The 144,179-nt window shown below is 40.6% G+C and overlaps 9 protein-coding genes and 1 pseudogene across 15 annotated transcripts in view; 4 read left to right on the forward strand and 6 right to left on the reverse strand.

Annotated features, from left to right (window-relative positions):
• Positions 1-25,762: 25,762 nt before the first annotated feature.
• On the reverse strand, positions 25,763-27,184 carry LOC308090728 (signal recognition particle subunit SRP54-like; the record flags this gene model as incomplete). Its single annotated transcript, XM_080435992.1, has 1 exon — positions 25,763-27,184. One exon carries the CDS (start codon positions 27,182-27,184, stop codon positions 25,763-25,765), a length of 1,422 nt encoding a protein of 473 aa, XP_080292118.1.
• A 7,008-nt stretch (positions 27,185-34,192) lies between these two features.
• On the forward strand, positions 34,193-36,531 carry LOC308090730 (signal recognition particle subunit SRP54-like; annotated as a pseudogene). Its single transcript has 2 exons — positions 34,193-35,596; positions 36,445-36,531. The product of its transcript is annotated as a signal recognition particle subunit SRP54-like (transcript).
• A 2,112-nt stretch (positions 36,532-38,643) lies between these two features.
• On the reverse strand, positions 38,644-70,459 carry ubash3ba (ubiquitin associated and SH3 domain containing Ba). Its single transcript, XM_080435169.1, has 14 exons — positions 69,851-70,459; positions 57,563-57,616; positions 57,137-57,323; positions 56,451-56,649; positions 55,663-55,832; positions 46,995-47,203; positions 43,717-43,861; positions 43,129-43,249; positions 42,073-42,195; positions 41,302-41,394; positions 40,988-41,132; positions 40,487-40,593; positions 40,208-40,317; positions 38,644-40,048 (listed from the first exon to the last, which is right to left on the reverse strand). The coding sequence occupies exons 1-14, from the start codon at positions 69,979-69,981 to the stop codon at positions 39,911-39,913; spliced, it is 1,932 nt and encodes a 643-aa protein (XP_080291295.1). The 5' UTR covers positions 69,982-70,459; the 3' UTR covers positions 38,644-39,910.
• Positions 70,460-72,682: 2,223 nt separating this feature from the next.
• Positions 72,683-81,060, reverse strand: f11r.1 (F11 receptor, tandem duplicate 1). The gene is made up of 10 exons (XM_080435733.1): positions 80,770-81,060; positions 78,161-78,220; positions 76,859-76,975; positions 76,536-76,676; positions 75,928-76,130; positions 75,688-75,790; positions 74,525-74,632; positions 74,151-74,163; positions 73,961-74,024; positions 72,683-73,781 (listed from the first exon to the last, which is right to left on the reverse strand). Exons 1-10 carry the CDS (start codon positions 80,819-80,821, stop codon positions 73,746-73,748), a joined length of 897 nt encoding a protein of 298 aa, XP_080291859.1. The 5' UTR covers positions 80,822-81,060; the 3' UTR covers positions 72,683-73,745.
• Positions 81,061-94,246: 13,186 nt separating this feature from the next.
• Positions 94,247-98,602, forward strand: LOC308090556 (uncharacterized protein). Of its 3 annotated transcripts, none has more exons than XM_080435778.1 (5): positions 94,247-94,322; positions 95,345-95,424; positions 96,423-96,770; positions 96,859-96,972; positions 97,072-98,602. In XM_080435778.1, the coding sequence occupies exons 2-4, from the start codon at positions 95,379-95,381 to the stop codon at positions 96,963-96,965; spliced, it is 501 nt and encodes a 166-aa protein (XP_080291904.1). In that variant the 5' UTR covers positions 94,247-94,322; positions 95,345-95,378; the 3' UTR covers positions 96,966-96,972; positions 97,072-98,602. The 3 variants fall into 3 exon arrangements, with proteins under 3 accessions (XP_080291904.1, XP_080291903.1, XP_080291905.1); XM_080435777.1 differs by lacking the exon at positions 94,247-94,322 and adding an exon at positions 95,104-95,228; XM_080435779.1 differs by lacking the exon at positions 94,247-94,322 and adding an exon at positions 95,198-95,228 and having other exon boundaries at positions 95,349-95,424.
• Positions 98,603-101,322: 2,720 nt separating this feature from the next.
• On the reverse strand, positions 101,323-120,899 carry LOC308091209 (forkhead box protein O1-A-like). Of its 2 annotated transcripts, none has more exons than XM_080436651.1 (3): positions 120,091-120,899; positions 107,160-107,351; positions 101,323-106,779 (listed from the first exon to the last, which is right to left on the reverse strand). In XM_080436651.1, exons 1-3 carry the CDS (start codon positions 120,700-120,702, stop codon positions 105,610-105,612), a joined length of 1,974 nt encoding a protein of 657 aa, XP_080292777.1. In that variant the 5' UTR covers positions 120,703-120,899; the 3' UTR covers positions 101,323-105,609. The 2 variants fall into 2 exon arrangements, with proteins under 2 accessions (XP_080292777.1, XP_080292776.1); XM_080436650.1 differs by having other exon boundaries at positions 101,323-106,791.
• Positions 120,900-123,011: 2,112 nt separating this feature from the next.
• Positions 123,012-127,162, reverse strand: mrps31 (mitochondrial ribosomal protein S31). Of its 3 annotated transcripts, none has more exons than XM_080434915.1 (8): positions 126,997-127,162; positions 125,817-126,420; positions 124,975-125,669; positions 124,711-124,863; positions 124,389-124,532; positions 124,233-124,306; positions 123,735-123,875; positions 123,012-123,616 (listed from the first exon to the last, which is right to left on the reverse strand). In XM_080434915.1, exons 1-8 carry the CDS (start codon positions 127,098-127,100, stop codon positions 123,381-123,383), a joined length of 2,151 nt encoding a protein of 716 aa, XP_080291041.1. In that variant the 5' UTR covers positions 127,101-127,162; the 3' UTR covers positions 123,012-123,380. The 3 variants fall into 3 exon arrangements, with proteins under 3 accessions (XP_080291041.1, XP_080291042.1, XP_080291040.1); XM_080434916.1 differs by having other exon boundaries at positions 124,975-125,552; positions 125,709-126,420; XM_080434914.1 differs by having other exon boundaries at positions 124,975-126,420.
• Positions 127,163-128,364: 1,202 nt separating this feature from the next.
• Positions 128,365-135,016, forward strand: taf6 (TAF6 RNA polymerase II, TATA box binding protein (TBP)-associated factor). Its single transcript, XM_080434773.1, has 15 exons — positions 128,365-128,532; positions 129,968-130,125; positions 130,230-130,316; positions 130,671-130,824; positions 130,908-130,964; positions 131,085-131,204; positions 131,290-131,405; positions 132,190-132,267; positions 132,387-132,488; positions 132,597-132,779; positions 133,034-133,108; positions 133,195-133,320; positions 133,416-133,589; positions 133,773-133,964; positions 134,493-135,016. The coding sequence occupies exons 2-15, from the start codon at positions 129,970-129,972 to the stop codon at positions 134,772-134,774; spliced, it is 1,902 nt and encodes a 633-aa protein (XP_080290899.1). The 5' UTR covers positions 128,365-128,532; positions 129,968-129,969; the 3' UTR covers positions 134,775-135,016.
• A 672-nt stretch (positions 135,017-135,688) lies between these two features.
• sat2b (spermidine/spermine N1-acetyltransferase family member 2b) lies at positions 135,689-141,114 on the forward strand. The gene is made up of 6 exons (XM_080434753.1): positions 135,689-135,828; positions 135,914-135,965; positions 138,463-138,546; positions 138,825-138,926; positions 139,111-139,151; positions 139,438-141,114. The coding sequence occupies exons 1-6, from the start codon at positions 135,766-135,768 to the stop codon at positions 139,615-139,617; spliced, it is 522 nt and encodes a 173-aa protein (XP_080290879.1). The 5' UTR covers positions 135,689-135,765; the 3' UTR covers positions 139,618-141,114.
• Positions 141,107-144,179, reverse strand: part of LOC308089825 (claudin-15-like) — a gene marked incomplete at its 5' end in the record, with an annotated part of 6,166 nt that continues 3,093 nt past the window's right edge. The window contains 4 exons of the mRNA XM_080434752.1: positions 141,107-141,383; positions 142,210-142,320; positions 142,427-142,508; positions 143,229-143,393. Of these exons, the coding sequence (XP_080290878.1) occupies positions 141,272-141,383; positions 142,210-142,320; positions 142,427-142,508; positions 143,229-143,393 (470 nt within the window). The 3' untranslated portion in view covers positions 141,107-141,271. The remainder of the gene's footprint in view (positions 141,384-142,209; positions 142,321-142,426; positions 142,509-143,228; positions 143,394-144,179) is intronic.

The raw sequence follows: 144,179 nt of genomic DNA on the forward strand, positions 1-144,179 counted from the left end.
ACGTCTTGCCGAGGCTACGTAAGTAAACCTTCACTAACCCCATCTTTCTCGTAATGTACCTCTTTCTATCTATAATTCACGATTTACAAATTAGGCTCTTATCCTGCTCTCTCTCTCTCACACACACCTTTAGTATGCGTATTCCCGTTAACATCAAGATTGTACAAAAGCGGGGCGCCGATGGCCTAGTGGTGCCTACCACATATACAGGCTCTAGTGCAGCCTGACAGCGAGTCGCGGGTTTGATACCCGAGCCTAGCAACCTTTGTGCGTGTCACTCCCCATCTCTCTCCCCGTTTCCTGCCACTCTTCACTGTGCTATCCAATAAGGAATAAAAGCCATGTAGGAACAATTACTTGTTCCTACATAACCTTTGTGCACGAGTGAATCAGAAACCAAGCACACTTAGACTTTATTTAACTTTCAATTGAAAACTAAATCCTCTCTGAACCGATTCTTTGGTCAGAATAATTTCATCATATTGTCCAGCCCAAATCAGTGTGTCTAACGGTGAACCATAACATGACTAGAAGTGCTCAGGATCGGCCTCCTGGTGGCACTATAACAGGCCCATGTGAAAGAAAAAATTGGGGGCAGAGGTTCGGAATTGGCATCCAGAGAGTGTGTGTGCAAAGTTTCGCTGCGATCAGGCCAACGGTGCCGGAGATTAGCTGTTCACAGACAGAAGGACGGACGGACGGACAGGGTGCAAAACATACTCTCTCACCATGCCTTTCGGCCTGGCGGAGACAATAATAGCCTCAGGCTATGCGTAGATCCATACTGTAGCAGTAGTTGCGACAAACCAAGGACAGCGCACGTCGCTCATGAATCGATTGGTGAATGGTTCAGCACCACCACCGATGGACAGGGACATGCCATGCACACTGTGACCCAGCACCATGTTTTAGCTACACAGGGATAAAGTACTCAAAGCATTGAGAAGAATTCACCAAATACAATTTCTTTAAACTTTAAACAAAGTAGGCCGGCCTACAACATTATAATATTCAAAGACAAAGTAGACATGGCTGTACAGCGCGATGGGGTAATGACAGACGCAGCAGCGCAAAACTTTATAATAAGCAACACATTGAACACAAGCTCAGTTCGATTCCAGGATATAATTAAATCAAGGAGAGGAGGAGTCAGAGAGAACCAGACAGGAGAGGAGAGATGGATGGAGAGAGTCAGGAGAATTAGGTGAGAGGGAGGGGAAAAGAGAGGATAGAGACAGGAATTACATTTTTTAGTTGAAAATCAGTGCGAGTGACACAATGGCAAGTGACAAAATATATACATTAGGCTTTACTACTACTGTACTGAATACAAGACCTTCACATAAAGTAGGTCCACCCCTGCTGCACCAAGTTTGTTCCAGACAGGTCTGAGGTTACTCTAATCCAATGTAGCAAAAATACCCAGCCTCCTCTTTGACTCATGACCTTTGACATGTCCCTTTTTACTGCAAGGCGTGGCTCTGCGGCAAGGAGTCTCGGCGTCTAGAAGGGTGTCGGTCTGTGTGTCTGAGTCTCTCTGTGTCCGGAGATAATCTCGCATGCCACTGGACCGATTAGCACCAACTTTCTTGTGCCCGCTGCCAGTAGGCCACAGAAGTTTATTTTTTGTGTTTTTACATCAAATATTTTACTTTTACATTTTATAATGGAAGACAAGGTGGCTTTGATCGGGCTGAAACACACATCTGGAGTCATACTCCTAAATACTAGATAAATACTGTATAATGTGACAGATGCCTGACATCACAGACTGGCCACATGAAGTTGTTTGAGATCCACACTGGAACCAAGCCGTTCCCATGTGGAACCTGACATCCACATGATTCCATTTCTTTCTTTTCCCTTGTCTGAGCCTGAGGAACAAGATGAATACCATATGCACACTTTACACACATTCTTTACATAGCATGAACACAAGCTTTTTGTTGTTATACACACAGCCAGTGGTTTATGTTGCAAAGGCAACACCTGTCCTATTATAATGTAGAGGCTTTTTCCAGACCAAAGAGGGCTGAGTTGCCTCGTCGCATTATTCTACAGAGGAATAGCCACCAATCATTTCAAATAATTTATAGGGATTTTGGTATTCGCATCGCATCAGTGCTTTGGTTAAATCCTTAAGAATAAGCTGTTGCAGAAAGCTGTACATAGGGTTCAATTACGCGAAGTGTTTTTTCTTTTAGCAATATTGGCTTTAATTTGCTGACATATACACTGTATGAATATTTGAAATTATATTTGAATAAATGAAAACCGGTATCAAATTGGGGTCGTTCGTGGCCTAATACATATCAAATTGGGGGCCCTTGAAATGAAAAAAAGGTTGAGAATCGCTGCTTTAGGGAGTGACGAGAACAGTGCATCCCTGGACTTTAACCAGGGGAAGTGTGGCTTGCTATGAGGAAAAGACTTTGGATGTGGTGGTGTGGCAGTGGGTACTGATGTAAGGGCTCCAACTGGACTTCTGGTGGGACTGAGAGGTCCCTAAAACAGCTGCAAAAGGCCACAAGGCCACTATGAGTGAGTAACTAAGAAGACTTAATCCATTTAGACCGGGAACGCATCCGTGTCATTTTAAGATTTCTTTGGCTATTCAAAAATAGCAGGTATACAAGCTCTGAGCTTGTAGATCTGCTATTTCTTAAAAAATTGTGGATTTTTTATGCAAATCTTTGAGAACACACACACACACACACACACACACACACGTTTTAAAGCGAGCATTTTTAACTCCGATCTGTGCTTCTGGGGGTCCCTGGAACAACATATTTTGAGATGGCGGTCCGCGGCCAAATACATATCATTTTGGGTGGTCCTTGACTTGTAAAAGTTGGAGCACCACTGAAATAGCAACATACAGTACTGTTAGGATTTAGAGAACATTTTTTAGATATGTATTTGTCCAAGGACCCCCAACTCAAAATGTTTTGTTCCAGGGACCTCCCAGAAGCAAAGATTTGAGTTACAAATTTTTCACTTTAAAAATATATACATTCAAAGATTTGCAAAGAATTTCCACGATCGATTTAAAAATAAATAGCAGATCTACAAGCTCATAGCGCGGCACTCTGTGCCACACTATGAGCTTGTAGATCTGCTATTTTTGAATAGCCAAAGAAATCTATAAACTGACACCCTGATTGAATAGGTTATGAGGTTACGAGATTGAAATCTCGAGATTGAAATCTTGTCTAGCGAGACTTCCGGTGGGGCGCATTCAAGACAATCACGTTGCATAGTGTTCTGTCACTATGAGCGTCAGATCTCACCAAAAAAAAGAAGAAAAAAAGCTATCAAAATATGCGATCTAGCGCAAGGCCTATTGCCGTGCGTTTTTAGATGTGGCGGACCCGGGATGGAGTTATGAAATGTTTCTACTGTACCATTCATCCTAGGATATCATAACATCATAGAAAAGGTAAGAAATCCGTGATCCAAAATTAAGGCTTACACGGTAATTTCATTACTTGTCAGGAACCAGGCCAGAGCAGCCTTCAGGAACAGCCTTATGACACATCTGAAGATTCTGCTAAAATCCTCTCACGCTCCGTCTCTCAGACTCACTCTGTGTTAAGTGACTCCAACTTTCTCTATTGCACGCTAAAGAAACATACCCTGCTGCCATCTTCTTAATTCCTTCTGGTTACATAACTGCCATGACAGTCGATCAGCATGCTGTCAAGAGTGCAAGAGAGTGAAAGAGTGAGCTGATGGTGGGAGAATGATTGAATACAGCCATCCTTAGGGAATACAGAGTAAGGGGAAACACTGTGTGACAGCAGAGGTCATACACAGGCTGAGGGAACATGTGGGCCCTCACCCAGTAACCAATGTTTGCTTTTCCTGCCCACATATGAAGCTCCTCTGTGTATCATTATAACTCATTCCACATTGCCTTTAGGAAAGCACCCAATTTTAACTCCAGAAGAGCCCACACAGATTCCCAAAACTCATTAAGATCAAATGTAATAGACCTTTTTCTCAAACACAGTCAAGATACTTCCGCTTTGACTTACTGCAGTAGTGTATACATCTTTCCTCTCAATTGCCAGACGTGTTAAGAAGCCAACGTTTTGTTGACTCTGATTCTGTCTGATCAATAAATGTATCACTAATGCATACAATGGTACAGGTGTTGCTGTTGTCTTTAACATATCTTTCTGTTTCTGTGAGACAACTGCACAAATATATAAGTGGTGTGTGGACTAGCCACACAGCCTTTACTAGCCAGTTAGCATTTTGTTTCCTTCAATCAAATCCCAGTTTATATGGCGATTGGTCGGTTTGTTCATCCGTCCACCTCTTTAGCCACTAACAACATATCTCAAGAACTACTCTCTGGATTGTCATGAAACATGCTGAGCACATTCATGCTTCAGAGGATGGCCCTATGGCCTTTCCTCTACAGCCACCCTATAGGCAAAAATGTTCACTTGCATACAAGATAAGAGAATCACAGTATCTCAAAATATTATAGGCAGATTGCAGGATGAACCCCATTTATTTTAGTGACCCCAAGGCCTTTCGCTATTGTGCGTCATTCAGTTAGTATACAATATATGCCACCAAATCATACTAAATCAATAAACCAAATGTATCATGCACAACATTACTATGATCTTAATGACTGATATTGGGATAAATTAACAGGTCTTAATTGTCCGTGTTAGGGGGAGCAATTGTTGTTTGGGGGAGGGAAGCTGGATGGGGAGGGCAATATTTGTCGCCATACTAGCGACTCCTACGAGCTGGGGTGGCACCTGTCAGCGGCGGGTGTTGAATGGGAGGAGGACAGGAGCGCTCCAGCCTTCTGGTCGTGGGGCTCCTCACTTGCAGGTGAGACAATAGGGTACAATAGCAGTGGCAACACAGAAATGTTTGGGGAGGATTAATTGGCAAAACGACTAAATTGAGAGAAGAAAGGGGTAAAAAATTATTGGCTTCTCTGAACGTAAAAAATAAATAAATACATGAATAAATAAACAAAGAAGTCCTCGTTTTCTGCTTACAGTGGGGATGACTGCACTGTACCCAGAAAGTCATTGTGTCGCCCTGACACATGGTTCCTAGGCCGACCTTCAAGCCAAGGAGGCATATAACATATAAACAGAGATTATCCATTGAAATCTTTTACCACCAGCCACCCTCTCATTGTTTGCCCGTTTATTTAAGGTGAACAGGTGCAAACGTGTTAACGCATGTACAGTATAGCCCAAATCTCTACTTGCGGCCTGAGGCATCATTCAGTTTTTGTTCATGCACATTTCTGTTCAAGAGCAGAGACGACGCAGGAGCCAAAACTTGAGATTAGATTTGGAGATTATTCCGATTATTGCAACAGTCAATATTTGGCCAGTATAATAGCCAAGAGAGTTCTACAAAGAAAGAATGTGCATTGGGAAGAGGTGAAAGGAGCTGGATCTACACTTCACATACATATGGTAGCCTACATAATGTCACTGATAGGCAACCATGAAAATGTAACATTAACATTCACTGGATGTACAGTAGTAGGTCATTTTAGCACAAAATATGGAGGCAATATCTCATCTAATGCACTGACGTAGTATGTCCATAATTTAAGATCCAAGGTAAACAATAAAGCAAGAAGTTAGTGGCAAACATTGAGCAAAGCTGATAGAATAAAAGTGTCAGTGAGGAGTGGACATCTCCTTTAAGTAATTAAGGTCCCTTTGTTGTCCAGAAAGAACTTTAAGAGGAACAACAGTGCTTTCTTTCTGTATTTCTGGTAGCTTAACATGTTTACCAAGAAAATAATAAAATAATTCCCAAGCGGCTCGTTACTCTCTGTATTTTAAAATAACTGGAGGGAACAATACTAGCGGTCTGGATTTTTTTTTCTTTCTTAATGCACAGGCTCAAGGGCGTGAGAGTGAGACCTCAATGCAGATCATCATATCCTGATGTTAATGAGGAGTGTAGGCAGAGATCACTAGGGGGTTAGGAGTTAAAGCCCCCCTGCACCCCTTCGCTTATTATCTGAGACAGTGTCTGTTTAAGATCAAGTCCAGCCCCAGAGCTTAGCTCTAGTGGGAGACCTTCTGCTTTTCTAGCTGGCCGACCAAGCTGTTTGGAAGGCAGGAACTGGTTGAACGGTGAATACAGTCCCTGTAATTATGTCTCTCTCTTATATCTCCTCTCCACACTACAGCTCTGTCACATGTGTTACCTGATGAGCGCCATTGAGCGGTCACGTGTGCTACCTGAAGGGGATCAGGAAGAGAACATCTGGATATGTTCTAAGAGAGCTGTAATCCTAGGAGCTCTCCAACACTCTTAATCCCCTCGGTACATTGTTTATTTTGGTCCTATTCTCTGGTCAATAGCCAGATTTCTGAGAAGTGCCCACCAGGTTACTGAGGCTGACACTGTGGGGCCCCATGGAAAACAAAGAAAAACCGGGCAAGTGTTTCCACATTACAGTGGCTATAGACATTTTTACAAACAGCATTTGAGGCTGCATAGACAAAAACGTGTGTGAAAGAAATGACAATGTGTCAAAAAAGTTAGCCTGTTCTGCCTGTTTTGAACTACTTCTCAGTCCTCAAGGTAAGAGTATCGGGAACTGGGAAAAAAAAGCTGAACTACATACAATGTTTCAATACATTTGAGAAATCAGTCAGTTTGCAAACTAACTGGTAGGTTAGTCAATTTGAGAAAAAAATTACAGAGATGTTTTGTTTCAACCGATCATGTTTAAATCCATCTTCCAACAATTTTGAGGGGAGGAATTGTCTAGCCATTACCATTGGCTGCTTGTTAGCTTGCCCCGAAAAACACTTGCAGAAGAACGGTAGTTTCGAAACAGATGATAAACCATTCGAATCCACCAAGGTTTGCCAACTCGCCTCTCTGCCGGTGCGACTGCCTTGTTGAAACAAAACAAACGTTCCTCCTCCCATCAGTGTTAGGTTTTTCCTCAAATTGATTAACGCACTAGATTTCTCTTATTTACTATACATTATAAGTTACAACCAAGTACACCTCCAAGTGTTCCACATGGGGTCTAAGCCTAACATACTGAAGTATTCTAACAAGACTAAAAGAGTGTAAAAGCCCCGCTAGCAGTCCATAGAGGCTGTGCTGATCCAGCATTTAATATTGTGCAAACAACAGGTTTGCAGCCGTGGCCCCCGCGGCCAACATGGGGTGCCATGTGGGCCAAATGGAAGGGAGACAAATAAAATAAATATATATTTATATCTAATATAAAACCCTGTCCTAGACAACTTGGCCCTCGGCCACACTGTAAAAACAGGGGGGTTAAAAAGACAAGGGGGGGAAAGCATATTTTACAACTGACAGCAGGCGTGTGGTCTAGCAGGCGGGCCAGGGGGTTAGTTTATTAGCGTTGTTTCTTTTACAAGGGACTGTCCTACCTAACCAAGTGAGCAGGTTCAGACCAGCCACGTCTAATGACAATTCTGGATCATATCCTCCTCATAATATGCATCTGTTTTAAACTTTTCTCGTTATATTATAACGAGAAAAGTTTAAAACAGATGTAGCCAATAACACATGTCAGTGTCTACAGTGCGCGCACACACACACACACACACACACACACATTCCTTGATTGAATATGATTAATACATTTTGCAACATCTTGACAAATTGTGTGAATAATCTTAACGTAGCTGAAATTACTTTCAACCCATACATACTGTACATACTGTATACAAACCTGCACGCATGCGTAAAGCCTAAATCGCCCTACACACAAATAAGTAGCACTGGACAGGTAGGGAATAATATAGGATATGAAAGGTGAGATAAAATTAGAGGAAATTATAAATATAAGTAGAAATAACGCATAACTGTTAGGCTAAGTGAATCTAAGCTGGGTAAGAAAATTATTGTCCCTTAAATATATACAGTACGTACTAGATATACTCTCTAAAAGATACATTTTTTATTTTATTTTTATCTACCACCTTTAATCAAGTGGTGCAATATCTTCTGTCTTTAGTGTGTGTGTGTGTGTGTGTGTGTGTGTGTGTGTGTGTGTGTGTGTGTGCGCGCACACACTGTGTAGGGGTGTCAAAGGGTTGTTAAAGGTTTCATGACGTTCAGTTTTACTACACATTAAAAGTCTTTGTCATGGTCCTTCAAACGTGTATAGAAAGTTTTAACAAAAAATTCCACTCCATTGATCCATGGCAGGTGTTTTTCTCTCACATTTCTAAAGCCTTTTCAACTGCAATGAAAAAAGAAATCTTTGCCTGCGGGTGTCGCTGGTGAGGGATTTTGCCTGTCAATCATCGCCTCTGCTCCGCCCCCCCCCCCCAAAGGAAAGGATAGGGGAGGGGAGGGGCGAGGAGGAGAGTGGGCGGGATTAATCGGCTGTGACCTCACTGCCGAAGGGCCAAGCTCAGATTACTTTTCAGCCTAATTATTCAGAAAACCCCAGACCACAGAAAGTCCACTGAATGTTCAAAGTTCAGATTTTTTGGGTGTACTTGAGGTCATAAAACCCCCAAAAAAACATTAAAAATAAAAAAAGTGAAAATGAATGTCATAAAACCTTTAACGTATCAGAGTATCACTGCCTGAAGGACAGAAGCCTCATATAATCTCTCTAGGTAATCCATGTGGTTTCATGAACCAACAATCAAAGTAGGGCTGGGCAACTAACCGAAAATTTGTCAAAACCGATATTTAGAACCAATAACAGACTTCATCTTGTTCATTTACTGTAGGTTAATTGATCAATCGAGAAGCAGGTATTGTGTATATATATATTTTTTTTGTACTATTATTTATTTTATATCAATTAATTGAGATGAAAAAAAATAAAATATTTTTTTTATAATCAACTAAATCAATTGATGGGGTCGCCAAAAGAAATCCCTCATAATATGGAGTCGTGATGTAAAAAAGTTTGAGAACCCCTGCTATAGAGTGATTGTTTAGTAACAGGAGTCTCCTCGTCTCTCCAACTCTTTGGTAAGCAGAAAACACATTTTCAGGTCGGGAGAGAGAATTTACACAGGATACAGGATTAACAAGTGAAATTAGAAGTGATGACACTAAGAAATGATCAGACAAAATTGGAGCTGTAACACTATAACATTTAAGGTGATAAATGGGTACCCTCTCCTGATTGGCAGAACATTTGCAACCCACCTGAAAATGTATTTTCTGTTTATTAAAGAGCTGTGTTATTGAACAAGTACTCTATAGCAATGATTATAACCTTTTAACAAAAAACGTTTTGTTTTCACCAAAATATATCACTTACCCTACCTTTAATCCTGTGTCATACAAGACACTTGATTACTAAGGTTCTCTCTTTTACTAAAGCTTTAGCATATCACGGATTACGTCGATTAAAATGAATTGGAATAAACACAAATGTATGTATTGGGTCTGACTCTGGAGATAGCATCCTAGTGAACTATCCTACAGTGTGTAATCCCTGGTCGGGGATCAATCTATACTAGTGTGAAAACCACAACGACATATGACAGCCGATTTCAAGAAATAAACTCCTGCAGTGTGTAATGCTTAACGATCAGATGACCCCCCGAGCACTTTAAGGTCCTGCAGTGTGTACCTGCCTTTAGGCTGGGCTGAAATACAGAGGACAAATTCCTGGTATGTGCAAATGAACTTGGCCAATACCCTAGTCTCGCCTGGGACTCAGAAGCTCTGATCATGATTAAAATATAAAGCGGAAGTGAAGCCTCCTCCCCACTTCCGTTTTGTCTTTACAGTCGCACAAATGTATCCTAATATAAATCAACATATATAGCTTGCTGCTTAGGAGAAATGGTGAAAATGTAATGTAAAGATATTTTAAAATATATTTTAGAGACCGGAAATGCCAGCTTCGGATTTCGTAGCAGTAGTTCCAGACTCGTAGTGTACAGTAGTTTCAGCCTCTAAATAGCATTCGAAGATTGTGGAATAGTTGTCTGGCTACGCAAGACTACCAATACCCCAACAACTAAAGGGGACAGATTTATTATCACTATTTTATGTAATGGAAGAAACATGTATTTACCGAACTGCCAGCCTCTTCTTGTCTGAACACATTTTTATTCCATGAATCCAGAGTGGATGCATACAGTAGCCAATACTGACAGTACAGTATGTACCATCAAGATACAAAATTCTCTTCTCCTACGACAGACTGTCATAAATAATAGTCATCAATCATACAGGGACACATTAGGATGACAAACATCAAATCAGTTAGAGAATATCCCACCAGTGCTATTCTGTGGTAACAGTGACCAGTAGCCATGGCAGTGACCTTCAAGCAGGCCTGTTGTTATTTTCCGTAGAGGTCAGCAGTTAAGAATGTACGGCATGCAAAGCCTGAAACATGCCTTTCTCCTCCCAGCAACCCCCAACACTTTTCTTCTTAACGTTTTCTGTCACCCATCTTCTACAGTACCTATATTTACATTTCTGTTTGTTCAAGTGTTCTCTTTGAGGCCTGGTACTCATGCCCACTTCTGTCTATCTTGAATGTGTCCTTTATTTGTTGATGGATGTGCCTTATTCTTTTCTCTGTCCAATTAGTTTGTTTTAACCGATAGTACTATGAACAGGATACTGTAAATGAACGTGGTGTCATGGTTATGTAAAATGGACCTCGGTTGAGATTTCCAACAACATCTATCTTTGCAGAGACCTGTGAAAAAATAGGAGGGCTATTTTAGTCTGTTTCCCTGCAGGATATCCTTGGACAGCATGCATGTTTTCAAACTGTCACACAAAATACATGTACATGCTTGGATTGATGACTAGCCATTCTGTGGGCACATTAACTTGTTGATACCTGTGTGGGCATATTAGGTTAGATTTACACTCAGTGGTAATAGCTGATTGTCCATATTGTGCAACCTGAAATAATCATGAGATCAAGAAATCAGATTTTTTTTTTATCTACTTCGTCATATGAATAGCGAAAATAGCCAGTCTTCAGGTTCACATCGCATTGCGACGTGTTGTGAGCTTGTAGATCAGCTAATTTCAATATTTCTGAACAATGCTTAAACATTTTTTAAAGATTCTTGAAAACCTTTGCCTATAATGACATCCCCAAAATATGGATGCCAGGTTAAAAGTGGTTACCCTCATTGGATAGGTTCTGCTGAACAATTATAGAACTCTACAGAAAGCAAAACGTTCTGTTTAGAAATAACAGCAGCCAGAATTCTATGGGAATCTGTTTTGCAGAGAATAGTTGGAACTATGTAGCACCAAAAAATGGCTACCTCTATGTTTGACTGTGGCTATAGCTGCTTTACCATACCACTGACACAAGCTTGGTAACTGCATTCACACAGGAGTGAAGAACAGGTGGACAGGGAGCTGGAGGATTTTACTCAAATCCTATGAACTGCAACACAAGTTTAATTTAATTCAGAGGACCATACAGGAGGTCTAGCATGAGGTTTAGCCCATTTATCTTAACAGTATACTGTATTTGACAGTTGGCATTTTCTAAAGCATGTTATCATAGTCTGTTTAATTTTCAGTAGGCTATTGCATTCCATTCATTTCAGTACTGTATGAAAATCATCTCGCTCAATCGGCTTGAGAAGAAGCATGGGTAATCCAACACATAGTGTTCTTATTTTTGGTCAAAGTTAAGTTATGCATTTGAAAAAGTCTAGGTAAAAATTGTTGCTGGAGAACCAACTCATTTACATACTAAATTAAACATCCATGAGTTTTAAAGCAATGTTGATGGTTGCTGTTGATGCCAGCACCTTGGGTTGCATAATAGATAACTGGGCATTATATAGCCTTGCCTAAATCCAAATGTCACAAAGCAAACAAATCAGATTATGCCAATATAATTAAAAAGAACGAGTCCTGGCTCCTGGTCCCCATAATTTGGGGAAGGTAAAAATGGCACTTTTCAGGTTATATTACCAATGTTGAAAGAAGTTCTCTCTAGCGCAGTGTTTCTTAAATGGGGGTACGTGTACCCCTATGGGTATGCAGAGGTACTACAGGGGGTACATGAAATAAAATGGAACATTTTATTTTACCGTTCTGTTTAATGAATAAAAATTACATCAAATACTTGACTGCCACAATTGTTATAGAATAGAAAGCATTACAAAACTTATTTGCACATTGTGCCTTTATATTGAACATATTTATATAAAAACTGGACTTTAACCCATTAAAACCAGGAAACCATCTGTGACATTTTAGATTTGTGCGTTGCCCATTCAAAAATAGCAGATACACAAGCTATTTTCGTGTGAGAACTACTGATTTAGAAGGCATTTGTAGAATCAGCCTCAGGTCTTAAATCTGCTCAGGGGGCACTAATTGCAAATCTAACTCTATTTCTTATTTGAAATGATATATTCGTCAGAGGGTGGGTAATCATTCATTCATAGCATCATATGCAAGCTATGGTTCTCTCTTGCATTTTTCTAAGAACAATTGTTGTAGTCGCGTAAAGAGGTACTTGGATTCAGAAATCAGGAAAAGGGGGTACAGATTCTGAAGCCAAAAACCTCTGAGAACCTGTTCTGCTGTAACGAAAACAATAGAAGGAATTGCCATAGCACACCGATAATGATGATCAACATTAATAATTAGACTCATATCATGCCCAGATATCGCTATACAACCCAAGGTTCTGCGTGTGATGTATTGTCAAAGCTGTGAATAGACAATGACCTGTATGGATGGTGCGCCGTCAATGAATATAGTAGCTATAAATTAAAAGTATTATAGAAAATGTTGTCCGCAGGAATAAAGAAAAGCACTTTGGGCAACATAGTCGTAAGAAGAAATCATATCATATCTGTATTATATAGCTACAGTCTGCCTCTTGCTGAAGCAGCATTGGTATCATAACTTGCACTCTGTGAGCACAAAGTGGCTGTCAAGCTGCCAATTGGACAGCAGTATGGCAATGTCTTTAATTTGAGCTATACTGCACATTGAAGAGATTACTCCCAGGAAAATCTTGCTGACAGTTCCATCCGTCTTTAGAGCTGACCATCATAGGCCTGCCCCTAGGACTGTTTGTGTAATGATTTTAGGTGGAATAATACAGTATAGTTTAATCTAATTTGTTTGATCCATTTTATGTTCTTTAATTCACTTTATTTTCCTGTATTTTGCCGTTGTTTTTATTATTTTATTATTACTAGTATTATTATTACTACTGTTTTCCAATTACTAGTTTGAACTAATAGTTATGTGGTGAAACAAAACACCTTGAGTTTTACAAAACTCTTCAGCAACATTTAACACTACAGCATTGTCCTGTGCTCGTGTGTGTGTGTGTGTGTGTGTGTCTGATATATATATATATATATATATATATATATATATATATATATATATATATATATATATATATATATATATATATATATATATATATATGTGTGTGTGTGTGTGTGTGTGTGTGTGTTGGAGTCTGTGTCTATTTCTAAACATGTGACATGTCTGAACATCTGAACACAAAAGACAGGCATATATCCCTGAGCTGAGTTCATTCCAAAAGTGAACAGTCAACAACACAGAAAGTGCACTTGCACACTCACGCACTTGAAACTGTCAAAGGAAAAGAGAGAGAAATACATGAAGGCTACAGAATATTGCTGTACAAACAAAGCATTGCAGAGTCGTCTTAACTTTGACAACGCTTAACCATGAAGTCAAATGAAACCATTGTCACTTACAGTAGGTACTAATAGCTAACAGTAGCAGCCAAAGAAACATACCTTTTTACATTGTGCCTTCCTCCTGTCAGCCTCTGATTCTGGCCAGTGAAGTTTGTTCCTCAGATTTCTCTCCTCTCAAGATGGAGGCAGAAACTTTCCTAACAGTCCCTCTCTCTCTCTCCCCAGACTTTTGCCTATTATTGTTGCGTCTTTCAGATCCAGTTCAGCCTGATCGCAGCGGTGAGCTGCTAGCATGACAGCGGTGATAAAACAAGACTTATGGAATAAGACAGAGAGAGAGAGAGCAGTGAGTGTTACAACACGCAGGTGCATTGCTCACTCTTAGCATAGGAAAACAGTGAAATGAACACCGCTTCTTCTCCCCACTAGCTCCCCTTGTGTGGGACTCCTCCAACTCCACCTCCTCCCTCCTGCTCCTCTGTCTCCCCTCCCTCTCTCCCAGTAAAGTACATTTACTCAAGTACTGTACTTAAGTGGAATTTTGAGCTACTTTTACCTTACTGAAGTATTTGCAAATTTCAGTACTTTTACTTCTACTCCACTTACACCTCAGAGGCTTTAGTGACTAGTTACTTTGTAGATTTGAATTATTATTACAAAACATACATTAACCTCCTCAGCCCTATTTAAACTTTGGCTAAACTTTTGGTACTTTAAGTACATTAAGGCTTTAGCACTATTATTGATTATTGAACATCCATGGACCATTATACAAAGTTACACCATTGCATGGTGATTTCATGTCTACAGAAATGTTGCCTAAATAATTATAGTTAGCCAAGCAATTATATATATGTATATATATATATATATAATTGCTTGGCTAACACACACACACACACACACACACACACACACACACACACACACACACACACACACACACAGACACTATAAAGACTAATGTATTCCATCGTTGACAGTCAATGTAGCCTACCTACAGTAGCCCAGAACAAATTCTGTTTTGGCTACAGTTTGTATAGGCTAATCTACTCTAAATATAGCCTATGTATTCTCTCTCTCTCTCTCTCTCTCTCTCTCTCTCTCTCTCTCTCTCTCTCTCTCTCTCTCAAACCTCTATATGAATTAAAAGTCACACCCTGTGTGAAGTGGGCGGTGTCTTGCTAGCTAATCACAATACTGAATGGAGTCGATCAATCATGTACAAAGGATAAATACATTTATTGAAACACTCTTTATGATGGACAAAACCATAACTTGAAAAAAACCAAAATTTTGGTTTTTTTCAAGTTATGGTTGCTTATATAGGGCTATGCACATGTGTCATGTGACACTGGCCAATCACAGTCCTGAATAGGCTGTGATTGGCCAATCACAGCGCAGGATAATTCTACTAATTTCCTGGGCCCAGATCACAGCGCAGGAAAATGTACATTTTTCCAAATCTCACTTATAGGGGCGGTTTCACCGCCCAAAAATGAAAGAGCAGAAGGGAAGCTTCTCATGCTGTTTTCAGTCTCTGGTGCAGAAGCAAGTCTCGAGGTCGGTTTGTTAACCCATTGGCTCTACTGTATTTACCATGGGATACAGCTGATCATACAGGATATATATATATGTGTGTGTGTGTGTGTGTGTGTGTGTGTGTGTGTGTGTGTGTGTGTGTGTGTGTGTGTGTGTGTGTGTGTGTGTGTGTGTGTGTGTGTGTGTTCTCACTCAACAGTAAACACACCAACTTACAGTAGGCCTATAATTGTATACAGGGTATCTGCAGCGCACATGAATTACTTTTGACCATTACTGCATAAAAAATTGTCAAATATTACCTATAAGAAAGAAAATGGTCAAATAGCTGATCCACATGCTATTTTCAGAATATTTATCGGTGGAACCTCATCAAACAATATTTAATGCCTCAACTTCTACAATTCCAAGTGCGGAGTGTGGAGGGGTCCCCGGTTCAAATATAATTATTTTGGGGGTCACAGCCTGAAAAATTTGAGAACCACTGCTATAGTGGAATTAAAATAACCTTGACAGTTGTGTTTGCTGCTGTCTACACACCTGGGCTATACCCATCTTAAGATTTTGGGGTCCGATCCCGATTTTATAGATTTCTGATATTTTGTCAAATAGAAAAGTCAAACATTTTTCAAACATTTATTTAAAAAAACAATGTTGTCTATAATTTTCACCCAAAATATAGGGACAGCAGGTTGAAAGTGGCTGCAATTGCTGTTGCAGTCAAAAAGGTCAAATTATTAAGGTCAAAAAGGTCAAATTATTACCAATATCAGCCAAACCAATATATCTGTCTGGCTCTAAAGATGACAGTGGTGGACCAATTGGCAGCTGTGTCAGACCCTATTCAGGATGACCGTTCTTCAGAGGCAACAGGCTAGATCAATGACAAATAATAAAGCCATCATGAAGTAAGATTTTTTTAAATGTTATATTGTACTAATTGTTTATTTATACAAAACATGACCAACAGTCGCATTATGTCCAAAACTTCAAAAGAATGGAAGTTCAAAAGACCACCACAAACAATAACTGTCCTCTCTCAAGGTTCTCCAGTTCAAAGCTTTGGCAAGTGCAATGCTGCATGCTGAACTTCAAACCACTGGGGAGATTATCTCAAGGAAGTATGATCTCTCCACATTATCTTTTCTGAGTTATTTAACTGTTTTATTTGTATACAGTATGTCTTTGTCCTGCGTGTTAGTTTGCTGGTTAAAATGGATGGCACTGACTGCGCAGTAAAATCCTGAGTGGATTGTACTGTGTACAGACCCTTATGGTTGTGCAAATCTCCTTGAAGGTAACACCTTATCACAGTGTCTAATTGGTTAATTGGTTGCCATGCCACAGTAGAGTGCACCTGCATCCACCCCCTTCCAAGCTTGGTTGATATATAATCAATTTGTGACAGTCAGATGGTTAGATTAGGCTTTTGGTTTGTCTGCTATCAAAATTCAGTTGCGATTTACTATGAAATGATCCCTAACCTAAACCAGCCACTGATTGGATAACTCTACTTTATTCACTTTAGCCATTTTTTCAGCATATGGTGAGAGTTTGAGAATTAGTGACTGAATAGGCCTAATCTATTTTTGTGACTTTCCAATAAAGCTATACCTTGGAGGACATTATTGCAAATATGAGTGCATATTTTAGGCATTATTAATAAAGTTGCATTCTGACAGTAAAATATTGACTTAGCCAAAGGCTACTGTATGAAGACATGAATGAATGATTTGGGCATATTTGTGAATCATTTAGTCATCATTTTGATTTTGATCTGACCATCTTAGAGAGAGCAATGCAAGTAAAGAAACATTTTGAAAATTATATTAATAATCATATGAAATCAATATCGATATGTAACTTATGTAAGCTTTTAATCACTTAAACCCTCTTCGAAAATGATAGTTGACCGAGGTCGGCTCTGCATTTTGTGCGCTCTTTTTTCCTTCAGCCCAGAATAGGATTCCTGAGGTTAAATTGTATAAATCTCAATTCACAGAGACAGAAATCACATGTGATGTGAGTGACTCAAGTTCAGAAATCTTCCAAAACAGGTTCAGATTCTAATGTATAATCAGTTTGGAATGAAAAAAGTGTGGCTCCAAGCTGAAGTCAGGGGACTTCTGGGGCTATTATACCATCATATACTGTATGGACGGCTGATGCAGGTAAAATCCAACATATGTGACGTTTGTCTTGGGTGTGAAGTATTCATTTGAGGAGTTTGAAAACATCCAGTCGTCATACAAAAAGGTGAAGTTGTTCTCAAATCCTTCATTCATCTTAGACCTAGAAAACAAGAAAAGTTGATTGGCTTAGTTTTTTCTCTTCATATACCACAACACTTTCTGTTAGAACGCTAGTCTGTTAAGAAAGAGGGAGGCTTGAATAGCTTTAGGCAAAGGCCTATGAAATCATCTTTGTTGCCACACATTGTGAGTTTGTAGGTTGCCTATTTTTGGTGAAAAGAAGATAGAAGGGGGAAACGGAGGGGACCAAGTATAGACCCCTGTGGGACCCCATAAGTATATAGGGTTTATAGTGGTTAATGTGAACACTATTCAAATTCTCACAAACTTAAAACAAGCTTCTTAAAATAAATCAGCCTTATCAGTCAAAACTTTCCTCATCCCATACAGTAGTTACCTGTTAAGACAAGAGACCTCCCCACCAATGGAAGTTTACTGTAATATTCAAATCACTATTTAAGCTAATGAAGCAGGTTTAGCAGAAATTCAACAACAGTGATAAGGCATTGAAGTGTGATGTCACATTCATCACTACTGCCGCTATCATATGAAATTGGGAATAATGCAGCGCTACAAGACGTGCAATATTATTCAGCTGGTAAATATGACTGGAATCACAATGAAAATGGAGGACATACAGTAAAGGTGAAATTTCGAATAAAACCTTTTGTAGACCTATGTTTTGTATTTCTTAATGCATACATACCGTTACATGTTCATGTGTGATAATGATAGCATGGAAGAACTACACAAACTATTCACCAGTTGTTTGGAATAAAATCATGCTCTTGGTAGAATCAGGATCATGACTCTGTTTGCACTTTATCTCACAATGCACTGATAATCTCTCGCACCTCAATGTCGGATCTCAAATACATACCTGCTGCTACAGTATGTGGATCTATCGAAGTGCTACCACCTTTGTGTCTAACCTTATGCACCTTATGTCTAACCTCGTGTACATACTGTACCAGCTGGATTATGCATATGTGTATACAGTACAGTACATGTAGATCTCTTATCCTTGACATGTTTCTCTTTTACCGTTTGATTTCCTTTTATCCTTGCTCTCCTTGTCCCCCTGCCCGCTTTTCCTTTTCTCTTCATGAAAACAAAAGAAACGATGGATCTTGCACAAAAACAAACTCCACACTTCTTTACACCTGTGATGTGACAATGGAGTTCTGATTCTGAGTGGATTCTGATTCCGACTACAACTATACTGTATGCGCATGCAGTGATTCTCTCATATTGCATTACATCATGGTCACAAGCGTCTCAAACCATCATATTATATATATATATATATATATATATATATATATATATATATATATATATATATATATATATATATATATATAACCTGTTTTTTAAATGTATACAGTAGCCTATGATTCACATCTGTTTTATGGACAGGCACATCAGAGCTCTACTAGTGGAGCAACTACACAAGCTTCCACCTGTGGCCATTGTCTTGTGCAAATGTAGGCTGTACTCAAATGTTGGTTAAAATCTAAACAACATGCTTACATGTCTCCCTGTGTCTCTCCAGCTCTGTAGTGCTGAAATTAAAATGTCAGGTCTTGATACCTATTGTATCCAATCCAACCAGGAGAGAGAACCCATACAGTACACAGGATAAACAATGAATTGGAAGTGGTGGGGGGCAAACAACCTGGGAACTGGAACTTATAGAATTTAAGCTGATAAATGATCTTTGTGAGGAAACCCTGTTACTGAACATTCTATTATCAGTGATTGCAAGTAACATATTATCAGAATATAACTTTTTAATAATTGTTTTTGAAAAAACGTTTAAAAAAACATACACCACCTTTTATGTAAATTATATCAATAGAATGGAAGAGAATTACCTTAACTACATTAATAATAAAATAAATAATTAAATGTATTAAATAACATGCATACATTTTATTCACTCAAACACACGCGCACACACACGCATGTACACACACACACACACACACACACACACACACACACACACACACACACACACACGCACACACACACACACACACACACACACACACACACACACACACACACACACACACACACACAATTTGTTGGGCTACTTCGGATCATCGAAACTGATTCTGAGCCGTTTGCGACATCTGTTGGGGGAATTTAAGAGAGGCTTCAAAGATGAATTTGACAGTGTATGGCTACAAATAGCCTACCGACAGCGCGTATCAGATCATATAATAGGGATTAGTGAGGGTGTGAGATGAGATGCGGCTCGTTTACTCGAGAGTAGCTACAGTACGTGCCAGAAATCAAGAGATTTGATTTGATTCAATAATAAAGGCTATATTGTGAAATATCCATCCATATGTTATTAAAAAGACCAGACAACATTTTGATGCGATGTTAAATGTTACTTTCCTGACGGCCGGCTCGTTTCTTTCCTTAGAGATTAGAATATTGGCAAACTGTTGTGGAAGATTAACAACATCCAACGGGACTGTGCGTAAAGACCTCTCTTGGCAAAGGAGCGCTTTTGGTGTTCAGAAGATAACCGGAACACTCGCCCCAAAACACGCACCAATTTTTTCGCAGATCGCTCGCCCCCAGTGGTTCTTGTATTCTTGTAATTGTTTTACTGAGGATAAGGTTAGAAATAAGGTTAGGTTTTGGCGCCTTTTTACTGAAGTTACGTTTACGAATAAGGTTAGGTCTGTCTGTTTAGACATAATTTACGGTGGCAACCGTTCCGATGTCGCCGCACTTGCCCCGGGGCGACTGTGTTTTGGGGCGAGCGTTCTGGTATTGTTCAGATATAAAACCAGCGAGGAACACAGCTGCGCCTATGTCAAGCGCGAATAGAAAACAATCTGTTGCAGATCCCAAAGCTCCTCACATTAAACTATGAATAAGAGACTAACGGAATTGAGTTGCAACTGAAGTCCTGCAACTGAGTCCTGCTCGAACTGAACACACAACTCAAGTCAAAAATAAAAGTAATCATTCTCCCTAAAGTTCTATCAAAGGCGTTTCTAATAACTAACCAAGACAGTTTTTTATTGCACATTTGAATTTAAATAACTAAAGTAAAAATAATCACTCTATAGGCATAAATTATAATCAGTTGCAAATGTTCCACATAATTGCATAACTTTGCCTTACCTTTATCTAATTTTAAATGTGCCAGTTGTTAGTGGTGAAGTAAAGCATGTATGTTTTGAGGCATTTTGTTCAAAACTGACCAATCCTGCAAACTTTGGAAGCCACTGTAAGCCAAATAGGATGGAATATGAAATATCGGACAGATCCATCAGAATCACATGACTATGGAGATGCAGTGTACCAATTTGCGTGTTTTTTGGACAGAATCTGAAGGAATAATCTCCGAAAATGTATTTTACATAAATCGGCCTCCTGGTGGCGCTGTAAAAAGCAGATGTGAAAAATGCAGTCCAGATGTTTTTCCTTGGCCTCTAGGAGTGCGGGGAAAGTTTCACGCAGATCGTGCAGTTATAGTTAAAAATGCAAATCGGCCAGTTATAGCGACACCATGAGGCTGATTTGAAAAATTGCAAGTGGCATTTCTTCCTCGGCCTAGTGGGAATGTGCGTGTGCAATTTTATGGAAATGGCAAGCTGCGTTCATGATTGGAGGCAGTTTGTTCAAAACGGACCAATCCTGCAAACTTTGGAAGCCAACCTTAGCCAATGAGGATGCAATATGGGAAATCGGACAGATCCGGGTTGATCACATGACTATAGAGATACTGTGTACCGATTTGTATGACGTTTGGTTAAAAGCTGTAGGTGTAATGGGAAAAAATGGGTTTCGCACAAATCGGCCTCCTGGTGGCGCTATAACAGGCCCATGTGAAAAATGTGGGGCAGAGGTTCTGAATTGGCATCCAGGGAGTGGGTGTGCACAGTTTCGCAGCGACCGGACCAACGGTGCCGGAGATTAGCTGGTAACACACGGACAGGACACACACACACACGGACGGACGGACGGACGGACGGACGGACGGACGGAGGGTAAAACATACTCTCTCGCCAGGCCGAAAGACAAAAATGCAGGGCAAAGGGTTTTCCTTGGCCTCTAGGGAGTGCGCATACAAAGTTTTACACAGATCGGTGCAGTTATAGGTAAAAACACGAATATAGCATTATAGCGCCACCATGAGGCTGATTTGAAACATTTCAAGTGGCATTTCTTCCTTGGCCCAGTGGGAATGTGCGTGCAAAATTTCACGCTGTGTTCATGATTTGAGGCACTTTGTTCAAAACTCCTGCACAGTTGCACTCCTGCAGACTTTGGAAGCCAATGGTAGCCAATCAGGATGGAATATGAAAAATCTGAAAGTCCCTTTTGGTTTAATGACTATAGAGATACTGTGTACCGATTTGCGGGAGTTTTGGACAAAATAAAAAAAATGTTTTGCACAAATCGGCCTCCTGGTGGCACTAAGACAGGCCCATGTGAAAAATTCTGGTTCTGCTCTGGCATCCAGGAAGTGTGTGTGCACAGTTTCACTGCGATCAAGCCAACGGTGCCGGAGATTAGCTGTACACAGACAGAATGACACACGGACGGACGGATGGACGGACGGACGGACGGACGGACGGACGGACGGACGGACGGACGGACGGACGGACGGACGGACGGACGGACGGACGGACGGACGGACGGACGGACGGACGGACGGACGGACAGACAGGGTGCAAAACATACTCTCTCGCCATGCCGAACCAGTTGGAGGAGGAGAGACCTCTCCCATCATGAGACACCAGAGCCCCCGTGCTGGGGTAAAATATGTAGCCGTACACTCCTGCACCTCCAGGACTTTGTTTTGGGTGCATGGGTTACTGGGGACAGCAAGACCCCTGAGGTGTGGGATGTGTGGCGTCCTGGGGTGTGCACTGGACACTGGAGGGACTTCCCAGCATGTCTCAGGGTGCAAAAACTTTGGTTATTGTTTTATTATCTCTGATTGCTATGGGAATGCATTGAGGGGGATTTATGTGTCATGTGTTGGAGCGACACAACACTCTATAGCAACGATTACTATTAGAGCTATTTAACACTTATTTTAACAAAGGAAAATCGCTTACCCTAAATTTAAGTCAACCCGTTCTCATCTAACTCCCAACTGCAGTAACCCACCATTACAATATGCTATGGCCTTTGCAGTGAGTCACCAGATCTCAACCCATTTGATCACATATGGGAGATTCTGTACTGATGTGTTAGACAGCACTCTCCACCACCATCATCAAAACACTAAGTTGCGTTCGGAAATGCGCACCAGGAGCGCACTCGCCTATTAGTTTGTATTTGGCCAGTGCGCTCAGTGCTATATTTCCGAACGCACCCTAAATGAGGGAATATCTTTTGGAACAATGGTATTCCATCCCTCCAGACGTACAGGCAGATTCTACAAATGCCTTCTAAATCAGTAATTCTCACACTTTCAAGATTTTTCTAAAATGTTCAAAAATAGCAGATGTACAAGCTCGCAACACGGCACGAAGTGACGCGCTGTGAACTTGTGTATCTGCTATTTTTTAATAGCCAACGCAAAACTCTAAAATGACACGGATGCTTTTCCGGCTTTAATGACTTAAAGCTGTTCTGACAGTGACAACTCGCTGTGGCCCAACATGTTCATTGATGTTGTTCTTTTCTTTAGTCGCCCTTCTTTATATTTAATTGTTGATAGACTTATTCATTCATTCACTGGTGATAGATCTATAGCGATATATGTATATTTATTAATTCACTGTGTTGATAGACTATATATAGCCTACATAATTATGTTCACTAATAAGGGAAGCACGCACATCCCAATAAAAATGTTTTATAGGTGCTGAACAACAATACGTACACTGGAGAAGGAAGGGAAGTCCACACACCGTGTAATTCACTCATTCAGAGATCCACTGCAGATATCTAGGGCAGCAGCTCAATATTTTTGGGCGGTAAAACCGCCCCTATATGTGAGGTTTGGACATCGACATCCATTGCACCCCCCCAACCCTGCGCTGTGATTGGCCACCAGTGTACCCCCCAAACCCTGCACCGTGATTGGCCAATCACAGTCTATTCAGGACTGTGATTGGCTAGTGAAACATGACACATGTGCATAGCCCTATAAATAGGGAAAAAAAAGGAATTAAAAAAATTCCAAAAAGGTAGCACATCCAAAAAAAAATCAATTAAATGGAGGACAAATTACTCACATTTCCACTTTTTTTATTGGCACACCAATAAATTGAACGCTTACGCGTTTGGGCTATGAGCCTTCCTCAGAGCATTATTTAGTTACCCTATAAATAGGACTATGCACTTAAAAAAAACACATTTATGGATTTTTTTAAGTTAGGGGTGTACAATGGTTGGTCCACAATATTACTTTTCTTTAAGTGAACTTCCATCACTGTGATGACCACTGTGACCACACCGCCCACTTCACACTGGGTGTGATTTTTTTTTAAATCTTATCTGTCTCTCGTGTATTTCATTCCCACTGCTGGTGCTGCTATGACACCTGAATTTCCCCTCGGAGATCAATAAAGATTTATCTTATCAAGGTGTTGCATCAAGCTCAAGGCTTTGACAGCTTCCAAAGATCATTGTTCCCGAGTCATTTTTGCATCACTTGTCAGGGAGGTAGAGTGGCAGTAGGTTCAATCTCTGGCTTTGTGTCGAAGTATCCTTGAGCATAACATAACTGCTCCACTTTCCTGTGTCAGTGAGTGCAATGGATAATAATCATTTACCAACTTTACATCAAACATATAGGCTGATGCGGTGTGGCTCATAAGAAATGGGGGAAACAAAAGAAAAGAAAAACAGGAGTACATTTTCCTAAATAATTACGTTGTATACGTCTTTGCAAGATAGAGATAATAGCAATCTACAAACTTGAGCGACTATTTGACGTATTTTTTTATAAAATATTTCTGAATGACCAGAGGCACATATTAACAATGTTGAGATTAAATACAAATATAGTAAAACAAATTTTTTTGTTAGAAGCATTGTGCTTTCTACTGTACTGGTGAATTTCGTACTCATTATTTTTGATAGTATGGCGATGGTCCACCTCCAGCATGTGTTAGAGCTGAAGTAGTGCATGTTGTGTTCATGAAAACGATTTTTTCCCGTTCTGTTAGAACCATGTGATTATGGGTCATGATCACTTAACTGCTCATTGAAGTCATACTATACCTTCACCTCATGAGATAACATTTCACATCTTCTACAAAGCCTATTTTATATTCATTGGCCTGTTCAGTGACTTGATACAGTATGTGATTTACAGTATTTGAGTCTTTTTTGCGCTTTAATCTTGCTTTAAATATTAAAAAGCTTGAACGGAGTTGTTATGTTCCTGGGGAGAATGAAGCTCTTTAAATGTTTTCACAAAGGGAGAAAGCGCCACCTTTTCTTTTCTTTTTTTCTCCTCAATTTAGTCGTTATGGAGGCACCATGGAGGAATTCCATGCAGGCTCCACGGTGGTGGGCAGGTACTTCACCTCTGTGCCACCCGGATGCCCCCCAGTGATTTATTCTTTAGTGAGACTGACGGTTGGAAAGCTGAGAGCTTAAACAGAGCATGAGGCATGCAGGAGGAAGTCATCAGGTGGTGTTTGACAGGCTTTCATAAATATACATTTAAATAATCACCTCTGCTGGAAACAAAAGGTATCATTCATTAGTGGTCTCACCCACTGACCATTATTTTTGCCATTATGCAGTGGGTCAACTGCTGTTTCCAGGAGTAAAGATGGAGTGAGAAGGGTCTCGTAGAGAACATGAGCAGTAATACATTTTTACATCCTTAAGCCCGATTTACACTTCCTCATCAGTAGTGGAAAGTAACTGTACTATACTTAATATCAATTTTGGATGGAATGTCAGAGTTTGAGATACTTGCGGGCATCCTATACAGGCTGATATCCTGGCCCTCTTCCTGTATATTGTGGCGATGGACCATGCCCTGAGACATGCAATCAGTTGGCAGGAAGGAGAGAGACACTGGATTTCATGCTGGTCCCGAGAAGAGTCGGCGAGTACATCCCATCACGATCACTAACCTTGACTATCTCGGACACAACAGAGAAAGAAAGGGAACCGATACTGTGGGAGCCGACCCAAGGCAAAATCTTGGGGGTGGGGGGGACCACCTACGTGGACACACAACACAGTGTGACAGCATAGCTAGCAACACTACAGAGCTCTGGACCCTGATGCTATGCTGGATAGATACAGTAGGATTGAGTGGAGGGCAGTGTTCCAGGAGTCCCGAGTTGGTGTCAGCTAGTCCACATCCTCGCTTTGCATCTCATCACATCGGAGAACATCCATGCCACCCATGTGATGCAGGATTTGGGGGTCCATCATCTTGACCATCTGGTTCATGTATCCACCTTTGAAAAGCCCTATGCTGCCTCCAATCACTTTGGCCATCTCGGAGAACTTAGTCAGTAACTCCTGAACATCACTGGTTGCAACCCCTGCCCCCCTGGCAACCCTCTGGATCCTGTTGGGCTCTTTACTGAAGAGCTTAGAACCATCCTTGTCATTCAACTCTTGGTCATTCATACTATCCATGATTGTCATGTGTTTCCTCAGTTTTGCCATCATATGCTGTTCATTTTGTTTGTTCATGAAGTCACTACTGCCAAAACCTGGAATCATTTGCATAATCTGTCCAAATGGTCCCATATTCTGAAACAGTTCATACATGTTCTGCATAGTGATCTGACCATGTATCAGACTGTTCATGAGTTCTCCATTGTCAGCCAGTTTCAATTCGTTAATTTTGTCAAACAATCCTTCGATGTCTCCCATTCCAAGCAGTTTTTTGATGAAGGGCTGTGATTTAAAAGGCTCAAAATCATCTATGTGTTCCCCTGTTCCAATAAAGATGATTGGACTCTTAGTGGCAGCAACAGCACTGAGGGCCCCTCCTCCTTTAGCGTGTCCGTCCAGTTTAGTAACGATGACTGAGGCCACGTCTACTTTATCTTTAAAAGCTTTAGCCTGAGATTCACAGGCCTGGCCAATAAATGCGTCCATCACATACACTATGTTGTCTGGTTGCACAGCGTTGGAAACTTGCAGCATCTCTTCAAACAGAGATTCTTCTTGTTTGTGTCGTCCACTCGTGTCAACAATGATGATCTCAAAGTTCTCTGATTTAAACCTCTCTACTCCCTCTGCTGCAATGACCACCGGATCCATCTCTGTGTAACTTCCATAGAAAGGAATTCTTGCTTTTGTAGCATTCTGTTTCAATTGATCAAAGGCACCAGCTCTGTAGGTGTCAGCACAGATCAAACAGGTCTTCCAGCCTTTCCTTTGGTAGTAGTATGCCATCTTAGAGCAGGTCGTAGTCTTTCCACTGCCCTGCAGACCAACAAACATGATGACGTTGTTCTTCCCTTTGGTTGGATTCCAAGCATTCACGCCTGGATCGACCAGCTGAACCAATTCTTTGAACAAAGCACATTGGATCATCTTTTTCTTGTTCAGACCAGAAGCCATCTCTTCCAGGACAATGGCAGACTTGACATTCTCTCGAAGCTGTTTGACAAGTTTAGTGTTGACATCAGCCTCCAACAGGGCTGTACAAACATCCTTCAACATGGAGTTTAACACATCCTCATTGATAACTATGGCATTACTTAGAGACCTCAGTGCCGAGGTGATCTTCCTCCCCAGGTCGGCTAGAACCATGGTGACGTATTAATGTCTCTCTGAATAAAACCACAGTCTAATTGATCCTCAAAAACAAGAAATTGATGACTGACTCTGAGAAGACTTTGAAATAATGCTGGGCAAAGAGAATTGATTGACTAGGATCGGTACCTGCCTTAATGTTTTATTGTACCACGTGCTGTTTTACATTTCTGACTAAAGTTTTATTCAATCAAATCAATCAATCAATCAATCAATCAGTTCAGGTAGGTGACTAGCAGTGGAATATGTTGTATGGGTTCTGGATCGTGGTTTGAGAATCGCTGGAGTTCACAGACTCTCTCTGAGAATGTGATTCTTTAAATACTGTCTGGTGGGGATACCCTTGCCATCCCAATGATGTCACAATGTATCAGCCAGCTCCATATATGGACATATGCATATTTGGGCATAATGGTTAAGGCTAGGTCAGCCATGCCAAAATATGTCCATGATGGCAGGCTCAAACATATTGAGTTACCATGGCGACCTAGTATCAACAAACCTGGATGCTGCGAAAGCCCAATGATGTCACAATGTGTCAGCCAGCTGAGCTCCATATATGGTATGGAATTCTAGGTCAGCCATGCCCATATATGGAGTCCATGATGTCAGGCTTAGCCTACCAGTATTCTATGTCCCTTTTATGCCCATACATGGGGATCTCTGTACTGGCTGTCTGTGTCCCTTTTATGCCCATACAGTATATGGAGATCTCAGTTTTTTTTCTTCAAAACAGTGTTTTTTTCAAACCTTTCATGTTAAGGACCCCCAAATTAATTATGTATTTGGCCGCAGACCCCCATCTGAAAATATCTTGTCCCCGGACCCCCATAAAATATTTGTGTTGTTCAATTCTATACCTTGGTTTTCTAGGGTGTTATTTCCATGAAAAGCATGAAGATTGAAAGCTTAAATGGGACCAAGCTTGAAACATGCCTCGACAGTTTGTCCTACATGTAATCTTTACTCCATGTCCTCATCCAAATGGTGTGCCTTACATACAGTACACTACAGTATGAATACATAATTGTTTGAAGCATTGAATAGCCAATCACGATAATATTTTGTAACTAGAAAAGTGTGCTCCTCAGAGCACAGGTCTCCACCAGGCTGGGTTGCCTACCCAGGGCCTGCAAACTGTGGTCATAGCCAGTGTTAATTTTGTCGACTAAGACTAAGGCTAAAAGACTAAGGTTTTTGATATTTAGTCGACTAGACTAAGAGACTAAGAGTAAACATTTTCAGAAGACTAAAGTAGGACTAAAACTAAATGGTGTGTTATTCAAAAGACTACGACTAAGACTAATTCAAAATTTTCTGTCAAGATTAACACTGGTCATAGCCTCGGAATGGGATCAGAAAAATCTAACTTCAAACCACATCTTGATCACATGACCCCACAGATAATGTATATAGATTTGTGTAAGTTTTGGACAGAATCTGTAAGGGTAGGAGCAAAAAGTATGAAGAAAACGTACTATGACATAAAATGTAATCTGGCACAAACAATGCCTAATATGATCCAAAAAAAGATGTTGATTATAGACCTACGGTTCAAGAGTTATAAGCCAAAACGTGAAGTGTGCTGTTGTAGTGGCACCATGAGGAGATTTGAAATATTTGGGATTCATGATGTTCTGCTCTGGCCTCCAGGGACGTGTGCGTGTACAGTTTGACACTGATCGGGCCAACGATGCCGGAGAATAACTGTTCACAGACGGGCGGACAAACATGCACGCACGCACACACGCACGCACACACACACACACACACACACACACACACACACGCGCACGCACGCACGCACGCACGCACACACACACTCACTCACTTGGACAGACAGACAGGGGCAAAAACATAGTTTGCCCACAGAACTTTCACAGCTGAATGCATGCACAATATGCATGTATGCACACAGTAGTTGAAGTTGAATTAAGTACTGCTGATGCTAAGGTAATTGAGCAAATCAAAGACATTGTGGACAACATGGTCTTCCCATAAGGGTCAGTGACTCAGTAAACAAGTCAATATAACCTTCAGTCCACGGGTAAGAATATTTCACTGCGGTTTACTCTGACTCTGACCCCATGCAGGTGACTTTAATATCATAACTTCAACAGTACTCATCTCAACTTCACCCATTAATTCATACAGCTGTGGGAGTTCTGTGAGATAATAGTAAAAGATATAAGTCATTAGAATACAACAATATGTATGGTAAGTTAAAATATAGAAACACTGATATAAGAAACGGTATTATCACTATATTACCTTGTATATCAGTATCAGAATAAGAATCAGAAATTCTTTATTGTTACACCTTAAAAATAAAAAAGGGTGAAACTCTTTTGCCCAGGCTCCACAGATTTGCAGTACAACAAATACAATAAAATAAAATAAAATAAAACCACAATACTTCAGCACTCTGGAGTACTGGGTACGAGGGCCACTCATGGCCACTCTTTCTACAAACAGACAAGCAGTGGTGGAAAAAGTACTCACATTCTTTACTTAAGTAAAGGTATCGATACTGCAATATTGAAGTACTCTGTTACAGGTAAAAGTCTGGAATTCAAAATGTACTTGAGTAAAAGTACAAAAGTATTGGCATCAAAATGTACTTAAAGTACCAAAAGTAAAATAACTCATTATGCAGAATGTCCCATTTCAAGTTTTCAAATGTATAACGATGTTTTGAAAACAGCAGATCTACAAGCTCACAATGCTGAGCTTGTAGATCTGCTATTTTCAAATGGCCGAACTGTATAGGGCTAAAGTGGTTAATGTATGTTTTGTAATAATAATCAAAATCTACAAAGTAACTAGTAACTCAAGTTTTCAAATAAATGTAGTGGAGTAAAGGTAAAATATTTGCCTCTGAGATGTAGTGGAGTAGTAAGTAAATTGGAAATACTCAAGTAAAGTACAAATACCTCAACATTTTACTTAAGTACATTACTAGAGTAAATGTACTTTACTAAATAGTTACTTTCCACCATTGCACGCGCGCGCACACACACACACACACACACACACACACACACACACACACACACACACACACACACACACACACACACACACACACACACACACACACACACACACACACACACACACACACACACACACACACACACACACACACACACACACCTTCCTTTATTCTCTTACACAGCTCTTGACTGCCCTCTAGTGATTAAGAAGAACAACAACATGTATAACTACAGGAATGCATTCTGTAGGCCCATGTCATGGTATTTATAGCAGCCCACCATTGTTGTATTCCTCTTGTTTCATTATATTTGATTACATATTTTGTTCTACTATCAGTTGTTTATGTTGTGCAGATGAGAAACGGCAAGCAAACTCAATTTATTAGGGTGCCAAGTACGAAGTCACCTTTTTTTTAATGAACCTGCAGAATGGTAGATAGGGTCAAACACAAATCTTTCTCAAATTGACCCATATCTTGATCACCACGTACAATATAAATGCATCCACTCTGCTCTTCCTGGTAGTTAGGATGGGCAAATATACAGAGGAAGAATTTCAGGTAAATTATTTGTGCAAATGTATATGTACATGAATAAGAAAATAGCAAATTTGTTGGCCTGTCTCAGGGTTCTTATAATAATATATCTATGTGTTTTGTCATTACAGGCGGTGTATTGCACTTCTCCTGTCCTCATGGAGTAGTTTACTATGTAAACCTTTTGTTTTGTTTTGCATCTTCAAGGTACTCTTTTAGTGAAATGAAGGAGACATTTCAAAAGCACAGTCTCAGAATCATGATGGATTGATTGATTGATTGAATATTTTATTAGACAGAAATGTAAAAACAGCACGAGTACAGTCAAACAATTTGTCTAAAAGGATAACACCAAAAAAGTCCTTGCTGTCTGGAGAGCTGGAGAGCTGGAGAGACAGGGGTCTCCCTGTCTCTCCAGCTATTTAGTAAACAGAAAATACATTTTCAGGTGGGGATACCAATTTCAATATGTAAAATAAATATTACACATTTTGACAAATATGCCCAATGGTTAATGTGTTTTTTTTTTTTTTACTCAATTGTTAAATCGTGATTTCAACAAACATGAATATGAAACACATCAGCAGTCTACATTAACCAAAAGGAAATGCATATATTTAATTCAATCTGACCAGATGCGGGGATATAACATATCACCAGCAGTAAAAACTAGCTTGCTATTGTGTTGGAAACCGTATGTAAGTTAGAATTATAGAGTTAAGAATGTTGGTAGTGTTAAGTTTTGAAAGTGTTAAGAGAGTTTATAGTGTTAAGAGTGTTAGTTTTAAGTATTGTTAGTGTTAAGAGTTGGTTTCTATGGTAAAACAAGGTGGTTGCTGGGGTAAAACAGTGGTTTCTATGGTCAAACAAGTGGTTGCTAGAGTCTAATACACTGGTTCCCAAACTGGGGCTTCGGGCCCAGGGGGGTCCCCGAATTATTTTGGGGGTTCCCATTTGATTAGCTTAATGTGCAATATGGTTTTCTTACTCAACCGTAAATAAGCCAACATACAGTGTATACAGGGTCTGCACATTTTTAATGTTACAATTTAATTACTTTTAAGACCTTTCTAATACCAAATTGACCAAATTGTCAAATATTACGTAAGAAAAAGGCAAACATTGTGAAAATAGCTGATCTACAAGCTGAGCTCAGCGCGAGGCGTTGTTGAGCATATTTCAGAGTCAAACTAAATGTAATGCCTACAATTCCAATTGCTTTGGTAGGGTGGTCCCCAGTTCAAATATGATTATTTTGGGGTGTCGCAGCCTAAAAGGTTTGGGAACCCTTGGTCTACTGGGTAGTTGGTAGGGTAAAACAGGTGGTTGCTATGGTAAAACAGTGGTTGCTATGGTCTAATATGCGGTTGCTAGGGTAAAACAAGTGGTTGCTAGGGTAAACAAGTGGCTATACGGTCTAATAGGTGGTTGCTAGGGTTAACAGGCAGTTGATAGGGTAAAACAGGTGGTCGCTAAGTTAAAACAGTGGTCGCTAGGATCTAATAGGTGGTTGCTAGGGCATAATACAGTATGTGGTTGCTACGGTCTAATATGTGGTTAATATGGGGTAAAACATGTGGTTGCTATGGTAAACAGTGGTTGCTATGGTCTAATAGTTGGTTGCTAAGGTGTAGTATATGGAGGGGGTCTGCAACTTTTATGATATGAAGTGGCATGTTTTTATTTTCTTGATAGTCAGTGTGGCATATGAATATTACATATAATCATGACACCACATGCAAACCACATTTTGATTGTCCACTTATAAATAACAAACCACATTTTTTATCTTCTTATTTTGAAATAAGTGCAAACTGAGTGTGACATGCACCTACTGTACGTCACACAGCCGATCTGACTGATATACCCATATATGGAGATATCTGTACTGTATCTGTCAGTCCATGTCCCTTTTATGCCCATATTTGGAGATCCCTGACATCATCAGTATATGCCTATATATAGATGGGTTTCCTGTTTGTAAACATGAGAGGATGATGCGCACGCAGTGGCGGGATGAGCCTGTAGAGGGCGCTATTACCCGCAGCAGCTCTGGCCATTGTACATTCAGAAAATAAATGGTCTTCACCAGGTTTAATGAAAGTAGATTAAATGATGCAGTTTGTAATATCTTCTTTACTCAATAAAAATGATTTGTCGAAAGTTGGATCTGTTTGTATATAATAGCAGCATTATGCCTATTATGCCTATAATAGCAGCATTATGCCTATCTAAATCCCGAAAATAACGAGAGAGTGAATGGCGCTTCCGGTTCGTTCTCCCCCGCACATGCGCAGATTGCGCACTCTGCTCTGTGATGACGTCGCGCGGAAACCCATCTATGGGCATGCTGATATGCCCATATATGGAGATTTCTGTATCTGTCAGTCCTTGTCCCTTTTATGCCCATATATGGAGAGTCCCTTTTATACCCATATATGGAGATACCTGATGTCATCAGTATATGCCCATATATGGGCATGCCCCCTTTTGTGCCCATATATGGAGCTGACTGATTTGTTTGCTGATGCCATGACGACACATTGAGGTTAGACAACACACTCCATATTTGCGCGTAGCTGCATTGGGAACTCCCATATAGTTATGGCTGAGTCATGGTGACATGAGTGTGACCTCTGGAGCTCGCCCGGCCTTAAGCTGGGGTTGCAATGGCAATCAATGGCAATCAATGGCAATCAATTGGCTCATTTGGGTGAAGGCCAGAGCCTTTCTGGCGGTTCTGGATAACTACCAATCCAACTGACTCGACGCCGGGCACGGCACCCTCTCTGGTCATTTGCGTGGCGAATTTGAAGTCGGTCGGTGGAACAGTTCTCGAGATACGTGGATTACAGACGAAGATACGTCCACGTACAGCGATTCCTTGCATTTATTGTAAGGTGTATTATTATTATCATTATAGTTGAGAGCAGCCACCATACCCATGTCAGAACGGTTCACAACGTTTTCAAATTCAGTGTTAGTAGGGCTTTCACTGCAACCAGGTTTGTTGATGCTAGGTCGCTATGGTAACTCAATATGTTTGAGTGAGTCCAGGTTGTTAGGGTTTCCATTGTTGATTGTCAAAATACTTGCCCATCATCATGCACTCCATATTTGGGCATGGCTGCCTGGAGAACTATCATGTATAAGCCCATGCCCATATATGGAGCTGGCTGACACATCGTGACATCATTGGGATGACAAGGGCATCCCTGCAGTATATAAAGACTCACATTCTCAGAGATTCTAACCAAATCACAGAGACCACCATTCCAACGGCCAACAGAGTTCATCCCTTGCAGGATTCCAACAATACCCTCCTAAAACGAACCAGGATCCAGACCCATACTACATATTCTGCTGCCATTTACCTACCTGAACTATCCTTTGAGTTGCACGGATTAGATACTGTATCTCTGGTTAGGTTCTGATCGGTTGGTTGTTATTTAGAGAGACATTAATACGTCACCATGGTTCTAGCCGACCTGGGGAGGAAGATCACCTCGGCACTGAGGTCTCTAGATAATGCCATTGTTATCAATGAGGATAAGTTAAACTCCATGTTGAAGGAGGTTTGCGCAGCCTTGTTAGAGGCTGATGTCAACATTAAACTTGTCAAACTGCTACGAGAGAATGTCAAGTCTGCCATTGTCCTGGAAGATATAGCTTCTGGTCTGAACAAGAAAAAGATGATCCAATGTGCTTTGTTCAAAGAATTGGTTCAGCTGGTCGATCCAGGCGTGAATGCTTGAAATCCAACCAAAGGGAAGAACAACGTCATCATGTTGGTTGGTCTGCAGGGCAGTGGAAAAACTACGACCTGCTCTAAGATGGCATACTTCTACCAAAGGAAAGGCTGGAAGACCTGTTTGATCTGTGCTGACACCTACAGAGCTGGTGCCTTTGATCAGTTGAAACAGAATGCTACAAAAGCCAGAATTCCTTTCTATGGAAGTTACACAGAGATGGATCCGGTGGTCATTGCAGCAGAGGGAGTAGAGAGGTTTAAATCAGAGAACTTTGAGATCATAATTGTTGACACGAGTGGACGACACAAACAAGAAGAATCTCTGTTTGAAGAGATGCTGCAAGTTTCCAACGCTGTGCAACCAGACAACATAGTGTATGTGATGGACGCATCTATTGGCCAGGCCTGTGAATCTCAGGCTAAAGCTTTTAAAGATAAAGTAGACGTGGCCTCAGTCATCGTTACTAAACTGGACGGACACGCTAAAGGAGGAGGGGCCCTCAGTGCTGTTGCTGCCACTAAGAGTCCAATCATCTTTATTGGAACAGGGGAACACATAGATGATTTTGAGCCTTTTAAATCACAACCCTTCATCAACAAAATGCTTGGAATGGGAGACATCGAAGGATTGTTTGACAAATGTAAAGAATTGAAAATGGACGACAACAAAGAACTCATGAACAATCTGATCCATGGTCAGTTCACCATGCGGGACATGTACGAACAGTTTCAGAACACGATGAAGAGGGGACCAATGGAGCTTATGCAAATGATTACAGGTGTTGGCAGTAGTGACTTGAGCAAAGGAAATGAACAGCAGCGTTTGAAGAAATATATTACCATCATGGACAGTATGAATGACAAAGAGTTGGATGACAAGGATGGTTCTAAGCTCTTCAATAAACAGCCCAACAGGATCCAGAGGGTTGCCCGAGGGGCACGGGTTGCGACCAGTGACGTTCAGGAGTTACTGACTAGGTTCTCCCAGATGAGCAAAAGTACGGGAGGCTTCACATGGCTCTTTAAAGGCAGAGCCATGTCTAAGAATAGGAACCTGATGGCCAACCAAATGGCCAAGATGATGAACCCACAATTCCTGCATCAAATGGGTGGCATGGGTGGCACAGTCGGTAGCGCTGTCGCCTCACAGCTAGAAGGTCCTGGGTTCGATTCCCGCCGGGGACGCTGTGGGCGCTGGGGGCGTGTCTTCTCCTCCGCGTCATCAGCGCCCATACCCTAGGTGGGGTTGGCGAAAGGGCCTACTCTGTGTGGAGTTTGCATGTTCTCCCCGTGTCTCCTAGGGTAGTTAATACCCTCACAAAAACATGTAGTAATCCTGGTCGCTATACCGCCTCCCCCATGACAGCCGGGGCACCTGATGGAGGGGAAGGGAACTGGTTGGAATAACGTGTTCCTTCCACGCACTACGTCCAACCAGGGAAAACTCCCCCCTGTCAGGTGACAAGAAGGTCAGTTGGCTCTCATGCCTGAAGGAAGCATGAGCTCGGCCCTGGCCTCCCTACTGTGGGGGACTGGTGTAGTGCTGGTGTAGGGCTGGTGTAGCGCCCAGGATCACTTAGGAAATTGGCACCGGGTGAAAAAAATGGGCTACAAAAATCGCGGGATAAAAAAATAAAAATAAAAAATGGGTGGCATGGGTGGTCTCCAGTCTATGATGAGAGGAAACGCAAAAGGCATGATGTGACCACGCCCACGCACAACATAGCAGACATGATATATGTCATGTAGGCCTATTTATATTTTTACTCCATTACATCCACTATTATTATTTTGTATTATCTTTGTATTGTTGTCTCTGCGGAACATGTCCCACCAATATTTAGTTTCTTGTACCTGTGATTGAGTGACAAATAAACCCTTCTTGAATCTTCTTGATTCTCGGTGTCACACAAAGTATACTTTGCTTCTGAACATGCTATTTTCATATCATGTTTCTATACCTTGGTTTTCTAGGGTGTTATTTCCATGAAAAGCATGAAGATTGAAAGCTTAAATGGGACCAAGTTTGAAACATGCCTCGACAGTTTGTCCTACATGTAATCTTTACTCCATGTCCTCATCCAAATGGTGTGCCTTACATACTGTAGCACCACCTTGTGGCACCGTGTGTGTGTGTGTGTGTGTGTGTGTGTGTGTGTGTGTGTGTGCGTGTGTGTGTGTGTGTGTGTGTGTGTGTGTGTGTGTGTCACAAACTCAGAGAGCACAACTCTGAGTAACTCTCAACGTTTTGTACATTTACACATGTATTCCCAATGCTCATTCTTTAAAAGAGTCAAGACCCATATTTTATTCATGATAACAAATATTCTGCAATACTTACTGTATTGTAGTACAATAATGTAAGTACATAACAGATTTTTGCTGCCTTGTAGTCAGCTTTTTAATCACTTAAGCCTTATGTATTTCATCATACGACAAGGTGAAAATAGCAATGTGGGCCTGTAGAGCTATTTCCGATATTACTGAACATGTTTAAAGTTTTGATTTTACGCTTTTACCTACTGTACAATGGCCCAAATACACCAGGTTGACAGTGGTTAAAGATTGTGAATATCTTAAATAAATGAACATTTTCATGCAAAGCACTTGCACAATTCCAGTAGTGCAGAGGAAGTTGTTGTTATATAATCTTTTTTAAAATTTAAACAACACCAAAACAAGCAATATTATGGGTGAAGATTGTCATTTTTGGAGCATACCGATAACTCAAGCAAAACAGGTAGCCTATAAGAGCAGAGGCACCGTAAAATCCTGAGTATTTATTTAACACTGCGAGTGTACAAATTGAATTAAATGTACCCGTAACTTAAGGGTTAAATCAACATTGAGGATTTTACTATGTGTACACCCTTAGGATCAATATCAGTGAAAGGTATTTCTTATCTATGAGTATCATTTATAGAAAATGTAATATTTACATTCGGCACTATGCTGTATCCTGTTGCAAGCAACTCATTAAATATTAAGTTGCTGTAATGTTCATAACGTTCTCTCACTGAAGATCATCAAATGAGTTCAAATTAGAACAGAGTTTTGTTACAGAGTGCTAGTGTAGCTCAAACTCCACTTCCTTCATCTTACTTCTTCATTATTACTTTTTCCCCCACTTAAATAAGAAAAGAAAAATTGTATTGCAAGCATGTTGTAAGCATAACTTAAGAATGGCACATTATCTAATAAGGAACTGTGAAATTGTTAATAACAAATAATGTAACATTTCTTTGAATCAAATAAAATGTGTTATTTTAAAATAGTTATATCACCACTATCAAGAACAATTAGGCCCAAGCAGTGATTAATTCCAAGGCTCAAGCCCATTTGAGTATGTTAAAGATTTAAGGCTGTCAGAGGTCAACAGTTGTATGGGAATGTTTGGAAAGGTTGGCAATCACAGAAATGCTCAGAGATACAGAACAGAACTTTTTGTTGTACACTTACACATGCATTTCCACAAAGATTGGCACTGCCTGCCTGGTCAATTTTTTGTTTTAAATGTTTGAACTGACAAACCTACTGCTCCTCATATAGCAGGACGTTTAACCACTTATTTTACACTTTAAAAAAAATAGGCAATCTACAAGCTTACAACTGTGAGTTTGTAGAGCGCTTATTTTCACTATTTTTGAAACTTGAATCAAAATTAAAAATAAATTTGGGATACAAAAAAAATGTGCACGCATAAGCCAAGTCTGATTGGTAAAAGATGCATGTTAGCCCTAAATGATGGATGTGCTTTATGCTTGATCAAATATTTAATTGTGAACTCTTGGTATAACTAGGGCACTAGTTAACAACCTTTTTTTGTGTCATGTGCCCCTGTACTGTATGTACTTTGCTTCGAAGAAAAATGTGTGTACATGGTAATAATCATTGTATAACAGCCATCATATCCAGTGGTCTTTGGTGATGGTCCTTGACTGCCTTTCATACCAAGCTACATCACTGTCATCACTTAAGCCACAAAAACATTCCCTCTTGGGTATTATTGCTCTATTTTTGGACATTCTCATGCCAATCACAGTTCAGCAAGCTCCCGAGCTAATGCTCTTACGTATATGATGCCTTGAGAGGAAACACAAGATACAGGGCCTCTTGTCTCCTCAAAACATCATGAAAATATGAAAATATTCAAATCTTAACAGTGCTCATTATAGGCTACCCATTTGTGTTTATTTGAAACAAGCTGGGGGAAAAAATCTCATTGCACTTCGGTAAAGTGACAAAACAAAGTAATACACTGACAGAGAATAGCATTCTGATCCCGTAGATCACTACTTACAATAAAGTAATGGAAGAGGTTTCTAGCAATGTTACCGAACACATGGCACAGGCTGATATGTAAATGATACAACTGCTCATCATTGCGCCATTTCTGCGATATAGAGTATCATTATTTTTGGAATAATACAATAAAGAAACAAACTACAGGTCATCAAAAACCCTGTAACGCAATCAAAAAAGTAATGCATCAAACATTTGCAAAGCAATGTTACCATACAAGGCTTACAGAGGGTGACAAGGATCTAATTACACATACATGGGTATGGGTATTTTGAATCGATTTGCCTAGATTAAAGACTGTATTCATACTATGTTTTTCCAACACTGATTTTCTCCCATTTGTCATTCCTCATCATGGCTGCCATAAAAACTACCCATCTAACTACCATAAAATACAGCCTGTGCATCATGGCCTTTACAAGATTGTTAGAAACAGGTTGACAGCTGTGGGCAGATGATAGTGAACTTAAATAAATCTCTTATGATATGAATTTTAACCTCCCTCATCCCTTATAAAGGAAAAGCTCTAACTTGTATGATTGTCAAAATTGGTGTTTCTATTGTGCTTTTTTTCCCGGTTAGGTTGTATAGGAAGAATGAGTCAAACGTAATACTTTCTGGCATGAGGCATGAAATATTATTTCTGGGGTGCAAGTCTCTTGTCACAGTGAATGTGGAGGCAGTTACATTTCCCCCACAACCCCAAACGCACAACTCTCAAGCATGAGGATGCGTGCTGCACGCCACTGCAACAACTTCTCATAGCAACAAAACCTGAGTTCAATTCATTAACCAACAACAAACGCCAGGAACCATCTCTACATGTGCTGAGATGTTGAACTGGGAGGATGCTGAGCCATGTTGAATCCCATATGACACAATTGTAGTTTGACCTGTTAATCACTCTTGCGCCAATCACCACAAAGTACCTTCTCAGTCATGAGCAGCGCGTTTGAATACATTTAACTCAATGAAAGAGGGATTTCTTTCTTCTTCTTTTTTTTACATGGCATTAGTGATGGAAGCCAGACATTTTATTTGGATTGGATTTAAAGCAGTGTGGGAAGAGAATAAATATTTGTTCAGCAGTTCAGGGCCAGTTCAGGGCCAGACGATGGAGGGCCGCAGGGCACATGCCTCAGTCCTGCTGTAGCATTTCCCTCCAGTTGAAGCTGTGATTGGGTCCATGGGTCAGAGGCAAGATGGGCGGATCCACCAGCTGCCACACCCCCGTCTCTCCCACTTCCTCACAAGCACAGAAACCCAGGTAGGGAATCTACAGAAATAAATACAGGAGGTAGATGTATTGTTCATATATTAACTGCTATCTCAGAGAGAGAGAGAGAGAGAGAGAGAGAGAGGGGGTGCAATGTACAGGCAAAATTTGAAAACATATCTGGAGTGTCTAGAGATAAATAATGATCAGCTGACTGACCTTTCGAACTACTTGGACGAAGTCCTTGGAGTTCTGAGGGCTGAGGCCTTGCATCTGCCGAGTACAGGCCTCCAAGGAGGAAGCATGGGCCACAATCAGGACGGAGTTTCCTGTGTGAGGGAAGTAGACACAAAGGCACCACACACCACAAACACTGTTAGCTTACACTATATGTACAATCGTAGATGTATGCTAACTGGGAACTTGCAGCACTGTTTTCAGCTTACTCTTCACACATATTTACATACAAAAAAGATGATGATAGTAACTGTGGATTACCCAGGTTTTTGCAATCGGCTAGGATGTCTCGCGTCACCTGGAAGCTCCTGCTGATGTATGTGTCATAGGACTCTGACACGGTTAACTTACTGGCAGGAATATGAGGTCTTCGGTGAGGGACAGAATAGTACATTAGTAAACATCTGTTCACTTACAGCTGAAACAACTGAAACCCTGAACCTTAAAGCAGTGATTCTCAACTTTTTAAAATGTCAAGGATCCCCCAGTTTGATATGCATTAAGCCATGGACCACCATTTGATATTATTTTGTATCTCTGGGACCCCAATCTACACTGCAGAATCCAGTGTTAATTTAACTTGGAGTTACACTCCATTTGTACACAGACTCATAAGGGCCCATTTGGTTCCTAACTATCAATCATTTAGCCCAACTGAACCACCCCAAGGACCCGGACCCGAATTTTGAGAACCAGTGCCTTAAAGTCTATAGATATTATAATTAAAAGTTATCTTTATTGTTTTAGATTGAGTTAGTTTACCGGTAGGTTGTGTCCACACTCAGGTTAGCAGCAGCTAGATCAGCTGCAGGGATCCAGATAGGTAAAGCTGTGCCTGAAACCCACTTGGTCCACTCAAACAATCCAGGCTCTAAGCGGATTTTTGTCTTCCCCTCCAGCTGGAGACCTGAGAAATATTGTCTCTTAGTTTCTTGTAAATGTTATTTCTGGACAAGAATAAGAGAGTGAAAGTGGCTAAATGCTGGAGGGTAATTTGTTTAAAAAAAAGAAAGAAAAGCTCCTACATCACACAAAGAGAGGCAGACATGATGGTGGTTAAGACAATCAGGTCCTACCTTGCAAAATGTTCTGAGCAGTTTGAACACAGCGTAGTGAGGGAGAGCAGTAAACAAAGTCTATTTTTGTATGGCTCTCCAATAAGGCTTCACCTGTGAGGAGCACATGATCACAAATATATACGTATTATTCATGATGAAAGCATTGCAAAAGAAGAACGATTGCCATATCAAAAACCCATGAAAGAAACTAAATTCAATTCATTACATACAGTAAAAGCAACTCTTAACACCCTGTCTCTCCTGTAGCTATGCAGGAGTTGAGTATCATTTATAGATTGATAAATACAAACTTTCTCAAGAGAGTTAATAAGTAATTTGTTGTGTTTTAAGGTTTCTTCATTACTGGCAACGGCATGCAAGTATGTTTTTCAGATATCAATGCACCAGTGACTTACATCATTTTCCAGTATAGCCCAACCGTTGGGGTTGGGCTATACTGGAAAATGATGTAAGTCACTGGTGCATTAATGAATTCCTTTCATTTGTAAGATGGAAAGTGAGAGAAATCCTCCACTCCCAGTCCAATGCTGATTTTCCTGTTTTTCTTATTATATTTAACTTGTAGAAATATTGTTCACAGCGTGTTGAAGCTGTAGATTCCAGGAGGAATCTACAGCTTAATTCCATTAGGTACACATGTTACTTCCTTACCAATATTAATAGAATGACCTCCCCCTCTCTCACACGCACGCACGCACGCACGCATGCACAACCTATTTCCAGGTGTCATACCTAAATATTAAGTATTTAAAATGAGGAACTACAAACCTACAAGACGGGCCTGGGTGCAGCCAAACACAGTAATCGGACAATCTTTATCATAGTCCCGGTATCCTCCACTTCGTACTGGTAGACTGGGTGGCATGTTTAGATTAGAGCGAACATATCGGCCTGCACAAATAAGGAGACATTTAAGACGAGAGAGAAAGAGAGAGAGAAAGAGAGAGAGAGAGACAGACATAACATTTTACTAAGTAAAAGCATACAGACCATGGAAACAAAAAGGAGGATTGCCACTAATAAACAAGAACAAATTACATAAATGTCAATTATGACTGTGATAACAGTCTGAAAACAGGGCGGTCCCTCGAACTCCGCGGGAGGCGTTTTTTCACGCCCAGGCCGGCCGGGGACGCGCCTCGCCAGCCCCCCGTCCAGGTAAGACCCACCGCTCGGGCGCTATCGCCGTTTTAAGCCGGAAAGCATAGATTTACACGCACCGGCCAGCGAAAGCCACCTGTGTCCGCTCTGAGGAGCGCTGTGGCCGGCTACTGTGGGCCAGAATATATGCTAGCACCCTATATTGCATCACTTGCTAACGTCTATATGCTAAAGCTATACAAGAACACATACCTGAGATATACAAAGTTTTTGAAGGCCTGCAGACAATCTTCCGACTCATGACATCGTTGCTGTTATTACCCTGTTCAGTGAAATGTGCGATTTCTTTTTTTTGGCTTTTCTGCCTTGATAGTTTTAAGTGAAGATGGACAGGAAAGAGGGCGAGAGAGAGCCAGGGGGAGACACGCAGCAAAGGTCTTCGGGAACGGGACTCGAACCCGCGACACGCTGTCAGGCTGCATTAGAGCCTATATGTGGCGATTTCTAACTTCAAAGCACTCTGTGTTTCATATCGAAATCTGTGACCGCCCCTCCAGAGCATGGGAGAAATGCGATTTTTCCGCCGGCTAAATGTAGGACTGGTTACCCCAGTTAAATGTAAGATGAGAATATACATGTTCACAGTAATGTTTAATTTATCGATTTGAATGAAATTGGGTTACATTTGTAAACAGAATTATGGTCTCTCTGTCTCAGACCCACCTTTGGAGTCAAAGCACTGAGCCACCCAGTGTTTCCCAAACACTACGTCCATCCTCTCGCCATGGCGACACACAAACAGACTCCTCTTAGGCAGGGAGGACTGGCTACTTGGCCTCAACATCTAAGAAAAATAATAGAACTCTTGTTAATATATTGCTATAGATAGCCGTGTTGTGCATTGCACATGGACGGGATACAACTTCAAACATGCTCCCAATACTGAAGAAGCACAATGCATACCGTCATAAACCATAGAGAACAGGGAGATAGTCAGATCACTGCAATAGCTTTTCTATATACCATATAGGGGAAGGGATCTTATACAAAGATAGCACTGCACTGAATGGATTTGGCGTTCAGGACAATACCCATGATGCATTGCGTGAACAGCCAGAGCAGGATGAGTTTAGGCATTAGTTTACAGATGCACAATTAAATTTAAGCATTGGTTTGGTGTGGTTATGGTTATGGTAATGATCTGAATCGAGGTTGTGCTTCACTCAGCTTCACTTATCGCTCAAATGCATGCTGGGTATCGTCCAGCTAACCTACCCCTCCTAATGCCTACCCTTACGCACTGTACTGTACCTGGAGTGGTGGACAGAGAACAGTAAGGCTGGGTGGATCTCCAGGGTTCTCAAGGAGACCACCGTCCTGCTGTCCATCAAATAACAGTCCAGCCACAGGACTGGCAGCGTTGGATGGAGAGGCACAGTTGAGAAAGGAGTGAGACCTGAGAATGAGACGTATACATATCTGAGCTCAGAGTGAAACACTTAACCACTTAAAGGGAACATTTTATCATCTACTCAGGCTTTTGGGAGCCCCCCAGACAGTTTTTAAGTTGCATGATTCAGTATTTAGATATTTGATATTCATTTTATCAGACATGCCCCCTTCCTAAACAAACCCATTGTAACTTCAAACTCCATTTTAGATTAACCATGTTAGATTCATTGGAAACACCCGTCCTTGGTTCTGGTGACTGATATTGTCCTTCTAATACGTGAGGAGACCGTGTTTTTTCAATTACTTTTTTCATTTTTTAAATATATATTTTTGGGAAAATGAAATAAATTAAATACAATAAAAATATATATATATAAATAAATGAAAAAAGTAATCGAAAAAACACAGCCCCTCACGTATTAGGAGGGCAGGAGGAGTCACCAGAACCAAGGACAGGTGTTTTTGATGGATCTAACATGTTAAAAATGGAGTTTGAAGGTATAATGGTTTTGTATGGTGCATAGGTGTTCAGCTAAAGATGAACCAGAGAGAGTTTATTATTCTAAACATTTATACACCTTATGACTCCAGAGAAAATGACGATGAATACGTGAACAGACTTCAGTTTATTAGTTCATTCATTTCTGATCACCAGTGCACAAGCATTTATATTATGGGGGACATGAATGCTGACATTGGTGATAATAATTCCCTTTTTGCTAAACATATGGTTAGCTTTTGTAAGGATAATAATCTTGTTTTATCCAGTCAAGAGCTTCTACCTGTTAACAGCTTTACATACTATAGTGAAGCACACAGTACAACTAGCTGGCTTGATCATGTATTATGTACTGCAGATGCTCATGCAGCGCTTGGGTCTATGAAGGTGCTGTATGAAGCTACCACTACTGATCATTTCCCCCTTGAGATGATAATGGTCACGGGTAGGCTCCCTGAGTTAACCCTTGAGAGTAATGGTAAATACGAGACCAAGATAGATTGGGAAAAGCTCTCAGAAGATGATGTTTCCTTTTACAGTGAGAGAACAGATGCTCTTTTAAGTCAAGTTCATGTGCCAATGGATGCTATTCTATGTAATGTGAACTGTAAGGACACCAATCACTGTACTGACCTGTGTACGTATGTATAATGGTATAGTTGATGCTCTCTCAGTGGCCAGCAGGCCCCTACTCTCTCACCCTAGGAGGTCTAAAAACATCAAGCCGGGTTGGAACATGTATGTTGCTAACCACCATGAAGAAGCTAAGGCGGCCCATAGGGCCTGGGTTATTGCTGAGAAACCTAGACAGGGGCCTGAACTTATGTATAAAAAGTTAACTAATGCCAGGTATAAGCAGGCAGTGCGTTTTGTGGGAAAGCATGAGCAAACTATGAGAGCTGATTCTATGGCTGGGAAACTGTTAAGCAATAATGCCAATGGCTTTTGGAAAGAGGTTAAAAATATAAATATGTAATATTGATGGTGTTTCAGGTACAGAAAACATAACTGAGTTATGGAGGCAGCATTATGCTGCTCTGTTCAACTGTGTAAAGAGTGAACCCTATTATATAGGTAAGTTAGATGAGGGTGGAGTACACTTCAGCCCAAATGAGATCTATCTAGCTATTAGACAATTAGCTGATAAAAAAGCATGTGGCATAGATAACATTAGTGCTGAGCACCTAAAGCTAGCCAGCCCTAGAGTTGCAGCACTGCTGTCGATCTGCCTTACAGGACTGATAACACATGGGATCCTACCAGATTCCATGCTCACAGTCACCCTAGTGCCGGTCATTAAGGACAAGGCGGGCAAGGTTGGGAGTATGGCTAATTATAGACCCATTGCCCTAGCCAGCATTTTGTCTAAAGTACTTGAAAGGATCCTACTGGATAGGATAAGTGTTTTTATCTCCACCACAGACAACCAATTTGGTTTTAAGGCTAAACATAGTACAGACTTATGTATATATGCCTTAAAAGAGGCTGTTGAAACATACAGAAGACATGGCTCTACTATGCTGAAATATCCCTTTAAAGACCTGAGGCGATTCTTAAAAAAAATCTAAATATCTAAAAATATTTAAAAAAAAGTTTCAATATTTTTCAAAAATAGCAGATCTACAAGCTCATATCGCGGCACTCGGTGCCGCGATATGAGCTTGTATATCTGCTATTTTTGAATAGTCAAATAAATCTTAAAATGACACAGATGCCTCCCCGGTCTTAATGGGTTAAGCCCTGTGTTATACGGCGGCCATAGCTGAGTGGTTAGTGAGCCCGCCTAGGGAACCAGCTGGCCCTGGTTGCCCCAGGTTCGATTCCAGGCTATCCCAGCATATGTGCCGATGATATGAAATTTGTCCCTGAGCAAGACTCTTAACCCCAATTGCTCACAGGTTCTCATTGGAAACAAGACCGCAAGGACTTTCATGAACGACCTGTTAAAAGGAATTATACTTTGTAGAATCTACAAGTTTGCCTACAAACTAAGCATTGTGAGCTTGTAGATCTGCTGTTTCTGAACATTTCTGAAAATGTTTGATCATTTTCCCCCATAATGACATGCTCAAAACAGGGATGCCAGGTTCAAAGCAGTTAAAGGATGACTTCACCCATTTTCAATCTATCTTTATATAATTGGTCACTAATGTTCATTATAATAGGGCACCATTTTTGTCCACTCGGTCTGTGTCTAAGAGAAGGGCTGTGGACAGTTCAGAAACCTGCCTACCAGTGACATCATCGATGGGGCAATCCAAGCTGATAGAAACTGCAGGCTTTCTATTCCTGGGAAGTTAGCACGCTAAAATGGAAACCACTGTTTTCGCGTTAATACAAATTTAAATAAAGATTTTCAAATCGTGTTTGGAAAAAAAAACCTGCCTAACGATGATGTCACTGGTAGGCAGGTTTCTGAAGTGTCCATAGCCCTCCTCACAGACCGAGTAGAATTATTTTGTTTACCATTTTTATCATGAGCATTAGTGAGGACCAATTATATGAAGATAGGTTGAAAATGGGTGAAGTCGTCTTTTAATGAAAATGTATTATCGTTATGATTACATTTAAAAGTATTGTATTGCCTAAGAGAGTGCCAAACAAAGCTGACAGGCCTGTGTGGAACGAGTGTTCTTACCCGTGCACCACCCAGGTGTCACACTCATCGGCGCGGTTGACGTAGTTCTCAGGCAAGAGGCCAGACAGGCCGCTGGCCAGGGAGGTGCCGTACACCCAGCCCTCACTAGCGGTGCCCTGCTCCACAGGGGACATGAAGATGAAATCCCCTTGCAACAGCTCCAGCTCATCCTCGTTCTGAGGTGCGTACGGGTACATTACTTGCAGCGTCTGGAGAGGACAGAGCGTGGTCACTATTCTGTCTCAGAAAGGTGCGTGTCCCTTCTACACCCCTTCACAGATAGCGAACATCATCATTTGAATCAAGGAGTCGAACACAGGAGTAACTTTCCAGTCTTTACTGTATCTTCTCATCATCCAAATCTTTTTTGTAAAACTGAAATAAACAATATAACAGTGTCTTGGTCACAAAACATACACATAATGCAAATGTATCATCAGAACATACTGTACAATAATCTCCAATCATGTTAGGGCAATAGGCAAGTTAGTTTAACATTATGACAAAAGCTACATTCAAGCTTAGTTTAGTATTTTTAACCACAGCATCATGAAACGTGTTTTAACTAAATGCCACATGAATTACAAATTATGCATATGCACAAAATACAGAAATGTACAAACTAAAACATGAAAACTTACAAGCAAAGGCTCTCCAAGGCACAATTGCAGGTAAAAGAATGAGGAGCTTTGTTCAAGTGAAGAAACTCCTTTTCTACAAACAAATTAGGATTCAGGTGTGCCGAAATCAATGAGCTCAGCACAGCTGAAATGGCTTAATGCCAATCACTGGGCTTTTTTGTGGCAAGCGCCTCTAGGAGATGCCAAAGAGTGAGTTTTGATGAAGGCCACATAATGTGTGCCATGACACTCCCCGCCTGGGATTAATCAGATACCACTATACAGTATAACAAACTGAAATCACAATAAACTTTCACACAGAGTAAAGACTAAAAGAATATCAGTCCTTGGTTGACATCAGAAGAACTGTCTCTGAAACAGGTCTGAAAAATGTCTTGATTGTTCCATTCCTTGCGACTCCGAGCACGACCTTTTTGACTCGTCCCTCACTGCCAGCCAGCGCGTTGGTCACAAGGGCCATTTAAAAGGGGCGGCCATAGCTGAGTGGTTAGTGAGCCCGCCTAGGGAGCCAGAGGCCCTGGTTGCCCCAGGTTCGATTCCAGGCCAGGCCAGCATATGTGTCGATGAAATGAAATTTATCCCTGAGCAAGACTCTTAACCCCTAATTGCTCACAGGTTCTCATTGGAAACAAGACCGCAAGGACTTTCATGAACGACCTGTTAAAAGGAATTATCCTTATTCGTTGTGCTTGGCCTGGGCGTCTTTAAGAAGGACTACATCGCCCTCCTTCAGGTTCTGTCGTTCCTCTTGCCATTTGCTTCGGCTCTGAAGCGTTGCCAGGTATTCACGCCTCCATCTGCTCCAGAAGGTGTCGGCAAGATGCTGCACCTGCCGCCATTGCTGCCTGTGTAGGTCGGATTCCTTGAAGTCGCCTGGAGGGGGATGCAGGGTGCAGACCTTTTGAGTGAGGAGCATAGCTGGTGTCAGCATGAAAGGTGATTCTGGGTCAGTTGAGATTGGAGTAAGAGGCCTTGAATTGACTATTCCTGTGACCTCTGCCATCAGGGTAGACAACACGTCATGTGTTAAGCGAGAGGTGCTGGTTTGCTGCAGCATAGAATCCAGTATGCGTCTGGAGACGCCTATCATCCGCTCCCAGACTCCTCCCATGTGGGATGCATGAGGCGGATTGAAGACCCAGGAACAGCCCTCTTCAGTAAGGTACTGCTTCACTCTGGGTTCATGAGGATCGGTTGTCAGGATTTCCAGATCTTTACAGGCCCCTATGAAGTTGGTCCCGCAATCCGAGCGTATCTGCTTTACAAGTCCTCGCAGAGCAAAGAACCTTCTCAGGGCGTTTATGAAGGTGGATGAATCCATGCTGTCGATCAGCTCAAATATGTATGGCACGAGTACTCATACAGGTGAAGAGAATAGCCCATCTCTTACTTTGAGCCTGTCCTCCTCTTGTACGTCTTGCAACCACCGTCCATGGGCCAAATGCGTCGAGCCCAACATATGTAAACGGTGGTTCAGTGCTCAAGCGGTCGATGGGCAAGTCCGCCATCTTCTGCTCAGTTACCTTCCCACGAAGCTTGTTGCATATCACGCACTTGTGAAGGATGCTGTTGACACACTTCCTAGCACCGACAATCCAGTACCCTGCAGTGTGAACAGAAGCTTCGGTGAACACACGACCTTGATGCTTGACTCGGTCATGGTAGTGGTTCACAAGCAGTTTTGCGGCATGGCTGCGGCCTGGAATAATCACAGGGAACTTCTCTTCGAAATCTAGAGCAGCATGCTTAAGCCGGCCTCCTATCCTGAGAAGGCCTCCTTCGTCCAAGTAAGGATACAGTTTTTTCAGCGTACTGTTCCTTGGAATGTATTTTCCATTAGAAATGCAGACAAGCTCTTCTTTGTAAGCTTCTCTCTCCACAGTCTTGATTATGACAACTTCTGCTTGCAACAGTTCCTCTACTGTGCGAGGCTTCGTGCAGTGGTGCCACGATTTGCAGGTTCCGTCCTGATCATCTGTTGCCTTACAGGACTGGACGATGTGTATGAGTGAGGCTGTAGCTCTCACTAGTGACCTCCATGAAGAGAATCGCTCAAAGCGATGAGATCCTAGAGAGGAGCTCCCAGTAGATATAGTAGTGGCGAGAGCGCGAACTTCCACATCTATGTCTGGGTCGATGAGGTCAAACCTCTCCTCTTCCAGCGATGGCTCTTTCCCAGCCTGAGCCAGAAAAGCAGGTCCTGTATGCCAAGTGGTAGTGCTTAACAGAGCAGCTGGTACAGAGCGAGTGGCGAGGTCTGCAGGGTTGCGACTCGAAGAGACGTAATGCCACTGTGCTGGGCTTGAGACCTTTCTAATAAGCTGCACTCTGTTGCAGACGTACACATAGAAACGTCTTGTCTGGTTATGGATATATCCCAAGACGACTCTGCTATCAGTGTAGAACTCCACAGCATCTGGGGTGAAGTCCAGTTCACTTGTGATGATGATGATCTGTGCTATCTCTGCGGCTAGAACAGCAGCCCCCAGTTCCAGTCTGGGGATGGTATGAGCAGCTTGTGGGGCTAGCTTCGCCTTACCCTAAGACGAATCCAACGTGACATACTCCTGCGCTGTCGATGACACGGAGATATGCCACTGCTGCTATCGCCTTGATAGAAGCATCTGAGAAGTTGTGAAGTTCTTTTCTCAGAGCTGTAGAAAGGGTGGTGGCAGCGTATGGTCTGGGAATCTTCAGCTGTTCGAGATCATGGAGTGATTTCCTCCAGGTGTTCCACTCTTCCTCCTTATCTTGAGGAAGCGGAGAATCCCAGTCTAGGGCCTCACTTGATAGTTCTCGCAACAGGAACTTCCCTTGGATAGTGATGGGTGCCACAAACCCGAGTGGGTCAAAGAGACTGTTGATCGTAGCGAGTATCCCTCTTCGTGTAAAAGGCTTCTCTGTGTCAGATACACGGAAGGTAAAGATGTCTTTCTTCAGATCCCAATGAAGCCCAAGGCTGCGTTGGATAGGAGCAGGATCGACATCTAGGTCGAGGTCTTTGAGTGCCTTTGCACGATCTCCGGTGGGAAACGCTTCCATCACTTCCTTGCTATTAGAAGTAATCTTGTGAAGTCTGAGATTCGATACGGCGAGCATCTCCTGTGTCCGTGATAACAGGTCGATGGCTCCTTCAGCTGTGGGCATTGAGAGAAGTCCGTCATCAACATAAAACTCCCTCTCAACAAAGTGCTTGGCATCTGCACCGTACTCCTCTTCACATTAAGCAGCTGCGCGTCGGAGACCATAAATGGCCACGGCAGGAGACGGACTATTTCCAAACACGTGCACTCTCATGCGGTATTCGATGATCTCTTTGCTGGTGTCATTGTACCAGAGAAAGCGAAGGAAATCTCTGTTGTCCTCTCTTACGACGAAACTGTGGAACATCTGCTCAATGTCTGCTATCACAGCCACTAGTTCTCGTCTGAAACGCAGTAGAACCCCCAGTAGACTGTTGTTTAAGTCTGGACCAGAAAGAAGAACCTCGTTCAGAGAGATGCCTTGTTTTTGTGCACTGGAGTCAAAGACAACTCTGATCTGACCAGGCTTCTGTGGATGGTACACCCCGAACGAAGGTAGGTACCAACACTCTTGGCCTTCTTGCAGGGGAGGTGCTACCTCAGCATGGTCACGATCAAAGATGTTCTTCATGAAGGTCACGAAGTGAGCCTTCATCTCAGGCTTCTTCTCCAGTGTGCGCAGAAGAGAATTCAGGCGTGCCTGGTCTCTATTGTTGGGGAGCCGTTGGCATGGCGTTCTGAAGGGGAGTGGTGCCACCCAACTGTTGCTGTCATCCATGAACATCTCTCTACTCATGATGTCCAAAAAGAGTCGATCTTAAATAGACAGTCCAACTTTGTCATCGTTCTCTGACCTTTCAAAGATGGCATGTCCTATGGCACAGCTGTCGTAGATGGAGGTGTCGCATGCTAGGGAAATGTCAGGTGGAGGCTTGACGCTGAACTTCTCCTTGACACAGAACCGGTTGGGACATGGAGGAAGAAGGGAAGGACGTCCGTTGTCAAGTACATGGGTGCGGTAAGCACTTACAGCTGCAGGCTTGTGCACGGATCCTATGCAGACATCTCCGACCATGACCCAACCCAGGTCGAATCTCTGTGAGTAGGGGGTGTTGCTCGGTCCATTCCGTTGCTCCCGCACTTTGTGGACCTGGAGTATGTCACGACCCAGGAGAAGAAGAATTTTGGCTTTAGGATCCAGTGGAGGAATGCAATGAGCAATGGGCCTTAGATGAGTATGCCACTGCGCTGCCTCTGGAGTTGGTATTTCGGCCCTGTCATCTGGCATATTGTTGCACTCGATCAGAGTTGGCAGTTTCACCTTCGTCACGCCATCTAAGGACTCCACAATGAAACCTGTGGCCCTCCTCCCTGTGGTCTCTGTCATAACTGCACAGGTGCGAAGGGTGTAAGCTGAGTTTTCTCCCTTGATGTTCAGCAGGTCGAAGAACTCGGTTCTGGCAAGCGATCGGTTGCTTTGGTCATCCAGGATTACATAGAGCTTGACTGCTTTATTTGGGTGACTCTCTGGATAAACCTTAGCAAGGCAGATCTTGGAGCATGATCTTGTATTCCTACCATCTCCACAGACCTCAGTACACTTCGTAGTGACAGCTGATTGAAGTGTTTCATCTTCTCTCTCCCCGCCATGCTCGGTTGGGGTTGTAGGGGGTGGTCCAGGATGTAAGACTGTAACGTGGGCGTCACTGTCACATTCTTTACATTTGATAGCCGCCTTACAGTTTCTGGCCAGATGAGTGGTTGTAGCACAGCATCTGAAGCATATGCCATTTTCCCTTAGGAACGTTTTACGCTCCTCAAGAGGCTTGCTCCTAAACCCCCTGCAGCGCTTGAGAGGATGGGGCTTCTTATGAAGTGGGCATTGCTTGTCGACATCCAAACCACTTGAATTGCTTCTGTCATCTGACTGCGTCTGATTCACAGTATCTGACAAGACCTCGGTCTTGTGGGCATAGACTGAGCTTTTCACTTGCCGCTTGGCTGGCTGCTCCGGTTTTGGCACACTTTGGTTTCCTGATGAAAGAGCAAAGCTTGGATCATTGCGTGACCGGGACTCTCTGCAGATGAAGTCACAGAAGTAAGAGAATGGAGGAAAGGCAACACGATTAACAACTTTGTATTGGGAACCTTTAGCCATCCACCTCTCTTGAAGGCTGTAAGGTAACTTGTCTACTATAGGTGCAACACCACGGGGGGTGTCAAGATAGTTAAGCCCAGGCAGGTAACCTTCCAATTTAGCAGACTCCATCTCCTGTAGGAGATCTCCAAGCTCCCGAAGTTTTGAGGGATCCTTGATATTGATCTTTGGAAAGCTGTCGAGCCTGTCGAATAGAGACTTTTCAACAATCTCTGCGGCGCCATAGCAGTCTTCCAGTCGCTCCCAAGCCTTTCTTAGGCCTGTAACAGGATCGCCTAAATGCACGGCTCGAATCCGCCTCACATGATGTGCAGACTGTTCTTTCAACCACTTTGACATCACATCTAGCCGCTCACTAGCTGACGTGCAAATCCTCCGTTGCATTCAAGAAAGATGACTTCCACGACCAATAACTCTTCGGTCGATCGTCGAACCTGGAGAGTCCTGAGTTGACAAGCTCACGTCGTGCTAGGTATCTAGCGATGTCACTCATATCAGAGTCTTTGAGCGGTGACTGTGGTGTAGACTGATTAGGTGTGGGAGAGAATGGCAGCGCTTGGATGTTGCGACGACTCACTGGTGTTGTCCTCTGACGTTGCTGTGTTGCGTCATCGCCATCAAGCTTCCCGTAATGTGCAGTTCGAGCTGCAGAGCGATGCTGCCTTGTTGGCGTTGCAGCTCTGAGATCATGAACAATGGGCTCTAGTGGTGGTTGATATGGCTCCACGCCTGCAGGAGTTATCGCCTCTAGCTGAGACTGCTGTTGAACATAGTTGGTAATGCGTTCAGAGACACCTTGTACTTCTGAATGCTTCTCTTCATGTTCACTTTCTGCTGCTTCCTCCAGCACTTCTGTCTCTGCAATGGCTGCAGCTACATCACATTCTTGCTTAAGAACAGCAAGACTCGCTTCCACACAAGCCTTTTCAATCATGAGTTCCGATTGCTTTTTGATAAATTCGGTCCTGGCTCGGGTGCCCTCCAGCTTGGCACGAGCCTTGGCGGCGGCTCTGCTAGCTGTTGAACTCCTTGCTGAACTGGACCTTGTCTTAATTGTTTGCTCCGTTGGGCCTTCACCTGAAAGCTCTTTCTCTGACATCATGTATTGCTTATGCCGTCTAGGCGTATGAAGTGTGATGATGAGCGAGAAATACTTGAGATGAAGCTTTCTTTCCTGTACTGTAGTGCCTGTTGTGAGGCTGCTTTTTTACTATTCTGTCTCAGAAAGGTGCGTGTCCCTTCTACACCCCTTGACAGATAGCGAACATCATCATTTGAATCAAAGAGTCGAACACAGGAGTAACTTTCCAGTCTTTACTGTATCTTCTCATCATCCAAATCTTTTTTGTAAAACTGAAATAAACAATATAAAAGTGTCTTGGTCACAAAACATACACATAATGCAAATGTATAATACATGTGTAAAGGGGGCGGCCATAGCTGAGTGGTTAGTGAGCCCGCCTAGGGAGCCAGAGGCCCTGGTTGTCCCAGGTATGATTCCTGGCCAGGCCAGCAAATGTGTCGATGAAATTTGTCCCTGAGCAAGACTCTTAACCCCTAATTGCTCACAGGCCCTCATTGGAAACAAGACCGCAAGGACTTTCATGAACGGACCTGTTAAAGGAATTATCCTTATCCTTGTATCATCAGAACATACTGTACAATAATCTCCAATCATGTTAGGGCAATAGGCAAGTTAGTTTAACATTATGACAAATGCTACATTCAAGCTTAGTTTAGTATTTTTAACCACAGCATCATGAAACGTGTTTTAACTAAATGCCACATGAATTACAAATTATGCATATGCACAAAATACAGAAATGTACAAACTAAAACATGAAAACTTACAAGCAAAGGCTCTCCAAGGCACAATTGCAGGTAAAAGAATGAGGAGCTCTGTCCAAGTGAAGAAACTATTTTTCTACAAACAAATTAGGATTCAGGTGTGCCGAAATCAATGAGCTCAGCACAGCTGAAATGGCTTAATGCCAATCACTGGGCTTTTTTGTGGCAAGCGCCTCTAGGAGGTGCCAAAGAGTGAGTTTTGATGAAGGCCACATAATGTGTGCCATGACAGTCACTCATAGTCAGGGGATATTAGCAGAAAGGTTTCCAATCTTGGAATAAATTCCTTACCAAAAAAAATCTTCACCAATGTGTTTGTAAAGGTGTCTAGTAACACATCTCACAAAGACTGAAATTCAGTTTCCCTAGGAGAATTTTTGACAGCTGCTGAAAGTTGGTGTACCCACCATTTCCCTGCATTTCCATGCAGGGCAAAAAAAAACAAATTTTAATTCTGTTTTAAGTAGCATGTTGAGGGGTCAAACTAGGGTGTTTTTATGATTCAGAATCCATTGCAAGCATTTGTTTTTCACCAAAACCACTCCTTGGGCTAAAAACAGCCCAATCTCAATGGGCTTTTTACACAAAAAGTATACCTGGACAAGGATGGCTATGGCCGTTTTTAGCCCAAGGAGTGGTTTTGGTGCAAAACAAATGCTTGCAATGGATTCAGAATCATAAAAACACCCTAGTTTGACCCCTCACATGCTACTTAAAACAGAATTAAAATTTGATTTTTTTTTGCCCTGCATGGAAATGCAGGGAAATGGTGGGTACCCCAACTTTCAGCAGCTGTCAAAAATTCTCCTAGGGAAACTGAATTTCAGTCTTTGTGAGATGTGTTACTAGACACCTTTACAAACACATTGGTGAAGATTTTTTTTGGTAAGGAATTTATTCCAAGATTGGAAACTATCAGCAGTTGGAACAGGAGAGTTGATGTACAAAGTAACCACTTGACTCACTTGGTATCATTTGCATGGGGGAAAACAGTTTACCTCATGATTTGCAAACCGAATATCCCGAGAGAACAGCACGGCCAGCCAATCACAGCCCAAAGAGACATCGATGCTCTTGGCCAACTTCTCCAACACCGTCAGGTGACTTGTCTGGAAATGGTAGGCCAACGTGAGATGGAATTGCTTTTTATTGAGTTCCACATGAACATCTAGACAGAAGGAGAAATGGCGACAGGGAGTCATATTGAGGTATGGTAATGCTATATAAATACATACATTTATGCCAGAGCACCCAAACAATACCTGACCACCTTGGGTACATACGCCATTCTGATTGGCCAAGACATGTCACATGGTTACATTAATTACCTATAACACTTCTAATGAGAACAGATGGAACAGTTTGTGTAGAATTTGTCATGTAAGCAGTCCCGCTCATAATTAGTGACACCTGGCGACAAAAATACAGTAGCTACAGTAGACAGTAGCTACATTGAAATATTGTTCCACTTTTTCTCCAAAATGAGTCATTCTGCCATTTCCCACATCTCCCCTTGTACTGTCTTCCCTTGCAGGTAGTTTACTCCAGTGCCCTATGAGAACCATTTCTATTGTAATATCTATTATTTTCTCAACACTGACTTTCCCCCAGCGCATTATCCCTTACGTAGCACACACTACACATTTAACCACTTTAACTCTAACTTTAACCGTTTTCGGACATTTTCTCAAATAACAGATGTACAAGCTCACAACGTGTCGCTTTGCAACCCATTATGAGCTTGTCGATCAGCTTTTTTCCATATTTTTTAAATCAGGGCTCCAACCTGCTTTAGCAGCCGCCTCTGTGGCAAAGTCAGCAGCAAAGGTCTGCAGCACCTCAGCCACTTGCTCCTCCACAAAGAGGCCAATGAAGTTTGAGGAGGTGTAGAGCTCCAGGGGGAGGGGAACAGGGAAACGGCCCCTCCACTTTCCCACGGTGGTCTGGAGAGCCTCACACAGAGCCTCTACCTTTGCATCTGCACACTGACCACAGGGGAGGGAACAGAAACACAAAGAGTCAGTATGAACATATTCGGATGGTTAAAATGATGTTCATATAACTATGTGATAGCTGGATTACTGCTCTTTAGAAGTATATTCGTCTATGGGAGTGTTAACTCTCTCAATGGATCTGGCTTCCTCCACTTTTCTTCTTTCATAAATACTAGTGTACATTTATGTTTTAATTTAAATTATTGTAAGTATAGGAACAGTATAGGTATATTCATGGTACACTAGCCTTCTAGCTAACAGGGATCAAAGTAAACAAAACCAAAATTATACTCAGAATACAGATATGAATTGAAAACAAACTTTGGGACATTATGTGTGTAACCCGGCAGCATGTAACAACCTAATTATCCTATATACCAAATCATCATAACATAAAAGTACCAACAAAGCAATACTAATTCGGTTCAACATTCTAAGAGAGAGAGAGAGGGAGCGAGAGAGGAAGACTGAGACTGACCATGAAGAACTGGCAGATAGTGATGTGAGGGAAGATGTTGTGGGCCTTGTTCTTGCCACAGCTGAGGCGAGACTGCTGCCAGAACTGTGTGAGCTGTTGGAGCAGTGGTCCACTGGGCCGCAAATACAATACATACTCCCTGGGCAACGGGTCATCCAGGAATGGGTCATCCACATGGGAGAAGAGCCTGGACCAATGGACAGGACATGTAAATGTGTAATTGATAGGGAGGAGAATTGGGTGCTACATCACTGATAGATTGCCTCCGAGTCCAGCAGAGGGCATCAATGCCATACAGCTAGTTTAGTTATACCTGAACCAATAGATTTAATGATGACCATTTTGACAAACGTGTAATATTGCACTTCATTCATGTATAAATATGCAGCTATACACGACTGTGTGAGATGTCTGTGTGTTTCTCACCAATCACAAGCCGCCTGAACGTTTTTGCTTCCTGTGGACACCAGAGCTTTCAGCCTGCAGAGAGAACAGAGAGCGATCAAAACACTGCACAAAATCAATAGTTTGTGTGTCCTTTCACAAAAAAAGCAAACACACTGCGAACAGGAACCACTGCTCTAGCCCATGTCTCTCATCTGCATCCTCTAAAAAAACACAATTAAAAGAATACTACTGGACCAAATAATTATTTTATCCCATTCAATCTGGGAACGCATCAACAAATGTCTTCTAAATCCTAACAGGTTTCTGAAAACGTATGTTGCTATTTCAGTGGTGCTCAAACTTTTTCATGTAAAGGACCACCCAAAATTATATGTATTTGGCCGCCGACCCCATCTCAAAATATTTTGTTCCAGGGACCCAAAGAAACTAAGGTTTGAGTTACAAATGTTCGCTTTAGTAATAAATATATTCAAAGATTTGCATACATTTTCAGTTTGAAAAAAAAATAGCAGATCCACAAGCTCATAGTGCGTGTTTTACAAGGAATTTGCCTTGGTGAGGGTGCATTACACTGAAGTAAACGCATAGAAATATTTAAATTGTTTACAACTATTTCGCTGTCTCTCTCTCCGTCTGTTGTCTTGCCTTCAATTTAATATTGCATCAATACAAATGATGTATTGCGAGTCTGTCTCTCTCCCTCTTCATCTCTCTCTCTCTCCGTCTCTCTCTCTCTCTCTCCGTCTCCGTCTCTCTCCGTCTCTCTCTCCGTCTCTCTCGCCGTTTCTCTGTCTCTCTCTCTCTCTGTGTCTCTCTCTCTCTCTCGCTCCGTCTCTCGCTCCGTCTCTCTCTCGCTCCATCTCTCTCTCTCTCTCGGCTCTCTCTCCGTTTCTCTCTTTCTGTCCGTCTCTCTCTCTCTCTCTGTCTCTCTCTCTCTCCCCGCCTCAGTCTCTCTCTCTCTCTCTCTCTCTCTCTCTCCGTCTCTCTCTCCGTTTCTCGCTCTCTGTTTCTCTCTCTCTCTCTCCGTTTCTCTCTCTCTGTTTCTCTTTCTCTCTCTCCGTTTCTCTCTCTCTCTCCGTCTCTCTCTCTCTTGGTGTAACTGTCGTAGATTTCGGTTGCATGGACGCTTGTTTCACTCACATAATCTGGCAACACCGGAGCCGTCGCTAACTAAATTCATAGTTGCGGGTTGCTTTTGTTTGGTCTCGCTTTCAAGATAATTTTTTGGGCGAAACACACCAATTGTAATATAGGAGGATACATAAAAGGAGTTCCACATCAAACGTACATTATGTAGGCCTACTCACAGTGTAGTAGTAGCGTTCGCTTCCAGCGTTCGCGCGTCTTACTTGTAGTAGCTATGTACAGTACAATCACATAGCAGCATATACAGTACATTCACTTATATATTTATGGTTTAACTGTCCTGAGGCAATGAGTTGAGGAAGTGGTCCTGAAACCAAATACATTCCGCATAACAGTATACAAATACCTTCCCTTGTATATGTTGGGTGTATGGTTCTGGGGGCCAGTGAGGTAAGGGCTCAGAGATCTGTCAGTGGGGCACTTGGGGGCTTGTTTGTGAGTCTCACTACGTGGTTTATTTAACTCAGTGGACCTCAAAACATATTGAAAAAGTGTGAAAACTTTTGAATAATTTAGAAAAGTTTCAACACAACTATTCTTATGTTGAAAAAAAGGTGTCCCAATATCTGCTCTTCTGCTCTGCACTCTGTTGTGCACTCCCCACTGCACAACCCTCCTTCGCTTCATTGTCCAGGGTAATTAGCCTCTGCATCATGATTTATTTTATTTTTTACATCTGCAGCACGACTCATTGGTTTTCCCTTACTTAGTGCACAGCTTATCCATTACCTATTACACATCTTCTCAAGTGTCTGTCTGTCAGTTTACAAACATAAGTAATGTCATTGTGACTGGGATACCGGTTTGTAATTTAATGCAACCCTTTCTGACCCTCTTTTATTTGTTAATCTGTGTATATAAAACATATATTCCCTAACGAATCTCTTAATTACACCAACACTGTTCATGTGAAGCAGTTTGTTTATGCTTATTTATTGAAATGATCTATTGAAATTATGTATTGAAATAATGTACCGTGTGTGTGTGTGTTGATAATTTCATGTGCTGCTGAAATGCCTGCGTTTGGCTATATTATCGATGTGTGTCCGGCTGTCCGCCCAGAGCATGGGAATGAATTTGCAAGCATGTCATTGGCTGTCAATCGGCCCAATCATCAAGAGGTTTCGGGAAACTGCCCAGTGACGTCAATCTCAGAATGTTTGAAAGTAGGACTGGTATTCCAGTCAAAAATCGTATTATAATCAAGCAAACAGCCTAGCTTAGCGTAACCCTAGCCTACTTCCGCAGCATGCTTAATCCCTCTCGAGCCTCATCAGTGCGGCACCCTCCTCACCTACAGTAAAAACAAACAAACAAACAAACAAACCACGCACACTGATAACAAGAGGCTCTGTTGAGACTGTTAAAGAGGTAAAGATAGCATCTCTAGTTTTATGGACATTTTGGGATGATTTCTCACCAGGCATCCGCTTGTGATTTGACCAATTGACATAAGCTTCTGGAAAAGCACTTCCACTGAATATACTGAGTTTCTCTGAACATTTAGTCAAGGTGGCTCTATACGGCAAACCTATTACCCAATAATACAACCTTTTATAATCCAGTCAATAGATGAAAATGCTGTAGAATGTAGCCTATGCCACATTGCTGAATGTATTTGTTACACATACATTAATTTACAAACTAACCAGATTGTAAGCTATAGCTTAACAATCTTAACAGGGGGTGACAAGCTGTTAACACTAGTTATTCTATTAGTGACACAGCAATACAGCAACTCTTTTAATATCTGTGTCAATCTGAAATCCAACATTATTTTCTTTTTTTTTATTTATATACAGGTGAAAATCCCATTGAGATCGAGATCCCTTTTACGAGGGAGCCCTGTTCTGGAGCTTTCTTTCCTGAAACAAGGAAGAACTGATTATCCTTAATGAGTAGTCAAAAACTAATTAGTGTCTTTTTATAAAACCTCTGAAATCAAAGGCTGCCTCTTAAGGGACTGACCGATTAGAGAGCTCTGACATGATTTGATATCCCGGAGTATCATATGACTAATGCTTTCAGGCCTTCTGAAACACATCCATTACAAAGAATACCTACTGAAGGCCCAGGCCCACTGACCTTCTCCTAATTCAGTGGTTCTCAAACTTTTTCATGCAAGGGAATCCCCTTGAAAAAATAAATGTATTTGGCCGCGGACCCCCATCTGAAATTATTTTGTGTCAGGGACCCGCCAATCTGGGAACCCATCGTCAAATAAAAAGGAAAAACAGCGCCCTCTGCTGTTTTTTACTCTTTCACTTGGCTCTGAGCCGAGCTGAATGGAGCACCCGTGCGCAAGGAAACCAAGGTTTTGGTCTGCCCTCAGCGCTCCACTTCCGGTGGTGCGCTTATGTTTTCATTCCCACTAACAATATTTCTACACGGAACACTAACACCACTTCTCCCAGAGAACATGGATCGTTTCGGTTATAAGCCCACTTGTTTCTATGATGAAAGAGCAAGTTAAAAAGTGAATATCTTTCCGTGGTTTTGTCTGCTCCAAGGACGCTATTGTTAAATGAGTTTCGGTTTGTTTTCAGTGGGAAGGGAGCACAGAGACAGTAAATCCCACCCACTACATTTGATTGGGTAAAGCGCGGCCTGCTTCCTGATCTGAAGGCACGCCCACTTGTAAGCTAACACGCACACGTTCTGAACGGGGCTCTCGACAGATTCAGTAGCGTAGCTCTGAATCTGTTCTTGAGAGATTAGGGACCCGCATACAAGATGTGTTGTTAAATTGTTTTAAATGCTTCAAGATTGTGTTGAAATAGCAGATATACAAGCACCACGATGCGACAAGTTGTGAGCTTATTAGATCGGCTAAAATAGCCGATGTAGGGGTTAACATGGTTAAAATGATTGTGATGCTATATTAACTACTTTCAACAGATCAAGAAGATGTCAGCAGTAGACTGGCTACCACTATGGCACAGCAACTCTACTTTCTCCTCACCTTGCCAATAGGCTAAGTGGTGTTGTTATAGTAAAGTGTCTGTTCATCAAAGTTGTTAAGCACTTTGACGCAAAGATAACCTCCAGATCCAGATCAGTAAATAAAAAAGGGTTCATTCAAAACATGCACACTAATGGACAGAAATCAACCCCTATCCAATGAAAAGTGGATGGTGAAGTAGCCTAACTTAACAGACAACAAAGGTGATGGATGTCTGCTCACTTACATGGCAGGCTAGCTAGCTTGCTAAACTCTGCCCCCACCTCAACCAACTTTTCTTGCATACCTTTATTTATAATTACCTAATGGCATATATAAGCTTTAGTCTGTGAAAAAGAAATAGTAAAGCGTTTGATTCTATAAAAAGACCAATCCCTTCAAACAAAGTCTGTCTGTTTCTCAAAACCTTTGCAGATTTATTATTAAGGGAAAACAATGTTCACCAATCACCAGACCTCCATCAGAGAGGAGAGAACTGTGAGTGTTGTGCCACTCTGATGTTCACATTGAATGAACTATTTTTAAATCTACCCCACTGACAGGGCCCTAGATACAGCAAAGTCTGCTAACCCTGGGGCACTGCGCCCTGCTAGAGCTACACATGTTAGATAGGAAAGCCCTGGCTACAAGACCCGACCAGATGGCTCACCCAGTTTCACACAATGCAAAATAAACACCCATATGCAGGCCACACTTGAATAATAAGGCCAGAATACACACGTTCAGATGACAGACTTTCAAAAATCTTGTGCAAATCTGCAGATTTGTTTTTAAAAGGGAACATTTTTATATTCCCTTTAGTATCCATAATCTCTATCATGCCAGATTATAGACACTAAAGCCTAAAGAGGAGGAAAGGTAGCTGATATTATTTAATAACGCATTGTGGGATTACCAGAATACAGCTGTGACTAACATCAAAAGAAGATTGGATTGCTTATATGAATTCTATAAATATAGTACATACATACAAACATACATAATACTTCGACAGCCTAGCCGAAATAGGCTGTCAAGCCATTGAGAAACCATACATGAGAAACAGTGATGGACAAACTGGTCTAAATAAGTATACATGTCTAACCCATAGGCCTCTCCTTGGCTCTAAGCAGTAACTGAATGATTTATTTATAAACTGCATTTCCTGTTCAAAGCTAACCACGGATAAAATGTTTGGAGAGTGAATGATGTGAGGGAAATATCTCTGGATTAGGAATTAAAGACTAATTTATGATTTTGGAAGAAGAAAAAACTTCAAAAACAAAACAATGGCCATTTTATTTGTTTCAACAAATTACAATGACCGCAATAGACAAATTATGGCTTCTATTTAATCTGTAAACCATTATTGAAGCTTTTATTTCACCTGCTCATCATAACAGGCTCTTGTTTCAACATCAAATTGTACCTTTGTCATCACGGCTGTCTGATGCATGTTTCAAAGTTTGAATGTTTAAAAGCAGTGTAATCTCTTTACTAGTTCCTTATTACGCTGTTAAAGGGCTACATTCTGTTACTCAAGGTTCTTTTTAGTGACATGTTTTTTACGCTATCAGCATAAACCTTAAAGGTAGGGTAAGTGATATTTTTTGGTTAAAACAAAAAGTATTTTTTTAAAAGGTTAAAATACTATATTCTGATAGTAATCATTGCTATAGAGTGTTTTTTCAGTAACAGGAGTCTCCCTGTCTCTCCAGCTCTTTAATAAACAGAAAATACATTTTTCGGTAGGTGTCAAAATCTCAGCCAATCAGGAGAAAGTACCCATTTTTAAGCTTAATTTGTATAGTTTTCAGTTCAAATTTTGCATGCTCATTTCTTAGTGTCATCACTTCCAATTTCACTTGTTTAATCTGTGTCCTGATTGAGTTCTCTGTCCTGGTTGGATAAAATTGGAAATGAAACTACAAAAAAAAAAAAAAAAACTACAAAATACATTTTCTGTTTTATAAAGAGCTGGAGAGACATGGAGACTCCTTACATGGACAGGACACCCTATAGTAACGAGTACTATCAGAACATATACCCATTTTGCAATTATTTGAAACTTTGCAAATCACTTACACTACCTTTAACATGCACATGTGGCTACTGCTATTTAGATTCCACTAGAAGCAGAGTTTGATTTCACTGTACCCTATCAATATCTGTTACACAAATTACTACGCTTTCACTACTAGACATTGATTGAATTCATAGATTACCCTAGTAAAAACAATAGCAATAGAAATGGCATTGTGCCTGTGGTAGATTGTGCCTAAGGATTGTCTGCATTGAATTCAACCATGTCAAAACTACAGAGCAACACTCGTGTGCACATTTTGACTGCATGTATGCAACAACGCACACACACAGCTCCCGAAGGCCCCTCCTTAACTCAGCTCTTTGGGGAAATACACGTTTCCTGTTTACAAGCTGACAGCAAGCACACATCACTAACCACTTATAACACTAACAGCACAGCGAGGACTGCTAGTGTGCAACACTGAACTGGACCTTACACTCTCAGGAGAGGCCTCTCAGCAGAGGAAACGCTGGTTCCAACCCAGTCTGGTCAGCTATAAATGGGCCTGGTGAACTCACACAATGCCAAAGGGAAGGCAAGGCACTTCTTCTTCCACTATTTGTGGGTCTTTTCAATGACTAAGTGAGATCAGGCTAAAATGGTTATGAATAACACAGGACTGCTCTCTGACTGTATGGTAAATATTATATGATCCCTCACATAATAGTACTCAGATTTTTTACTTAAAAGAACGTGAAAGTAGTAATACCACAATGTAGAAATACTCTTTTACAAGTAAAGGTCCTGCATTCAAAATGTATTGTATAAAAGTACAAAAGTATTGGCATCAAAATATACTTACAGTAGTAAATATACTCGCAAAGTTTGTCAAACAACCATAGCCAATTTACAAGCTTTGTTGAGTGGTTAAATAAATAAACTTCAAATTAAGTATATCACTCTAATACGTCTTGCCCGATTACATTTTAGCAACAACAACAAAAATATGCAAATTTCAAACTGTGAGAGATTTCATGGAACATTTTTAAATGGCACCATTACAGAAAAACCCAGCTCTTTGAAATAAGTTAGGTAAGTCAGTTATTTAGTTAGTTAGTTAAGTCAGTCAGAGTTGATTGTTGTTACTGGGAAAAAACAGAATAACATAAACTGTCGAAAAGAATATTTTTGGAAAGTTTCTAAAGTTTTCCAGCTATGCAAATGTTAGCGGTTTACTCTTATTCTTATTCAAAGAATTCGCTAAAATTACATATGACAAAATTGTGTTTGAGAAAACACAAATAGGCTTTGAATTGGTCATGTTGCATATCCAAAGCAGGTGCAGATGTGCGAGTTGTTGTGGCCCCTTTCCATTGCATAGTCCAGGCTTGGCAGCCACGGCTCTATCCTAATTTTTTGCCTTTCCCATTAGTACTTGGAACTAGCTACCAGCCAGGTCATTTGAGGTCCTTTTTTAGTGCTGGTGCGCCAAAAGTTTCAAGCGAGGCTAAGCCAAATAGTGACTTGAAACACTGCTGACTACTGAAGAATCCTCACTAGCATCACACAGACAAATGCATGACATGGATGGATGGTCATGCTTTCTATTTCCTCTCCATGGCAAGCAAGGTAGTGACCCAAAGATTGACGCAAGAAACAAGACTACAGACCCAAGGAGAGTGGAAGAACTACAGTATGTAAGCCTATCAAAGATATATTATAACATTTCAATGTTTGAATGGACATAGTCCTCTGGGGTGGGGGGGATATGGGGAGGAAAAAGAAAAGAGAAAAGGGGGGGGGGGAATAAACTATATTTAAGTTTGTCTTTCTATTTTGACGCTGTATACAAACCCCTTTCTGTAATAAAAAAGATATAATAGATATATTATAACATTTAATGCGAACTTTCTGTAATGTACATTTATGTTGTATTGCATCTTTATTCTGCTAATGGCTGCTGAAACAAATTAATTTCCAGTAAGGGATAAAATGTAATGGAATCATAAGTAGAGGTTTGGGCCGCTATGCGGCCCTCACACCTACGTCACACAGCCGATCCGACAAATGATATGCCCATATATGGAGATCTCTGTATCTGTCAGTCCTTACCCTTTTATGCACATATATGGAGATCGCTGATGTCATCAGTATATGCCCATATATGGGCATGCCCCCTTTTGTGCCCATATGAAGCTGACTGATTTGATTGCGCCTGATGCCATGACAACACATTCCATATTTGGGCTTAACTGCAATGGGAAGTCCTTATAATGGTTATGGCTGAGTCATAGGGACATGAGTGTGACGACATGGTCCGCCAACACGCCGGCCGGTCCTCCCTTAAGACAATTCTAATATACTGGAGGTTTGGGCCGCTACGCAGCCCTCACATCTAGAGTTCGGGCCGCTACGCAGCCACCGCTGATCCGACTGATATGCCCATATATGGAGATCTCTGTATCGGTCAGTCCTTGTCCCTTTTAAATTTATATTTGGGCGTGGCTGCATTGGGCACTCCTTATATGGTTATGGCTGAGTCATGGTGAGTCATAGTGACATGAGTCAGAGGTCTGCCCGCCTGCCCGTCCTCCCTTATTAATATAGAAGATGTAAGAAGACGATAGCAGAGACCTAAACCATTGTGACCTATTGTAGGGTTGCGTCATCAAATATAATCAGGCAACAGAATCTTCTGCAATAATACAGTAAGTATGTCTACTACAGTATCTCAGTGACTGAATAGACAGAATGGGCTTCCCCATCAAAAACTGTAAAGTTATACTAGCCAATACTGATGCAGAATTATGGTTCCTTTACATACTGCATGCTCGTGCAAAGAAACAGAACCAATAAACCACTTGGGGAGTAGCAGGTTGGCAACCAGTGACGTAAGGGCAGACCGCACCAATGCAACTTAGTCGCAACTGCCATTGGGGATAATGGTTGCAAGTACTTGCAAGTAGTTGCATGTTGCAAGGAGTTGCACTGGTGTGGACAGGCCTTTAAAGATTGCTGGTTGGTTTGATCCCTTGCACAAGTGCCCTTGAGCAAGCCACTGAACCCCCAAAATGCTTTTTGCATTTACAATGCTATTCATTTGGTCTTTCCTCAAGATTTGCATAACCATTTTCTCTACTGATGCTGCAATGTTAGATTATAGCTAAATGTGAATTACAGTACAGTAATTACAATGTTTTTCTTGATCAGACCCATGCATGCGGACCCTAATGCTGGATAGGAGGGAGTCCCGAGTTGGTGTCGGCTAGCCTGTATCCTTACATTGCATCGTTTGTATGTTTAATAGCACACAAAAGGCAACCAACAGTAAATGGAGTATAGTAACTTTAGATCATATTATCAGATTATATCAAAATATACTGTAATAAGAAACATTTTATTAATGTTTTTCAGTATAAAACATACAGTTACTCTCTTAGGCATTGCAGTTAGAGAGGCGATTATCATATACACTAAGCAGTACCATCAAACTCTTCACAGAAGTATGTAGTTAATAAGTGATGGATTGTTTTTAAATTTCTGCTTAAAGATAAATAGTTAACTATTATCTGCTTACATTTCACTAACAAGTTTGTCATCAACCCAGACTGAAATGTCATGATATATTCCGCCCAACACTGTGAGCTGTTGGGTGGAATATACTGGGTTTACTTTTAACCTCACCCATGACCATCTTCTCACCATAATCTATAAAAAACTATAGTAAAATACAATTGACATCAGATCACTGAACAGGAAATGAAAAGAGGACGCATGGAAAAACTTCAGCCATGGTTGAATTATTTGTCATGGTCTCAGCTGGATGCAGGCTAATCTATACACCATGCTGCGAAGAAGTGTAAATTAGTTTTATGTTTCCAACCTGCCTCAAACCACAACATCCCACACAACAATCCCTCCAGCAGCACAGGGAGGGAGTAGCCACTATCTAGCTAGCTCTCATCTGATTAGACTGGTCAATTCCTGAATGATTCAGCAGGAATTCCTCCCATACAACAGAAGGGCTTTTTGTAATTGTGGTCGCGTGCATGTGTGTGTGTGTGTGCGTGCGTGCGTGCGTGCGTGCGTGCGTGCGTGCGTGCGTGCGTGCAAAATTCATGGTTCCTATGGTTCAGGCAATCCCCAAACACAATGTGACTCTTGTCCCCTGAAGCTATGACAAGCCAAGCCTCTGATATTTCTTATCTCATACTGTGTAGAAGAAAGTGAAGTTCAGTTTGCCTCTGTGAGCGTGTGTCATGAAAAGAATGTTATGCCACACACTCTGAAAGTGCCATCTTAACTGATTACAGATTACCTGTAAAGTTATATTAACTTGTTATTAATAACATGTAAGCGGCAGTGACTGATTACTTGTTACTTGTTAACCCTGAGTTGTTTTAATGCAAGCCTACTGATATGACAGGCACTATGGCTTGAAAAGTATATGCAGTCGTATTTACAGGTTTATTGATGATTAGTTCCATTTTTCTAATACAGTTCTGATAATCATTAGATATTTAAAAATCCACTAGGCTTTACATTGGTTAAATGGCATTGTATTGAACATATTGTGGTTTTATTGTCCCAGATAATTATGGCTACTGAGCCCACTGTGCTGTCATCTTCATGTTAAAATTGCGCTTTAAGTATGAACAGCATGCACTATATCACAAAAGCTACTCTGTGTTCCGCAATTAATATTATATTGTAATGTGGTACCAGCAAAGGTCTATTATATTGATATAGCTAGTGTAATACAAGTGATACAAGTGTTATGAAATCAATTAAGGAGAGGAACATTTTTGTAATTTTTCTTCATATCTCATACAGTCACCTGAATTGTGCTGCCTTTCAGTGTTTGTAATTTTTTGTAGCTGCCAATAGTTGCAAATTCTATTTCCGCAGCCCAGCCTTCATGTCCAACCACAGGGTCTACCACAGCTCAACTTTTAGAATTTGCACAACACTTCAACAAAACTGACACAATATGGTCTTCTGGTTGGAGCAATATTTCTATACCCTGCAACACTGCTAGTACTTCTGCTAGTACTAGAGACTCATGCAGTTGGTTTTGTTTGACAGATGCCACTACAACAAGTCAAGTATGCAAAACCAAAGTACAGTTATTGTATTCAATCTGCCATTCACAGTTCCAGCACAGGAAAAGCTGTTTCAGACATAAGGTTGAGCACTGGAAGAGAATTTAGTAGAGCTCAGTCAGTCCCTTCCCAACTTTGTTTGGAATAACTATCAAGAATCAAGAACCAGAAAGGTTTGTTCATCATCGTCCAACCTGGTTTCTCTCAGTGTCATATGATGAAACCATCTGTTGAGGACTATGTGAATATCCTATGCAGGGTTGAGGTTTTATCTTGGGAAGCATAAGTAGTTGGTAAGACACAAATACAAATAAAAAACACTTTCACTGGTTAACATAGAGCCAGAAAACGTGCTTTGTAATACAGCACAATGGGAAATCACAAAAGAACATGATCCACCCACACACATATACACCATCATTAACATCAGTTATTATCAGGCTGCTGTTGTTATTATATTTTCTAGGTATATCTAGATTGTTGTTAATGCACCACCAGGCAAAATGTGATGATCCTAGTTTTATAGGAGTATATTGGCAGCTGGATACACTGTTGACTTGAGACAGTAACAGCATCATAACACCGGAAAGAGACTAGAGCATGGGTTCTCAACCTGTGAGTCGGGACCCCCCACATGATTTTTTTGTTTTTTTTTTTTTTTTTGGGGGGGGGGGGGGGGGGGGGCCAGATGACAGTGAAGTGACAATTTAATGACTTTTAAGACCTTTTAATACCTAAAAAAAAAGGAAAGACAGAAAATAAAAAAGACCATTAATGCATCAAAAGTAATCAACAAACTGTAAAAAAAAAACTGGTCAAACATTGGCCAAATTGACAAATAATATAAGAGGCAAACATTTTGAAAATAGCCAATCTACAAGCTAGATCTGCTATTTTCACAATATTTATCTGTGGAACCGAAAATGTAATGCCTCAACTCCTACATTCCAAGTGCTTATCGGGGTGGGGGGTCCCCAGGTCAAATATGATTATTGTGGGGGGGGTCCCCAGTTCAAATATGATCATATTTGGTTTTGGGGGTCACGGCCTGAAAAGGTTGAGAACCTACTGTACTGGAGGATAATACTCACGCCCTGGTCTTTGGAAAGCCCATAGACAGCAGCACGTCCAGCGCAGACCCATGTTTGATGGTACCTGGTCGGCTCTGACGCTGCCTCCGAGGAGTCACTTTGGAGTACAGATCTTCTTCTTTAGCTGCCATAATAACTCAGACGTCCAGTGGCATTTCACTCAGTCTTCGGATCCACTTGTTTATTTTCAAGAAATCAGAAAATATGGAAGCAGAGAGGAATTCAACACGGGCTTGTTTGGCGTATTATTAAGCGGAAGACCCTACTAGACACGTACGCCAATAACCCCTGGGAAGAAAAGAACATGTTTTTCTTTGCCAAAAAGGTCTGAACATAAATAATCTGCCTCCTCCAGATGACTCGCACATTAAAGCCAAAACCATTAGAAGCTCGGGGTCAGCCATCGGAAGTCACTTTTGCTCTTTTCACCCATCATCGCCCCGATTCACAACATTCCCCGAACCGAGATGAACATGTACGGTTCTTACTGGTCCCTGGCATCCGGTATTCTGAGCTAAATGGTCAGATGTAACCATTACTTCCTTCCTTTCCTCGAGAATGTCTTTATTTATGAATGGGTTTTGTTTTGAGTGAGCGACGATTCAGCCCGTAAAAGGTTGCAGTGCGAACAGCGCCGCCCCGCCCCCTTTGTTTAAACAGACAGTACCCTACACTGTCTGTACAGTGTTGCCAGATTTTGTGAGAGAGATGAGCAGCCAGGGCTATGAAAACAAGCCTAAAAGAAGCCACTAGACTAGAGCCACTCAGCCACATGAGCGCTTTGTCGGCTATTTGAAAATAGCCGATCTACAAGCTCACAATGCGACGCGTTGTGAGCTTGTAGATCTGCTATTTTCAAAAACTCTCGCAATAAAATGTGGAATATTTGGAATATTTTTTTTGAAACATTCTAACAACACAAAATGCTCCCTGGCACAAAACCTTTTCATGAAAATATTTGAGAAGAACCACTGGTTTGATTAGAAAATTTGGAAGCAAGCCTTGCTTATAAGCAAGTACACTTTAGAAACAAGCCCAAAAAACCGCAACCACTAATATTTACGAGCAACTTTACAGAAAAACAAGCCCAAAGTCGCTTATAATAAGCAGACATGGCAACGCTGTACAGTATCCTACACTGGATGTACTCTGTAGCGATGCAGTGGGATGATTCAAAGAGATCAGACAATCATCAATCATGTAGAAGAAAGAACTGAAGTCATCTTATATAACACACACTTTACAATCTTTGTGTGAGTTTAGGCAAATCTTGTGGGAAAGAAATATGGCATGTTTTTATTGGCCAAACTTCCTGTCTATGTGGGCGTTCACCCTTCCGCATGTGTCGTTCCCATCAGGGTGGGCTGGACTCCACGAGCACTGGAAGAACCTTACCAGAGTAGGTGGGTGAGCCTACTCCACGCGACCGCCTGTTACCATAGCAACCGATAGGCGAAAGTAATTCTTGCATATTATGCTGCTCTGGTGAAAGTGAAGGGGGGGGGGGGTATTTCACACTAATCAGTGCTGCTTTGCTTTCTATTGAGCATCCATAAACTCTTTTAACATGAATGCCATCCACTGAATGAATGGTCAATGAGTAAGCCAAGTTTTGTGCAAGTGAATGACACATGGAAACATTATGGTAAGTCAAGGTAGCACTTATTGTCTGTGAGAAAAAGCTGAGATAATACTGAGTGGTATGTGGAAATGACAAAGCAATAATTAAGCAACACAATTTTATTTAAAAAACTTCAAAAGTTAAATGTACAATCAAAAAGTAAGCTAGTCTATACAGGCAAGATGTGTACAGCAGTGTAGAATAGTCATTCATTGGACAGCAACCTCCAGAGTACCATTTCCTTAAATAAAGATTATATGAATTTGTAGTATCTATGCATTTCTCACATTACCAAACCATTTATATCTCAACCTGAGTATTTTTGGAGCAACAAATAGCTAAATGTGTGCCTACAAATAACCAATATGAGAAGTTAGAGAACCCTCACCCAGGGTTTGGGAGCTGAGGGGGAAGAAAACCCAGTTTCTTTACGACACCATCATTGACGAACAAACCTAAATAAGTTACAGGCAGGTTATCATGCAGAACGCTGTCCCAGCCAGTTATTTTCACAAAGCATACGGTCAGCTCAATCTGCTGTCTTACTGGCTATATAGCATTTATTTTTCAACGTACTAGAGTCTAGACTGATGCATTTATGTATTCATAGCACATTGTTCAGATTGTTGATTACAATTTGTGCAAGATATTTTACAATATCACCCCCTGGAGGTGAGCATACTATATTTATAGAAAATGTACTTGTTTTTTCACAGGCATGTTAAAATAACTAGCAAACAATGCATTTGGTCATCCACCATTTATACACACTTAATACAGTTACTCTTAAGCCCAGTCCACAACAATGATTCGCAACACAACTACTTGCAACTTGCAACCACTTGCCATCACTTGCAACCTTATCCCAAAATTGTGCCAATTCAGACTGATGCCATTTCTTGCAATGGTTGCAAGTTGCTACTAGTTGCATTGCGAATCATTGATGTGAACTGGGCTTTACTCCATTTACAAAAAAGCATGTGTATATTTCCATAAATAAAAAACATTGAGGAGATTGAAAACATGTTTGATTTGTGACAGAAAATAAGTTGCAGCAAGCATTACTGTAGGTCTACTGTCATAACCCTGCACTAATAAACAGCATGTTTATGGCTATGTAGAGTTCTCTCCACCTATGCCTGGTACACATCTATTTTCCACACGCTCCCAAAATACAGATTTTGATAAAACAAAAACAAGATTTCAACAAATCAAAGAAACTGAAACATTTTAATGCACCCTAAACAATAGCTTCACACTAGTTAGTTTACACTGACCAAGTTCATGACCATGGAATGTTTATTTTTTTATAGAAAAGGCAGCTTTCCAATAAGTGTGAGAATTCTAAAATAGCCATGACTGAAATAAATGTACAATAGAACTTTGCATAATTTGCTACAATTTGCATAAATAAAAATGAGTCAAGCAGATGAGCAAAGTAAATACAAACAAGCATTAGAGAAACATAAAATACCTTTCAGAAACACGCTCAATCATCTATGCTGACTATACATGCACTGCACTCAAAGTGATTACATTTTGGATCTTCACATGGATAAGTTATGGGACCATTGCAGTGGTGAAGTGCTGCAATGGTTGTCAATCACGTCCTGCCTGAGCTAGTCAATAAGCCAAAAATACATATTCAGGAATGTAGTTTCTCTTGTTAATCACTGGTAATGGTGCAATCTAAAGTGGGAGTGTACAAAAAAAGCTTGTCTGAAGGACCAATGACTTAAAATGTGTTAACATTGGATATCAAAGCTGACGCAGTTACCTGAAATTTGCACCACACGTTTACATATTGTTTTTGTGTCACTACAAAGATTGAAAGAAATTGTCATTTGAATTGAACAGTGTGATGGGAAGAATCATGAATTAAATGTCAAATATAAAAAAGGGCAAGTAACTTTAAATGGGACAAATATAGGAAGCAGAATTTCAAAGGCTAAAATGAAACATACATGGCCATTTATCACTGCTTGTTATACCAATCAATCTTCTGGGTGCAATAAAAGTATGTACAATATTTGCCATGACATTACAATTTTGTATCCCCACAATGCTCAGCATTTATGGCAACAAATCGTGAGTGAGAAAAGGCCACCTCAATGAATCATAGAAGTCTATGAAAACTGCCTGTTAAAAGCAAATCATCATAAACTAAAAACAAAAGAAGGTCTGCAACGAGTTGAGAGACAGACAAAAAGGATGAGTTCCCACATCACAAACGTTGCTAGAGATTCTTGGACGCACTCTTGACCTTTCTGCAGGCTATACCACAAAAGATGACTTCTGTCTGAATTCCCCCTGAGACAGAAAAATATCAAATGTCATAATGTGGACATCATTTTTCTTGCAAGGATTGATCTCAAATACATAACGTAAAACAGGTCTGGACACTGTACCAGCTAAATGGACACACCAGAGAAAATTAAATTGTATAAACAACTAAAACAAAGCAGATTGATAGACAGGGTCAGACTTACATCTTCGTCATCTTCACCGCCATACACGGATGGAGGCTGGTAGACCTGAGAGGTTTTTGATTTGCTGTGGAGAAGGGAAAAAAAGACAAATTTGTAATTCTGTAAACAAGTAATGAAGGGAACATGCAATTTAGTTAACATGTAATGAAAAGTCAATCTGCAAAGACATTGTTTTGAATGAAACTCTTACCTTTCGCTCCTCTCTGTGAAGGGGAAACAAACAAAATCATTAAATCAAATATCTTGTATATCCTGCAGAAACCTCATGTCTATCTTGGCACATGTCAATATCCTGCAGAAACCTCATGTCTATTTTTGCTCTTAAGTGTAACTGATAGCCATGTGTAGAATCTAATCTATTTCATGATCCTTGGGGCCAAGCCATTGATGATGTCATGGCATTTCTGGCACCCAAGATGATCAATCTCATATAAAGATTGTGAAAGATAACATGAACAAAAATAACAACTAGATTAACTGTTCACAGACAGACAGAAAAACAGACTCACAGGAATGAAAACATAATCCCATGCCTTTTGAATGAATATTGAGATTTGTACTCACTAGGCAAGTATCCTTTCTTGTTGGCGTACCAAATTCCAAATGCCAATAAGACCAGCAGCAGGATGGCCACTATCACTCCAGCAACAATGCCTCCAGTATTAATATCACCTTAAAACAGTGGACATGAAACTTGCATAAGATTACCACATACTGAGATAATTATTGTTAAACAGCAGCACAGTTAAAATCAATGCAATCTCAATTTAGGAATTGATTTTCTTCAAATACATCAATAGCCAATTCCAATGCGGTCTTAGCAGGTAAACCCGAAAATTAGTCTGGCACCGCTCAGTTGTGATTGGATTACGCTGCCCTTGAAGTTGTGGGGCACCAATCAGGGTCCAGTATGCAAATATGGGGCGGGTTTATCACCAAATCCTCCGCTTGGAAATGCAGGTTCCACACAGAGAATATTAGTCTGGCCATGCCAGGCTAATGCGGTCTATACTTAGTCCCCTCCTTTTTTCACTCCACACCAATGTGTACACACATCGCACACGTCACCTCTGCATTGTTTTTTTATGCCTTGTTGCCAGCATTTTGTTCTCCAGACCTTTACAAAGACAAGAACAATCACAGAATTCAAATAATGTGCTCGTCTCCGTAAAGGTCAGAAGACCAAAATGTCAGCAATGAGGCATTCAGGTAACGTGTGTATACAGGAATTTCTTTCATGTATCTATACGATTTCCATAGATAAGATTTAGTGATGTGTGTTATTCAGCCGACTAAGTTCAATAAGTGAGTTTTTACCCCAATACCACCACTAAGATGACATTTGGAGTGTGTGCATGTTACTCTACTCCAGTAGGGGATTATATCTTTGTCACGGCACTAGAGACTCCAATTGGTTTGTTACGACACGTATTCAGTGGCGAGGGGAACTTGGATATATACTGTACGTGGCGTGAACCCCCATGTGTTACACATTACACTCTCTTGATGAAACTACTCGTCGGCTAGTGACAAGCGACCACTGGCGACTCCTTGTGTATAGGAGGAAGCATGTTGTAGTCTACAGCCTCCCCATGCAAACAGTGGGGGTTAGCAGCAACAGGGGCTGCAGAACACATGGGGAATTGGCAACAACTACATTGGGAGAAAATGGAGGACAAAGCTCCCAAAAGTCACATTTGTGCACTGCAAGAAACAAACACACTTACGGACTTCCATTTTTTTAGCTTTACTGCGCTGAGGAGGGCCAGCGTCATTGACAGCCTCACAGGCATAGCTTCCAGTGTCTGCCTTGGACACAGCGGGAAACTCCTGGGAAGGGGAATCACAAACAGTGCATTTGAAATATCTGCATGTGAAGAATATGGGACTCGACTGAAAAAGGCACTTCAGCGAGTGCTATTGTCTAAGCCTGCTGGTGTGAATGGTGATGATGAACATTAACTGACTAGATTGCCATTCGCTGAATTCATCTTGTAGGTGGCATTTTTGAAGGCGGAAAACTGGCTGGGATTTTCAGGCAGGAGCGTTCCATCTTTGAACCACTTGTAGATCGGAGGAGGTGAACCATCACTGTCATGGCAAGTCAACAGGGCAGTCTTGCCTGTTGTCACCGTCTGAGGGATTCTGACCAGGGGTGTAGATGGTGGGACTGATGGGGACAACAAGAACATACATTAGCTCAGTCAACTCACACACGCACTGTGCTATTTCACTGCCAGTACAGCACACCTTTTGATACAATGATGATTATTTTGTTAATTATACATCTATTAACCCATTTAGAAATGGCAACAGCGGCAGATCTACAAGCTCAAAATGTGTCGCTTTACGACACGTTTTGAGCTTGTGAATCTGCTACTTTTAACCCTTAATTTACGAAAAAACTCAAAAAGTTAAAATATGGAGAAAAGCGGTTTCTGCCCGACAACAACGAAAAATATAAATCATGTAGCTATATCTATAGCAAAAACAAAAAATTACAGATGCTTTCCCGGATTGAAAGGTATAAAATGGGTTATAGAATTTGAAATGGAAAAATAGTTCACAATCTTACCCAGTACAGTAAGCTTCACTGTAACTTCCCCAAACTTGGCACTGCCAGCCACCACACAATCATAGTCTCCAGTATCCTTGCGGGTCACCTTGTTGAATCTCAAATTACCGCCGAAAACTGTCACTTTGTCCCTATATTGTGCTGTGGAAGCAAGAAGCGTACAATTACCAATGAATTCCCATGTAATGATTTGCAATAAATAGGTCACGTGAGGTATACATGACCCATTTGGCTCTCATGAAAAATTACCCATAATATTCTAAAACAACAAGTATCATTCTACCACTAGACAGAGATAAGGTGTTTTGGATGTATTCACTTACTTGTGGGTTGGCCATTAAAATAAACGTATGTCTGTGAGCCTTTCTTGTCTGCAAACTTCCACTCAATTCTTGCATCTGAACCAAAGTCAGCCGAGTAAGAACATGTAAGATCAGCACCTGAAATGAAAAACGCAATGAGAGCACATAAAAAAATGCTACGTCTCAAATACTATAAGCTCGCCATCTGCCCCATGACAAGACAAGAGAAGATTAAAGAAGCTGACTAAGATGGCTAAATTTGTCCAGTGTTGACAGCCCTGAAATGCACTCAGTTCAATCTTTCTGGTTTACAGTTAGCTCCAATCGGAACCTCTCCCTCCGCTATATAGCTCCGAGATGAGGTTCCACGCAGCTCGGTGCCGTTTGAGCAGGACATTTTCGACTATGCATGATTCTTACCCTTTTCTGCACATCGTATCCAAAAAGTAAAGGTTTTCTGCACTGCTATCAGATGTTTTAACTTCTAGCGAAAAATTAAATCTAACTGACGAGTTGAATAAGCGTTTAAATCGCTTAAAATGTCAGCCTGTGGCCATGTTTTCCCAATGCAATCTTACAGGAGCAGTACTGCGCATGCGGATGGGGGTTGACTGGCCACAGGCTGACATTTTAAGCGATTTAAACGCTTGTTTCAACTCGTCAGTTAGATTTTCTTTTCCGCTAGAAGTTAAAACATCTGAGAGCAGAGCAGAAAACCTTTACTTTTTGGATACGATGTGCGGAAAAGGGTAAGAATTATGCATAGTGGAAAATATTTGAAAATGTCCTGCTCAAATGGCACCGAGATGCGTGGAACCTCATCTCGGAGCGGTAGCGGGGGGAGAGGTTCCAAATGGGGCTAGTTTTACAGAGTGATTTTTACAGTGTGATTTGGACATTTCAATTAGCCATTCTGACATCTGTTAAGGCTACGCTTAACAAACATCACATGAATTACTACAACAATTGCATAAGTGAAGTTTGATTTGTGAATTACAGGAATTTAAACAGATTGTGTAAATTTGTTGTAATTATAAAAGTGAAAAGTATAAGTCGCTAGTGCAGTATAAGGTATAAAGTTTCCAGGGTTTTGTCATTGTGCTGTGTATATATATATATATATATGTGCTTGTTATCTTTCTGTATTTTGTCTTTTAAATTGGAGTTGTGTGAATTCTGTACATGGCATAAGCATCAACTGAGCAGTGAGCAACATTATGTCATTCTGTAAAGTGTCTTGAGACAACTTGTTGTGATTTGACACTTTAATAAAATTGAATTGAAAATTGTCCAATCTTCTTAAGTACATCTTTCAGGACTCACCTTCTCCTTCTTTGGCGCGTACATTTGGATTTGTGGTTATCACTGTAAAACCACTTACACCTGGAAGGGTGACAGTCAAAGGAATCAAATCAAAAAGCAATATAAGGATTAGGAATATCAAATCTAGTGCAGTCATGAATATCAAATCACCTAAACTAAAAATAAATTAAAAAAACTAGAAGACTGTAGAAGAAGTGTCTGCACCAGAAGAAAATACATACATGAAATGAAATTAACAGATAAAAAAAAACTTTCATACAGAAATGCCATTGGCCAACAAGAGCAGACATGTGTCTCGGTTAACATTTGACAGAGAGATCATAGCCCAACAAAAACAACTAACACGCCCTAAAACTCTGAGCAACAGCCTCCCCCAGCACACCCTCAAGACTGTAGACTGTAGCACAGTCAGTGGTAGCAAGCCTGAGGGTTTAGGGTTTACACAACCAAAGTGGTTTTCTGCTGACACACAACACTTCCAATGAAACCCGTAATGACTGACACTGGGTTCTAACCGCCTGAGAACAGCAACAACCGTCAATAAGTAAACAACTAAACATTTACTGCAAGAGACCAGTCAGTCACAGTGTTCGTAAAATTATAGGATGCTACACTATTGTTAAGGATTTGCCTGTTAGGTTCAGCTTTAAAATTACTACTTGGTAGTCTAGTAACCCGCTATAATCCATAATAGCCACTACAAATTCAACTACAGAACCCAACAGTATAGTCACCTGCCAGTTACTTTAAAATATGTTATAGTTATACATTAAATGTATTTATTATCACATACTGTCCTACTGTCTGGCTGATGCGTTTTGTTAAATGTTTTGCCTAAATATGTTTACGGTATATTGTATTATTCTTTTATATTATTATAATTATACATCTCAAGGGGTTATTCCTAGTAAAGAATTTAAATGATACACACATACAATACACATCACATGGCAGCCGCATTATAGGCAGTGAACTTCAAGCTTCCCCAGTGTGGATAACAATAAATAAAAAATAAAGTAATTCTTCAAACAGTGTGTGAATCTCCTTTTTTTGTGCCTGAGGTGCACATTAAAAGTCAGGTAAAGTTTAACTAATGACAGAAGCTTCCCCAGTGTGGATAACAATAAAAAATAAAGTAATTCTTCAAACAGTGTGTGAATCTCCTTTTTTGTGCCTGAGGTGCACATTAAAAGTCAGGTAAAGTTTAACTAATGACAGAGACGTGTTACCATGGCTTGTTGGCTTTTTCTGTGGGTGGAAATTGCGACAAACAGCAAGATAAGGCGGCACAGTCATAGTTTTGGTTTGACCTGATAAAAGGCTTGGGGGGGGGGGAAACTCTAGTGTAAAATGACACCAGAGCAGAGAAGTCCATGACTTCCTTATTAGTGTGGCTGTCATTGGAGTTTCGGAGGTGGGGAGATTTAAATAAATAAATAAAAAAGGCTTGTGAATGAATACTGAACAGCCATTCACAATACACACAGGCTTGAAAGACACCAGGCTAAATTAAACAATCAACTTCTCTCTTCTACCATGAAACAGGTTTCAGAGGAAGTAATGTCTATGATCCACAGACACTATAGAAACTTGACATGTGGTGAATGGTATCAGCTAGCAGTACCTGTTTTTTGATCTTTTGTTTCCATTAGCATCCTAACAAGATTCAAGTGGACATTTCTCAGTAACCATAGTGCTGATTAAAAAATGGTTTCAACTATTTGACCTGTGCTACAGGTCACCCCTACCTTCAGTAGTGTGATATCAAACCCAATTAATTAATTCAATGTGAGGGTGCTTTGGGAAAACCTAATTCAATCATGTTCCAGACATGAAACACCTACATTTAGATCTTCATGAATAGATTATTTAAACTAAAAATGTATTAATGATAGTCAACATAGACATATCGGTCCCCTAAAGTTGCTCTCTTTCTAAAGTGTGAAGAAGTTATAAGAATGTTTTTAAATTCCCCTCATCTTGGTCGTGATTGCAACTTAGCAATACTTAAAAGTTAACATACAATTTGAATGCATTGTCAGCTAGAACAAAACTAGATAAAAACTTGTATATCTATGGTTACAAAAAACTAGCTTATTAACTAGATTAAAACTTGTATATCTATGGTTAAAAAAATAGCTTATTTGACAAAGTAAAAGATTACTCAATCATGTAAATGTGGAAAGGAAAATTGTGTGTGCGTGTGTGTGTATCTGAGTTCATAAAAGTAAACTACTGAGAATCCTTCACTCCTACTTGAAAATACTGATACAATGTTATGGCTCAGAGTCAGGTCAGGTAGCCTGTATGCAGGCCATTACAAGTGTTGTAAATGTACATTGACAATAACATTTCCAAACAAAGTGACCAGCAGTAGCCTACTATCTATCTAAACATATAGCCTACTGCTACACTGTGGCCTACGACGACAGGTGTGGCTTTCGGTATCAGTTTCAGTGAAACTGCATGTTTTTTTTGATAATAATTAATTTAACAGTCAAACACATTCAGCTCTACAGGGAAACACTGCCTAAACCCCAGAAACACTTCATATACATTGCACTTGCAGTAAGAAGTTTGAGGCCTACACAACACTTGACTCAACTCACCTGTTATGGCGTAAATGAAGAGAGACACCGAAACCAAGCCGCAGACAAACATGTCGGTCGGTCGGTCCTTGTCCTTTGTTTACTAGCAGTGAGACCCGGACTGGAGAGTTTACTTTAGTCGAGGCCTCTTTTAGTAAACAAAACGCAAAATGTTTAAAATGTCTTCAGTGTCCTGTTTATGAGCAGCATGTGTGAAAAATCTGTAATCCCCTTTTTATCTTTGGAGAAATAGACGCAGCTCTAGGATCAACTTATTGGCCCTGCCTGCCGTCGTCACCTGTAGACATAGGTGGAGGTAGTGAACTAAACTAAACCAGTGTTGCCATATTTTGTGAGAGAAATAAGCAGCGAGGTCTAGGAAAACAAGCCCAAAAGAAGCAACTTGGGCCACATGAGCACTTTACACGTATATGCGTCGGCTATTTGAAAATAGCCGATCTACAAGCTCACAACGCGTGGCGATGCGTTGTAGATAGGCTATTTTCAAATATATTATTTAATATATTTATAAATGATATAACATTTGAGAACCAATGGTTTAAAACAATATTTTTTTGGAAGCAAGCCTAAATAAGCAAGTACAGTTTAGAAACAAGACCCAAAAACTCGCAACCCGCAACTACCTATATTTACAAGCAACTTTACAGAAAAAGAAGCCCAAAGTCGCTTATAATAAGCCGACATGGCAACAATGCAGGTAATGTCTTCTGCTTCCACTACCTGGATGATGTCATCATGGCTCAGCCCAAGGAAGACATACAGGTTGGACTGGTTGGAAAGAATTCACATAATTATCATGTAGCCTACTGAAGACTAGAGAGAGAGACAATGGTTCTCAAACTTTCAAACCCCTTTCCTCTGAGAGAGGGTCCTTGAAATGGGACCAACTGGATCAATTTGGTTCCGGTGTTCTGGTGTTACAGAACAATGTGGTTCTCCACTTTGAGAACCACTGAGTTAGAGGAATGATTATGTGACGCATAGGCTATTTGTCAAGGTAGCAAAATAGCCTATAGAACAGTGGTTAATAGTGGTTAACAGTGGTTAACTTTAACAGTGGTTAACTTTTTAATTTCAAGGATCAGATTTCCCCAAATTTCATGTACTGAATCAAAATCTATTTTTTACACTGTGTGTAGACCTTAGCACAGTGGTGACTCAGCAACACCACCTGTGACAGAAATCAACATTTGATCAGTTGTCATCATAAAGTTCAATGTTTGGGAGGCATGGGTATTTCATAGACATGTCATAACAGGGTAAACACAGCTAGCTGCAGCTAAAATGTACAATGAGTATAGCTAGTCTACATTTGATTTAAGTATACCATTTATTTAGCAAGCATTAGCAATTAATTATTGACTATTTTTTAGAGTTTGCTGAGGGAAGTGCTTACAGGTCAACAGACTATTTGAGAGGTTCATGGTGAGGACATTGATGGACTCTCTCATTATATAACGGACTGCATCAGGTTCTGTGAGGAGAACCAAAAAGGTATGCTACTTGACCCATGTACTGTTGAGTTCAAACTTTGAACAGGCATAACTCATGCCCCATTTGCCATGACAGTTATTACACCTACCTATATGCCTCTCCTCATGAGGAACAAATTAGCCACTGCATGCATGGGACCCAATGACCATACATGGATGGATTATGGACCGGGCCAGTGACCAGGGGCAGGGGCCCTTGAATACTTGGGTCCCGTGGGCCACTAGGCCCATCGAACATTTACTTAAATGTAATACCTACATATTTAGATATAGGTTAATGCTCAAATGTGGGCACTACAGTACAAGTCCCCTCCTACAGCCCCCTGACCAACAGGACTAACGCCTGACTAACAGAGCTGACAATATGTTTTTAAGATTTCATGTTTTATTAAATTTTTCACATGCAAATAAATAACATGTAGCCTAAATACCATGTCATAAATATCATGTAATACGTATGTTAAATACTGTAAATCCTCTACAATAGAATGTCTACAAATGATTTCTTGACCCACACATGCCTTATAACTACTGCCTGTGCTGGATAGCATGGGGTCAGGGTGCCAAAAGATAATTGGCCCAGGGGCCTCCTTGAGTCTTGATACGTCCCTGGACCCATAAGCTCCACCCGATTTAGAATTGTGTGAAAAACACTTAAATCGCAAATTTCCAGTTTATGCCTAATGGCTATGCTGTTTGCTGAAAGTTATTGCGATGGTAGAAAGGCACCCCTAATGACCGCTGGATAAATATGGATCAGATTTACCACATTCTGTTGCTATGGCATTGGCATGGCATGTCTCCGGGGATCAATATAGGCTTATCTTATCTTATCTTATGTAATTAGCTACACTTTAATTACGCCCTTAACCTGCTAACCACCTTATGGCACTATGAAAATGGTGCCTTGGTTTCTTGACTTTTTTTAAAGATATGTTTTAGTACACAGAGAGAGAGAGAGACGGGGAGTGACACGCAGCAAAGGTTGTGAGGCCCGGGAATCGAACCTGCGACTTTCTGTCAGGCTACGTTAGAGCATATATGTGGTATGCGCCTTATAACCACTATAGGCCAGTGGAGCCCGTCTCTTGGCGCCCGTCTCCGATAAGGCTTCTTTAAGGCAGGAGCTCAGAGCAAACCTATTGAAACTGCTTGATCATTATAACTAAATGTAATGCTACAATAGTGGGTAACAGAACAACATGCAGATGCAGCATAGAATTTATTTCATACTTCTATACAAACGGTCTAACCATTAAAGATAATGGACTCAACTATTAAAACATTTATAAATATATTTAAATAAAATCATATAGGCCTACCATATTATAAAATATTCAGTTTTAAGATAATGACTGTTTCCTTAAATAGTTTTTTGTGTTAGACTTCATTGAAATGCCAGATACTGATCTTTAATTAAAGCCAACGTTTGCTGCTATAACACATATCACACATACATACATACTGTATGCCATACCCAGGCGGGTGGTGAGGGTCAATCAGTAGGCCTATAAAACATGTCTCATATCATAATACTTCATACTTGTACCTCAGTATTGAGTATTTCTGCTCTCAACCAATGTGATACTACTGACCATTGTTCAACAACATAAATGGAATCAGAAATCAAGAATCAAGAGGGTTTATTTGTCACTACTCATACATGGAACAAGCAGCAAAATGCAAAACTATTAACATTTGTGAGGGCAGGAAAATTCAACAAAATACCATTGAAAAGTACATTTTTATACATTTTTATACTAATAATTTTGTACTTTTACTCAAGTAAATTTAGAATTCCAGACTTTTACTTGTAACAAATGTAGTACTTTTCCCACCACTGCCAGTCTATGACGTAAACACAGCCATGGGAAAAGATGAGGGAGAACCCTCTACTGCCCTCTGTTGCCTCAACCGTAGTAATGCAAGCAGATCAGGATGACAATGCATTGTGTGTGGCTGCAGACAGGGATTCCATAGGCCAGCTGGTAGTCTCTCTGCAGGGTCTACTACAGCAGGATCACGAGTGCACAACTGGAGTGTGTCAGTGTGCTATCCAAGCACAGCACAGTCAGAGACTGCCGAAATCTGTGAACAGCTCATGATACTAAAACCTAAACAGTATGATGAACCTCAACCGAATCACCTGGAAAAAGGTGTGTTATATCCTGAAATATCCAGTATTAACGAGGCATGCATGATGTATGTATAAACCAGACTTCAGATTTCCCAAAGTGGCTCCAAAATGCAATTAGAGTTCCAGACTTTTCTAGTTGTGTATATTGTCTGTCACTGTGGCATTTGCGCTATTCAGCCGTTACAGTATTTGGTAAATGCTTTTATAACTGTTTAGCAACATGCCTCAGAAATGTGATATTGAGAATATGAGATCTAATATGCAAAGGTTATGAAGGGGCCAGTACATGCTAGTGAAACAGGATCTCAAATCAATCTTGGCTGGTATTAGTTCTGGACCACAAACTACTTAGTTTATTTATAAATTATTATGGCCAAGGACAAGGTTTTGTTTTTATTTAACAGCAACTCACATAGCATATAATACTGATAATATATATATAATTACTGATAAGGTATTTGATGCATCTAAGAATATATAGGTTTTACCTTTTATTGGAGTAAATGGGACTTGTTAAGTAAACACACCAGTATTACAACTCTGGCATAACTACAGTACAGTGTCTAAAATACAAAATAAAAACTACAAAAACAAAACAAACATACAAACAAAAAGGCCTGTACCCGTTTTCATCACACATAGATGAAATTTCCCATTAATAAAGCTGCCTTCAAGGACACCAGGACAGTATATCCTTTAATCTTAAAGATGTTAGTTATATCACAGCCAATTGTGTTCAAATGTGAACAGGTTCCATTATATGCCTTCACTGTTCCATGTGATTCAGATTAAAGAGAATAGATACTTGCGAGCGAGTCACATCATATTTCTCATCATCTATAGTTCATCTTGGAGAAGGAGGTGAAAAAGAAGAGTGCAATTGCATACTCATACTCAAGTAAGGGTACAAAATGAAACAATTTTAATTACCTGGAGTAAAATTACCTTAGCACGAGCATAAATATATGTTGTCCTAAGCACAACCATTCATAAAATATAGTGCTTATCTTTCTCTGGGACAAAGCACTTTGCCCACTAGCCTGGTTGGGCATAGTAAGTCAGCGATCCACTCACCCCCAATACATTTAACCACTTAAACTCTATATACTCAGTTGACCAGACTCCCCCAGGGCTCTATACTAGGACCCCTACTGTTTTCGCTCTACATGATCTTCACTGAAAATAGCCGATCTACAAGCTCACAAAGCGTCTGATCACCCCAGGATAGGAAGGCTAGTGTTCAAGTGGTTAAACTCTACATTTCATATTAGACAAGATTTATGCAACAGTAGAGTATATACAGAGTATTCAACATTGAGTGCAATAGTACATACTGTATGCATAGTATTGTGTTCACAGTGCAGAGTATGCAGCACTGTGGCATACTATAATATTTCTGGTAGTTTGTATACATTCAAGTCACTGCAGTTATTCTGTAGGCACAACATTGAAGATAGTGCAATGATATTAGTCTCATGATTATGGATGCGTTGGTTATTGTGTAACAGAAGCCTTATTTCCTTTTTTGTTATTCACAGCCAGTGAATCCCCAGCAGCGCAGGGAGTGTCATCAAGGTCAACAGCAGTCCACTGCAGTTCTGAAACAGGACACTCAAAGCTGAGCAGGGGAGAAGGAGCTCTGCAAAGAGACGGACAATGCAGTCAGATACCAATGGTGAGGACGTGTTGGTCCTTTGTCTACAGTGTCAAGCGAATCACAGGGGACAAATTACGGGAAGAAAGAATCCAACCAGAAATATATACCGTATACTGTATGTGTGATGCCAGTGCAGCAGTATTCGCAGGGTGTTCATAACACTCTCAGTGTTAAATGAACACTCAGGAGTTTATGGTGGTGGGGGGGGGGGGGGTGATGGTTAGCAGAAACTTACTTTTTTCCACACTTGCAGATTTAGGCTTTGACGTCTCGGTCTGTTTAACAGTGCAGCTGAAATTGGTCCTTCCCTCAGAGAGGTTATTATAACGGAGGCGACAGATGTTCCCTGGGTAGATGCGAACTTTGGCTTTGTTCTTGTAGGCACCATCCTGCTCTTCCTCTGGGTCAGTGGTGTCAACAATTCTTTCACCTTGTGTAAACTTGCACATTACATCTGGTGACTCAGCAGGAACCTCATACACGCAATCAATCCTTAGATGAGTCTTATCTATCCCACAGTAGTTGATCTTAGTCACTTTTTGGGCTGAGGCAAAGCCTATACAGTATAAAACAAAGATATTGTCAGATATTTGCTGTTCCAAAGCCATTAGAACATTTGTCTATCAGTTTGGGGCATCAATACAATTGATCTCCAAACATCAGGTAAATACCTGTGAAATGTAAATGTTTTACAGTGTGTTTTATCCTACAACTTAGTTATCTTACCGAAAAGGCAAATCATGGCAAGGAGGATCATTGTCTCAACTTATCTAAAAATGATCAAATAAAACAGAGATAGTTAATATCTCCCAGCCTATAATCACAGAACATAACAGTCAGACACTTTGTGTATTTTGTTATAATTTCTTAACATTATCATGGTTCTAGGCAAACAAATCTGTAAAAATGGTGGGGAAAAAACTCAGTACTGTCTAACTACCCACACTGCATTGAGGAGAAATTGAAACATAGCCAACAATGGCATACTGTTGCAGTTCAGATTAAACATCCCTAAACAGCTTAGCTAAAGTATTAGCACATGTACACTGTATTGTGTATATTGACATGAATTAACTGCAAAAGTTAAGGTTATTCTAAATATATATATATGGCCCCTTATAATGTACACAGTATACTGTATGTTCAATCAATGTTGATTCAAAAATCTTAATCTAAACATTTACTTTAAAGTTTGTACAGGTCTAAAACAAATTGATCATTCAGAGTAATAAGAATGAGAAAACATTTGAGCATCACACAGCGCCACATGGTGCCATGATTTGCTACAGCTCTTCATTAGCAAGTAATAGCATGTTAAATCATCCTCACCTTCTTTGATGCCGTTCGAGTTTTCCTCAGTGCTCAGCAGTGTGATGTCAGGGGTAGATTAAGGCTGGCTTCCAGAGAGAGAGAGAGAGAGGGGGGGAACACAACCAGGAGAGAAAAAGAGAGAGAGCAAGAGCGAGAGAGAGAGAGAGAGAGAGAGAGAGAGAGAGAGAGAGAGAGAGAGAGAGAGAGAGAGATAGAGGGGGGGGGGGGGGAACACAACCGGGTGAGAGAAAGAGAGAGAAAGAGAGAGAGAGACAGACAGAGACAGACAGACAGACAGACAGACAGACAGACAGACAGACAGACAGACAGACAGACAGACAGACAGACAGACAGACAGACAGACAGACAGACAGACAGACAGACAGACAGACAGACAGACAGACAGACAGACAGACAGACAGACAGACAGACAGACACACACACACACACACACACACACACACACACACACACACACACACACACACACACACACACACACACACACACACACACAAAGAGAGAGATTTAGAGAGTGGCAGAGGGAGTATATCATTATACCATATAAGGGCACTATGGTTTATGGTTGTTCTTGGTTTGTTAAGCATGATGACTCACCACTAAAATTCTCATAGTCGGAGGTTCAAACCAGCATCCAACACCTGCACTGCTTGACCAGCAGACAGAAAGCGAATGTGCAATCACTGCTATTACAAACTCTCACCATCTGCTAGTAGTCACTCCTGGAATCCCTGTACTAAACCAAGGAGAGAGAAAGAATGAGAGAGAGAGAGAGAGAGAGAGAGAGAGAGAGAGAGAGAGAGAGAGAGAAGAGAGAGAGAGAGAGAGAGAGAGAGAGAGAGAGAGAGAGAGAGAGAGAGAGAGAGAGAGAGAGAGTGAGAGTGAGAGAGAGTTTAGACAGAACTGTATGTTCATGGTTTACCTGTATTCTAGTTTCTTGAGGTACTACACTGCTCTCTGCATTCTTATGTTTGTATGCGATCTTGCTTATTGTCAGTCGTCTGACAATTAGGTAGTTAGCATCTATCTGCTAACTACATAAATTGAGAGAGAGAGAGAGAGAGAGAGAGAGAGAGAGAGAGAGAGTGAGAGAGAGAGGGGGATAGGGGCGGAGGGGGATAGGGGGATAGGGGCGGAGGGGTAGATGGTTTGTGGGAGGCAGTTCCATATCTCAGTTTTGTTTTGGAATGGTGACAGTTTTTTCCCTGTGTTGCTGCACCAGAAGACATCAGATATTATATAAGTCTATGCCCTAATGCGCTTGTTATACTATTTCTTTTGGAAGACTAGCAGACACACAGCATCCATTAGTGTCTTGGTCAATAGAATTACTCAATTTACTGTATATTATTTTGTATGTGATATTTGGGATTTGTCTTCTTTCTGCATATACTTATGATAAAACTAATAACTGAGCCTCTGCAGGATGTTTTGGAAGATTTTGGATACATTGGAAGCTGAGGTAACTCTATTCTGCTGAGGCAATGAATAAAGCTCCCAGAGGTAGATACATAGAAACTTCTGCTGCAGAGGTAGAGAGCAGAGGTAGAGAGCCATCACTGATAATACATTATAAAACAAAACAAACAGGATGTAATCCACTACAGCACTTAACGAAAAAACATCACATGGATGCACCTGGGACGTATCATCAGTGTTGCAGCCTGGGGTCATAGGATGTTTCGGGTCTCGCAACATACACCCTCGCCCAGGTGACCCAGCCAGGGTTGATCAAGCCCCGACTTACGTCCTAGGTAGCTACCCACGGTCAGTCCTAAATAGGGAAAGACAGGGCCACTCAATCCGCTTGTCCGGAACTACTCTGCCAGGACTGGGGGAGAGGAGATACTCTGGCACGTGGAGGGACTAGGCTCTGTGGATGGCCTCCTGGCCGGGCTCCTCCTCCGTCTCACCAGGTCCAGGACCTGAGCGTTGCACCAGACTCCCCCGCTCCAAACATTTCATTCTGGTGTGATGGTGTCTTGGCCGTGGTGGTACTGCAGGCTCCCCTTGCGGCTTACTTGAATGGCCCTCCTAAAGGCCTCACCGTGGATTTGTTGGGCTTCTTCCTCACAGAAGACACAGACTGGGGCGCCAACCCAAACTGCGGGATGCCGTCTACATTCCGGCTGTCACCCGTCTCTCCGGTGGTCACCAATCTATTCCTGGTTGTCACGTAGTCTATAAATTCCTATGAGCCACTATAAATAGAATAACATAACGAAAAAACATCACATGGATGCACCTGGGACGTATCATCAGTGTTGTAGCCTGGGGTCATAGGATGTTTCGGGTCTCGCAACATACACACTCGCCCAGGTGACCCAGCCAGGGTTGATCAAGCCCCGACTTACGTCCCAGGTAGCTACCCACGGTCAGTCCTAAATAGGGAAAGACAGGGCCACACAATCCGCTTGTCCGGAACTACTCTGCCAGGACTGGGGGAGAGGAGATACTCTGGCACTAACTCATATTAACTAATTAAATTACAATACAACTGAAATAATTATAAATAATAAATTCAAACTCCTAAACCCCTCCCCATCCCCAAATGCAAAGGGGACATGGTGCAGTCCAATTACCCATCAGCTCCTTATAATGGGTTTCATTGCGCGCATACTTGTTGCACGCATACTGGTTCTTATCAGTGTGACGTCGTCTGTAAAGGGGTCTATACACTCCAGCACTCATCCGAACTGACAACTCAATGAAAAACAAATAAACTTAAATACTAATTAAATAACAAATTAAAACAACTTAATGAATGTACACTCCAGTCAGTAACTTTTCCATCAAACTTGCAATAAACAGTATGTCATTTAACCGGTTCTGTGTGTAATCCTTTATGTTTGTAGTAGTGCTGAAAATACTATATATAAAGTAAATTAATAAACCAAAAAAGGGAAGGCCACTTGGCCTTTGGTGTTGTCCATTTTTTGAGGGCACAAAGGCCAAATGCCAGGGCAGGAAGGCCATTAAATAAAACAAGATCCATTGAAAGAATTAATTGCATTTAAGGGTTAAGGAAAACCCATATTATAGTCAGATAGTCTACATATTAAATTGAATATGTAGACTATCTGCAGTGAAATAAATAAATAATGGTATTTACAATCCATGCTCAGCCCTGCACCAATCAAAGTCACTGGATTGGTTTAAAGAATTCAGAATTCAGAAGAATTAAAAAGAAGACACTGGTGTCTACATGACAAGAAAGAGACACTGGTGTCTACATATTGACAAGAAAGAGACAGAGGATAAAGTGGTACAGTCAGCTGGGGCAGTGTGGGTGGGGCATTAAAGCCACTGTGGCCTCAGGGCATGCCATTTTTTTGAGGGGCAACGGCGGCCATGGCCTTCGTGGCCTCCCTGAAATTCTTGCCCTGGTGTCCGCCATGTTTTACTGACTGTGTGGCTGCTGGTGTGGCCATCACATGTGGCCAACAAAGTAGCGGTCAGCTGCAACACCCACAAACCTGGCAGCATCTACTTCCATTTGATTTATGATGATTTGCTATCATACCATTATCTACATGTACATAGAGTATGAGTCACAGATTCATCTATGGGAGCCTCTATGATAGTGGTTCTCAAAGTGGGGTCCGGGGACCCCCAGGGGTCCTTGAGGGGGTTCCAGGGGGTCCCCTGCTAAATTAGTTAAAGCGGAACTATGAAACTTTCCTCTTCTACCCGGATTTCAACCTGGTTTCCTGTGCAAGTGCTGAATTTCTTACCATTGAGCTACAGTAATATAGCCTGCGTGCTTGCTCAGGGGATACATTGAATCTTGACCATTAGGTCAAAATTCCAGTCAGATCCTGTGTCTGGGTGAGACATGACCTTTGACACGATCTAAATGTCTCGATAGAAGAGCAGGGAGACAAAATACAACCACCCCATATTGTATTAACATACTCTACCAGGGTGGCAGTGGCTAGAGCGGCCATCTTGGAATTCAAAGGTTCCAGGTTCGATCCCCGGTGTCTCCTGGCTACGTGTCGAAGTGTCCTTGAGCAAGACACTAACTCCTAGCTGCTCCTGATGATCAGGTTGGTGCCTTGCATGGTTTCCCCCGCCATCGGTGTGTGAATGTAAAATACAATGTAAAGCGCTTTATAAATGCCCTCCATTTACCACTTACCATTTCTACCATATAGATTGGACAAAATTACATTTTATTCATTACGAAAACGTGACATAGTGCCGCTTTAATATAGCCACAAAATCAGTTTTACTATATAAACCCTATTTTACATTGGCTATTTGAAAATGGCCAAGCTTGTAGATCTGCTATTGTCAAAGAATCTTGCATTGTTTCAAAAACAATTATATATATATATAATATTTTAAAAACATTTTAACACAAATCTTGTAGGGGTCCCTTGGCACAACATTTCCAGATGGGGTCCCTGGCCAAATACAATCAATCCATCAATCAATCAATCAATCAATCAATCAATCAATCAATCAATCAATCAATTTTGGCGTCCTTGACATTAAAAGTTTGAGAATCACTGCAACTCCAGATTGTCTGCCTTATTTCTCTTTTGTCTCATTTTGTCTTTGTGCAATGAAGTTGCCACTTCTACATTGCAAACCATAAGTTATAGGGTCCATTTTTACACTCTTTGATTTACATCAAAGGCTGTAAAAGGGTGTATCAAAATGCACCAAGAGGTGTGGTAACAAGCAGGCCAAATCAATTTATAAAGTTGGCATTTTACCGTAGTTTCATTAAAATAAGTGCTGCTTGATCAAATGCCAAGTGGACTATAGTGGTTTGGAGGAAGTCTTACGTCATGTTTAAGGCAACAGTACCTTTCCAAAGTTTGGCATTTTCAAGTGACATTCTCACAAACTGAGAGAAGCACATATTAATGCTTTGCTCTCAATAGGTTTAGCATTGTGAGGTGGGAGCTGATCACATCTTCCAAAGCCTTCACATTGAAAGGTTAAAGCTATATTCAACACTTGCGACATACTTGCTTGATAAGCCAGCATCTGTTTGGAACACAGAGCTGCTAGTGTGTCCTCTTTCTTTCAGTCAAGAACTTCACTTTGTGGGGAACAGAAGATACTGTACATTACTGGGGTGGCCTTGTGGGCTCTGTTTTGTCCCTTTATCTGCCTAATAATGTGAAGCGATGGTGATTCTGACTCATGGTGGAATAATGTGGTGGATGTCGGTCAGGACATAGTGTCTGTCAATATACCTTTCAGCTGTTTATTGCAGTTTGAAATGCAGGACAGCAGAGGCGATAACAAGCATTAGTCTCTTGGTGGTGGTGGTGTGTAAGCGCATACGTGCGTGTGTAAGTGTGTGTGTGTGTGTGTGTGTGTGTGTGTGTGTGTGTGTGTGTGTGTGTGTGCGTGCGTGTGTGCGTGTGTGCAACAAGCAGATGAAAGGTAGACAAATAGAAACTAGATTCTACACGATTATCGACTCAAACCTCACCAGGATCTGCACAATATTCATGGGGAAATGGGAGAGAGAGGACAATTACCAGCATTATCCCTCAAAGCTTGCATGATAGGCTACTAACAATCAAATAGAATACAATCATAGCTAACCACATGATATATTTAAATTATAATACGCCACCCATTTTTTATTTCATAGTATACAATGAGGAAAAACATATGCATATTAAATTAAATATGTTATAGTAACTCTTAAATGTTTATATGCACACAAATTCCAACTGAAGAGCACCTTGTACTTGACACATAGTGGGGAATAATATCAGCCCACAGGCCAACTTCTGACTGGCTCTTCCATTACAACTTTTTTATCTGCATTGTGAGGAAAAGGAAATAGAACTATCATAATGAACCTGATTTAGTATAAAATAATATATCAAATGTGTTAACAATTATAAAACGGTACTAATTTAGGTCCAGTGTGAGGGATATAATAATCTTTCACATTCAATTTGTGAGAGAAGTTAGTGTTGATGTTGCAGTAGATCCAGCATTGTGGAAAAAGCCTAAAATATTCCTGTAATTTTCATAATATCACCAAGGTGAGTCAATGGAAAATACAGTTATGAACTGGCATGTGCAACACAATGGGTGTCTTGCATTAGATCTTGAGGTACTAGTAAGTTCCCAGTAGACATTCAAACAGGTCCCTCATTTCCATGTTAACCTACTTTTATTGGGTTACTTTGCTAGAGTGACTTTTTTGTTTTGTTTGAACAAATGTCTTTATCAGTGTTGTGTTGTAATAATCTATATAAGCCTTTCAGAATTCAAAAAATGTAACCTTTAATGCAGTGCTCCCTGCACTGACCCAGAAGTTGAGTCTGTTGCTGAAAATATATATTGCTGTTATTATTATTATTATTATTATTATTATTATTATTATTATTATTATTATTATTATTATTATTATTATTATTATTATTATTATAATTATCATCATCATTATTATTATTATGAGGCCTATTATTATTATTATTATTATTATTATTATTATTATTATTATTATTATCAGCATCAGTTTTATTTCAGAATCAGAATCAATTATTAGTATTATAATGATGATAATGCTGCTGATGATAATGATGATGATGATGATAATGATTTTGTCATCATTACTTGTTTTTATAGCTTGTTATAGCTTTTCGAAAAAAGTAGACTATAGCCTAGTTTATGCTTCCACTGCATAAAGCTAATTCTGCAGATGAAGGAATGTCAAAAATAAATTAACAAATCCATGGTATTCATCAAGGACTCCGGTCATATCATCCCTGTTAAAAAATAAACAGGATAGAATTGTGTTTTCATTATATTTTGCATGAGTTGCTGCAGCCTGTTTTGGAGAAATGTTTCAATTTCACACAGCTATGCCACAGACAGCTGGTAATGGGTGGGATGAGATACTGGTGCTGCAGCAGATCGGACGGCACAATATAAAGGAACGAACAAACAGGTAAGAACATCTGTTTGACATCCTGGGAAACGGGTTAAATGTTTAGCTGGCATATAGATCACTAATGGCGTTTTTAGTTGTGTTGTCTGCAATTTAGCCACACATTTCAGACGCACTGTGTCAAGTGCAGTCTGAGCTAGGCTACACAGGAATGTGCATGAGAGAAGGGATGCTTGTAGCACCATTTGGAACCTCCTCCTCCGCTGTATAGCTCCGAGATGAGGTTCCGCTGCAATATGTGCCGGCAGAGTGCGACACCGGCGAACGGTGGCCAATATAGTTGATTCTTACCCTTTTCCGCACATTGTAAACAAAAAGTAAAGGTCGTCCTCCCTGCTCTCAGATGTTTTACATTTTAGCGGTCAAGATAATGTAAGCGACGGGTTGAAACAACTTTTTTTTTAAATCGTGTATTTAGTCAGCCTGTGGCCGGCCAACTCCCGTCCGCATGCGCAGTAGATGAGATGAACTGAGATGAACTGCTCCCGTCGAGGTTGCATTGGGAAAACATGGCACAGGCTGACTAAAAAAGTTATTTAAACGCTTGTTTTTAACCCGTCGTTAAAAATGTCTTGACCGCTACAATTTTCAACATCTGAGAGCAGGGGGGACGACCGGTACTTTTTGGATACGATGTGCGGAAAAGGGTAAGAATCAACAATATTGGCCAATATTTGCCGGTGTCGCACTCTGCCGGAACCCTACGCAGTGGAACCTCATCTCGGAGCTATATAGCGGAGGGAGAGGTTGCGATTGGAGCTAGGATGCTTGGTGCAGTGGAGCAGCCTACTGGACACCGCAAGGGCGTAGTCTCCCGTTTTAGGAGCCTTTAAAAGAGTGATGCCAAGTAGGCTCCTCCATCCAGAGTCCGGACTACCAGATCTCGTTATAACTTAGGTTATATTGGTAGGCTAGCATTTACGCGACGATTCGTGACTTAACGAATTCTACGATTCTCAAAATGATAGAGCGTCTAGTAGGGGTGTACAAGTTGCCTAATGATGTCCCATGTTATCCTGCAGGTAGAAAGTCATTGAGCTGACCGGACAGAAAGCAATGGAGCCGCATCTGCACCACGCCACGGCGACGTGCCTCTTGTTTGGTAGGCTATGCTGCCCTGCACAAATCAGACAGGCTATAATAGCCTGCTGCAGGTTCTTCACCTGCTTAAGTTGATTTGATATGAGATATTATCAAACCACCTTTACCTCGGCTTTGAATGATTCGTGACAAACCTTTTCACTTTAAAATGTATGATCCATTTTGAGGTTATCTGTCTATTTATGTTCTTCTAGCCTATAGTCTTATATTGGACATTAATTTAAATGATTTGACATACATTTAAATCCTATCATCAGTAGGCTAGCATTTAAATTACTAGCAGATTGCTATTTTAATTGTTTGTGTGTGGAAGGAATCAATGGAACTGGAATAGCCTAAGTGATTCACTTGTATTTGAGAAGCAGAGAAATATAGCAATGTCGTGAATACTCATGATTTCCCCAACCATTTGGCCTATAGCAGCCTATACACATCCATCTTTATGATAGCAAAATAACATGTGTTTCTTATGTCCACACAGACTGGATTAATGTCCAAAAAGCAGGGCGGTTTCATTTCTAATTTCTGAACACAAAGATAATAGCAAAATTTGACGCCAGATGGCCAATTTATCTTCCATTTTTGGTGAAACTACTAGGCATACTGGTTTTGGGTGACTTGCTCCAAAAAGTAATTTGTCTAAGAAACTATTTATTCCTGCTATATGCATTGGAAAGCTATTGTAATTGTTGGTAATTAGTATTATTATCATTATTATTTTCAGTAAAGATAAAACATTGCAGTTTTTTAAAGTAAATAGGCCTAGGCCTACTTACATTTTTGCCAATCAACCTTAGATCACACTTAAATGCTCATGACAGAACTAAAAAAAACAATCTGAATTTCCATGAAATTGTTCTATTGTCAACAGTCTAGCTGATTCAAGAAGAATTCTCCTTTCTGTCACACATGTAGTAACAGTACCATCTTTCATTGGTTGTCACTAAGCAGATCTGTTACATTTTAGGCATCTTTCCTTTCTTGTGTGCTATGTTTTAGTCACCACAGTCTCTGGGTTCTTCTTCACCCCGCGCGGCCCTCAGATGTATCCCTGTATTACCTATCTGGAGAAAAATTTGAGGGTGGACTGTGACTTCCCACCCACCTATCAGCACCCTGGACCTTACTGTGAGTACAGACAGGACAGCCGGCTGGTGGGAACCACATATCCCAACATGGTGACCTTTGTGTCCATAGACAACCGCAGGAGGGCCAACGTAAGCCTGGTCACTCCCTCCCTCTGTCGCCTCACCTGGGCCCCGCTACTTGATGATAAGCCCTACACCTTCACCTGCAGGGTGTATCAGGGCAGCGAGTGGAAGGAGAACAGTTTGGCTGTGCATCAAAGTGAGTATAGCATTATGGAAATGCAGTAAAATGTTTGTGTAGTCGTGTGATTATGAATGAAAAGTTAAATCCATATTATTTTTTGCAGGGCTCCTACCAATTTGCTCTGCAATCAGCGTGATGTTCCAATCTGCCCCGTGGTTTCTGTCACTGGTGATGTCACTTCCTGTGGCTGTGGGTCTTTTGAGTCCATAACCTACAGGTTAAGACGCTTTTCACTCGAGATTCACCTATGTTGTTCCTATTATAGGCAGTGGAAGTCCAATCAGCATTTGTAAATAATTTCAAATCCTCTCCCAAGGTTTTAGAAGCCAGAAAACCAAGCCCTTGACCAATGGTGCCATACTGAAGTACAGCCAAGAGCTGCTGCACTGACAAATATGAGAGACTATCTTTATGGATTCAAAGACTGTTTACTTGTTCCTATACATCTGAACGAGTTTTAGTACTGTGGTGCTATCAGTTCAGAGCAGGATCATTCATCAATCATGTTATGCCAAATGATCTTCCTGGGTACTGTTACAGTCGTTGTTTTCCTTCATGTATTGTCCATGGAGCTGTACATTGGTGGGACATCAGAAACCGTGGGGCTGTACTGTCTCATGTTTGGCTTTAGGGGACAGTAGTGCTCTACTAATACAGCCCAAATTGGCTTTGGGCATACAAACATAAAAACATTAAATCTGGCTATTCCCTTCAAAATGCATTGCGCTGTTATGCATGGTCATAAGTGTTATATCTTATGGATTATATTTTTTTAAAGAAATTATATCCATTTAAAAGATCACCAGACTAAACAATAATGAGTCAACACTGTGTTCTTTATCTTTGCCTCATCTCATAGCTAATTATATAGAAATTCAGGGCTAATGATGAGCTAACTAATTATGTACTGCCTATTAATTCATGTTTTTGTCTACCTGTCTACCATAGAATACATCTTTGACCTCATTTGCACTGGCCAAGTAAATATTACAAAGAATGAAATTGACTGAAATAAATATTGAGCACTTAAATAGACACTGCACTACTTGCTGTCTTTTTTAGCATACATCACATAATGTACACTTGTGTGTAGAGTGAAGGGAAGAGTAACCACAAAGAATTCAAATCCTTTTTTAACATGATCATTACGATGATCAAGGGAGGAACAGATCACAAAGAATATAATTTCTACGATATCTCCTCTAATGTTTTTTATTTTATTTTATTTGACCTTTGTCAGCCTGTTGGCTGGCATTGATACCTTTTGGGAGAGGAAAGTATACTTTGACCCACAGTGTACCTTAACATCATGAAACAGGCTGGAACTACGTGCCTGTGCAATGTGTACTTTAATAGCCAAACTGGGGAAACAGATGAGTTACAGGGTGTTGTTCATCATATACACATTCCTTACATAATCAAGGGTCACACAAGGTCCCATCATAACAATCTATATTTGAAAGATGCTTTCATTTTATGTCTCTCTGTTTTCTGTGCATATTCTCACTATACAGTAAAAAATGCTTGAAAGTTCATTTTAGGCTCTTTGTATTCTGCTAGCTCAGTCTTCACATCAAATACTGTATTATTGCAACAATGGTACTTTTATCTTGAGTACAGTAAGTAAAATGTGTCCAATTAGCTTGAGCATTTTCTATTTTTGTTCTTAATTCCCATGTCATGTCCTTACAGTATTACTTAGTATTATACCATAGTATTGTATTTTTTTATGCTCATATTTGTGTGTTGCTTTGGTTTTATTATTACCACCAAAGGCATAGTACGATAGTACCATAGTATGATATTATTGCAAAGCAATAGTAAGAAATAAAGACATAATTGTAAAATGGCCTTTCTCTCCTTTCTGCAGAGGGTAATTTTTTCCTCAATTCATTCAGAAGTGTTCCATCAATGCCAAGTTTCAATAACGTAATGACAAGTAAAATGAATCATTTGGATGTACTGCCCACCTCAGACAGTAGGTGGAGTAGCCTACTCTATTCATTTACTAACCTCAATGTGCAGGTGTGAGTGTACACTTTACCAGGACACTTCAGCTGGGCTTGCTCCTGGAGCACTTGGATTAACAACCTTCACAATTAACCTTCACAATTAATCAAACTTGTGCTTGGAGAAGGACCAAGAAAGACCAACTTGGATAAATGTTGTTTGGACACGAATACTTGAATTCTTGCTATATTTTTTATGGCAGATTAACTTGGTGTGGCTGATTCAATGTAACTGAATTCATAATTACACCAAGATTTCTGGCTTGTTTTTTTAGTCATCAAAGACAGGAAGTCGAGCTGAGCTCTAAATTCAGCCTTTCTTCCTAGTTTGAACTGATGACCGATAATCTCAGTTTTTACTTTATTCATTAGGAAATCAACAATAGCATTTGTAGAAAATAAAATATATGCATGTGGCCATTCATTGTGTGAACTGCTGTGGTAATCTTCCTTAAACACTAGATGTCACCAAAACATTGCACAAAAGGATTTGGTCTGATTGCCTTATTTATTCATTTTATTCAAATTCCAAATCTAGTTTAATCCAGCAGATTATTTTTTCCCTGCAGGAAGATTGGATTGGATTAATACCGACTCCGGATTTGACTCTGGCACAATTGCACATAGATTACTATGTATTGAGGAGAGTCTTACTTAATATACACTCATTCATATCATACGTAACCAGGCAGATAATGTGAGAAAAACACTGACAATGACAATGGTGAGATAGAAGGTAAATTAAGGCTTTGACCCTGTAGATTGGTTGTTTTCAGTGTAAACGTCTAATGGAGAGAACATTTAAATGCAATGTTTGGTCCTCAGAAATAGCTGAAGTAGGCTGCAGTATGTTTATATTAAGATTATTAAGATAGATAATTAGTATGATATATGATAGTTACAATCTGCAATTCTTTCTACGTGAGCTGTAGATCTGCTATTTTTGGCGAATGTTCCCCCAGAATAAGCATGCTGGGGTTTAAGTGGTTAATATATGCTGTCCCTCACAAATAAATGAGTAAATGTAAGCAATACAACACTGACTGGATGACCCCTGATCATCTGGCCCTGAACTCACCCTGTCTGTCCTGACATGACCCCAGAGGAATTGAGCCTACTCCTTTCATTTTGGGAGAGAACATATGGGCCACATGTGTGGCTGCTAGTGATGCGTGTCCATCCAGCATGAGCCACATTCCTGAGTGCAGTGATGGACAAAGTATTTACTTGAGTATATTATGCTCAAGTAAATACTCAAGTATTCAAAAGAACAAATTACGATACATTTTATTTTTTAATATCAATGTATTGCTCCCCACCGATCTACTAGATTGGCTATTTTCACTGTATTCGAAATAGGGCTTAATGGCTAATTCATAATATATTTGTGTACATTTGGGTCCCAACTAAGAGTACATTCCTAGAAAAGTAATGGAGTCGGAGTGAAAGTTAATGTATGAGCTTACTTATTTTTTTAAGACTACTCCAAAATGTACTTAAAGGTAGGGTAAGTGATATTTTTGGGTTAAAACAAAAGGTATTTTGTTAAAAGGTTAAAGCACTATATTCTGATAGTAATAATTGCTATAGAGTGTTTGTTCAGTAACAGGAGTCTCCCTGTCTCTCCAGCTCTTTAATAAACAGAAAATACATTTTCTGGTAGGTGTCAAAATCTCAGCCAATCAGGAGAAAGTACCAATTTTTAAGCTTCATTTTTATAGTGTTCCAGTTCCAATTTTGCCTGCTCATTTCTTAGTGTCGTCACTTCCAATTTCACTTGTTTAATCTATATCCTGATTGAGTTCACTATCCTGATTGGATAAAATTGGAAATGAAACTGAAACTGAAACGAAAATGCATTCTCTGTTTTATAAAGAGCTGGAGAGACAAGGAGACTCCTTTTACTGAACAAACACTCTATAGCAATGAGCAGGCCTACTATCAGAATATAGAGCTATTTAACACACTTATTTTAACCAAAGAAAATCACTTACCCTACCTTTAAGTACAGTAGGCTACTCAAGTAAATGCACTTCGTCCACCACTGCCTGAGTGCCTGCACAGTCAAACAAGAATAGATCTACAAGCATCTACTGCAAGCTACAGATCTACCTAGTTTGTAGATCAGCTCTTGTAGACAAGAGACACCATCAGACAGTCGGGCATAACTTCCAAAACAATACTCAGTTGCAAATAATGTCTGAAGAGATCATTGATGAATATTATTGATTTGGTGTAAAACAATAGTGCACACACCCAGGCAGGCAGGCAGGCAGGCAGGCAGGCAGGCAGGCAGGCAGGCAGGCAGGCAGGCAGGCAGGCAGGCAGGCAGGCAGGCAGGCAGGCAGGCAGGCAGGCAGGCACACACACACACACACACACACACACACACACACACACACACACACACACACACACACACACACACACACACACACACACACACACACACACACACACACACACACACACACACACACACACACACACACACACTATGTATGCAAACAAAATGGCATTTGGCTGTCAGTGACGCCATCACCTGATTTAGGCGTACACTTTGTTGTATGAATAGCGTTACATTGTCTCATAATATATCACAATCCTTTGACCACATTCATTTATTTTCTACAAATTTGAAGTCAATTTAATTATAAACAAAGTTCACATAGGAAAATAAATTTCACTCTAATCATATTGAAATGTAACAGCCTCAACAACTTTACATCTCTATGGATAACACCTAAATACAGCAGTAGTAGTAGTAGTAGCAGATAGACAAGGCTTTCTCTGTTGTTTAAAATTCATGTAAGAAATCTGGATTTATTTCAAAATGTACAATTCCAGATATTACTGTCATATTGTTAACTGTTATTTACAGTGATTTCACACAAAATTAATGAGAGAATACATGTAATGTCTGTCATTTTCTAGCACAACAAAACATTAAAGATAATAAAAAAAAGATGGCAATGTTTCACTTTGACCCTTTTAAAACCTAAACTGTTTGAGGTCAACAGATAATAAAATATATAATACATGTCAAAATTAAGTTAATTTTCAACATGTATGCAAGGAAAATGGCAGGAATTAAATTCCTTGAACACTTGAGAGGTAAAATTTGAGGTATAAGTGTACATTCAGTGATAAAAGTTGTATTGCGATACAGTATGTAAACAGCAATATGATGAAAAGGTTGGGAAAGGGGTACACACAGCTAAGACACAACTAATTATGATAAGGTATACCAAAGACCAGTAACACATCCTTCAATAGGCGATCCCTACTTAAATTTACTACCATTGAAAATAATATGTACAACTTGCTCAACTTAATAGGTCACTGAAAACTAATTAATCTGCACACTGTCTCAAAAAGATAGTAACTAGACTACATCACTCATTCATGTGGGATCAGGGCACCCCGGGGTCCTTGAAGGGGTTCTGAGGGTCTCCAGCTAAATGACTGATAGTTAGGATTAGGAACCAAATGGACCCTACTGGTCTGTAAATCTGAGAGTGATGTTCCATAGTACACATTCAGAGTTAAATTAACACTGAGGATTGTGCAGTGTCTATTGGGGAGCTAGAGATAAAAACATATAAAATGGGGACCCGTGGCTTTATGCATATCAAACTGGGGGTCCTCTAAATTAACAAGGCTCAGTGGGTTTGATAACTCATTGGTGTATGGCAGGGTTTCAAGGGAGTATCTGAGTTGTGTCAGTTAAACTGGATACAAGAAGAGTGGGCACCGTGATGTAAAATTTGCTATTTTGTCCCAAAAAAATAAAGTCTTAAGTAATGTAACTAAAGTGTACATGATTTGAACATGCATGGTACATCATAATCAGAGTTAAATTTACCCTTCAACTTATTGTTTATGCCCCAAAAAATATACAGGTTTTGTAGCAATTTATAGCAATTGTAGAAGTATCAGACCTTAATTGTCAAATGTTCAATCAGGTTCTAATCATGTATACTTTACATTGCTTATTTCCTTAACTTTACATTTTGGACCAAATAGACAATTTTACATTAAGGTGCCCACTCTTTCTGCTACCGTTAAACTGGAGAAATAAGTTTAAGTTCACAGTTCATTGTCAGCTTTTCCAACTATACCTGTTACATTTACATCTGGATGTCCATATTTTCAAGGTGCTGTTTCACAAGCTTTGTTTTGCTAAATTGGACCGAAATGAGATCTTGAGGACCACTTTAATAGTTGTGGGCATGTTCCTGACATGTTGATAGCTTGAGATTCTTCATACTGTATTTATTTATTTCTTCCTACACAAGCCTTTTGTGTGACACAGGGAGCATCCATTTTAGACATCATAGTCTATTTTAACAGATTTTACCTGGATATAGCCACTTTGACTGTCAAGCGATGATAATGTTATATTACATCAAGGACAAAATGACAATGCACATTTGAGAAACACGGTGAACACTATCTCTAGTTTGAGGGCGGTACTAAATACCCAGCAGTGTTATGTAAGTATTGTGAGCCTAAACCGGCTGTGGTGTTCCTGAAGTAAAGTGTGTCAGCAATATTCCATTGACTAATGACAATAATATCTAACTGGCACACAAATATTAAGTCCCTTTTCCCCTTTATTTGCAGAACTACACAGACTGTATCGGGCGCAGACAAAGTTGGAGAAATAAAATGCAATAAAGGCCAGTGATCTAGTGGTGGGTTGTCCATTTTCATTAGGCCATCCTTCTCAGTATTTAACGCCAGCTGTACCAATTCCACTGCTACTGTACTATATGTGTCAAACTTGCAAATCCATTATCTGTGTTGCCAAATAAGCATTAAAGTTTGCTGTATTCAAACCAGAGGCTGAGAAAGTTTCAGTGACGGCTCAGCTTCATTGCCAGCCTTCAAATCTCAACTTAAACGCTCCTTCTCTGGACCCTTTGTCAGTCTTCAGATTGGTCCCTAAATGACCAACAAGCTGCCTTGTTCCGCCTCCTTCTGGTCGTTTAAGCTGAGTTTGCCAAAAAAAAGTTTAAAATAAGAATTTAATACATTAAATACCGATACGAGGCACCTGAAAAACAAGTTTCTTTCAATGGCAGGGGATGCAGAGAGGATCTTTGTCCAACCAAGCAACAGCAACCAATGGGTGCAAAGAGGGGCAGGACCATGGGCGAGACTTGACAAAGGGTGTCTTATCATTAAATATTTACAATGCATGTATTGTATTGATCAGGTTTTTCAAAGTTGTACAATACACATATAACACATATAATATTCTCTTTGACTGAACCTTATCTGACTGGAGAAATACTGCATTCCTTCTGTGAAAAAAAAAGAAAAGAAAGAAAAGAAAAAGATTTTCTCTCTTTTTTTGCCATGGCAATGTAGACAGGGGTTATGTAGACCCAATTCATTTTTGTTGTTGTTTTTTGTATTGAGAAAATATAAAGAATTTACAGTAATAACAAAAAATATTCACGATAATTCAGACACATAATAACATGATTTCCAGTATTCCCATATTGTCATTAAAGGCAACAGTTCCAGCTCTTGGATTGTTTCAGGCAATACAGTAACAGGATCACTCTCTACTCAGAACATGCCACAGCATCAATCAATGGGTCTGTTTTATGTAGGCTTGTAATTTATATTAGTAAAATTTGGGCTTTGCTTTGTGTCAGATATATGTGGAGAACGATGGACGTGGTTTTGATGGATTGGTATTTACCTGGCTCTGAACAAAGGTGAGGCAGCTTTGTGTTGTGAACATTTCACAAACATTGCCCCCAGGGAGGGGTATTGTTTTCTTCCGGTCTCTCTGTTTGTGGTTAGTGGGGAAACGACTGTATGGAATGATGTGAAACTACGACTGTATGAAAATGATGTGAAAGCACTGATCTATTATGAATAGATCAGATCTATTCACATTGGCAGCACCGAGGTGGAACGGGTGACTTTAAATTCCTTGGGATACCCATTTCCGAGATCTGAAATGGTCGACGCACACAACACATGTGGTGAGAAAGGCTCAGCAACGGCTCAACTGCCTCCGGCCCTTGAAGAAATTCAGCTTGCATCCTCAGGGCATTCAACAGCACCATCGAGAACATCCTGATGAGTGGGACCACAACTTGGTATGGGAACTGCACTGCTCCTGAGGGTAAAGCACGGTAAAGAACCAAATGTTCTTCTTTAAATATCTAAACTATAGGCTAATTAAAGATTGATAGGGTTCAAAGTTATGGTCAAAATGACTTATTTTCCACTATGATTAAAAAATCACACCCTGTGTGAAGTGGGCGATGTATTGCTAGCTAATCACAATACTGAATGGAGTCAACCAATCATGTACAAAAAATTAATACATTTATTGAAACACTCTTTATGATGGAAGAAACCATAACTTTTTTTAAAGTTATGGTTTCTTATATAGGGCTATGCACATGTGTCATGTGACACTGGCCAATCACAGTCCTGAATAGACTGTGATTGGCCAATCACGGTGCAGGGTTAGGCGGGGTACATTTTTGTACATTTTTGGCCAATCACAGCGCAGGATTTGTTGTACAAATATCCAAACCTCACTTATAGGGGCGGTTTCACCGCCCAAAAACTGTTAAAGACCGGTTAACTATTATCGACTAATAGGAAGTCACACGTGGTCTTTCATTTGGGAACTACCTTGAAGGGTCAAACTCAATGTCACCAGCTACTGTAGGAGAAAGGCCATGCTCTCTTTAAAGGGGGTCAGGGTTTGTTTGTTATGGTACTCTAGATTAGACTGCCTGGTCGTCAGAGTCAGACCCTCATCTCCCTGGTGTCAGTCTGTGTTTACGTCACGACGCCCCCCATGTGACCTAGCCAGACACCCAGCTATGTGAGCTCGTCTTCACCCTCTGGGCAAACCCCTGAGGGCCAGCTGCGGGGTCAAAGTTGAAGTCCAGAGCGTCTCCATCCATGAGGGTGTCATGGAGGACAGATTCCAGATCACAGTCAAAGCTCTCAATGGGCATGTTGTCCAGGTCACTGGGCAGTCTTTCCTGGTGATGACCACGAGGGTTGACTGGGCCAGGGTCCCTGTGGCCATTGGTGTTTCCGTAGCTCAACAGGGCCTCACTTGTGTGCACAGAGTGACCACGGGGCAGCTGCATGTATGTCCTCAGGCTGGACAAGTGAGGAGGCCCCCCCGCTGAACTAGGACTAGTTAGAGAGATCATGTTACTGCTATTCATGTCCTGTGAAGCAGAAGGGCCCCGGCTATGTATAGGCTGTGGATGTACGTGTGGAATTGTGTGAGGACGCTGCGGAGCGCTCATCATTTTCACTCCGTCACACCTCCCCATCTGGCTGCTGTATCTGGGCGGCAGGCACCGGTCTCTGCCGGCCTGAGACATCACCGTCTCAAAAGGCACCATGTCCCTACAGCGCTCCGCATCGGAGGTCAGCAGCTCCTTGAGGAGCCCTGCAGGGCAGTTATAATGGCTCTGGAAAGGCCCGAAGGCTGGCTTAGAATTCGGAAGTGCCTGCATAGGGATGGGGGGCAGGGGATGAATCCCAGGCTGGCCGTACAGGCACTTGTGGTAGTCTTGCTGTGGCTGGGGGGGCATGCCGGGGGAGCTGTAGGGGCTGTTCTGAAGCATGGCAGAGGGGGAGGAGTGAGAGGAGTCTGAGCCGTGTGGGTTGCTCTTGGGGGACAGCAGGTTCAGGTTGTCCAGGAGGCCGTCCATGACGTTATCCGTGCCATGTCGGCCCATGGATCCCCCCAGCTCCGACAGGCTGGGGAGCGTGGATGCCATCTTGGTCCCTGCCCCTCCGGTATACGCCATGTGGACACCGTCGGCCTCGCCCAGGTCGTCCTGCTCAGAGAGGAAGGGCGAATGGCGACCGCTCAGGGTGCTGGCGTCGGAGCTGGCTCGAGTCCTGAAGGTGCTCCAGGCTTCAAAGTCGTCATTACTGTGGGAGTTGGGACTTCCCAACCACTTGGAATACTGGGAACTTGGGCTTTCTACTCCGTCCTCTATCCCTTCCTGTAGGGTCACCTGGGAATAGGACACACACGCACGCACGCACGCACGCACGCACGCACGCACACACACACACACACACACACACACACACACACACACACACACACACACACACACACACACACACACACACACACACACACACACACACACACACACACACACACACACACACACACACACACACACACATAAGCACACACACACACCCACAGTTCACACATGTCTGCCATAAAATGCCTGTATATTATACTATGGACAAAATATTTAATGGAAAAGTGTTTATTTGAGTTTTAAAAGCATTTTTGGAGTTAGATTAACAGATTATCATTTTTGCTGTATAGGGACATGGGTATGATATTATAAAAGGATCACTGTACCTTTTTCTTTGTGGCTCTCGCTCTGCTCTTGGTGAACTTGCTGTTGTTGTCCATGGAGGCAGCTCTGCGTCGGGGAGACTTGCCATTCTTCCCCCCCTCTGGGTTCAGCATCCACCAGGAGCTTTTCCCTGTGCCCTCATTCTGTATGCGCACAAAACGACTGTGCAGAGACAGGTTGTGTCTGATGGAGTTCTGGATGGGAAATACAATTCATTGTTTACAATACAATTGTCTGTTTGAATGTATGTTGCTGTCTGTCCACCAGATGGTGCTGAAGCAGCTCAACTATCCACACCTCTAGTAGAAATAGTAGTAGTATAGTATAGTAGCTCTAAATTTGTTATATAAGAGGACATAATCTTTAAGGGTGACATCTTCCTCATCACATAACTTTAAAGTCATACCGTGTAACTTTTTCAATCAAACAAACATAACTTTTGATACAATCTTTCACAATAACCATTTTGACAACTTTTTATTTGCGAGTGTCTGCCCCCGATACTTGCCGGAATTGTTTTCATTTATATATTTTAAAGTTAGTAAATATAGTTTCTGACAACTTACTGTTGCGTTCCAAAATATCCTCAGGGTTAGGACCCTGCAGCATTCCTTTTTGAGCAGTACTTATGCATAGACAAATACTGTGTCGCAAAAAGGCTAATATGAATGTTACACGGTTTGAGTTTCAATGCATTTTTATGCCTTTACATTTCATGCCTTACATACACTTTGAATTGCATTTGTGTATGAAATGCACAATATAATAAACGTGCCTTGCTTTGCCTTATGCAGACAGACTTATAACGAGTGAACAGATGGTTCATACCTCAAGCATGACCTTTCTATTATGGGCAAGTCTGTAGGCCACGCTGTCATCCCCAAATGCAAAATTATAATTGTTTTCAGTGGACAAACCATAATGTACATTACAGTTATCTTTCATCATTTCCTCTCAGAGTATAGTCCTGTACATGTCTATATGGCAGGTGATGGGTCTCGTTTTGTTCCATTTTCTGATGGATTTAAAGTGTACCATTTTCCATTTGTATGTGTAAACATGGTTGAAAGTGTTTGTGCCTCTCAGGCAGCCTGCGACGTTGTTTTGGTCTGATGGGCTCCTTCTGGTAAGTCAACAATATTAGATAGCAGGTTAACCTCGAGATTGTTTATAGTATTGAGGTTGCCCTGAACCTAGTTGCCAAGGAGACGGAGCCACAGACGATAGCTGACTGCTGACGTCATGACGCAAGGCGTAACCCCACGTTGTAACTTTGCATCTCTGTTTTTACGTCAGAAGAATATATTTGGAACCATGCTTTTCCTACGCTTGTAAGATCTCTTCTCTGGAATAAACCCAAATACCATTATAATAAGAAGTTTCCTCCGTGTATTGATGTAATTAATTCACATCTGACCGATAGATATGGACTGGTATCTACTTGGGAAAAATAAACCTAACAGCAGGCATCTATGCTACTGAGTGAAGATGAAGATTCAAAAACTGTACATTAATTTAGAACATTTCTAAAGGTGTATTTTAGAGGAAAAGAAAGAAAGAAAAGCTTTACAAGAGGAGTTAAAATAAATGTAAAATAATGTCCTTCGCTCTAAACCCTACCTCAAGCTGTAGCTATAGGACCACAAATGTGTCAGCCAATATTTTAGCTTTGAAGCAAAGCTAAATTCATTGTACTGAATTAGACAGCATTTCTGGCCTCCTCAACATTCTTTTACACATGTGTACAGTGTATTGTATGTAGTGTACTAACATTTCTAAACAAATAACAAATAACAAAGTATCTGTATCAGAGCAGGGCGCTGAAGACAGAAAACAGATACATGGTCTAGTCTGTCTGTCTAGACAAAATCTTCCCAACATGCAAGTTCCAAGTCACTGTTGTGATGGATGTTGAGTACAAAAAAAGGACCAAAATGCAACATAAGACAGAAAACATAACCAGGGAATTTCCCCTAAATGCCCATGTGAACCCAACAGCAACTCCCTCCAGTTACTAAAGCCAGATGTCCCTAACCACAAGATTCTACAAGGACACACAGTCAGTGCATGGAGATAAAGCTGCTCACATAATGCAACAATAGAGTGTCTGTCTCTTGGTTAGGGTTAAATCTCCAAGAAATTATTTTGTTAATGTGCATTATTCAACAGAATAATGTTATCGGTAGTAGTAACTAGAAGTGTTTGGCTGATAACTATAACTATTAATCTCACTATTGCTAATCATTGCTTCAGGAAGTCGTCGTTAATGAGTAAAACATTATAACCCAACATGGGCAATAAGGCTTTTAATTATGCATCATTTTGACCTTATGTTGGTAACATTAGGAATGAAAATGAACATTATACGATATATCTGCCTAGAAAAGTATTCTTTGATGGTTGGTCTCCTTCAAACATTGATTCTGAAGTAGTAGGCTATTTGTGAAAGGTTGACAATATATTTGACCACAAAAATCTGGCATTTCCAATAAATAATCATCATAAAAACCTTTTGTCAGATCTTGAGTTTCATACACTGCAGGGGAATTAGATTATTCCACTTAAAATGTACTGACTAAAATCTTTCTCATCCAAATCTCGTACTATGTTTACCAAATGCTACTCATACTATACTGTAGGTAACATGGATATTCCCACATTGATGTCTTTTATGTATTCCTTTCAGGGCATGTGACAATTTGAAATTGCATAAAGAGTGGTCATTACAAAATATTTACCTTCCTTTGTTAATTTTCTATTAATGAACTTGGGGGGTTGATGAGTTCACTTTGAGCAATTTTAATTAATTCTGGTTAGGCTCAGATTACTGAAGCTCTCAAAGACAAACTATAGGAGGAGTGCAGGCAACATATCCAATTTATTGACCAATGGAAGAACTGGCTAGTGGCTACTACTGCAAACTTGACAAAAAGTTAGTAGAGAGGTGGAAAGCAGTGTACAAAATGTCTGGTGTAGCAGATTAGCCCTGCCTGTAGCCCAGAAGCCTAATAACTCCCTTGGCCGAGGGGGGTGGGGGGTTGACCAGTGCATGAGCGGTAGATTTTTTGTTTCCCATACGGGGACTTGTAGTAAAGGTTGTGGAGGCAACTTGGTTTTGACCCCTGCAAAGCAATTTGATTGTTTACTTTTGGTTTAACATTACAGCAGCCCCTCTTTGACACACCTAAAACAACTTTGTTTAGTATTAGGATGGCTGTTCTGATATCAGACAACCGCAGAAGAGTGAACAAATACCGGTAATAGTGTATCAACAGCAGGCTTGTGAAGCTCAGGAGTGAGAGGGCAAAGGGGTACATAGGATATTTTATGGGAGGACAGAGGAGAGGTTAGGGAGTTCGAGGTGTGGATGGGGAGGGTGGCAAAATGAGACGACAATGTTGTTGCCGTGAGTGCTTGGGGTCGATGAGTTCACTTTGTGCTGGCTGAACGCTGAGAGCTCCTCTACCAGCGCTGACAGACACATGCACACAGGCTGGAGGGGAGTAGGAGGGAGAAAGGAAGCATCAGACATGACGCGCTGGCTTGGACTGTCTGTTGTCTGAATCTACTGAAACAGAACCCTGCTCCTCCACAGCCAAACTCCTCCCTCTACCTCCTCAAACAAACTCCATTAAGAAAAGCCTTCCTGAGCCACAGTGCATCTAGTCCCCATAATGTACTTGGACCAGCAGCATACGTTAACAGAGACTCACAACTACCGGTATACGCCTGAAGCCTGAGTTCTTATACGTCTTACGACAGTGTCACGTGCCTAAAATAGCTGATCTACAAGCTCATGACGCATTGCGGATCCGACGCATTGTGAGCTTGGAGATCGGCTATTTATGTCAGAAACACACTTAACTGCATGTTTAACCAAAGCTACAGTTCATAATATGATGCATGTTCTTTTGTATCGGAATATTTTTTAGAAGGGTGTTTCCCTCCTTCCTGTAACTGTTGCCCTTTCTGCCACAAAAATACGTCTGTTCTCTTTTGTTTTTACATACTCTCAGCAAGTGAGCGTTTGAGAGGAAATGAGTCATTAGCAGAAGACGTGGAGACGTGAGAAGCACGGCATTCTAATTCTCACATCTACCTAAAAAAAGAAAAAAGAAAAAAACACTACCACTAACCAATCTGCATGCCTGATCCATTGCTAGTGATATGGAAATGTCTGAGGGATATGATAAGAACCAACAAAAGATCACGGATCGCATGACTGGGCTGTGGATGCGGGCATTCTCCTAGTCCGTCCGTGTGGCATAATCTTCGTCTGAGACAGACCTTACCTCAGTTCAAAGAGAACAAAAGACATCCTCTGCTCCACTGACTCAGGAGGCGCCCCCCGCACGCAATCACCCTAAAGATCCAAGCTGCAAGACACAACCCTGACAAGAAGTCCAACTTCCAAGTTTCATTAGAACTAAAGTTTAAATCTTGCATATTATGGCATATTTATAATAGTCACTAATGAACATCAGTTCCCTTCCTAAATCTTTGCACATGTTTCTGAGAAAGCTTTACGCCAATACACTAATACTATCAATAGGAGCTGGTTTCCCATCTATAGTGGGCTTGCCTGGATCTGATACAGTTTTTAGAATACATCAGTAATACTGTGCCAGTTCTGTCAAGAGAGGAGCAATATACGTAAGTCAGTAGTAGTATCTGCTGTAGGAAAATCAACATAGGGGGAGGAGGGAGTTCTATTCTCCACACAATCTATTTATATTCGTTTGTGTGTGCAGTCAGTTTATTGTTAATGAAATGCTACTGAAACCAATTGTCATGCTAGACAATTTGCTGTGGTGATCTGAGCTGCTACTGGGCTTAAGTAAAACTAGGGTCGTTTTATGCATTTGAAACTCGGTAAGGGTCTTTCAATACTGAATCGTTCATCAGTTTTCACATCTAATCACCTCATTATTTTCTATGAACAACAATATCAACATAGATAACAAGAAACATGGATGTCATAATGGTGTTTCTGTTGCATTCGTCTATGATCAGCGTTCTCTTGAGAATGGTGCACCACTGCACCATCGCCCTCCTCTTTCCAGACGTCAAAACAAACTAATTGACACAGCTGCTATGCCTGGCTTAGTGAAGCGTAAGGCTTGCATTAACGGTCACAGGTTAAGTAAACAAACAAGGCCCAGTTAGAGGGACAGGTGCAGCCAAAGTGAGAGTTGCTTGACTGTCTGTTCATTTTCTAGAGGATGCTTTTACTGTACTGGCATGAGGCACAACCACACACACCAGCCCCAAGAGACTGACTATACGGAGGAGGGAAACTGTTATTCAAATCAGTAACTGTTTTATTTCAGTGTTACAAGGGTCAATGTGGTTTGTGGGTTTCTATCCCTTGTTAGCAAAAGGTGGACAGGTACTTAATGTATGAAAATAGGTCATACTCGCACAATGTCAGCTTCTACAGTGAATCACCAACTCCCATGTCACATGTCACATGTCAGGTGTCCGGTGTCTGGGTTGTAAATATACAATTACTCATGTGTAAAGAATGGCAAGTCACTGACTAAACTAAACTAGACTAAAAACGAACCTACAAGTTTTAAATATGGCGATTTTATAGGACTTTTGATAACAGTCAAAACACTGCTTCTCCATCTTATACAGTAGGTTCAACTTTTACTGGACATGACAGGGCTTGTTATATTATGTTTCTGAGGAGTGGACCAGATGAATGAACTAGAAAAGTGTGCTCCTCGGAGCACAGGTCTGCGCCAGGCCAGGTTGCCTACCCAGAGCCCGCAAACTTTGGTCATCGCCACTTGGAATGGGATCTGAAAAATCGAATACATCTTGAGCACATGAGGTTTGGACAAAATCTGTAGGAGTAGTAGCAAAAACTGTGTTTTGAAAATGCAACATGGCGGAAACCTCGTCAGGAGGAAATGGCAGTGGCTTATTTTGGGAGTTCCATAAAGATCCAAGGAATCCAATGGAAATTTTATTTTGATTGTATGACCAAAGGTTCAAGAGTTATAGTCCAAAACATGAATCCGCCTATTATTACACCATGAGGCCGATTTGAAAAAATGCAGGGTGGCATTTCTTCCTTTGCCTAGTGGGAATGTGCATGCAAAGTTTCACTGCAATCAGACTTGAGGCTTTTCGTTCAAAACGGGCCACTCCTGCAATTTTGGAAGCCAATATTAGCCAATCAGGATGGAATATGAAAAATCTGTGAGATACGTCTTAATCACATGACTATAGAGGTAATGTGTACTGATTTGCGTGATGTTTGGACAAAATCTGTAGGAGTAATATAAAAGAATGTGCTATAACAGGCCGAATTTGGGGCAGAGGTTTTACTTGTTCTCCAAGGAGTATGCATGCACAGTCAGTTTCATGCAGCCGATCGGTCCAACGGTGCCGGAGATTAACTGCTCACAGACGGACACACACACACACGCACGCACACACGCACACACGCACACACGCACACACGCACACACGCACACACACACACACACACGTGTCCGTCCGCGCGCGCGCCTTCGGCCTGGCGGAGACAATGAATATACAGTAGACCTACAGTATAGGACTTGTGAGCAGAGAGAGCAGAGTTTGCACACATCATTATGGGAGAGCTATTGGGCTAACCACTTCCTGAGGCTGTCTTCCTGCACGCACGCATGCTCGCACGCGGAAGCAGTCTGTATTTCTAGTTGATAAAACAAAAATAAAAGGTAAAAATGTACATCTGCCCTGTAAATGTATATCCTATTTACATTCTTATCAGCAAGTGGGTTTCCAGGTTAGACACATGTAAGCACAAAACATTCAACATGTGAATCCTCATCTGACATATCAGACTTCAAAGACAACAACAAAGGTTGAGAAAGGATTGGAATCTTTATCTGTAACATTTCTGCACTTAATCTAAAGAATGACTGAAATTCCTTGCACAATTCACACAGTTTAAAGGGCAAGTAGCATTTAAAGGATTGACCCTTAGTCTGGATTACTTTTGAATCTGTTTCTTTTTATCCCTCCCCTCCAGCATATGTCTGGAGGAGTACCCATGCCATTTATGATTTGCATAAAGTTTTCTGAGGCCAGGTTCTTGTGTGCCCATAATCTATAGGGGGACCATTATCCTGCTGAGGCTGGAGGACAATGCGTCAACTTTACATACCACACATTCCACAGTTCACATACGTAGACGCTGGACTTTACTCAGCCTTCAACCCATAGACCTCGCAGCCGGGCCAGTCAGCTGACTGCCCCCCACCACACGGCTGCTTGTCTCCTTCCTTCCCTCTACCATGAAGGCCCCTAAAACCAAGGCTCCCTCTCTTCAAGGGGTTCCTTCAACATTTCTGTGGGGCCTCTAATGTTCATGGGTCTCTTTGTAGCCTCGTGGTCTCAAGACAAATAGCGGATGCTCATTCAATCTTTTCTCAGATTCTTTCAGTGGCTCCTTTCTTTCCCCAGGAATGTGTCCCGAAACAGTGTGCAAACAGTTGGTACATACAGTATATACTGTACATCTAGTAAAAAATAAAACAAACGTATGCATGCTATCCAAACTAATTAGGTAAAATCCTAAACATTATTCCGAATATTGCACAAATGACCAATCTAATTAGACGCCTTGTTGTTTATGCCGTGGCTCTGTAGTAGGTGAGACGTCTAAAAATGGGTCTGTTTATATTTCTGGGATAATCTCGCAATCCGGTGGACCATTCAGCACCAATGCCTTGTGCACACTGCAGTAGGCCATGGAAGTAGCTCTAATTTCTCTTCACATGTATATTTTTTGAAATATTTAACTTTAAGAAAATATATATAATTGAAGTTAACAGTGGTCGGCTCGGGCTGAAACCTAATATGAAGATGACTGACGTCACAGTACTGATGTCATAGTACTGGCGCCATTATCCGCTATAGATGACTGACATCATAGAATAGCCTCAAGTATGAGATGGAAGACACTGTCTTGTTTTGTAACAATTATTAATGTTGTTAATTTGCTGCTGCAACTCTGCACTGTCCTGTGTTTACCATATGTTTTATAATTAGGTACCTTATGCTATACAGTAAACTGTAACTCTTCACAACAGGGTGCCTAGTGTGCCACTTCCTGTGCTGCACCTGTTTCAGTTAATTGAGAAACATACTGAGTACCAGTAAAAAAAAAAAACGCTGCCGTTTCTCCAGTCTGTGACACTCAGGCTGATGGCCTCACCACCACCGCCCCAGTGGGACCCAGGCAGAGTCCCCCTGGCTGGCAAGGATATTCTCTGTTGAGCCAAACAGCTTGAGCTCTCAGATGCCACATGCATTCTTGCAGGCCATGAATAACAGCAATATAAGGAAGACAGGATGTCGCTGCAGCATCCTCCGTCCTTATCCTCTCCTACACCCACTTCTAGTGTTCTTGGTGGAGTTTTATTATCACAGCAGGTTCAACCCACTATGGGTTTCAGCTTTATCACCATGTCATCAGTATATGGAGGGATGCCCAAATATGTAGAGTTTCAAATTAATAACTTTCCCGACAGTTAAATCCTCAGCGTTAATTTACTCTGAGAGTGTACTAAAGGTAACCAAATGGTACAGTTTCAGAGTTTTTATAAATGAACACTGTGTGGTTTCTGATAAGGCATTGGTGATGCACGACAATGACAATATTAACACGATTACGGACTTCTTTTAGCAAGTACTAGGTTTGCCGCATTAGAGAAATCATAGTATACCATCCTGCCCATGCCTGTGAGTCTGACCTGTTGGTTCCTCCGTTTTTTTTCCAGCCCTGACCCTTGTGTTTTTCAGGGCGTAGATGTTAACACATGGCCCTGTTTTCCATCCAGCCAACGGGAAATGCATCATGGCTCATTGTGGGGGGCTGTGCTGCTTTTTTGTTAACAGGAAAGTGTAAAAATAACTAACAGCCAGTAGTTCTAAGGCCCAGTAAAGGGCTTGATATTCTTTGTTGCACGCGGTCTCGCACACCAAAACTATTAGGTCTACAAGCTCACAATGCGGCATGCTGCAACGCATTGTGAGCTTGTAGATTGGCTATTTTCGGTGCGGGACACCGGCACAAGCATAAATCCGGCTTAACAATGCCAAAAACTGATACATCATGGGAATGTATGTAATGTTGAGTTTGAAGTAGGTTGGAATGTATGTATTGTTTTTGTATGTTAATTATGTTGAAGCTGAAGCTATTGTTAAAGCTGCAAGCCATAACCTTTATGTCCTAACCGGGATTTGAACCCCAGTCTCCTGCATGAGAGACATGTCACTAGGCCACAACTAGGATACCCCAAATCTGCTGTTGTTATGACAGATATTGTATGAAATTTACATCTGAACATCTTCAGGATCTTTTTGTTTTGTTTTTTATCAACAAAATGCTTTTTGGCTGATGCTATCGGGAGTGTCATAGCAATAGTGGTTTTAGGGATATCTGTGATTTTTAACCACTTTTTAACCACTTAAACCCTAGCATCTAGATTGGCTATTTTCAGCGAAGATATTTAATGTAGAGCTAATTCTAGTCACTAGTATAGAGCCCTGAGGGACTCCGGTCAACCAAGTATAGAGTTTACTTATACTTATTTACTTACTACTTACTTATATATACATGCAGGATCACATGGCTCCCTATCCATTCCATGTCCCCAAGCTAAGCTAAAGTCACAGGACATAATATTTGTATTGCCTTATGCTCTAGTCATCTCTGCATAGCACTCTTTATTAAATTTTTTTTTACTGATTGACAGAACTATGTGAACAATAAAAGATGAAGCGATGTAAACTATTTGAGTTATTCTAATTTGTAGATTTCCATGTAACATGAATGCACCAGCATGTATTAACGAAATAATATGTTATCTCAAAGAGCTGGGGGGAAAAACAGCAATAGTACAGTAATATGAATCAAATCCATGTAAAACGTGGAAAGTTTCAACACTCTCAACAATGCACAATGTCAGCTTAAGCAAAATTCATAACAGCAGAAAAGGACTTGATAGAACATAGGATAACAATCCATTTCTCCATGCTGTGGCATCCGCTGCGGAAATTCTAGAAGACAGGGACACAAAGATATGAGCACAGAACTTTGGAATGGAGGATGTTTGACGTTGTTCCTAACATCCCCCAGACCCCCACCCCCCTTCCCTCCCACCCTCAGTCCCCAACATTGATTGAGATGTTTGTGTTGCCTCCTGTTATTGTCAAGGGAACTAAGAACATTTACGGAGTGCTGCTTTCTGGCAAAAAAGATATGTAAGCATTCCCACCCTATGCCTATAGTAAAAAATAATGATATATATATATATATATATATATATATATATATATATATATATATATATATATATATATATATATATGTATGTCCTCTAATGTTCATTCATTATGAGATTGCAACATTTTTGTCTACTCACTCTGGGTCTCAGAGATGGACTTTGGACAGTTCAGAAACCTACCTACCAATGGCATCATGGATGGGGATTCCAAGCTAATAGTCAGTCACTACAGCTTTTTAATTCCTTGAAAGTTTAGTATGTTGAAACAGAATCAATACAAAATATGTTTTATAAATAATGTTACCACTGATGATGTTATTGGTAGACAGGAGACACAGAGGGCGCGTTCGAAAATTACGCACCGGAGCACACTCGCCTATTAGTTTGTATTGGCCAGTGCGCTCAGTGCTGTATTTTAGAACGCACCCAGAGTGAATAGACAAAACTTGTGCAATCTTATGTAGACAAGGTTGAAAAGGGTGAAGTGCTCCTTTAAAACAGTTTTCACAATTATCTCCACTAGGTGTGAAATTATTATTCGAATAATCAATCAAGGCTAAATGAATCACAGTGAAAGTTTGCAATTTAGCCTGATTATTCATCTGCATCGCCGTATTATGTAATTTTTTACCATAATTGTACCATCATGGTTTCATGCTCATAGTTGACACTTGACAGGCCCACAGTAGAGACACTTTTCCTGTGACAGTTTCGTCTTGCCTTAACCAATAGCCACCGAAAGACAGACTCATAGAACATATATACTGCTCAAAGAAATGTAGGGAACACTTTGACCCCTTAATTATTTTGAGTTTTCATGAACTGTGTACATACTGCTAACAAAAACTGCTAAAAAAACTGAGCAGTGTAGTTACAGTATATGTTCCAATAACCTTTGTGTCCAATCTGTTCACTAACAACTCATTGATTCTTGTTTGCTGTATTTCCAGGTCATGGACCAGAGGCAGTAACAAACTCAGTCCCATCTAAGGGATGTTTACAATCAGATAACCTTGCAGTATTCTGCTGCTCTAGAATGGTTTGTTTCCTTACTGGCAGCAGAAAGGCACACGCTACAGCAGGCAGAGGAAACCACGCTAAGACTTCAAAGGTACCTTGGTTTAGCCACCTACATAATACAGGATTCAATATTTGTACAAACAGACACCCTCTCATAAAGTATCTTGCATACATGTTGTGGGAACATGCACACAGGCCAGTACACACAACTACACAATAAGATTCTGTGTCTACACTTTTAGGAGGAATGTGTCAATAGCAACATCACTCCTGGAGGTTAATGCATGGGTCAGGATTATTAAAGAATTTACCCAATAATAAAATGTCACAGCAAGATCCCATCCAAATCACAATGGAATGATTGGGCGTCCTGATATTCAAGTGGTTAGCGGATGTACCACATACAGTAGGTTCTAATGCCTGACAACGAGTCCTCGGTTTCATTCCCAGACCAGCTGGACCATTTTCTGCATGTCATTCCCTTACTCTCTCCCACCTTTCCTGTCTCTCTACACTGACCAATAAAGCAGAAAAGGAAGAAAAAATATTATAATAAAAAAAAATCTTGGAATGATTATGAATCTCAATGGAAGAATACTATCAGCAATTGATGGAAGTGACCTGTTGCTTGCTTTCAGTTTGCTGTTGCACAACATTACCTTGAAAAAAATGCAAATGAGCATATAGCATATACAGTAATGGACTGGAAAAATAATCAAAGCTCTTAACACAGCCTCCTCAATTAAGAAATGGCTAATAACAATGTAATACCATGCTGGCCTAATGAAGGAAAAAAATGAGAACCATTTTGTTACAGGGTACTAGCCTGTTTGACATTATGATAATTTTTAATCAAAAGCACTAGTTTTGTCACCATCAGTTTAGCACCAGTCCACAGACAAGTAGGGCAACCACATTGTAACTATCTACAAAGGCTACTTTATCAAGCTACTTTGCTCGTGTCAGTTGTGTGCTCCCTGCACAGTGGCAGTGGTGTAAAGTAACTAAGTACATTTACTCAAGTACTGTACTTAAGTACAATTCTGAGGTATTTTTTAATTTACTGCAGTATTTCCAATTTTCAGTACTTTCTACTCCACTACATCTTGGAGGCAAATATAGTACTTTTACTCCACTACAATTATTTGAAAACTTTAGAAAATACTTACTTTGTAGATTTTTATTATTATTACAAAACATGCATTAGCCTACCCACTTCAGCCCTACTGTATATACATTTCGGCCATTTGAAAATAGCCAATCTACAGCCTCACAATGCTTCTCGATGTGACACATTGTGAGTTTGTAGATCTGCTATTTTCAAAATATTTGTATACATTTCATACATTTGAAATGAAATGGGACATTCTGCATAATGAGTACTTTCTAGTTTTGGTAGCCTACTTTTAAGTACATTTTGAAAGTAAATGTTTTATTCCCGAGTTGGCACTTCCAGTATTTCCACATTGCAGTATTGATACCTTTACTTATTAAAGTAAAAAAATTGAGTACTTTTCCCACCACCACACAGGACAGTGGCACGTGTGTGTGTGGGTCACATTATGTGCAAGAAGACAGACAGACAGACAGACAGACAGACAGACAGACAGGGAGAGCTCACCTTCCAGCCCGCGGAGCTATTACTGTCTCCTTTATCCTTGAAGTATGGCACACTCTTGACCATCCACTCGTAAATCTGGGACAGAGTGAGCCGCTTCTCAGGTGAGCCTTCGATCGCCCTTGTGATGAGGTCAGCGTAGGACATGTTCCCCCAGGCGTTACGGCGGGACGACGTGCTCTTCCTCTGGGTAGAGGAGGCCAGGGGTCCGCTGGCACCACAGGTGACGTTGGGTGAAGGAGGGAGACCACCACCGGACACCTGTAGCTGCTGCTGCAGCTGAGAACCTGGGTGGTGCTGCTGCTGCAGCTGCTGCTGATGTGGTCGTGATGGCTGCTGATGATGTGCACAGTTCTCCTGACATTGAAAGTCACTGCTGCCACACATTAGAAGGGGTTTCTGGTCGCTGTAGTCTCCGGTCTCTTCCAGTAGACCGAGGTTGGTGCTGCTGACGCTGACATATTCCGCATTTGGCTCCCGTTTAACAGAGGGAGATGATGTGTCGGGGTCGGCGGCAGGTGCGATGAACTCCGGTCGAGGTAGGGGCCAAGTGCATGATCGCGGACGGCAGAGTGGTTCAAAGTCCGGGTCCGTTTCAGCCATAGATTCAGCCATAATAATAATAATAACCTGGTAGACGGTCACGCGTCCAACAACAACAATCTCCCAAGAATAAAATTGCAGGGGTTAAATCACGCCGTTAACTCCATTAGACAAGGCTGAATAATAGTCTCAGAGCTGAGATTTGTCCAAAGTGACTGTTAACTTGCAACAGCGCCACTGCACTGAAAAGTTCCATAGTTGCTGCTGCACTAACCAACAGGCTTGAGTCTGGCGCTCTGTCAATCACTGTTTTATGGCCCAACGCCTTCTACGAAGACGGTAGACACCCACTGAGGCTTTGAGTGACAGCTTCAAGCCACCAATGATAACAGCAAAAAAGGATGCTCTATATCTTCCCTATCTCTGGAAACATTTCATTGATCCATACTGTACAAGCGTTTCTTTTCATTTATCTCTTTTTTCTTTATCATCGTTTTTAAAAAAAGAATATAAAAAGTGAAAGTTTTTAGTTGATTTTACATAAACTAAGTTTTATTTTATGTAGTTTGCTTCCCTTAATAGTTTAGACATTGAGATGATTTAAATAAATAAAGGTAGGCCCATGTAAGCTATAGACCACGTTTTTCCATGCAGTCAGCAAGCAATATTGATGATTAGGAGATATTTCATCTTTTGATTTGTTTTCAAGCAACTAATAGGCTATTTTCAAGGATTGAATGGAGCAGCTCCATAACACCAGTAATACAATATTGCTGCCATCTTGTGGAATGTTTACATCAGAGCAACCCATCTGCAATTCTGAGAATCTGTTAAGGAAACCCAGGTTAGGAAAGGATTCAAATATACAATAAAAACAGATTAATTGGGGGTCCCTTAGCCGAGTGGTTAGGGTGCATGCCACAACACACAAGCTCTAATGCCTGACAGTGAGTCCCTGGTTTGATTCCCGTGCTGGCCGGACCATTTGCTGCACGCACACACTCACAGTTTATACAGCCTTGCATGCCAAACATGAACACACACACACACACACACACATACATTACTGAGTACTGTATATACAGCCTAGCATGCCAAACATGAATGGGTAAAAGCTAGCAACAGATCAACAGGTTCAGGGTTGAGGAATGCCCTCAGGAAGTTGGCTACTTTCCACTGACGTGCAGCAAGCTCTGTTTCCACAACTTCTCATACAATAGATTTCTAAGTGTGTTTTTAGAAGAAGTGTGTAATCAAATAGGATCTGTATAGTATTCCTTTTCACCCTTAAAACCACTCTTCCTGAAAATGTGGGAGGTTCAGGCTACACAGCACCATTGTGGATTCATGTTTTACTGCGATTTGGCATCAGGAGTGTTGGACATTAGAGTGACCTCATTATTGGCTTGTGGAAAACCACCATCAATCATAATCGCAGAACAGGGAACTAAAACTGTTTATATGAACTCTTGACACAAGCATTATCCAAGAAGTGTTTTCACACACTTAACCTTGCTAAGTGTAAAAGCCAGCTATGCCACTCAACAAAGCATCCCCACTATCCTGTTTTTGTTACTAGTAAAATATACCATAACATGAGGCAGGTTTAAATAGGGACATGGACATCTCATACAACCAATAATAGACCATGTTGTGATTTCAGAAACCCCCTCACCTCCATTAGAAAGTCAGCTCAGCAAAAACATTTTGAGAACAAATATATTTATTTTTCAATTTTGTTATTCAGTGTGTTCCCTACTGCACATCTGTTGAATAAAGTGGGTAGTTTCCTTACCCAAACATCTTATCTGTTTAACAAATCCATATTCTGACCCCACTGCTCCCTTTGCCTGCAGTAGAATTAACCACATAATCCCCATTTTCACAAAATAATGATTCTGATTCTGAAATCAAATGTTCACCTGAAATGACATGCCATGTTTTTGAAAATAATGTACAAGCTCACTAAGCATCACATCACATTACATGATATGTTGTGAGCTGTCAACAACAAAAAAGTTCACCTATATGACTGTCCAAAATATGGACCCCAGGGTATACAGTAAGTGCTCCTAGAAAAGATTATGTGACTTATGATTGTTTACAAAGGTGTTGACATTTATGGGCAACTTGGGATCGGCTCCGTCTACATGTATGTAAATGTTTACACTGATCTTAAATATTGTTCGGAATGAAGTTCAGTTTTCCAAAAACAATGGACAAATAGGTGGACTGGACACATGAGTAGCAGCATGGCAACACAATTTAAGTTTTAACAGCTAATAAAATGCCTTGCTTGGAGCATGTTTTAGATGCAGTGTAATAGCATAGAGAGCTATTATGTTAGTCAATTGCAATTCAAAAATTCTGCTTAGACAATGGATGGGCAAATTGCATTGCTATTCTTTAATGCACAGGGTCTTACATTTACCCAACTTTCCGTACACTCTCATCTCTAAACAGTATGTAAACTGTTCAGTGATAGAATGCGGCTATGAAATGAAAAAAATGTAAAGTATAGCATGATCTTTGACAATAAAGTCCAAACTATACTGCAGGATAACCATCTCCAATGGGTCTCCTGGAAATGTCAAGAAATCTCGAGCCATGGTGTGATAAGCATCCTTTACATTGCACTCAGTGGACAATGATGACCTTAGTGCAAAGATAAATTCAGGAAACCAGGCCCTGCTCTTGTGTGTCTAAAAGCCAACACTTGGCCCTTGAGATATCATCTTAAATAACCCGGGTCAGTTGAGGTAAACCTCAGCCTCCTTTAAGACATCCTCTTTTTGGTGAAAGTAGTCTCTGAACCATGAAATGTGATCCTTCTTCTGTTGGACTGTCAGATGAGCATTGCTGGCCAGACCAGCCACCACAAGCTCCATGAAGTGACGCACCGGCCCTTGTTGGGGAAAGCCTTCCACCAGGTGTTTATCCAGGAAAATATGCTCATGGAATGGGACACTCATTTCCTCTTCCAGGCCTGAGGAAGAGTGACAGCAGCATTGTAAGGAAGCATAATACCAGACAGTGCCTTAAGACAAATTAAGGTTTGGCTTTCCATTCCCTGTGTGTTATTCTAGCATGCAACAATTACCTACCGGCTTCATTGTTGATTGGATACTCCCACAGTTTTCCTTCTTTGGTCCACTGAACCATTTCTTCTAAAGCATTGCGGGGTGATTGGTTCGTTGACAGAACTATCTGATTAGTAAAGTCAATGTCCCATAGGGTTGGCCTCGCTGAAAACATGACAACAGCGTTATAGTCAAACATATTGAAACCATCCTTTTTCTAAACTATCTGTTAACAGAAGTATAAATTGAGCTTCATTCTATTGAAAATAAATGTAATCATTGAAGAGGTGTTTGTATACAAGGCAGTAAAGATCTGGTGAGAATAATGAATGCAACAACACAGAGAAAATGATTGGTTTGGTGTCTTATAAATATCAATCTCAATACGCATCTCTTGATGCCAAGATTTGAATGGTTAGACAAAATACATTAGTCACAGATTTTGACATCTATGTGGGTAAAAGTGGGTAAAATAGGCTTAAATCAAGACAAATGCAGTAGTACTGTATATCCATCCCTTACCTACTGCGGTCTCAGCTTCTTTGTCTACAGTGGGGGAAAAGATGCCAAGTCTTTTCCCTGAAAACAGGGTCCTCCTATCGATAAAGCAGGGGCATTAGTAATCAAGTCCACTGTACACCTCAAACACGCATGTACACAATTATAAAAAATACTTGCCTTCTCCGGACGCCATCCAGCTCAGCTGTGATCCCTCTGTCCTGTACATAACCTCGCCCATCATCATCAAAGCGGATCTGATTAGATGGCCGAGCTTTTTGTCTGTTTGGCCCTTTCCCCACTTTCATGTCAGCAATGATTACACTGAGAAACATTGATAGTCATTATTTGGGACATAGGAACTGGGATTTGCGTTTTCCATTTCACAGAAAATTGTAATTCAGGCATAAACCCTTGCCAATATGAGGGTTTGGGACCATCTTTAATGTAAATACAGCTATAGTAACATTCATGTTCTACAGAGAGGTGACAGTATACATACCCTAGGTTGTTAACTTCCCCTTTCTTCTGGGCATCAGCAACTGCCTCATGTTTCCTCAGTTGTCTGAGAAGCTCAGATTCGGCCTGGCTTTGGTTCGGTAGAGTGGCGGCAGCGGCTGAGGCAGCAGCAACCAGCTCAGGATTCAGCGTGTCACTGTCACAATGGAAGATGTTATCATTCCACGTTGTAAGAACGTATGGCATCACAAACATCCTCCCAAACTAGTTTATAATGAGTATGTTTAACACAGAACTACTGTCTCACCTCTGGACTGATGCCTCCTCTGTGGCCTTCTGAAACATACTCTCCGTGCTCTCCATAGCTGCTGGCTTGGGGGTGGGTGTGGAACTTTGAAGGACTTTCATGCTTTTAAACTTCCTCTTGCTGGTGACATCCACCTTCATGGCCCCCAGGAGATCCAGCAGACTCGCCTTGCTGCTCTTTGGTGAGTCACTGCTTGTCTCACACTCTGTGCGTTCTGCATTCTTTAGCTCTACCATACCCTCCCCTTCTTTGTCTTCTGCTAGCCTAACCTCAAGCCTTTCCTCACTTGTAGATTCTTTTGACTTTTGTACTTCTGGCATGCCAATATCATCCATCTGTTGTATGGTATTATCTGCCTCTGCCTGAACCACTCCAACCTCCATCATAACCTCCCCTTCTTTGTCTTCTTCTAGCCTAACCTCAATAACCTCAAGCCTTTCCTCACTTGAAGATTCTTTTGACTTTTGTACTTCCGGAGTGCCAATATCATCCACATGTTGTATGGTATTATCTGCCTCTGCCTGAACCACTCCAACCTCCATCATAACCTCCCCTTCTTTGACTTCTTCTAGCCTAACCTCAATAACCTCAAGCCTTTCCTCACTTGAAGATTCTATTGACTTTTGTACTTCCGGAGTGCCAATATCATCCACATGTTGTATGGTATTATCTGCCTCTGCCTGAATCACACCAACCTCCACCACACCCAACCCTTCTTTGCCCTCTTCTAGCACCTCAAGCCTTTCCTCACTTGAAGATTCTTTTGACTTTTCTACTTCCGGCGTGCGAATAATATCCATCTGTTGTATGGTATTATCTGCCTCTGTCTGAACCACTCCAACCTCCAACATACCCTCCCCTTCTTTGTCTTCTTCTAGCCTAACCTCAAGCCTTTCCTCACTTGAAGATTCTTTTGACTTTTGTACTTTCAGCGTGCCAATATCATCCACATGTTGTATGGTATTATCTGCCTCTGCCTGAACCACTCCAACCTCCACCACACCCAACCCTTCTTTGCCCTCTTCTAGCCTAACCTCAAGCCTTTCCTCGCTTGAAGATTCTTTTGACTTTTCTACTTCCGGCGTGCTAATAATATCCATCTGTTGTATGGTATTATCTGCCTCTGTCTGAACCACTCCAACCTCCACCACACCCAACCCTTCTTTGCCCTCTTCTAGCCTAACCTCAAGCCTTTCCTCACTTGCAGTTTCTTTTGACTTTGTGCTAATATCACCCATCTGCTGAATGGTACTAGCTGCCTCAGACTTAACCACTCCGACCACCGCCACTTGTTGGGACATCTCTGTGACTTTGTTTTCCGAGCTATCAACCTTTCCTTCCATAGACGTTGACGACTTGCCATCTTGCTTAGGAGGGAGAGAATCTTTCTTTTCACAGTAGTTGATTGGACTCGTGCTAAGGGCTTTGACTCCTCCATTTGCAACCCTGTTAAAAAAGGTACAAAGAAGAGCTAATGGTTAATACGGTTTGCTAATATTGACTTATTGAGAACATTGTTATTATGTTATTTTCAAAAGGCAGACAATTAATGTCAACAAGGTCCAATGACCTCGTTGACATTTGTGAAACCACACAGTGCAACCCTCAGTGATTAGCACCCATCAGGGGATCGATTATACTGGAGATAAATATTCTGTGAAAAAGGTATAAGAAAATTGAAAAATTGCTGGCACAGTTTGCAATGATTGTTCTATTTCATTGGCACTGAATGAGTTAAGCATGTTAACACAGATCCAAATGACTGTGGCATGGTCTCTTCAAGTTCAAAGGCATATTGAAGAATCAATGAACGCAGTGGAAGGATCTAACGTCACACACACAAAAGACACAAGCACAAGTGTGATCCACGTCCTACCGGTACCGGGGAAACGTATAAATAAGGAATTCATGTATCAATGTCTCTAAAAGGAACGATTTCATTTCATGTGTGGTGCGCTCAGCTGCTGAATGAGAACCTGCATGTTATTACATTCAATGCTAGCCAACATTCATGCATCTTACCTGAAAACGGTCAGTGCAGGTACGTCGCATTTCGTTGGTGACACACATGCCTCAACTGCACGATTTCGCGCTCTATAAACCGAATAAAACAACCTTCTATACATAGTTGATGAAGGAAGAATAAAGGTCGCCCTTGCAGTTATAACTTATGTAGCATGGGGGTCAGTCTCAGTGTTGCCAGGTTTAGTGAGAGAAATAAGCAACCAGGTCTATGAAAACAAGCCCAAAAGAAGCGGCCACATGTCGCCGATACATTCTTCAATCTTGTGAAAAAAATTGAATATTTTTGAAACATTTTAATGACACAATTCACACAAATGTTGTATGGGGGTCCCTGGCATCAAATATTTTCAGATGGTGGTGCACAGACACATACATATTAATTCGGGTGTTTGACATGAAAATGTTTGAGAACCACTGGTTTAAACAACCCCAAAATAAGCAACTTTACTCTTTAAGAAACAAGCGCAAAAAACTGCAACCCGCAACTACAGATATTTACAAGCAACTTTACAGAAAAACAGGCCCAAAGACGCTTGTAATACGCGGACATGGCAACCCTGGTCAGTCGTTTCCCTTTGTTGTTACATTGATATGGCACCGCCGTGGAACTAAAACACAAAGATAGTTCCGCCATAGAATTGTAGAATACTATTGCGAAAGTAGTTATTTGAACTATAACAACAACATATGTTATTATAAATATGTCCGATTAAGGAGTATACATGCAAATTAGTGTTGCTTATAAAATGAGAAGAACACTTTTTTTTCACCGGGGCAAAAACATAAAATGTAAATCCGATTGATGTCGCTTTCATATGATAATAAATGTGCTTCTGCATAAATCTATTATCCTAACCCTAACTCTGTAAAAAAAAAATTGTCATTGTCACTTTATGTGTTTTTAATTATTGATAAAACAAACAAACAATGTGAAAGACAATCCTACAGGATCTTCCATTCACAGCGCGCTGTAAAATCACAGCAAGGAAGAACGGGGTGGGGGATTGAAGTACTCTTATTTCTACTCAAGCTCACTGTTGTGAGCTTGTAGATCTGCCATTTTCAAAAGATTTTAATACATTTTAAACATTTTGAAAACGTGTGTACTTTTTGTACTTTAAGCACATTTTGATGCCAATACTTTTGTACGTTTACTCAAGTCAATTTTGAATTCCGGACTTTTACTTGTAACAACGAGTACTTCTACATTGCAGTACTAATTACTTAAGAAAAAAAATTGAGTACTTTTTCCCACCACTGGTAGTAGTAGAGTAGTTATTTTACTTGTACCTTTTATCTGTCAGGACCTTAAACGACGCTCTCGCGTTACGTAGCCTAGCGTGCCGTGAATCAAAATGGCGATATTTCAAAAAAAGAGGTCGGAGCTGCGATTGATGGAATAAATAAATCAACAAATGGACATCTACCTCGATCTATTAGCTCGAACAAATAATCCCAACAGTGGATGCTTTTAGTATATAATTTCCTGCGAAAAAGTGGACAGATTATAGCGGTAGATCAATTTGCACACAGGTAAGAACAATAACATGGGCTAAGTTATTAGCTTTGCAAGCTAATGTAGTTCACAACCATGCTAAGTGGCTACAGCTACACTGGTGAAAAGTAGTATGCGTTGAATAACAATCCTATAACCAGGGCTGTCACGATTACAGCATTCAAGTTGACGATTAGTTGTCATACACATAATTGCGATTAACGATTTAAAATTGTGTTTCTGTCGTTGAAAACTGGAGCATATGAATAAAAAATAAAATTCTGTTTGGCTTTTAGGCTTCGTAATCAAATAGGGAAGATATGACAAATAATTTGAATTTACAAAGAATTGACTGACATTTGATAATATCATACTTTTAATTTGTTTTTAAAATAACGGAAATAGCTGATCTACAAGCTTACCGCCACGAAGTGACGCGATTATGCAAAAATAATTGTGATTATATCAAATAATTGCGATTAGACAATTATGTAATAATTGTGACAGGCTTAGCTATAATATGATATAACTGATGAGTGTGGTTCTGAACACAAACATGTATGCACCGCTATGATCGCATTGAATGAGACTGCTGTTTACACAGATCGTCTGTGATGACTGTGTTATCATAACAGTAAGTTTAATATAGTGCCACTCAATGCAGTGCTTCACTAATAAAAATAAAAACAAATATTAAAAACAGGAAAAGGTAATCTAGACAATAACATAATCGCGTCAGTTTAGTAACCTGTAAGTAAGATGATTGTATGACGTTCTGCTTAGTAGTGTATATTTGTATGTCTTCTTAAATGTCATCATGATTTGAGTGCACGGGGATCTCATTTAAAAAAAGCCAAGTGCTTTTATGAGCGATCCAGTTTAGAGGACCTTGTATTGTGAATTGTACTTCCATGTACGGTTTCCATGTCTTTCTAAATAATCAATCAATCAATAAAAATAGATGGTAAAAATGTATAATTACAGAGATGATTACTTACTTAGATAGATAGTTACAATACAGATCAAAATGTAAATACAAAAATACAGTTTAGGGGAACAGGGGACTAAAAAGAGGCATGTAGCAACCCTGTTCTCTTCGGACAGGAAGGGCATTCCAGAGTATAGCATCTATTCTCTAATGGTAAACGATGAGCTTTTACCTTCATAACTTGTGCTTTGTCTTAGGACCTCAAGCTGTGCTACAGGTGGCTCATAGGGGAAGAGTAGTTCAGAAATTTATTGTTGAGTTGCTACTGAGCTGGACTTGACTGACAGGTAGCCAGGAATCTAGTTTAAATTAATTGTGACCAAATGTATGTTCAACTTCTCACCAAAGTTAAATGGGCTTAAGCACAGTGTTTCTAATAAGGTCTAAATTCTAAAAAGTAGCCTAACTGCAAGTATTATGTGTATGTGATTGTAATTTGGGAGGGATCTGGCCTTCAGTGTTCATTGGGTTGTGTGTTTCAACAGCCATGGCAGAGGAGCGGCGGCAGAATAAGTGCTCTGTAGTCCTGCCTACAGAATCCATGAAGGCAATTGCTGAGTCTGTAGGAGTGGGGCAGATGCAGGAGGAAAGCTGTGCAGCCCTAAGTGAAGAGGCCAGCTTCAGAATAAAGGAAATATTTCAGGTAAGGGTCAGTGGATTCTGGGAGGTAATGTTTGTGAATTTTAGAGTGCATTTGTTGAATCCCATCTCTTGAAAAATTTCTCTTTATTTTCTCCCTGTCTACAGGATGCTCTGAAGTTTATGCACCATGGTAAGAGACGTAAATTGACAACCAATGACATCGACAATGCTCTCAAGCTGAGAAATGTGGAGGTGAGTGCCTTTGCAAATTGAACTCCTAAAGACGTTTGATTCGTGCTAACTGCGATTGTTTGTACTTCATGGATGTCATTTATTGAAAATAATGTGAAAAGAAAGGGGCCGTACTCCATATAATAAGTTATAAACTAGGTGCTGAATCCTCCAATAATGCACAATAAACAAAGGCCAGGACAGCACTCCCAATAGTGCAATATTAAGATACTTTTATTGGAAGTGCTGTCCTGGCCTTTGTTCATTAAATAATTAAGTAAGGCTTTTGTCCATGTTTATTAAATAATTAAATTAGGCTTATGTCCAGTTCCCAAATAAGTGATGTATTCTATTAACTCTTAACTATTTCTATAGCCCCTTTATGGGTTCCAGGCCCAGGAGTTCATTCCCTTTCGCTTTGCAAGTGGTGGTGGAAGGGAGCTTCATTTCTATGAGGAAAAGGAAGTGGACCTGAGTGACATCATCAACACGCCCCTCCCCAGAGTTCCACTAGACGTTTCTCTTAAAGGTAATACAATAAATAACATTGCATGTCATCAGTTATATTCCATCCTTATTCTGCTTCATCTATTTTTTTGTTTTAATCTGCAGCACATTGGTTAAGTATTGAGGGTGTGCAGCCTGCTATACCAGAAAATCCACCTCCAGGTGAGAGCTCATCCTGCTTCTCAGGAAAAGCACAGTAAAATGTTAATGCAAAATCAAACATGCTTCTATTAAATGGAGAAAAAGATCAAATATAAATACTCTCAATTACTTTATTTGTAGCACCAAAAGAGCAGCAAAAGGCTGAGTCTACAGAACCCCTGAAAGTTGCCAAGCCAGGTCAGGATGAGGAAGGAGGCATTCAAAACAAGGGACAGGGGGCAACCTCTGCAGAAGGCAAAGGTAAGCATCTTATATTTTATGGCACAGTACATCGCAATCGACCACAAGAGTCATTTCCAAATCCTATTAATCTCTTATCTTTCAGGAAAAGACAAGATGAGGATGAAGCCACGCAGCACTCATGAACTTTCCGTGGAACAGCAGCTCTACTACAAGGAAATCACAGAGGCCTGTGTTGGCTCATGTGAAGCCAAAAGGGCTGTAAGTTGTGCCTCCAAAATACATTATAGGATCCATAAGGCTTAATTATAGCTTGTCACTTGACAAAACCATGTTTTTCTTTATCAAGTATAAATTAAGCCTTATTCTGTGTTCACACTCGCAGCGTCTAAAATGTGGTCTGCTATGCTGTCGGCAAGATGTCAACAACGAGTGTGTTGCTCATCATGTTGACTTCATCAAGCATGCATCTGTCTGGGAATGAAGAGCGAGAAAAATATAAAGAAATATATAAAGGCTTGGGTTAAAAAGAACAGGGAAGTGGCTCAGGGCAAGGATTTGTTCTTCCCTATTATAAGCAGGAATTGCGTGGAGAAAGAAGAGGAGTGGAAATAAAATATAATACAACAAACAAAAAAACGTTGATGCGTCACTGCATCACTGGAGCACTGAAAAGAATTGAAGCCAGCTCACCTTTTTTACATAGCTTTTGTAGCTCGTCTACAGTTTCAGGCCTCAATTTGTATCTTCATGTCCCTTGCTTACATTGAAAGTGACGTGTAGCCCGTCGATTTGTCGCTGCTAGTATGATTGCAGCATAAAACATATATATATATATATATATATATATATATATATATATATATATATATATATATACTGTATATTACTGTTATCACATTGGTTTGTCAAGCAGTTGTGTACAGTTACAAATTGCCTTGGCCAATCCTGAAAAAAGTTCATATTGCCCCCTCCAAAGCTTACTTTGAATTATTACACATTATGTCAAAAGAGTAAATCGTGTGTTTTCTTTCGTCTTGCTCAGGAGGCTTTGCAGAGTATCGCCACAGACCCTGGGCTGTATCAGATGCTACCACGATTCAGCACCTTCATCTCTGAGGGGGTGAGCATCTATTCCAATCCCTTCAATATCTGTGTAACAGTTTGACTTCACTGACACATTGATAACAGTACCCCAGGCGTCTCACTCTTGAAGGTACTAACTTAATGCTCTTTCCTAAGGTGCGTGTAAACGTGGTGCAAAACAATCTGGCTCTGCTCATTTACCTAATGAGAATGGTCAAAGCTCTAATGGACAACCCCACACTGTACCTGGAGAAATATGTAAGCATTTGACACGACACAAAATTCAGGACTGTTTTACACTGGGGAAAACAAAAAGAAATTCAACAATATTGTGTTTTTTCCTCCCCCTCTATGACTCTTGTGTAGTTACATGAGCTGATTCCAGCTGTGGTGACGTGTATTGTGAGTAAGCAGCTGTGTTTGAGGCCTGATGTTGACAATCACTGGGCACTAAGGGACTTTGCTGCTCGCCTCATGGCCCAAAGTTGTAAAACCTTCAGTACCACGACCAACAACATCCAGTCGCGCATTACCAAGACCTTTACTAAGGTGTGTGTTTTGATTTTTCTCTACATGTCTCGGTACAGACTAAGCATACTATAGTTATAATAGTTTTTACAAACAAGCTTGTATTTGGGGCATCATTGAAGGACAAGTGGGTAAAATGGCTTTGCTATTATATGGACTGATTATTTGTAAATACAAAATAAAAAAGAAAGGAAAGAGAAGTGGACATTGGTAGAGATGGATGTCTTATCACCCGTTCTACTGTTCTCTAACTACCTGTTGCTGTTCACCCTCAGAGTTGGTTGGATGAAAAAACCCAGTGGACAACGCGTTACGGCTGCATAGCAGGACTTTCTGAACTTGGATATGATGTGAGCGTGATTCTTATTGAGAGTTTTTTTTTCTTCTATTTGTTTTTTCTTGTGTTGTCACTAACATCTGGCTTCATCTTCTGTAGGTGATTAAGGCATTGATTCTTCCCCGGCTTACTATAGAGGGTGCTCGCATCAAAGCAGTGATGGAGGGACCAGTGGTGTCTAATATTGATAAGATAGGAGCCGACCACGTTCAAAGCCTCTTATTGGTAAAACTAAAAGTTTCATGACTTTAAAGATAGAACCTCTAAACCTCTTATATTCCATATTCTAAAACAAAAACTTTGTTTTCTTTCCCCTCAAGAAACATTGTGCCAGTGTTATTGCCAAGACCCGACCTTTACCGGATATTGTGGAGCAGTACCGGGTCGACTACGGCTACCTAGGACCCATGCTTTGTTCCCACGTGGTGAAGGCCAGGACCCAAGCCGCATTACAAGCTCACCAAGTCAATAGAACCACCTTAACAATCACACAGGTACCTGAATCCCTCAAAGCTTCAGGAAAGAAAATAATTTGTTACATTGTCACAGTGTGGGAATAACTCATTGTAAACATAACTCTCTGGTCTGGATATCCATCCAGTTAGCTCATTAATGGCACACTAAACTGCTGTTCACGTGAACTCAGCCACCAGGTAAAACTTGTCTGTTTTTTTCAGCCTCGTCCCACTCTCACAGTCTCACAGAGTGGGTTGAGTGGATCTTCAGGGCCTCGCACACCCAGCATCATTAAAGTTCCCACCTCCCTCACCCTCATGTCCCCTCGCCCAGGGACACCATCTCAGCCTTCTCCCCCGGCAACAAAATACATCGTCATGGCAACAAGTGCAGGAGCTTCCTCAACTCAGCAGGTACTTTGAGTTACAGCCATGCTCAAGGAAATGGTTACCACCACTGGGTATAATGGAGATGGCAAAAATTGTGGGACAAACTATTTGAAAATGGCAGTTAAAATAATGAATTATTTGGTCCTGTTTCGGCTGAAAAAATTACACAGATTTATGATTATGATGGTCCTCCTCCTTGACATGCTAGACATTTGACATGCTGCAGCTAGAGACTTGACACCATTAAGGATGTATTATGTGGTACATTATGTAATGTGTATTACTCTCGTTACAAATATCACATTAACCCACTGGATGCGGTAGTTTTAGTCCAATCCATCCAGTACATGATGTCACGGACACCCCAGTCAGACTGACCTGTAAGTCGTCATAACTAAAGTTTAATAACAGTGTCATCCTATGAAACCAATTATACACAAGGTTACATAAGGAGAGGACTTTTATAAAATCAGCAAAAAAAAGAAAGAAGCTTAAATAAACCTGACTCTAGTCTTAGAACATGGCTTAATATCTTTTTTTGTTTTTTCTCAGGTTATCACCCTCAGCTCTTCCAAGTCAGCCTCCCCAATCACAAGCACTGTTCAAAGTGCCACTTCCACCTTGCAACCACTGGTAAAGCTGGAGGGAGGGGGGCCTGGTTTAACGGGGTCCCGGCCTCTCCAGAAGTACATAGTGGTGTCTCTGCCCTCTTCCGCCTCCTCATCCTTGGAGAGTAAGAGCTCCATGCTTCCCACCTCCATATCTTCATTAGAAGCAGGCATGAAGATGGAGCGCTCAGAATCTCCTGGAGCCAGCACCCAGTCCCCACATTGAGACAGCCCAGTGTCCAGATGGGACGCTACAGAGAATTTTACCTTACTGGAGCCGCTCACATAAACTTTCTGAAAGCAAACACCATATGACTGAGAAAGCATGGATGTTACCAGATATTGTATATATGTTCATGCCTAATGAAAACTGGGGAGGTTAATCTGTGGCATTTGTAATGGTTCAAGTGATATTCTAACAGATTTTGTTTTCTTTTTTTTTTTACTCCAAAATAAATCAGATTTTGTAAGGATCTCTGTGTGAGCATACGCTTTTATGTTAATTGGGCATTATAACCGTATGTAATTGTTTATCAGAAATTGTGTTTAATTCGAGCAATGTGGCTTCTTTTAAAAGAGAAAAGAAAAAGTAAACTATAGAGGAAGCAAAACTAGTGGGCTGAACCATATGGCTGAGCTGAACGCTTTATTATAATTTGCCATGAGGACCTATATTTTGAAAAATTGCACCGGAAGTTAAGGTAATCAACTAGTGGTTTCAGCGTTGCCATGTCCGCTTATTATAAGCGACTTTGGGCTTATTTCTCTGTAAAGTTGCTTGTAAATATTGGTAGTTGCGTTTTTTGGGCTTCTGAAATGTAGTTGCTTATTTGGGCTGTGGTTCTCAAACATTCTTATGTCAATCAATGTCATTATTACCCCCAAATCAATGTATACAGACCAAACCTTCTGAAAACATTTTGTGCCAGAGACCCCCATACAAGATTTTGTGGATTTTCACTTTGCTCCAAGATATTTCCTTGAAAATAGCAGATCTACATTCTCACAACGAGCTTGTAGATTGGCTATTTCCAAATAGCTAATGGTTTTTAGAGTGGTCGCTTCTTTTGGGCTTGTTTTCATAGATTTGGTTACTTATTTCTCTCGCACAATCTGGCAACACTGTTGTGTTCATATTAGCTCTGTGCAACTATCACGCTGCACGACGACTGGCGATATTGTGGGGAAAAAAGTATATATATTTGTAGAGACTAAATATGAATTTCAGAGTACGTGCTGCAACAAAAGATGACAGCAAGCATATCGAAAGGATGATAATGGTAAGGCCAGCCTACCTAAACCATACGGTATACAGCATGTTCACTTGTTTCGTTCGACTTTTAAAATGTATAATATTTGTTGCAGGAGTTGGCTGTTTATGAGAAAATGCCCGAACAAGTGAAGATATCTTATAAAGGTAATCTTGTCTATTTTCCGACCACAAACAGATCCTCCACTTTTAATAGGACTTAAAGAGTCGTCGTAGTGGAAACAATGGGGAAATCGAATCTGACTGAACTCCTCACGCCGGTGGTATAATGATTTATGATTTGCATGCCTTGCCTTTGATTGATTGAATACTTTTAACAGTTTGCAAAAAAAGCACAGAGAGTACAATTCTATACAAAAGGTATGCTAAAATGATTAAACTCAAGAAATCACTATGGCTTGTTTCCATTGGGGTCCTGTTCATTCAATTCATAATGCATTTAATGACAGACAATAATATACAATACTATGCAAAAAAAACACACACATATAAACGTGTAATCAAAAAGAAAAACATGTAGCCTACAGTAAACAGTTGGGGGGGGGGGCATTTCGGGTGGACTTTTTACAGGAGCCAGTCTGAATTGCAGCCATCTGTAAGTGCTCTTTTAGAGCGGGTTTGTAGGAGAGTAGGTATGACTGTTGGTAGGGCATTTCACATTTTGGTGGCACAGCAGTAGAACGAATTTAACCCGTTGTTCAGCAAGCTTCAATAAAATGGGCCTATCAGTTATTCAATATTTTGCTGTATGTTAACTTGTCACTCATTTATTTACAAGGTCAACTACCCATTAGACTTTTAGATAACGTTTATGCAATTAAAAACTTTGGCCTAAGGGTGGCACTATAGAGGAAAGGCCATGTTTCATGGCAATCTTTTGTGTCATTGATTGTAGTGTCTAGGTCTTGTATTTCTATGTATTATGTTACCTGGTATAGTTTTCTTGGGTCTATGATTCTGTTTTCTCATTTCTCATTTGTAATCACCCCTCATGTGTATATCAGTCTTGTTCCCCTGTCAGGCCTTCTTGAGTCCTAATGTCTAGTGTCACATGTTTTAGTCTGTCCGAGGTGTTTTTGTTCACCTGTCCTTCTGTATTAAAACACCCATTAATGGGTTCTCACCACACCAGACAGTGATACCATTTTGATGCATGTTTCTGTGCACGGTTTGTGTTAACATATATTTTAAGCGTAACATGCTTAACCTTTTATCTGTTTAAAACATTATGTTTTACAATTTAGATGAGTTGTACTTGAACAACAGATGCATCTCGTATCATTGGGCATACAGTGTCCTGATAAAGCAATGACCATGGCATCACTATACAGGTACCTACAATATATGCAGATGAGTGAATCGGTAAACGGATACAATTTAAGCATATCAAGCCTAACATGTATAACAGTTTGTATATGTATTCTGCAGGATGTCCTTATGTATATATTATTAGGTATAGATTATTTTGTGTACTCTTGGAATGATAAAATAAAGGAAATAAAGAATGATTAGAATGAACTGATCTTCTTGGATGTGGCCGCTCTACCTCTTGAGCCACTGCAGCCCCTTGTGTGATGTGTGTTATGTATGCACACACTAGACATTAAATGTGGTCCAAGTTGGAGGACACACTGCTTTTCATCCTTCAAAGAAGTTTAACAAAGACTTTTGAAGGAAAAGTTAGTTGTGGACAGTACATTATCTTTGTGTCTTCCAATGCGTGATTGTGTGTCTGTAAATGTCTGATCAAATTCAAGCAAACGTTAACAATGCTACTGTATGAACATGTCATTTTGAATGAACTATTGTGTGTACATTTGTAGTGATTTTTTAGCTTGATTAGCAACCTTATACTTAGGCAGTCTTTGCATGTATTTGTTTATTTCAGCTGTTGGTATCATAAACAGTCTGTTACTTGGATGATGTTTGTCCTTCATAATTATTTTTGCCCAACTCAAGCACCTGTTGTGTAGTGCAGACAGGGAGAGAGCTCCCTGTGGTGCACTCGGCAGACCTCACCAACGGACCTAGGAAGAGCTCTTTCCATACAATATACAATACGGTATATCCCTGAGAGGATGATCTGGGTTCTAGCAGAGTAGAAAGACTTCAGGATCTTCTCTGGCACCTTGAATTATATCTGCTTGAGGTGGTACAGGTGCTGCGTCGCTTTCATTGCCACAGCCTCTGTGTGCATTCTCCAAGACAGGTTCTTGTGCTGTGCACCCCAAGGTTCTTGGAACTGCCCACCCTCTCCACTGGTTCCCCGTTGAACAGGAGGGGTGTGTAAGACCTCTGCCTCTGCTTACAGAAGTCCATGATCATCTCCTTGGTCTTTCTGATGTTTGGGAAGAGGCAGTTTTCCTGGCACCACTGCAAAAGGCCTGCCACCTCATCCAGTATAATGGACATTATAACACGATTTGTTTAAAGGCACTTTATACATGCACCATTTACCACTTATTTATTTATTTCACTGTTCTGGCTACAGAACTTTGGAATTTGGTAACTGGGGTATTTTGATTTGACTATTTATCATTGGTTAAAGGTATTATCGGCTGTTTGTGTGGGCTAAGTTCTGTGGGAATCATGTAGGAGTTTTTAAAGAGGAAACTAATGTGATTGTCCTTTTGCTATACCGTAGAATTGGAGCGTGATGGGTTTGGCCCAAATCCCTTCTTTGAATGCCTTGTCGCCGAAGTAACTGAGGACCTCAAGTCCAAAGAAGGTAAAATGTGATTCTGTAATCTGGACCAAATATATTTTTTATCAGAGTTAAAGTCTACCCCTTTTATCAGTACATGGAGATGTTTGCAAGTTTCAGTGGGACAAACCTTTTAGTTCAGTGACGAGGAAGTGGCAGCTGGCAGGCCACATCTTGCCCTTATACACCTTAAAGTAAAGTCAACCCCAATATCAGTCTGTCAAATATGTTATCTGATTCTTATCAACCACAAATTTGCCTTAATCCCTGCTGACATTTGATTGTCTCTTTATGACATATAGGACACACAATCGTCGGATATGCCCTTTACTTTTACACTTACAGTACATGGAAGGGACCGTCGGTGTACATGGAAGACCTCTATGTGATGCCTGAATTCCGAGGTAAAAAGTTATTTTAGGAGTCTTCTCATCGTAGTTTTGTGATTAACAGTCTACTTCACATTCTATTGTTGAAAAGAATATATTGAATCTAGATTACATGTTGGCCCCTGTTGTAAATAACATGTCACCAATTATAAGTCATTTCAACTTAATGCTCAGTTTTTGTACACCTTTTCTGTAACAGGTAAAGGCATTGGCAAGGGTTTAATGAGCAAAGTAGCACAGGTGAGTCACACACTTGTTAATAATTGTCATTGGCTAAATTATTTATAAAACCCATTGACAGACCTAACCACCTTAGCTTAATTATTATTTTCAAATCACAAGCTCACAATGTGTTGCATCACAACACATTGTGAGCTTGTAGATCATCGATTTTTGTTACTTTGCAAGACACTGTATATAACGAAGTAGCGCATTAATTTACAAAAGACATACGTTGAAATATGAAGTTGCAAGGTTTCTGCCTGACAGCAATGTTAATGTATTATATGCCATTTTCTTTGCTTAGGTGGGGAAAGAGAAACGGTGTGTGAGGCTACAATTGTCAGTTTTAGATTGGAACACTCCATCTTTAGACTTCTATGTTGCAAAAGGAGCTCAGGACCTGACTGCCAGTGAAGGTTGGCACTACCTTCGTTTTGACGGAGATGCTCTGGACAAATTAGCAAATGAAGCTCCAAAAGATTAGACGGTTTGCTGCTTTTATCTTACATGTCCAATCTACCATATACACTAAAGCCCTGTGTCGATGCATTGCATTTGTCACTTGTAAATCACATATTTACATGAAAACATTTTGCGAAAAAGTATACATTAGGCGTAATCAACCATTTCATTGGTGCCAGACCAAGCTCTTGTGATCTGTGGTCATGTTGATTGAACAGCCTACTAATTAGTTATCCTGATTTTGTAACTCATTCAAGGAAGGCATTTTCTAATTTCATTCAAACAGTCGGAGGAACCAAAGGGCCTGTGCATCAAGTAATAGTCTATAACATGGTGCACACAGATCCTTTAGTTCCGTCAGTGTTTGAAGTGTCACTTATTGACACAAACCTATTTAAACAAGTTGTAACATCTGTGACACTGGTTACCTTGATGGTATTGACAGTCAAAGTTTACATCTAGCAGTTACAATGTGAGGTAGTGCTCTGACTCTGTACATTGATGTGCTGTGAAACAGATGATTTGTTTTTCTGTTAGATTTGTGTACATTACATGCTGGTGACTTGCACATACATTAATTTATGTAAATCTGTGAGTAGTCTGGAAATAGACAAGCACCAAAATCATAAGTGACAAATATTTTATTTAAAAACATGCAACACAGGTGATATAATGACGTATCTTTTCAAACAGTCATCGTAATAAATATAAATAAATGGATTGCAATCAAAGTTAAGCTGACTAATATGGAATAGAATAGAATAAAATGTTTGTCAGTGATTAGCTAGAAATTTTCAATAGATCCTTGAAAGAAGTAGCTGAAATACATGATTTAAAAAAGCAGTATTTTCTTTCAACATAAACATTTGTTGTATGTAGTCACTGTTATAATTTAATTTTACAGCATTGATTAAGATTTTTTATGAAGTGTTCACATTGTTTCTCAATTATTTTGTTAATAAATCAATAATGTGCTGTATACACTGAATTCTAGTCATTAAAAAAAAGTAAAAACAAACTATTCAGATCAAACACAAATATAGTATAAAATGCATGATAATACAAAAGAATACATATGACCTATCTGAAATGTGTGTTGCCTTCAACCCAGTTGTATTATAGATAATCATATTTTGTTTCTAATTCCATGATATAATGTATTTGATTATTATGAGAGACACAATTTCAGAAATCCACCAGATACTGTGCAGTAGGCTACATTCCAGGGAATTATAATTGTCATTTCTTTACCATCAATTATTATTAAATCATGTGTAAAACATTTCTCTCTATCTAGTAAGGTACAGTCAGTCTTTGCAGTTTTACAGTTGCAGTTCTTAAGTTGTTAAGCCTTGCGTATTTTGGAGTAGTGAAGTGGTGTTTTCTAGTGCCTGATATGATATGACTTAATGACTAAAGTAGGCTCCAGGTTTTAGTCATACCATCAAAAGAACCAAATATAATAATACAAAGATGTTTTATTTTATAAATGCATTTTGCCCCCAATTTTGTTTTAATTTATTTTCTCGTTCACAATGTTTCTATTGAGGTAAATTAGCCCCCCCCCCCCCCCCCCCACGTGCAGGAACAAATAATTCCTGAACTCCATGTAAATGTTCTCTTACAAAATTACCAAATCTTAACCCAAACCATAGACACCACCCTGCATACCCCATTTAGACATAGGCATTCCTTCCATAGTGGCTGGGGACAGACCATGGGACAGACTGAGTTGTTGGCACAGCAGAGTGCACCGTTCCTCTTGTAGGTGGTTGGTAAGGATATGGTCTAAAGCAGAGAAATTGTACCATTCAGAGGGGGGTAGAAGAGGTACAACAGTTACTCAAACAAATTGACCCAATAGATTATAAAAAAATCACACCCAGTGTGAAGTGGGCGGTGTGGTCACAGTGGTCATCACAGTGATGGAAGAAGTGATGGAAGAAGTGATGGAAGAAACCATAACTTTAAAAAAACAAATTTATGTTTTTTTTAAAGTTATGGTTTCTTATATAGGGCTATGCACATGTGTCATGTTTCCCTAGCCAATCACAGTCCTGAATAGACTGTGATTGGCCAATCACGGTGCAGGTTTAGGGGGGTACATTTGTGGCCAATCACAGCGCAGGATTTGGTGAGCAAATATCCAAACCTCACATATAGGGGCGGTTTCACCGCCCAAAAATATATATTATATATAATGTGAAAATGATTGAATTGATTTTTTTTCGTAAAAAAAAAAAGAAATTCAAAAATGCAGAAAATGGCAGTATACATTCTCAGAATGTTTTGCATCACACAATGTGAGCTTGTAGATCAGCTTTTCTTACACAACAACTCTGTTGTGGAACGAAGTATAAAATAGGGCTCAAGTGGTTAATCGGACTAGTCGATTAGAAAAAACAATTAGAATCTTTTGCATTAATTCATTGATGTATACAAAATATTAAACTTTAAAAAGTACTCACTTTAAGATTATTCTATTAATCGAAAAAGTAATCGATAGAATAATCGTTAAGAAAATAATTGATAGTCGCGCAGGCCTGGAGGTGAATATGGCCAATACCCATGACACTGTCTGATTTGGAGTAAACCAAGTAGAATGGATACTCACATTTTCTCAGTAGATGTGCCCAGTTTACAACTACACATCAGGCATGAACCTCCACAAAGTGCAAGCGTAGCTGAAGCCCAGCCTATATACAGGCCCTCGCCAATCTCATACCTACAATATAATTGGAAGGATATGCAATCAACATACTGCACATTCTATGAACATGATTTAATTCATCACTGTTGAAGAAAAGCTGGTTCAGTTTGACTTGACTTACTTTGTCCCTGGATAGAATTCATCAAAGAACTCCTGTGTTACGTTGGCTGCATACCAAGACACAGCAATCATTGTGCACAGTCCTGCAGCATAAAATAAATGAATTATACATACTGTGTGTGTGTGTGTATATATACACACACACACACACACACACACACACACACACACACACACACACACACACACACACACAGCATATATGCTACCCAGTATTTCCCATTATTGGAGCCTATACATTTAGTTTTTCAGCTTGAAGAATGGGAAAAAATATCTTTCTAAGAGTTAATCAATTACAAGACATTAGGCTACTAGGATTAAAACCTGTGATAGTCAGTTTTAGCTTATTAAAAGAGCACATCTTTAAAAAAAATCTGCAAGCCCTGTACTTGTAAATCTGCCATTTTTGAAGATTTTTGAATAGGATTTAATTCATTAAACCTATGATCTGAATAGTTGTTCTTATTCATTCTCTAAATTCTAATAGTTTAATTAAACTCATTTTGCTGGTTTCCGGTCCCCACTTTGAGAAAAACTGGTATAGATTGTTTTCATTCTGTTTGACTGCTTAAATGACCCTGTTGCAAACAATAGCCATTGCCTTGGAAATGCTCTGCTTTTTTGGAGCAATATTACTTATTTTAAATACACATACTTATATTATCGCAAAAGGATCTACACATGTGACTCAATTCAGTGCCGTTTATCCTATTCATTCCAAGTTTCAATTGTACTTTAGAATTGATTCCTGATCCTGACTGAGGATTACATGACCACTTTATTATGTATCAATATGCATTTACCCTGTAGAACGAAGAAAACTCCTCCAATTCCAGCCACCCTCTGCTTCATGCTGTAGTTCTCCCCTCCTATTTTGGAACACTGCATTCCTACAAGAGTAGCTGCAAGCCCAAACGTTCCAAACACTATCGCTGCAATCATCAGCGCACGGGAAGCCTGTATATACCCTGGGAGCAGGAAACATGAATGAATAAAATTAATACAATGAATGTTCTAAACTTAAGAATAGTGAGACAAATAACTCAAGACAGCGATAGCAAATAATTTTTGATTTGAGTGATGCCCCACTCCCTTATATGGAGTTATGGGAGTGTGCTCTGCTCATGCTGTTCCTTCTAGGTGAACAGGGTGGGGCAGTCTATATACTAATGGCTCATTGGAGAGCACCTGGGCCCGGTGCCTCCAGGAGTGTATAAAATCCAGCCCATGAGCAGTCTGAGTTGAGATCCATAGGAGAGAGGACTGCCGTCCTCTTCAGCTGCTCCCCATGCTTCTGTTTTGGTCTATTTGATTATTATTTCCATCCATCCATACACCCTGCACTACACCATGTTCCACTCATCCACACTTACACCACTGATTTACTGACTCCACACCTCATTGGATCCTTTATTGTTATGATGTCCCTGTACGTTCAGTTATCTCTCAGTTGCTTATGTTAGTTTATTAATAAATATCTTTGTTACACTTTCCATTGGTCTCCCTCCCCTATTATTTGTCGTGGCAAGAGCCAGCCATGACAAAAGGGATATAGATTTATGGAATAGTTTAATATCTATTTAAATATCTCTTACAATTTGCAACATGAGGAAAAGGCCAGCAAGCTCCAGTATTTTAATCAAAAATGTTTTATTGGATCCATACTCTTATCTGATCAGATTCTCCTGCCTTTTTTGTGTTATAGTTTTTATGTACATGAGAATTTAACAGTGGAATACCCCTTTTTCTACATG

This window comes from Gymnoscopelus braueri, assembly GCF_963280865.1.
Source record: "Gymnoscopelus braueri genome assembly, chromosome: 8".
Taxonomy (NCBI): domain Eukaryota; kingdom Metazoa; phylum Chordata; class Actinopteri; order Myctophiformes; family Myctophidae; genus Gymnoscopelus; species Gymnoscopelus braueri.

Bases quoted from the DNA above. Each gene is read 5' to 3' on its own strand.
- ubash3ba (XM_080435169.1), bottom strand. From the start codon at position 69,981: ATGGCAGCTAAAGAAGAAGATCTGTACTCCAAAGTGACTCCTCGGAGG. The intron at 42,196-43,128 runs GTGGGTCTGAGA...TTATTTGTGCAG, and splicing joins TCAGTGCTTTGACTCCAAAG to GCCGATATGTTCGCTCTAAT. The intron at 40,049-40,207 runs GTCAGTCAGCTG...TTATTTCTGTAG, and splicing joins TCGTCCAAGTAGTTCGAAAG to ATTCCCTACCTGGGTTTCTG.
- f11r.1 (XM_080435733.1), bottom strand. From the start codon at position 80,821: ATGTTTGTCTGCGGCTTGGTTTCGGTGTCTCTCTTCATTTACGCCATA. The intron at 78,221-80,769 runs GTGAGTTGAGTC...TCACCCTTCCAG, and splicing joins CTTCATTTACGCCATAACAG to GTGTAAGTGGTTTTACAGTG. The intron at 76,976-78,160 runs GTGAGTCCTGAA...TTTTCATTTCAG, and splicing joins ACGCGCCAAAGAAGGAGAAG to GTGCTGATCTTACATGTTCT.
- LOC308090556 (XM_080435778.1), top strand. From the start codon at position 95,379: ATGGAGCCGCATCTGCACCACGCCACGGCGACGTGCCTCTTGTTTG. The intron at 95,425-96,422 runs GTAGGCTATGCT...GCTATGTTTTAG, and splicing joins GGCGACGTGCCTCTTGTTTG to TCACCACAGTCTCTGGGTTC. The intron at 96,771-96,858 runs GTGAGTATAGCA...TATTTTTTGCAG, and splicing joins CAGTTTGGCTGTGCATCAAA to GGCTCCTACCAATTTGCTCT.
- LOC308091209 (XM_080436650.1), bottom strand. From the start codon at position 120,702: ATGGCTGAATCTATGGCTGAAACGGACCCGGACTTTGAACCACTCTGC. The intron at 107,352-120,090 runs GTGAGCTCTCCC...TTTCCCATCCAG, and splicing joins ATAGCTCCGCGGGCTGGAAG to AACTCCATCAGACACAACCT. The intron at 106,792-107,159 runs GTACAGTGATCC...TCCTATTCCCAG, and splicing joins CGAGAGCCACAAAGAAAAAG to GTGACCCTACAGGAAGGGAT.
- mrps31 (XM_080434914.1), bottom strand. From the start codon at position 127,100: ATGTATAGAAGGTTGTTTTATTCGGTTTATAGAGCGCGAAATCGTGCA. The intron at 126,421-126,996 runs GTAAGATGCATG...CTTTTTTAACAG, and splicing joins CCTGCACTGACCGTTTTCAG to GGTTGCAAATGGAGGAGTCA. The intron at 123,617-123,734 runs GTAGGTAATTGT...ACTCTTCCTCAG, and splicing joins TCCAATCAACAATGAAGCCG to GCCTGGAAGAGGAAATGAGT.
- taf6 (XM_080434773.1), top strand. From the start codon at position 129,970: ATGGCAGAGGAGCGGCGGCAGAATAAGTGCTCTGTAGTCCTGCCTACA. The intron at 133,321-133,415 runs GTAAAACTAAAA...TTTCCCCTCAAG, and splicing joins ACGTTCAAAGCCTCTTATTG to AAACATTGTGCCAGTGTTAT. The intron at 133,590-133,772 runs GTACCTGAATCC...TGTTTTTTTCAG, and splicing joins CCACCTTAACAATCACACAG to CCTCGTCCCACTCTCACAGT.
- sat2b (XM_080434753.1), top strand. From the start codon at position 135,766: ATGAATTTCAGAGTACGTGCTGCAACAAAAGATGACAGCAAGCATATC. The intron at 135,829-135,913 runs GTAAGGCCAGCC...TATTTGTTGCAG, and splicing joins ATATCGAAAGGATGATAATG to GAGTTGGCTGTTTATGAGAA. The intron at 139,152-139,437 runs GTGAGTCACACA...TTCTTTGCTTAG, and splicing joins TAATGAGCAAAGTAGCACAG to GTGGGGAAAGAGAAACGGTG.